The 122,015-nt window shown below is 38.3% G+C and overlaps 4 protein-coding genes across 4 annotated transcripts; 1 reads left to right on the top strand and 3 right to left on the bottom strand.

Annotated features, from left to right (window-relative positions):
* Positions 1-4,685: 4,685 nt before the first annotated feature.
* On the top strand, positions 4,686-84,680 carry fgfrl1a (fibroblast growth factor receptor like 1a). The gene is made up of 8 exons (XM_079250421.1): positions 4,686-5,176; positions 6,141-6,230; positions 40,006-40,278; positions 72,313-72,390; positions 77,439-77,732; positions 80,511-80,683; positions 80,797-80,977; positions 81,806-84,680. Exons 2-8 carry the CDS (start codon positions 6,170-6,172, stop codon positions 82,234-82,236), a joined length of 1,491 nt encoding a protein of 496 aa, XP_079106547.1. The 5' UTR covers positions 4,686-5,176; positions 6,141-6,169; the 3' UTR covers positions 82,237-84,680.
* An 8,375-nt stretch (positions 84,681-93,055) lies between these two features.
* Positions 93,056-101,044, bottom strand: rnf212 (ring finger protein 212; the record flags this gene model as incomplete). The annotated part of the gene is made up of 12 exons (XM_079250058.1): positions 93,056-93,194; positions 93,473-93,521; positions 95,692-95,746; positions 95,895-95,937; positions 96,873-96,933; positions 97,354-97,418; positions 99,039-99,098; positions 99,204-99,262; positions 99,459-99,515; positions 99,726-99,800; positions 99,920-99,981; positions 100,936-101,044. The coding sequence occupies 12 exons, from the start codon at positions 101,042-101,044 to the stop codon at positions 93,056-93,058; spliced, it is 834 nt and encodes a 277-aa protein (XP_079106184.1).
* Positions 101,045-102,664: 1,620 nt separating this feature from the next.
* On the bottom strand, positions 102,665-104,965 carry LOC306762950 (transmembrane emp24 domain-containing protein 11; the record flags this gene model as incomplete). Its single annotated transcript, XM_079249606.1, has 5 exons — positions 104,818-104,965; positions 103,792-103,883; positions 103,313-103,438; positions 103,078-103,224; positions 102,665-102,814 (listed from the first exon to the last, which is right to left on the bottom strand). Exons 1-5 carry the CDS (start codon positions 104,945-104,947, stop codon positions 102,665-102,667), a joined length of 645 nt encoding a protein of 214 aa, XP_079105732.1. The 5' UTR covers positions 104,948-104,965.
* Positions 104,966-108,119: 3,154 nt separating this feature from the next.
* Positions 108,120-115,395, bottom strand: spon2b (spondin 2b, extracellular matrix protein). Its single transcript, XM_079249865.1, has 6 exons — positions 115,261-115,395; positions 113,776-114,043; positions 113,171-113,394; positions 111,442-111,633; positions 110,881-111,067; positions 108,120-109,009 (listed from the first exon to the last, which is right to left on the bottom strand). The coding sequence occupies exons 2-6, from the start codon at positions 114,008-114,010 to the stop codon at positions 108,831-108,833; spliced, it is 1,017 nt and encodes a 338-aa protein (XP_079105991.1). The 5' UTR covers positions 114,011-114,043; positions 115,261-115,395; the 3' UTR covers positions 108,120-108,830.
* Positions 115,396-122,015: the final 6,620 nt, after the last annotated feature.

The following is a 122,015-nucleotide window of genomic DNA, read 5'->3' as shown; positions in this document are numbered from 1 at the left end:
GATTGAAGGTGGCATTTTGCTGGGCCTGCAGAATATAAACGCCCTCTTGCACTGGCTGAAGCTCAGTAAAACCTAATCATGAAAACAACCATTTGTTAATTGCTGCTTTAACTCAATTGAACGCTTGTATTTGCAGGTTACTTCCTGCTGAACTACAGAATAATAAAACATACTTACATACAGTTTGATAGAAAACTCTTAAACAATCTGTCTTCATATCTTCTTGCAGGGAATAACTTTTAAAGAGATAAAATGAAGTTTTTCTGCAACCAAAAGTGGATGCATAGTCATCATTAGCAATGTGCCACAACAATATAAGGATATTGTTTTGTCAGGTTTTTGATGTCAAGATTTGCTCCATAAAATCTGTCATTATACATTTTGTGAAACACAGCAGCCAAACAAGAACTAGAAATGCTTTATTCTATAAGCCCTTAATACTTCTACTTTGTCAAAAAACACAAAGTACATGACTGATTAAATCAACATCCTGTTTTTTTTTTTACATAAAAAAAACACCATCCAACAAAACATTTCATACCTGAACATGACTGATTGTCAGCTGATCTAACAGAGGTGTTTCACTGATAGCTGGTGCAAGCAGGAATATAATCTGTTGATGTTCTGCATGTGCTGCATGATGATTCTTTTCTGAAATGAACTTGCAACAACAACCAAGGTTGGCTTGGCCACATGTCTGCTGGAAGAAAGAGCTGGAAGCAACATGAAGTACAGCAGAGGTAGGCAATACAGGAAGTACTCTGTGTCAACAGGGAACTTTACGGCTAAGCAGAGCAGAATTAGATGTGGAGTTCTCCATGGTTCCATCCTGAGTCCTCCTCTGTTTCACATCTACATGCTTCCACTGTCAAAAAGAACAACAAAATGAGCCACCATAACTGTACAGACAACAGGCAAATTTATGTTGCAATGTCACCAGTAGGCTGAGGTACTGTACATGCTCTTGGTAAATGTATAGAGGAGATCACTGACCAGATGTGCCTAAATTTAAACAGTTACACAACAACAAATCTAAGATGATTGTCTTTGCAGCCAAAGAGAAACGATTACAGGTCACCACATGGATTTATTCTATACACCTGAAAATACCAACCAGGCCTGAAATCCAGGTATGGCCATACACTCAGACCTAAATTGTGAAAAACACATTAATTGAATTATGAACTCAGCTTATTATCACTCTGACAATATATCAAAGGTAAAAAAATCTGACATCACAGCAGGAGCAAGAAAAACTAGTCCACAGTTTAATCTTTAGTCAGCTTGATTATTGTAACAGTGTCTGTACAGGGCTACCTAAAATAATATCAATAAGCCAACGGCCTTGCTGAGGCCAAAGAAGTACGCCACATAAGTCCAGCTCTGAGGTCTTTACACCGGCTGCATGTTTATCTGAGTTCTGTTGCTGGAATTATAAAGCTCGGAATGGTTTAGGAGCAATGTACATGGTTAGGACATCTTGACCCAATATGAACTTACACCAGGCTCCTCAGGTCATTTACTCTGGTCTTTAATCAATTTCCAGGGTCACAGTCAGACATGGAGAAGCTGCATTCAGCTTCTATGAAGAAATGCAATATCTAAATGAATACATTAACTTGAATTGAAGCAAATTTACTACATATAATTGACTGAATATACTCTTTGCATTAAGTATGTCACATTTAAAATGTTCATTAAAATTCTATTTAATAATTTTAATTTACCTAGAAACTTTGCCCAATGATGTCCTGGTTTTTCCCAAATAATTAGTAGAAAAGAAAAATGACCAAAACACATAGATCATGCAAATTCATTCAATTTTAGCATCCCACTCTAGTTATCAGAAAGGATGAATATTGATAAATTGGATTGATACCAACCCGAACTCAACAACACTAGTTTCCATTGAATTCAAGATTAAGCGTCATGTATTTTGCGCCTGATTCTCAGAGTTAGAGACAAACATTGCTGTTAATGAATACTTGGGTATGCAGCAGTAAATAAATCGATGGGCATCTTGACATGAACACACACACACACATGCACACACACTTTGTGATACAAAAGTATTTCCAACTTATTCTTCACAGTACATGGATTTCAAAAGTAGGCTTTAGGAAGAAATACAGTTCATTTAACAAAAGCTGTATGACAAATAAAAAGAAGAGTGTAATTGTCTTTTCTGAAACATCAGATCAGAGAAGTAAGTGTGGGAACCAGAATTCTGGGGGCTCAAATGTTGACTTTACACTCAAAAATTTGGTTTTAAGGTTAGATGTTAAATTATGTCAGTGGAAGTTAACCATAAATTATACAACAGCTGTATAGAAAATGTGTGCTGCAGTGTCTCTTTGTATAATCCTCTGCTGCCATCTAGTGTTAAAAAATGTGAAAGTGTGGATTAAATTCAATCAACTCCACTGGTTGTCGTATTGTTCTTGTTTTTGTCATATAAACATGTACACATATGTATCCAGGATGCCCAGTGATGGACTGATGACCTGTCCAGGGTGTACCCTGCCTCTCGCCCGATGATTGCTAGGATGGGCTCTAGCTTCTCTATGACCCTGAATTGGACAAAACGGTTTAAAAAGTAAAAAAATGAATGAATGAATCCAGGACTGAGATTTAAATGCAAAAACAGCTTGGTGAGTAATCATATATGCTTTAAAAGAATATTTAAGAATGCATCATCAAGTCACATCTTTGAGCTGTTCAGCTGTTTCAGAGTGTATTTGTTTGGCCTACTCTCTCATGGCCAGCTCGCTTCTATGTGCTGATAAAAAAAAAAATCTTCACTGGTTTTCTGTAACATAAGTCGTTTACCAGACAGAGAGCTTAGAAATGAGCACTTTTTTTGTTGCTTCGGAGTCATTTGTTCTTAACCATTTTCTCTCTGTAAAGTGTTACCAGAAATGAAATGTGGGAAAGATACAATGCAATATTCACAAAAGAAGAAAAAATAAAGTCCAGAAAAGTTTTTAACCACAGAATGTTTCATGAAAGTATTTGGCATGAACCAGTTCACATACCAGTCCCCTCTAAGAAACTGCTTCAAGTTTATTAATTCCTTTTAAAACACTAGTTTCTGTATTTATTTTTCTTTAGTTTGCTTGTTTTTTTAACAATTGTTAAAAATGCAAAAGCATCTGGATTGATTTAAAGTGTTTTTTTAAATACTAGGAGGAAATGGTTTATTTATTTATTTTAATTGTATTCTGTACATTATATGTCATGTATGTTGCAGCAAGAGACTGTGGCTCTTGAGGACTGGAGTTGGCCACCCCACTGTGAGGCAAGGGAATTAACTCAAGTAATAAGTGATCAGTGTTCAGAGTAATCATATTGAAACTTACTCTAAAATTGTATACTATGTTAGTATGTTATGGTTCAGCAAAAACTTTAACATGGCTTTCATGTTTTAGGTAACTCTGTCCAATATGACAGAAATTTTCGACAGATTGCCTCATTGTTAAATGTGCTTCATGGTGGCGTAGTGGTTAGCACTGTGGCTTCACAGCAAAAAGGTTGTTGGTTTGATCCTCAAGACATTTCAATAGAGGCTTTCTGTGTGAAGGTGGCATGTTCTTCACATATGCATGGGTTCTCTCTGTCTCCCTCTCACCATCCAAAAACACATGTCTTTATGAGGTTAATTAATCACTTCTCAGATGCAAGTTGTTTTGGATAAAAGTGTGTGCCAAATGACAATAGAATAAAACTGTAGAACAGCTGTAACACAACAGATGTCTCATTCATGAAAAATAAAATTAGTCTAGTACAGGGGTGCCACACTCTTCTGCTTGACAGCCACGGCCCTGCAAGTGCTGGGAGGGTCCCTGCTGCGACACACCTGATACACATCAGGCTTAGATAGCAGACTTTTGCAGAGCTACTATTTATTTATTCATTAACTTTATTTTGTTATAGCATTGTGAAATTTGACTAATCATTTTAGTGTAAGAGTAAAAGGGATCAGCTGACATCAGTAAACATAATATTGACCTGATAATAAGGATAATATCAACTGTGAGGCAAAACTCTGCAGGGCTCACTCACTGTATGACGATCTTTGACAACACCTTGATACTGTAGATTTATTTGGTTATTATTTGTTAATAAATTATCAGGAAGGTTTATATTTATGATATTAAAAAACGTCTGCATTGGGCTTTTTTTCCCCCAAGAGAAGTCTGTGTAATGAATTACAACTGCCACAAGATGGCAGTAGAAGCCATATTAATTGATACGTGCTGTGGCGGAACCAACGGGTGCAGAATAGAATAGAATAGAATAGAATACTTGATTAATCCAAAAGGAACAGTGAAATTAAGAAAATAAAATGCAAAAGCTGCTTTCAAAAATACTAATTAAAATAGACAAATTCTTTATTCTTTACGAGAAGCTTACCTAAAGGCTTGTAGTGTCCAAAAGATCTCGAGGTGCACCTTAGCAGTATCTTGTAAATGATTAGAGACGATCAGCGGACTTCACCCTCCATCTCATCACCCAAACCTATGACCAAGACCGCTCCAAATTTGTCCTACACCTTCCACCCCTGTGATTGGTCCGAGCTCTGATTGGCTTGTGTTCTGATTGGCTGAAAGTTATAGGCTGGGATAGTCTATCGACGCAGTTTTGTTTTCTCGCCTGCGGCAGAAGTACAGACGGCGAACCGCTGCTGGAGGCAATTTTGGATGTATTATTCAGGTTATTAATACTTTAAGTACTTATGCATATTGTTAGATAAAGTAGTGAGCATGTAAATAAGGCTTCTTTATATTTTTATTTTTAGCGCTGTTCTGTTCCCGGTCCTCTTACTGCTCCCATTCGAGCGGTTTACATGCTGACTGTCATTCAGAAATACCACAGTTACACCGAGCTTTCACGTGTTTGACCGAGCTGGGTTATTTTTCTGCTTTCACATTGATACTTTTGCGCATAGCCTACTCCTAGTATTTTTTTTCTTCATACAGTTCATTCACTTGAAGTTGGCGTTGTTGTAAAAGACCTTGTTTTGTTTTTGTTTGTTTTTTTTGTAAATATCTCGGGTTAAACTGATCCTTAAATATCGACGAAAGGAGCGTCTTTTTCGGGAATAACGGCACGGTATACGTACCTCTTACCAGAGAATTAACAAACTGAGGATTTTCCACTTCAGCTGTCTAATAAAGTAAGTCCATATTTACTGTAATAGTCTCACAATGCTTATGTATGTATACTGATTTATATGGGGATTACTGTAAATGTGTCTTTATTTAATTTTCATTTATAGTTTATTTAAGTGTTATTAAGTTTGAAAGTGTTAGTGTATTTATTATTCAACATGCTGACATGCCGTAAAAAATCGTGTTGTGAATGTAGTTACAACCTTTCACAGCAGAATCCCTCTAAACAATCTTTATAATATTTGCACCACAAAAACAAGTTGCAAGCTTTTAACAACAAAGTTTTAATCTTTCATTTTAGTTTCAGACCCTCTTCAAGTGCTGTTTAGTGAACTAAATGTGTTCATTTTGAACTCAGTACTCAATATAATGTGCTATTTTGATTGTCACTCTCTGCCGCATCAGTTATTCTTAAAGCGTTGTTGAGACGCTGAGGATGACAGACACCGCACAAAGATACAGCATGTGAGGTACTGAAATAAGATCTCATAAGGTTTGGCGAAGAATTTATATGGCAGAAAGATTAAAACCACTGAAAGGAGAGACATATGGACAGGTGGATAAAATAAATCTACAGGGAAAAGTAGTTTGACTTCCATAAAATTTTTAGATAGATTTATATCTGTGTCTGGTCAGTGATGAAAGCCTCACTTTGTTCTGACTGCCACGGGCTGCATTTAGAAAACCATTTAGAATGCAATACCGCAAAAAGAAGAGATTAGGATCAAACTTTTGGAAGCGAGTGCTGCATCCTCTCACCACCTGTGTTCTACCTTTTGAAATGTGATGTTTTTATTCAAACATCTTGTACGTTTGCCCTGTTATGTTAAAAAAAAAAAAAAAAAAGCAAGACAGGTGCTGATCAGAGGTTCTTTCTTTTTTGTTGTTTTGTTTGGAAGAGAAATAAGAGATGTAATCCAAAAACAGTTACTTGCCATCACTTACCGCTTTATTTGATTTTTCTCTCAGGTTAAAGCAATCTTCCTTGTTCAAAGAAAATGGAGTTTCTCTGGATCTTCCTTCTGTTGGAGATGGGCCTGATGTCTACAGCTGCTAGGGGTGAGTAACAGAAGCAGTGATTTTGGCAGGCAAGTGGTGAAAAATATCAGCAGCAAGATAAACAACTTAAGTTGATGTCACAGCCCAACAGGGATATCTCATGAATTTGTACTGTAAAATTATTGATATTCTGTGCTATTTTATGGCTTTCCACTTCATGAATGATCTGGACATGGTCTGGTTTCCTAGATCCAGGCAGTCTTCCTGCTCACCTTGCTTATACTGCTCTGCTGGCAGTAGAGTAAAATTTCAACTCCAAAAATTGAACAGTACATTCCCGCAGGAAGGTCAACTTTGCACACCACTGTGTTTTTTTGTTTTGTTTTTTTTTTGCTTTTCACTAAACATAAACATAATAAAGAAACACAGCAGCCGCTACACAAACGTTAGATAGATGAGAACTGTCATCTGCCTGCAGGCAGTTGTAGAGTTGGTGCCTGTTCCTTAGATCGCACTGGTGATGTGTTTTCGGAGGGAACAAAGCTGCATTCAGCCGGGCAAGGCAGAGCCAGTGTGCAGACACGGGGCAGAAAGTAAACACAAGGCCATAGACCGCAAAGAGATGAGATTAGATTAGCCTATTAGGGATGTTTGCTGTACAATGCCACAGCATTTCCTCCCCCTCACAGCCTGCAGTGTGTCAATGAAACCAGGGCAGGCAGTGGGAACAGAAGGCAGGAGTTAGGGAAGAAGATGGAAATAAAGGAAAGAGAGAGTGAAAGAAAGAAAAAGGGAGGACTTTAGGAAACTGGTAAATGAAATGAAGAATGAATAATGAATAGACAGAAGGGAATTGGGAAAAAGAGGAAAAGAAACCATTGAGCAAGTTAGGGGGAAAAAATAGACACGAGAAGGAAACAAATTACAGAAGTTGGTTTCAGAAAAAGGGCAGGTGTGCATGAGGAGGACACATGAAATAAGAGGTTATTGTGTAGCCAGCAGGAACTCAAGCTCAGTCTTTCTTTAGACTGTATAAACTTAAGTTATCTGACATATAGAGCTGAAGCTCATATGAAATGCAGTTGCGCAAACTATATGCTTGTAACCCCCAGTTTAAAGAAGTGTTGTTTTGTTTATTTGGTTGTTAAATGCCTGTACATTACAGAGATGAAAATGAAGCTGGGATTTGTTCAACTTCTGTGCTGAGGTTCATAGTCTTGTAATTGTGAATTTGTTGTTTCAGACTTGCCCTTTTGTGTAAGCTTTCCAATCTGCTTTGCTTTCTATAGATTAAATCATTATTTCAGTAACGGTCATATGCGTTTGCAGGCAGGGTCAAGTAAAATTTCAACAGCCCAACTTTCTTTCACATGTCATTGTAGATATTAGCTGCATTCCCATTACCATAGAAATGAAGAACCCCCTAATTATTTCTAAAATGTTTTCACCTCAAATGAGGTGGATTTTCAGATGTTTTGATAAAGAAGTGTACCACAAAAGTGTAATTGAAACACTTTTATGCATCCCTGGATGTGATTATGGAGGTCATGTGACCTGTTACTTTTCAGTAAACATGGCGCGGTATGGAGCAAACGACAGTGAAATGCAGAGTTTTAAAATGAATTAAAAAGGGAAATGAGAGAGAAGAGCTTTGAAAAATCATGGCAAATTGCAATTGTCGTTTGTCAAAATTGTAGAAATATTGCTTTTATTTAACAACAAACACATGGAAAAAGAGCTAGCATCTTCCCCCGACTTCACCTATCCATGTAGGCTACCAGAGCATTGACCACAACAATCCAAACCAATTAAAGTGGTTTGACTCCAAAAATATAATTTTAAAAAGTCCCATTGAATTTACTCTAATTCTCTGGGAATAGTTTGTTTCTTGACTTTTCCACATTAACAAGAGCCTTGTTGGAATGGTGGGACATTTAGCTGTACTGGAGGCTGCAGAATGGCTCCAGTCAAGGTCTACTTTTACATCTGACCAGCTTTATGAATGAAAAAGTAACAACTGAAGAATATTTGTTGCAGAATAAAACATTTCATTTTCAGTACCCTTTTACAAGACATTCAGTCTTGCAAGCAGTAATTCTTGTATTTATTAACTGATTGCTTACAGCGTTGTTGAGTAAATAAAAATTGCATACTGCAATTGTTGAACCTTGAACACAGCTATATATTGTCAAAGAGGCTTTGTAAAGTTAGCTTCCTGACAGAGATGCATTTTATTAAACTCTGACATCTCAGACAGAAATCCTTAAATTGGCAACGGCAAGAACTTGCAAACAAAAAAAGACCAAACTGTTTGACGTTTTCAGTTAAGCAATAAGAACTAACCTCTGAGGGTTTTATCAGAAAAATAAACAACCTGGATGATCTCAGACTATTTCTCATCAGTTGCATTCTGCAGGATGTGGTGTTATTCCATATCTTTTTCTACTGTTGTAACTTTTTGGCTTATCCCCTGGTAGGTAGTAGTTGTTAACAAACCTACCTGCAGGTTAGTAAAGTCCCTAAAACTACATTGGCCTGACTCTCATCACTGAATAAAGAAAAAAAAGATAATAATATAAACATATCACTGTAATAACATAAGAGAAGGTCATGATTACAACTTCTTGTATGTAATCTGAGTGATGACTTGACAAAGTTAATCATAACGATAATAAAGCAACTTATTTTCACTGGCGGGTTTGTTGTATTTTCTAATACGCTCCAAAAATGACATAGAAATATATTTTTATTTGTGACTCCAGAGATAAGGTAGATTATATGCACACTAGAGCTATGTTACTCCAGGCAACTGTATGAACAAAGAGCAATTATAAGCCAAATATCACAGGGCACAAAGGCCCAGTTAAAACTGAAAACTTGGACTCCTTTGTTTGGGTAGTTTCCCGCAGGCAAGATACAGTTACAGTAAATGTAAGCAACTGTAAAAATCCTCAATGGTACCTTATATCTGCTCTTAAATGACCTCATGGCAAACAAATCGAAATGGTATAAATGTTTAAAAGCCAACAGAAAGTTTTAATAAGTATTACCCCAAATGACTTCTCACTGTACTTAGTCGTGGTTGATGGGAGGTCAGTTTCAGATGGCATAAAGCTGTTTTCTGCTGACCATCCATAGACGAATGAAAGCTGGTCCACTGAAATAGTTGAGGGCTTTGCAGAAGGAGGGAGATGAAGAAATAAATAAGGAAATCACAACAAGAGCTGACGAGTGGATGAGAGATACGGGGTTGAACAGATAAGTCTGTGGACAGATAGGAGTGAATGTTCCATCTTAATCGCTTTCTCACACCAGATGTATAGTAGACTAACAAAAACTGTGCTCCAGAGGCTTACACAACTGCACTGTGTGAACCAGTGTCTGAGCCTCTGTGTGCATGTGTGTGCGTACCTGAGCATGAGACTGAACAGCTGAGAGATTAGCAGTCTCCCCTGTTAGCTGAGCAGCACTGAGCTTGAATGCAGGGGTCAAAAGCAGTGCACTGACAACTACCTGGACACAGATTAAAAAAATGTATATTATACTAAAACAACTTTTATATCGCTAAAAGAAAAGCTTCGTTTTTAGACATGCTTATTTTGCTTTTGAGAAAGTTGACAGTCATGTTTTTCAAAATATGACTCACAAAGACAAGAAAGATAACCTGTTTATTGAAGACATTTATAGGCAAAATCAGTGAAATCCTGGAAACCTTGGATGCAGTAATCCTGTCAATCAGTACTTGCTGAGTTTCTTTAAATATAGTTAAATTAAGTGGAAAATATTAACTTTTATGTTAACCTGTAGTTAAATTTCCCTTACATGATGTTGTAAATTTACCAAGAATCATTCTGATATTAAAAAGTAAAAATGAGCACGGAACCTTGTTAAATTTCTCCCTCACTGAATGATTTTCTAGCGTCTCGTGAAGTCAGACTGAATCTTTCGGTAGGGCTACTACGGAGTAGCTAAAACGGTCATAAGAGCCTGAAGAAAAGCAACTTTTATTGTTTCTTGAAGACTTTTTAACTTTTGTCAAAAAGACTTGTTCAGTTCGAAACATTTGATCTGAGTCACAAGAAGACCAGTTGCCTTTTTTCAAGCTTTTAGAATTACCATGACCTGGATGAAGGAAAATCCACAATTGCAATAGCAGAAGTTACTTGACCGAGGCCATAAGTCATAATGGTCTCTGTGATAGATTTGTTTGGCGGTCACATCAAAAGTAGCAGAATTAGCATGTCCATCTATATATCAGGTTTCAAATCACTTTCAATCATAGCTGGACTTGATAAAAACGTGACTACTGCAAAGAGTTTGGCCCAAGGGAAACTTTTCACATCCATTCCCGCTGCAAACAAAAAGCAGATGTTAGTGGCCGTTGGTTGGCTTTTTGCGCAATATTAAGGGTGCTTCAGAGAACTTGAGTAGTGTTGGTAGTTGTATTGTACGGTCTTCGGACAGTTTAGTTGAACAAACTGTCTTCTGGCTGTTGCTTCATATTTATACTTTGCTGAGCTCAAAGTGGTTAGGATTTTTTCAATATCTTTTAACAAGAAGCTACGAAACCATCCTGTTAAACAAATCATTGCATGTATTTACGTAACTAATGTTACCGTTACACCAGGAGACTTTGAAAAGATTTGGAAAAGACACCTTGAAAACTATCAGCTCACACCTGCTCACATCTAAAGATGAATGTTTAGAGTTTTTAGTCACAGCCTGGTCTCAGATTTGAGATTTTCCAAAGACTGTGAGTTCTGCAAAGCCACTATTTACTAAACTTCAACTAGATTCTTTGAGCATTTTTTTTTTTCCACCATGCATTTTTTCCTCATCATACTCGCAGTAGAGCCATGGACTGGCAACCTGTCCAGGGTGTACCCTACCTCTCACCCAATGATTGCTGGGATAGGTTCCAGCCTAATGCGACCCTGAGTTGGATTAAACAGTTTAAAAAATGGATGGATGGATTCTCCGAGGAGAAACTTAACTTAAACCAGCTGCTCTAGTGTCTGCAGTGGTTTATGCTGAAAAAAAAACAAAAAAAAGAGGAGAAGATGCCACATGCCACATAATGTGGGCACTGCCCTAGTTATATGGACCAGGACAGCAAGGTCTGTCTGTCCTACAAAAGGAACTGGAGGTGAGTTCTGACAAAAATGTTGTGTAATCAGAGTTCGATCCTAGTTTTTACCTCAGCAACTAAAACATAAGTTGGATTGCATTATTTTTTTTCTAGTGCAAATTTAAGTTTGCACACTCCCTCATTCGCTGTCTTTAATCGTACTTTTAATCATGTAATGTCATTAACAAACACAAGCTAACTTGTGCCACTAATGTCATTCTGTACAGTGGTAATGTCATTAGCATCTTAGCATAACTAGCACACATTTGCAGGACTTCTGTTGTTTTCGTTCATTTATTTTCGTCTTCAGCTCTGTTGTGATATAAGAACAGATTATATCAAAACACAGAGCTGATCTGCCCACAGCTCCACCATCCATTCCTCTTTCTGGGTGGTCCACCTGTGACATTCAATCGCTGTTTCTTGTTCTCGTTCGGCCATATTCTCGGTCGGGTTCTCTGTTTCCGCTTTTGCCAGAGCTCATCTGTTGCATCCTGCAAACCCAAAACTAGGAAAAGGCTGATATGAAACAGCGCAGATTACCATCTTAGAATAACAATTGAGATGACAGTAACACAGTGTGACTCCTGTAAAAGGGGAGAAAAACAGACACCAAGTTGAAAGGGTTCATCTGTTGTTAGGCTAAGTGTAAAAAAAAACCACAAACTCATTAAAAAGGCATCTTCGTTCCATGAAAGCTGCCAGAAAAAGCAACTTTGCAAACACTTATGGAGAAAGAAAGACAGCATCTCATCATCACTGCAGACAATGACAGACAGAATGGGGTGAATGTAAACAGTCATGTACACGGATACTGGAAACATATACAAATAGAGGACACTATTCATAAATATAGCCATGTATGCATAATTGCACACACATACAGAGGCTCTCACACACTCAGACACACCCACACATATAGCAACCCTTTGTCCTGCACTCTCTTCACCGAGGAATATATTTGGCACCTTAACAATGACATGCAGAGGAGAATCATGGCAAGGTTTAGAGGAGTGCAAAAGCCACGAGAAACATAGGGGACGGTACAGGAAACAAAAGCATGACAAAAAGTGGAAGACATTAACATTGGCTGCCAGCCATTGCTGCAGCAGAGAGCCCCGTGCTGCTGCAGCTTTGGAGAATTTTGGCTCAACTTTCAGGACTGATATGGAGGGCCAAAATGGCCAGTTGCGTGCATCGAGGCGTCTTCAGGGGGCACATTTGAATGTATTCTCACCATGTTGGTGCGTGCTGAGTGCATGCTCAGAAAGTGTATTTTGGGGACAATTTGATGTGCGCATCTGGCCAAATCGCAAAAGATGTCTTTTGGCATCTTTGGTTATGAACATTCAGATTCAGAAAGACGTCAAAAGACGTCTTTGGCAGCCAGTGAGTTCAATCATATGGCTGCAACTAACAGTTACATCTTAGTCATTTATCAAATGATTTTCAGCTAAGTTGGTGTGAAAAGTTCAATTATTAAATCGTGTAGGTAAAGGCAACATGATTGCCTTGGGGAATATTTAGAAATGTGTTTGTAAGATGTTGGCTGGTATAGTACAAAATTATCACAAAGTGATGACCGTGTTCAGTAAGAAATTATCAATGATGTGCTTAAACATAACCCTGTTGTCTTGTTTTTGCCTTATGGCGGATTTAAAGGGAGAGCTAAACCCCAAGGTTTTTAAATAGAAGATGTTGGTAGTGTTCTTCATTTGCTTCTGTGAAAAATAGAAATAGATGGAGAGCAGTTGATTCTTCTTAAACTACTGCATACCAGCAGATGTTTTAACTTCATTGTAAATAAGCACATTAATAGGCACAAACTTCTCTTCTAATTTAAGAATGCATCATGTTCCCAGTCAGTCAACTAGCGTAAATACCTTTTGACATGCTGTTAACCATTAAATGGCCTGGTGGTGGCATTTATCTGCTGGTTTGAGTGTTTTTTTTCCCCCAGTTAATATCTTTCAGCCAAGTAAAGGCCTTTTTCTGGCCTGTGACCATGAGGTTATTACTGTCTGTCACATGGCAGATTATTGTAGTGGAAGGCTAAAAACAGATTTGGGTCTTGTGAAAACTAAAGAGGCTTTGCAGGTAGTTTTCAATTGTTTGGAACAGAATTTTCCAATTTTCTGTTGTTGGTTTTTTTTTTTTACTCTAATTAAGAGAGAAAAGAGACTGAGTGCTTCTTTGTTGATCATGTGGTGATAAATGGGAAGCTTTTAAAGCATCCAGCTGACTTTGTTAGCTCCTCTTCTGATGTCAGGGCCAAATGTTGGATGACTGGACAATAAGGCTGCAACGATTTGCCGACAAAGTCGACAACATCTTTGCGACATTTCGTTGTCAACGCGTCGTGTTATAAGCAGCTTGTTATTAAAATGCTGCACCAGGCAACTTAACGCCATTTACCAACCACAACTTTTCAGACAGTATAAGAACTCTAAACACCAAGCAAATGACGCCAAGCACCACAGGAAGTGTTGGGGGCAGTATTGTCATTTTGTGCAGCATCTTTGTTTAAACAACAAAGAACAAACTGATGGCGGCGCAACCTATTTCCAAAGTTTGGGTGCTGAAATGAAAGCACCCCGGAGTCATGGTTTCCAGCATTCCGGAGGGCAAAGTTAGCATTGGCGAGTAGTGATGTGCTGTTGTTACCTCTGCCAAAGAGGTTATGTTTTTACTGTTGTTTATCTGTGTTTGTGTTCAAGATAACTCAAAAACTTATGGATAGATTTTAATTAAATTTTCAGGAGTTTTTGGAAATGAAATGTGAAAAGGAAGAAGTTATATAATTTTGGTGGTGATCCGGATCACCGTTTGGATTCAAGAATTTTTTTTGAGGATTCTGGCACTTGTTTACCTTAAAAAACAGGCTTTTTCAAGATGTAAATAATAATTTAAATGCAATTCTACGAAAATTAAGATGTTATAATATTTTATTTATTTTGTTTTCCTTTTGAGGCTAATTGTGTATAGTTTGGATATGAAACTATAGCTAAGTTTGAATGTTTCAAAATAGATTAGTAGTAAACTGTTAAGCTTGAATTTAATATTCAGCTGTTTGAGGAGTCATTCTTTTAACTTACTAAAGGACATTATGTTGTGACTGACTGGGAATCAGGGTGACATTCATATAATGAAAATGAAGAGAGTGGGGTGAAACATACTGGAGCCTGTAAAAACTGGAAGCACAGATGGTGGGCATGACAGAAATAATTGTGACTAATCAACTAATCGAAAAAATTATTTGCAGATTTGTCGACTATTACAATAATCGTTAGTTGAAGCTATACTGGATAAGTAAAGCCAAAGAATTCCAGATGCCACGTAATGCAACTGTGGCTTGATGACACTTGAGTGAAATATCCAAAAGATTTCTGTTTTATCCTTAATGTATATTAAGGTACAATCAATAATGTATAGGTGTACAATCAACATGAATTACAAGTACTGATTTTACCTGTTCACAGAAAACACACTGGGAAAACTTGAGGTGCTGCCTCCTCCCACTTATATCCCCCCTGTTTGCGACCACTGTTCTGTAGCTCAGAGTTTTATGGGGCCTGTTAATGTTAAAGGCTATTAGCCACCATTTAGCTAAAGTCAATGTTTGCTTTGACTTAGCTAATGGTGGGGTATAAATGGAACTGTCTGGACGTTCTCTGCAGGGGTTGACGGCATGTCACAGTGATGTTAAGTTGTGATGTTTGTGGAGGGGGTGCAGCAGAAGGAAAAACAGGAGATAAGGTTATAAGAAAAAGCACTGTGAAAAGAAATCGAGACAAAGAAACAGTGATTTCAACTTCTTGAATATATAAATTAAATGAGGAATCACATGTTTTGATGGCGTTGCTTTTATCAAACATAATTGTATCTTCATTTCTTCTCAGTTTTTTTTTCTCCTACCCTTTTTTTTCCCCCTTCTGTGTTTCTCCAGAGCACTGCTGCATTATGTTGGTTGTGGCGCCACAGTGCTGTATTGTGGTCTCAGTGGGGTTGGGGTATGTTTGGTCAGTGCTACAGGACAGCAGGTCAAAGGGCAACCAGTAGATCAGGGAGGGGTCAGGGAGGATGTGTGTGTCAGTTTATGCACGCACACTGTGAGTGTGTGTGCAGCCGTTGTGTATGCGAAGTAAGGTCAGAGAAAGCACATGCCGGCACCAGAGGAGACTGTAATAACACACCGGGATCCCCACAAGACAAATTCGCTCTGCTTTCACTCCTTTTTACCTCTGTGTCTCTGTTGCCAGAATTACCATTAACAAACTTTAGTTAATACATCTGATTAAACTGATTAAAGGTAAGGTAAAGAAATTATTCTCTTTTCATGGCATTCCTCTTCATCCTTCTTCAGAAGATTGTGATTTGGTTCTCCTCACTTTTGATAGTCAAGATTTGGCCAACTTTCAAGCTCCTTTAGTTGCTGTTTTTGACAGATTGCCTAATGAGAATTATAGATACTTTTTGAGAGAAACATTAGGAGCAGAAGAGAATATATTAGAGTAATAATAATAAAGTAATTTCCTTTAATCCCCAAGGGCAAATTTGTATTTTTGCAGTCAGATGATTGAAGGATATAAAGAAGAGAGCACAGAATAACAATACAAGAAGATACTTAGCGGTTTTAATTATTTGAAGGTATCCCTGGACCTTTTGCATCAGTCTTTGTTGCAATGGAGCTGAAGAAGCCTCTGTCTGATGACATTATATGATTTCATTATAATTTTGTTTATGGGATGTGTAATGTTGCGATGAGGTCAACCTTCCTAACCCTGATCATTTAGAGGCAGAACGAAATGAGGACCAGAACTTTTTTTATAGTTTTAGGTGCAACATATCCATAATGTTGTGACAGTTGGTGATCCAGATTGCACCCAGGCACTGGGCTTTCATATGGAAAGAGATAAAGAGAAAAAGAAAGAAGCTCAGTATATCAGGAAATGTCCCTCAGCAGTCTAAACCTATAGCAGCATAACTAAGGGATGCTAACCATCCCTAGCTATAGGACTTATCAAAAAGATAAGTCTTCAGCCTAGTCTTAAAGGTGGGGAGGGTGTCTGCTTCCCTAACACTAACTGGGAGCTTATTCCATAAGAGAGGGGCCTGATAACCAAAGGCTCTGCCTCCTGCTCGTCTCTTTGAGACTCTAGGAACCACAAGTAAGCCTGCAGTCTGCGAACGAAGTACTCTACTTGGTATATAAGGAACAATGAGGTCTTTGATATATAGTGGTGCCTGGTTGTGGAGGGCTTTATATGTAAGGAGAAGGATTTTAAATTCTATTCTAGATTCAACAGGCAGCCAATGAAGAGAGGCTAAAACTGGAGAAATATGATCTCTCATGCTGGTTCTGGTCAGGACTCTGGCTGCAGAATTCTGGATCAGCTGAAGGCTTTTCAGGGCATATTTAGGACAGCCCAGTAATAGAGAGTTACAGTAATCTAGTCTCGAAGTAACAAAAGCGTGAACCAGTTTTTCTGCATCACTCCGAGACAGAATGTCCCTAATTTTGGCTATATTACGTAAATGAAAGAAGGCTGTTTTAGTAACCTGCTTAATATGTGGGCCAAAGGACAGGTCAGGGTCAAATATTACTACAAGGTTTCTCACTGTAGCACTGGAAGCTAAAGTAATGCCATCCAGGTTCATTACAAAACCGGAAAATTTAGCTCTGAGTTTTTCAGATCCAATGAGAATTACTTCAGTCTTATCTGAGTTTAAGAGGAGAAAATTTCTAGACATCCAAGTCTTTATGTCTATGAGACAATTTTGTAGCCTATTGGGCTGATTTGTTTCATCTGGTTTAAAGGATAAGTATAGTTGAGTATCATCTGCATAACAATGAAAGTTTATTCCATGCTGTCTAATAATTTTGCCTAAAGGGAGCATATATAGCGTGAAGAGTATTGGTCCAAGTACAGAACCTTGAGGAACTCCATGACTTACTGTAGTTTGGGAGGAGGACTTGTCATTTACATGAACAAACTGAAGTCTATCAGATAAATATGATTTAAACCAGCTTAACGCTGTACCTGTAATTCCAATCACCTGTTCTAGTCTTTGTAACAGAATGTTATGATCGACTGTATCAAATGCAGCACTGAGATCAAGCAGGATAAGTACGGACACAAGTCCTTTGTCTGAGGCCATAAGAAGGTCATTAGTAACTTTCACCAATGCTGTCTCAGTACTATGATGAGCTCTAAATCCTGACTGAAACTCCTCGCATAAATTATTTCTGCTCAGGTGGGCATGTAGCTGAGCTGAAACTATTTTCTCCAGAATTTTGGACATAAACGGGAGGTTAGATATAGGTCTATAATTTGCTATCACCTCTGGATCCAGAGATTTCTTTTTAAGTAAAGGCTTGATTACAGCAGTTTTAAATGATTGTGGTACATATCCTGTCACTAAAGACATATTGATAAGATTTAGTAGTGATGTATTAATTAAAGGGAAAATGTCCTTAAAGAGGCTCGTTGGGAGAGGGTCTAAGATACAGGTGGATGGTTTAGATGAAGCTATTATTTTAGTTAATTCAGAGGGTTGGACAGGACAGAAACTATTTAGACACAAGTCAGATCCTGGTTCTAAGGATGCTTCGGAGACCACAACAGGCTCAACATTATAGGTAGAAGGAAGAGTATTGTGAATTTGATCTCTAATAGTGTCAATTTTATTCCTGAAAAAATACATGAAATCATCACAGCTAAGTGAGAAAGGAATACATGGCTCCACAGCGCTCCGGCTCCTAGTAAGCCTAGCTACAGTGCTGAAAAGAAACCGAGGGTTGTTTTTGATTTCCTCTATCAATGATGAATAATAAGCTGTTCTTGCCGTACGTAAGGCTTTTTTGTATACGATTAAACTTTCTTTCCAGGTTAAGTGAGACTCCTCTAGTCCTGATGAACGCCATCTGTTTTCCAAACGCCTTGATGCCTGTTTTAGAGCTCGAAGCTGGGAATTAAACCAGGGAGCCTTCATAATCTTACCTAATTTCTTCTTCTTTAGGGGAGCAACATTATCCAAGGTTGTACGCATTGAAGCTGTTATAGTATCAGCATGTTGATCAATCTGAGCAGGAGTAAGGCTTAAAGGGGGACTCTCAGTCATGCTAACACATGGTAGATGTGAAAAAATTGATTCAATTGATTGTTTAAATTTTGTAATATTATTGTCTGATAAACATCTACTATAGTAGAATTTATTTTTGGTCAGTGAGTAATCAAATAAAGTGAATTCAAAGGTTAACAAGAAGTGATCGGACAAGACAGGGTTTTGAGGAAATACTTTGAGCTTATCAGTCTCAATACCATATGTTAGAACAAGATCAAGAGTGTGACCATGAGAGTGAGTGGCTCCATTGACATTTTGTGAAAACCCGATTGAGTTTAGAATAGAGCTAAAGGAAATGTTTAAACTATCATTTTCATCGTCAACATGAATATTAAAATCACCTAGTACAATGACCTTATCAGTAGTCAGCACTAACTCAGACAAGAGATCAGAGAATTCGGTCAGAAACTCGGAGTAAGGTCCAGGTGGGCGATACACTAATGCTAAAAGGAGCGGTTTCTCTGAATTCCATTTTGGATGAGATAAATTTAATGTCAGGAATTCAAAGGATTTATAGTTAATTTTGTGCTTAGGATTAATTAAAAATTCTGACTTAAAAATAGCTGCAACACCTCCTCCTCTGCCTGTAGTTCTAGGAATGTGAAAGTTTAAATAGTTAGCTGGCGTAGCTTTATTAATACTAACATAATCCTCTTGCTGTAGGTTTCCGTAAAACAGAATAAATCAATGTGGTGATCATCTATCAAGTCATTGACTAATAAAGACTTATTTGGGAGGGATCTAATATTCAGTAGGCCACACTTTATTGTCTTATTTTCAGATTTTATTAGATCCATTGTTTTTATTTTTATGAGGTTTTCACGATTAACCCCAGAAGTGTTTTTGTGTTGTTTAATTCTTACTGCTGGGAAGTTGTATAAGGTCGGAATGGGGTTTTGGGTGGGCGGCGGCAGGTGGGAAGCTGCAGAAAAGTGTGTAGGACTACAATTCTGCCTCCTGGTCCCAACCCTGAGTTGTCAATTTAGCTGACTAATAAAAGAGTCCATATTGCTAGATAAGAGAGCAGCTCCATCCAACGTGGGATGGATGCCATCTCTCCTAATAAGACCAGGCTTTCCCCAAAAAGCGCTCCAATTATCTATAAAACCCACATTGTTATCGGGACACCACCTAGACAACCAGCGGTTGAAGGATGACATGCGGCTAAACATGTCATCGCTGATTAAATTTGGCAAGGGACCAGAGAAAACTACGGAGTCCGACATGCTCTTGGCAAAGTTACACACCAAAGCAAATTTAATTTTAGTGACCTCCGATTGGCGTAACCGGGTGTCGTTACCGCCGACGTGAATTACAATCTTACGGTATTTACGTTTAGCCTTAGCCAGCAGTTTCAAATACGATTCGACGTCGCCCGCTCTGGCCCCAGGAATGCATTTGACTATGGTCCCCGGTGTCTCTAGAGCCACGTTTCTGACTATGGAACTACCTATAATCAGGGTTTCTGCCTCAGCGGGTGTGTCACCGAGCGGGGAAAATCTGTTAGAAACGTGAACAGGTCGGTGGTGGCCAGTGGGTTTTGGTTTGGGGCTACGCTTCCGCCTGACCGTCGTCCAGCCCGCCTCGGCTCCCGGTTGCGCGGGAACTGCTGAGGGACGGCTCGGGATGGCTGCCCTGGCTGGTAGCTCCGCACTGGCTAATGGGGGCTTGCTGACTAACTGCTTCCCTAACTGAGTGCGGAGCTGGGCTTCTAACTCACAGAGCCTCGCCTCCAAGGCTGCCAAGCTGCTACACTTAATACACCTACCGTTATCACTAAAGGAGGCGGAGGAGTAGCTAAACATCAGACACACCGAGCAAGAAAAGGCAGGGGACCGGGGTGTGGGAAGAGAGCTAGCAGCCATGCTAAAACCGAGTGCTTGAGCTGTTTAAGTCAGTAAACAGAAAGCCAAAGATCCCAAAAATAAATGCAATATATAGAACAATGGTTTGGGAAGATATTGTGCGCTAAAGTGAGTGGTTGGTTAACAATAGATAGAAGTTAGAAAGAAGTTAAAGGAGCCAACGGCTCGTAGCAATCCGCAGTGACACACACTAGGGAAACAGGAAATGACACAATACGTTACCGCAACGTCAGCGCGTCCGATGTCAGCGAACGCGCTGACATCGGACTGTGGAGGGTTACAAACCTCCTGTAACCCTCCACAGTCTCCAGCTGTCATCCTTAATGGCGTTTCAAACGAGACATTGAAAAGTGATCACTGGAAGGGGAGACAACAGACACTTGTCGTCTTTGGTTCTCAGTTTGTCAAATGCGGTTCAGTGGGTGGTAAAGCACTTAAATTAGGGGGGGCGTGTAAGAATTGACTGTGATAGACAGAACAACATGAAATGAAACTACCTTGAACAAAATTATAACCATTATGATCTTAGCATTGAAAGTGGCAAGTTCAGGGCTGTTGATTGTTTGTCAGACTTACAGACAACCTTTAACTCCAGGAAGTGGAGGTTGATCAGGAGCAGGATGTTGAGGCAGTCAGCTTTAGGAAAAAGCTGTTTTTATAGCTCTGAACCGTATGACATTATGATTATTTGCTGAGTTCATATTTGTGACAGTTTAAATAAGTAAGCCTTTACTCGGGAAAGTTAAAGCAAGACTGAGTTGTGGTGTCATTTTATATATACAGCACAAATATAAGAATTTTTTTATTTTTTAAATTGCATTAATGAAACAAAGATTGGAGATTTCTTGGGGATTTATGAAGCTAAAAGTTATACTTAAAAAGCAGAAAAAACTAAATTACTATAAAAAGTAACAACTGAATGTTGAAAACAAAATCATGGCAGAAAGTTGAGCACAAACACGAGAGAACACAAATGCAGTGGTCTTTTCTTTTTTTTCTTGAGTGCCAGCTGTCCATGTGGAATCCATACTGCAGCAGGAATGTGAGAGGAGTTTGGGAGATGTGGGGGTGGGTTCAGCAGGACTGGGCTCTGAGGCAGACATATGTTACAGTGATGGTGACCAAACAGATTTATTTCTGTCATCTCGTGTTAACTGAAACTCATTCCATGATAATTAGCATTAAAGTGATCATATAAAATTAAACCAAAAAGAATGGGGGGAAAAAAACTGGTTTAAGAGACACATATTTTGATCATATCTAGTCTTTATGGCTTCTTAAACAGCCCCACACAAAGGTTGAGTTAAAGAAAGCTGTGGTGCTAATGTCGGGCATATGGATGGTTTTCTGAAGTTTTATAAAACAGCTGAAAACAGCTCAGATGAAATATGTTGGCGCCTTTTGTTTGACTTTATAATTTTTGGGATTTAGCTTTGCTTATAGTGACGGACTCAAAGCGCTGTCGGCCTGGGTTGTTATCCACAGTTTGACCCTGAACTTGTTGAATCTGTCTGTAAAATCATTCATTTTTTTTTCATATAAACGTTGGCAATCAATCTTAGCTGTCATATCTGAGCTTTCACTTGGCATCAGGTTTGTGAAATAACAGACATGCCAAGTAGGGATTGGCAATCGTGATCGCCCTAGATCAGAGGTGTCCAGCTCCGGTCCTCGAGGGCCAGAATCCTGCAGGTTTTCTATGTATCCCTGCTCAGACACACCTGATTCAAATTAATTAGTAGTAGAGCTTAGTCAGTTGTGCACATCATTGGCTGTTTAGTGGAAGCTAGATGTGTTGGAACAGGAATACATGGGAAACCTGCAGGACAGCGGCCCTCGAGGACCGACTTTGGACACCCCTGCCCTAGATGATCACAATAAATGTCTGGTCAATCCTAGTGATCAGCTGTGAGCCTATTTATTCAATCAAACAGAGTGGAAACGTGTAGCCAATCAGTTGACATTTTCCTTCCACACTGCCTTGGAGAAGTTCGAGTTTGTCAAGACGAACAATTGAATGTAGACCTGAGGCCAACGGGATATCTCTGATTTCACTTGGAGCTACCCACTAAAGATGGCATCATTGTTGGGAAGAAAAACTTACTCAGCATCAGTTTCATCTCGATGGTTTGGTTGTCCCTAAATAGATGTGGAGCATATAAGCCAATGTGTAAGGTATGTCGGTGATTGGTGCCCTCAAAACCAAGCCGCAAGTCTGTTAATGGAGGAATATCACCCGAGTGATTTTATGGAAAGCATGAAAATGCACAACCTGTCAGTTTAGCACAAAGTAGCAGTTTAGCTGCTACTAGAGGTGTAGCCACACGACCAAAACAGCGTTCACTTGTGACATCTTTCCAGCTGTGTTGCAGAAGCAGCATTCAAAGAGGAGCAAAAGATTTGCTTGAGTTGGAATCACACAAGGGCTTTCAGGAGAACCTTTTGTTGTGCACGTAGCATCATAAAAAATATGGTTACTGACAAAAAATATTGTGCTACTACTACTGTAAGCTTGTACTGTATGCAGTATTCTACCTAAGTAGTGGGAATGTACGTGCCTTGTCACAGTAGTGAGCTGAATCTTTTTCCTTATTTATGAAGATTCTGATATTTTTCCGGTCTCACAAATTATGCTAATTATTTATTGAATAAACACAATTTAATGATTTTAATTTATTTATATTTATATTTGTTCAGAAAACAAAGTTACACACTGCTGGTGCTTTTGGTTTGAGGTGTTATCTGCAAGAAAACCTTCATGTTCCAGATGCTGCTGTTCCTCACAGCAGTGAACAGAAGCCAGCAAATAACTTTGTCCCTTTTGTTATTGAAGATTTTTATAGTGATGTCATTTCATTTATTTTGTTATTTACTCTGTGTGTTAGTAAAATGTTGAATTAATTTCCAATTTCTTTAGTTTTCAGTACAGATGTTTTAAAATTGGCAGTGTTGGAAAAAATTATAAGAATCTTGATCGGACAGTATGGAAAAATATATCACGATCATTTTTGTTGCCATATTGTCAATGTACAGAATCTGTTTATTAGTGTGATTTGTGTGATATGTGCTATTCACACATGGTAAAATCCTTGTTTGGCCTATTTATTAAGTTGCTTTTCTGAGACTTTTACACGTATTTAGTGCCAAGGAGATAAAAAAAAAAGAGTTCTTATCCCAGATGCTGACACAGCGTGGTACAACTATTTTAGGACTGCCCTTGCAGCCAAAGTAGACACTGAATCTTGAGCTGATTATTGTTAATAATTCAAAAGGCAACAGAGGATGGCATGGCTGACATTTCTTGCATTTTTCTTGAAGGAAGAAGGAAAACATTGACCAGCTCTGTAAAAGATTACAACAGCAGAGTACAAAAACATATATTGATTACAGCTACAGCGAAATATGCACAGACACTTATCCCCTGCTGATGTTGAGCTGAAACTCCTGCAGACCAGTTAACTGTGTTAATTATTTCCCACTTCATTGGCCTTCATCACACTGGCTGAGTCAGTGTAGTTATTATCCAAAGGTAATCCCTGTTTTGTTCTGGCACCATTACCACATCGGGACACAACAGGCCTATTCTTCCATATGTCATTAACGAAGGTACTTATGAGCTGCTTTCTGGGATTTAACTGTTGTCTGAGCTTTAGTAGAGGCAGAAGGATGTAGTAGAAAAGAGAGAAAGTGGGGGGAAGGAAAGCTCCCAGATCAGTGTGTCGTGAAGGTTTAAGAGTTAAGGTGTGTAACTTTAACCACATTGGATTACATTTGGCAAGAGGAAAGAAGAAAGGTTAGCTCACACCGTTGTACATAGCACTAAGTACAAGAAATTTACATTATTATGTCTGTTCCCTTGTTTCTCTTCCCAACTTATAATATCAGACACTGTGGAATAAATATAATAGGTCTATTTTCCTCGTCATTGTCAAGAAAGGATTCTCCTCCAAAATCTGTATAGCAGTCAAATAAGTTGTGTGAAATCATGCTTTGTTCCTGGACAGCAACAAACAGTCCATTGCATGAGAGGAACTTCATAGTGCAATAGTGACATTTTTTGTTCTGTCATAAAAAGGCAAAAAAAAAAAAATTCATTTAAAGTAACTAATTCTGAAAGTGCATTTTTAAAATAACATTTTTTAACCTGAATATTCAGTATGTCTTGCGTTGTCCCGCTTTCAGTTTTCACAGTTTAAACATTATGTTATTTAATCATTTCCCACATTTTTTTGTATGCATAACTTATTGTGAAAGTGATGTCAAATTATACTAAATATCACTTAGTAACTACGTTCTCATTAATTACTGTACATGTTTAATGAATGATCAGAGAAAATCTAGAAAAAATAAAGAAAACATGGGAGGGTCAAAGTGAGACAGAAAGATTAGTCCACTCTGACAGGCACAAGTGCGATGATGACTGATTAATTCCAGGCAGTAGTTTGAGCCTGCGTGTGTGAGTGTGTGAGTGTCCACGGTTAACATATATGTACACATAGACTTACACATTTTGTATATAAAAGTGCTGATTCAACCCGTGCATATGTTTAGGGTAACAGCAAAGCTTCTTAAAGGTAAGATAATCTCAGTGGAAGTGGATGCATTATGTCCCATCTCTTGCAGGTATTAAACATGTCCAACCAGTATCTTTTTTTAGAGTAGACGTAAACTGCCTGGATACTTTTTTGACATACAAATTTACTGAGACAATTTCAGGTTTTCTTGGAGTACTTGTTGATCCAGTCATTATTCAGAAGATGCTGTGATGTGTTATGTTGTGTTATGTTGTGTTGTGTTGTGTTGTGTTGTGTTGTGTTGTGTTAGATACTGGTTAAGCACATCATGCAGACTCTCTCTCTCTCTCTCTCTCTCTCTCTCTCTCTCTCTCTCTCTCTCACTCTCTCGCTGTCTCGCTCTCTTTCTCTCACACTCACACACACACACACACACACAAACTGACCCAAACACTCAGAAGGCTAAGACAGTGACCAGAGCTGAACAAATGGACTTAGTTATGGCTGAAGATTGGTGTGGAATGTGGGAAGGGGGCACGAGCGTGTGTGTGTGTGTGTGTGCATGCATGCAAGTGTGTGTTATGTGCATGCTTGGAATGTTTGACTCCCCACCCATTGAACCAGAAAACACAGGTGGAGGATGAGAAGAAGGAGAAAATGTGAAGAGGAGGTGGAAATATAGGAGGAAGGGTGACAGAGAGCAGAAATTATGGATTTGCAACATGATTGAAACTGGACCATGTTTTGGTTTCAATTACCGATAAGTTAATTTAGGAATTTAAGTTTATTTTCCAGCATATAAAGATGTAACTTTCTCACACCATCACTAAAAAATTAATTTAAAACAAAATTAATATTAGAAAAATTAAATTAGGAAAACTGAAAGTAACTCAGCTACCATGAATACATTAATTTGACGTTATGTATCATGCATCCTGGTCCCAGGACAGATTAACTGGCAGAGCCTTGGTTGCTGTGGGTGAGCCCAGTTTATAAAGTGAACTCTTAATACATAAGAGGAGAAAAAAATTTAGTTTAACAAAACTGAATGTCCATGTTTTACACAAAAAACTTTCTCCAGTCAAAAAGGAGCTATGATTAAATTTTGTAATATGGCGTACCAAAACCTGTTCTTCCTCATTTCTTTCCCTGACGTGGCTTCTTGACATCCAACCTTCCTTGATGAGCATTTCTTTTTTTTTTTTTTTTAACCTGTCCTGTCCAGCATCTCAGCATACAGAACAGCAATCTGCGTGCCATATTTTTGCCAGACAGATTTGCTTTGTCAAGGGAGACATCTCATGTAAATAGCTGCCCTTGATAATCTGAATATTTTTATTATTATGATAATTATTTTATTTTATTTATTTATTTTATTTTATTTTTCCTTTTATCATTTTGCAATCATCGTCAGTCTTGATATGGCCGAGCTGGAGCTGGCAGGGAGAGAGGAAAAAAAAAGAGGAAATGAAAGGAGGAAAAAGAGAGACAGAAAAGAAAGGCATGTCTAAGCTGCTAAAGTTACAGTATTTGCAAAACAATATAAAGTACTGAAAAAATACAACAAGACAAAAGTAGGATAGTGACAATATTCAAAAACAGACAAAAAAAGTGAAAAATAAAGGTAAAAAAAAAAGTAAATGAATTAATAAAATAACAATTACAATACCAACCATTATTAAACATACCTACAGAGAGTCATCAGCAACATTTAGTAGGAAGCAGATGGGAACATGAGCGCTTTGTGGGCGTGCACTTGTGAGTGTTCAACCTGTGATCATGCAATCAAAGATCAGCTGAGTGCTTGTAGGGGAGCACGACCACGACCCGAGGCTTAGGGGAGGAACCCAAGGCCCCCAGGGCCCGGCAAGCCCACTGCGCACAGAGCCCGGGCAGGCAAAGCAGAGAGAGCCGCCGTCCGCGGAGCCCAGAGCAGTGGAAGCCTCCAGGCAGGCGCCACCCGGCGCAACGAGGCAGGGGCACCGGGTAGCACAGGGTGACGGCACGCCGGCCCGATGAGCATTTCTGATGAGGTTTTAGTAAACAAAATGTCAGCTGATGAGTCAGTGCATCTTTAAGGTCATTTATTTATTCATGAAGACATTTCTTTCAGATAGACTGCACATCAAGCAGACATGTCTGCAATGAAAGAAATTGCAACACATTATGTGTCTTTCAAACATACAGCTAACATTATGCCTGAAAATAATATTTCTAAGAGGCAATTTGCTAAATCCTCTGTTATTTGTCGTGCCACCAATGGTCCGTATGTTGAGTTACGTCTCTTTTTACTTCCTAAATGATTCATAGATCTGTTGTAAGTGGCTTTACATTCAGTTGCTTAAACTAATAAATGTGAGATTGATCTGAATTTCACCAGTCTGTGGTAACTTTGGCTTTTCAGAATCATCTACACCACAAGCCTTTTAGAATCTTATCTGCAGTTGTTTAACAACTCTTTCTCTCTCCTGCCATCTTGTTCTTGTCTCCTTAATATGTTATGTCAATATAGCTGCTCTTTCATGGCAAATATTCACCTCTTTATCACTGCAATGGACCATAGCAGGTGGTGGTACTATGTGCGTGTGTGCTTGTGTGTCTTATCATTGTTAATGAGTAACAGCGTCTGCCTCCAGAATACTGATAAGCATGAGGTCGAGGATACTTCACATGCACGCGTGCACTCAACCCGGCATGCATTTAACGCTGTTAGCTATTCCTGATACAATTTCAGTTATGTTGTGTCTAATCTGGAAAAAACTTAGAGACACATGCATTTATGAAGGTGTTCTTTTTGAGTTATTGTTGCATAGTTTTTTAATGCAAAATGTATGTGTCTGAATAGGTTTTGCTCATTCTCTGGCTGGTTCAGTGGGTTCTTGCTAAGTTATGGCCACAGCTGGTGGCTGTAACCTGACAGTGACTGAGTAAGTAAATTGACCTCAGTCTCAGATTCCCCGCATACACCCTCAACACCTGCCACTGCAGCATTTTCTAAAAGATATTTTGTGGCCTCATGATTGTCTGTTGGAGTCGGCTAATGAGGGCTCAGATGAAATGATGCATTTTTTTTATATGCTTGCATTTATTTTGTGCATCTTTGTTGAATCTGCATTGTTTCTCTGAGTGACCAGATCTTTTTTTATATTTGTATTTAAATAATTTTGCATCTAGAAACAAGGCTGCTAAGGTTGTCCAGTATGCACCATTTACAATAAAGCTCAATACTACTGTGTAATTTTCTTCTTGGCTACGTTTTTGTTTCCATTTTGTTTTTATTCTATTGCTGTGTATTAGAGAGGCCACCAGGGATGCTGATGAAGGATTACTATTAAGAGATTTTTGTATATTATCACTAACTTTGGAATGTAGCTAAAGTTATAAAGATATACATTTGATATGTTTGTAGTTAGACAGTGAAACCCCACATGCTCAGGGAAGATGTGCATTAACCGTTCTCTGTATTCTTCAGCCAATGTCTTTCTTTACTTGAACTCCTGAATCCATGAATTTAGAGCTGCACAAATCATTTGAGCATTGTCATCGCAGTGTTTGTGTCTGCAGTAGTCACATCGTAGACCCTGCAAGAGGAGGCAAATTAACTCAACATGTTTATTTGTTCATCTGTAACCTGCAGACACAGATGGGGAACCCATGAAATTTGATTTAAATCTGCTCCAATATGAGCATTTGGCAAAAAGAGGTAAGATCAGGTTAATTGTCAACAAGATGGCAGAAGTGCAGCATAACTTAAAGTGTAATTGAAGTCATCCATCGAAATTTTCATATTGCAATAAATATAGCAGTGTAAAATAAAAATCGCAATGTAAGTTTTTTTCAATATCATGCAGCCCTACCTGAAGCTATTTTTGTATAATAAGACTACGGTATTGCTGTACCCACACAGAAACCCTGTTAATATACATTTGTGGTCATTTACCATTGACATAATGCATTCTACAGCTCCTCCCCCCCTAACCTTAATCATCTCAGTTAGATGCCTAAAGCTAACGATAACCTAATTCTAAGTTTTAACCTTCAAAACCCCATCGAAACCACTTGGGCCCCTTGAACCCTCAAGTTTAATGGGTTCCAAGTTTTTTGTCCCCACATGAACAAGAACACATGCCATAGATGTGGTTTTCAAAAGTACCTTTATAAACTAATAACAATGTTGTAGGTTTGAACAGGCCTCATGTTCTTGTTACATATTATTCCCCAAAAAGTCGTATTCTTCCTTTTTCTTATTTGCCCCACCATTCTTTAAATTTATGTAAACAATCCTTTTTTTGTCCCTATTTTACAGAAACAGACTCGGTAAAGATAGAGTGAATTGGTTTCTGATCTTGAAATTTATCCAAACAGCATTTATTAATTTTAATGCTGCATGATTTGAATTTTGAAATTACACAGTAAATACCATTACAGTTGTTGCTGTTAACCGTTTCCATGTATTTCAGTTAAGTGACCTAATTACTTTCATAAATCTCTCCTGTTTTCATTCGGGTAAAGCATGTCATTAAAAATGATTTATATCTTTTGCAGGCCAGCACTCTGACAAATTTATTGCTCTTTCCGAGTATAAACCCAAAAGGAAAAGATCTGCTGTAGATTTCACACTTCACCCCACTGGTTTTGGAACATTTGCACGACGTTTAAACATTGATTCTTGTGTGTGAAAGGAACATCATAGTTACGTTATAAATTTCTGTCTTTTTTTACTTAAATTTCACAGTGATGTGTGGGGCAGTATTTCTACAAGAGATTGAAAGGAAATAATGAAACTAAATCTTTCCCATGTTTTTTTGTAATGGACCAACGTGGTTGGTTAGTTTCCTCTAAAGGACAGCATTGCTCTTTCATTTTTTTGTGGAGGGTTTTCTTTGAGTGAAAAGCTGACAGGTGCAACAGATAGAACAGAAAACTGGAACAATATAACCAGTTATTAAAATCACATTAGTGAGAGGAATGTAAGGAGAAGGATGTGAAGATGAGGATGGAAAGCATGAAAGTAAAAAGATAACGAATCACATTGATCTTTATGGTCTGAAGTTATATTAGCACATGCAAAACGCGTCTCCTTTGTGTCAGATAACAAACAAAGCTTAAAATGGCTGACTCTGCACCTTTCAATGATGGCCTGAGCCTAAAAACACAAACAAGCAGTTCACTAACCTCAAAGACATCCGTAAACAATCTGGTGAACTCACGTTCATGAATGAAATGTTCAATCCTCTGCTGGACTTTGCCCACCAACTCTCAATGCACATTGATTTACTAAAGCAGCTTTTGAGGATGTGGTGCCTTTGGATGCCAACATCTTGCCCTGGCCCTCCTCAAACTCAACACCAAAATGCTCACTCTGGTTTGAAATATTTGTGGTACTGGAAGGGGGATTGGGACTGCACCGACCTTTTTCTCTCCAACAAGCACCCATGTCTGATGAAGGCCTGAGCACCCCACCATCCAGCTGTGTCCCAGTGGCTACCTGGAATAAAGGTTCAGCTTCAAACAACACTCGGCCAGCTACTGCTTCTGTCCATACTTGCTCCAAGAAAGACTTGTAATGCTCCTCCTGGAGGTCGAACCTTAACCTCATCATAGCATCAGCAGCTCCTGCGAGACACAGTGAGAGGAGACTATGGGACCCATTGGTGCCCTGGCACTCTATGCACTTGTTTGAGAGTGTGTGAAGGAGACTAATGAGATGTGTTTATTTTATACACTTTGGTATGTAGAGGCTTTCAAAGAAATTCAATCTGCATGAATTATTTTTATTATGTAAAGCACTTTGTGTTGTTTTATGCATTAAAAAAAGATGTATAAATGAAATTTATTTGATTTAAATTACACCACATATTTACACCTTTCTGTATATGCAAGTTCCTGTAACTGTGGCTGCGCTTAGAAAGTTGATGGTATAAGTTTCTGAGAGGATCAGATTGTCAAACCAGCCACTCAGCAGATTCCTCAAAGTTTTGCTTGCTGCTGTGTATTTTTCTTCATGTTTGAAAAAGAAAGAAACAAGTGTAGGCCTGAGGTTTTATGTGTTATACCAGCCTCAGGCCCAGCGTAACCTGTCAGGAAGGAGTAACAAGCAGCAGTTGACCTGTTGATGGGGTGGAAGTGATGGGTCAGAATGAGAAAGTGTGTGTGTGTGTGTGTGTGTGTGTGTGTGTGTGTGTGTGTGTGTGTGTGTGTGTGTGTGTGTGTGTGTGTGTGTGTGTGTGTGCATAGGTCTTTGTGTACGTGAGGAAGACAACTTAATGTGTGTATCGCTGTCTTTATTGCCTCAGGCAATAGAAAGGCAACTTTGTGTTTCAGTCTGTTTAGTCTGTGAAACAGAAACAAGAAGAGGTAAGAAAATACTGCAGTTTGGCTAAATAATCTGCTTCTGTTAATGCTGCATTGTGCAACTAGCATTACAACATTAGTATTATTAAATTCAGAGTGATTTATAACTTGATTGAGACTTAATGTAGTATTCAGTAAAGGCAATAATTGAATTTTTGCAGTTGGGACAAATACTTTGGTAATGTAACTTAAGCAGACCACACACTTTATCATGCTGCAGCAAAGCAAACTTTGTCTTTTTTCCAGACCCTGTGTTGTGCTAAAGGTAAGCGGTAGAAATGAACATGTATATATTAGTAGAACAGTTTGGTAATACCAATGACCTCTGCAGTGTTGATTTGTCCATTGGTGTTAGAGACTTCTGAAAAACACATACTTGTTTCATATCATACACACACTCACACACCTCCACCTTGCAGTACATCAATGCTATGTGCTGCTGTTAAGGCTTCTCCATCAAAAGCATTCCTTGGCCCTCCCCTTGCTCAAGTCTCACTCTCCTGCCAACAACAATGTTGAGCTGGACTCTGCAGACCCATCTGAGTCAAGTTGCAATTGGACATTAAAAGCATTAAAAGGCCAAACTCTTAGGGTGATATCACATCAGGATAGTCTGCTAGACTCGGTCCAATGGGGGACTTGGTTCAGTTGTAGTCCATGCTGACTAAGATCGCAGTCACATTGCACTTTGATGCAACCATTAGAATAATATATCCCCATTCTCGTCAAAGTTGGCACTACACTAGTATTTAGCAAAAACAAAAAAAAAAAGTAATGACCTACGTAAATAAGAAAAATCTGTTGCAGGTTAAACATTGAGCACAAAACTATCGCTATTTCAGGTTTTTATTTTGTCTTATGCAAGTATACTGCAGAAATACACTGAAACAATGGATGCAGTTGAACAACAGACAAGGCAGAGGACTCTTATAGTGGCTCTATTATGTACATTTCAGTCTAATTTATTTTAATATACAAGTCTGGAAGGGCAAGAAATAATCAAGCACAAACCCTTTCATTCATTTTGTATTGATCCTCTTAGATCAGCCTCTGCCAGAAACAAACAAACAGAGAAAGCTCTGCCCTGTGTCCTGCCTGCAGGCTGCATCTGATTGGTCAACGGCTGAGCAGTGCAGGTGGGTGTGGCTTTCTTCTCATGAATGTGCTCAACCTAGAGAGAATGACCAATCACTGAGTCCCTCCCCCGGGACGTCACTAATATTTAGAAGAAAAAAAAACTCTCTAAAACCAATTGTTTCTATCTCCATGAACATGTGTTTAGGTGATTAAAAAACGGCACTGCTCATATGTCTGAGTATTCAACACTATAACACTGTAGAAAGATCAGAAAAGTAGAAATAGCCTAATAGCATAATAGAGCCCCTTTAACAGGATCGCTATGTATGTACAATGCAATACTATGCCAAATGCAGGAAATTACTTTTTTTGTAGTCCGCTTCCTGTATTTGGTCTGCTTGAAATGGACCGAGACCAGACCGAGTCCTCTTTGATCTGAATCAGAATTTGTTTGGCACATTCATAGTTCCACAAACAAAGTGGACTTTCTGAGCAAACAGACTCGGATTCTAATAAGATAAGGCTGATGCGAATGTGTCTAAAATGAAAAAGGCAGCCTTGGATGTCACACCCTGTCGAAATGTAAAAGACAGAAGAATGACCTCTTTGTGGGGGCCTTTTAACATCTTCCAAGAAACCTTATTTGTGACCTCACCTTGTCACATAATTTTTGTTACTTATTTATTTCATTGGTCTGGGAAAGATATTATAAGTATGAGAACAAACATCACAGTAATAAGTGACACATCAGAAGACTAGTGAAATCAGAAATGTACTAGAAAAGCACTCAGAGCAAAGACCTCCGCAAAGCAGCACATTTCCACCTTATGCTAAAGTCCCGTATTTATCTTTTTACTCTATTAGATTTATTGATGATCAAAACATACCATTAGCATATTAGTTAAATATTCATTTAAAACATTGCAACCTTGTTATAGATCATTTTTCATTTTTATTTCAACAGAAAATCAAACAATATATTTATAAACTAGCAATATGCAATACACCTGATGCACATTAGACTTAATTAGCAGACTTGTGCAAAGCTTGACATTAAACTCTGAACAAGTCTGTTAATTACCCATGGATTTGAGTCAGGTGTGTTGCAGCAAGGAAACCAGAGCTACCTGCCTTGTACTGGGCCTAGATGTTCTTTCAACATGTGTAAAATAATGTTTATTTGATGAAGTTTTTTTATTTTACAAACCGACTCTATGCTGACACTTTTCTAGTTTTTTAAATACATTATAATTTAACCAGCAGTTCTGTCTATATTTGGATGTATGTAAAAAAACAATAGTCCTAACGTTCTTGTAATAACTGTTACTCAACATAAAACCGAATTTACCATAATATTGTTGTATTCTATAAGAGTGCTATAACCTACCTTTTATATATTTTCCATACCATGTGGATTTGCCTGTATAATTAAGTTGCATAGTGTGTAAAAAATAACAGTACACAGTTTCTCTATCTCACTAGGGTAAAGATTTTTATTTTTAAATTCCTGTGTACGCAATTTCTTCCAGATCATGCCTAAAATTTTGATGGAATATTAAAAAAAACTTCTAAAATTGCTACCAAACAGACAGACAAATAAACACAAGCAAAAACACAACTTCCTTCACAGAGGTAGAAATATAACTTACACTAAGATCCTTAGGTATACACAGGGAGTGTATCTGCAAACATATCAAATGTTAACATATTGAAGCTTTACTGGCACTACAGATGGATTTGTTTTCAAGATCATAGTGGTGCATGCGCAGCTAGGGGCCAGTAAGCAGTGCCAAACCCAGGTTTTATGACAAACAGAGGGCCCTTAACAAAAATTTTAGGAAATGCCGCCTAAAAATTAGATAACTGGTATCATTTATAAATCTGGTTGGTTGTATAGTATAACTAGTCAATGAACAATTTAACTTCCAAGAAACTAACATTATTACCATGTTACTGTTAATGTCAAAGAATAGACATGTTTGGTTTGAAGCAATGTAAAAAACGAACCCACATTTGAGGTCACATTCTGAACCTGGTTATTTCTAAAGGTGTGGATATTTCCACTGTTGCAGTCACCGCCTTGGCCTTGTCTGACCATTTTTGTAATTTGTTTGATTTACTGATACCAATATGGTCTCAAACCTAAAAAAGGGAATGCAGGAAAGGTGCATTGTGGAGAAAAACATAACTTCAAATTCATTATGAGCTGTACAAACACAGTACACTGGCAACAGCTTTTTTTCTCAAGTAACCAAAGATAGCTGCCATTAGGCCACTCCTAAAGAAAAGGAAACTAGATGTCCCTATAATGATCATCTGCAGACCTGTCTAACCTCTCTTTTATATCCAAGATTATTGATAAGTTGTATTTATTCAGCCTAATAGCTTTTTAAATTAAAGTAGAAATCTTGATAAAATTTAGTCAGGCTTTCGACTTCATCACAGCACTGAAACAGCTCTGGTCAAAGTCCTAAATGACATTGGGTTGAATTCTAGTCCTGGTTCTGCTGGATCTTTTTACTGATACCTTAGATCACAGAATCATTTTACACAGGCTGGAAAACTGGGGACTGGACGAGTGGTCTTTAACTGGTTCAGGTTCTATTTAGACAGTCAGAGTTATTTTGTTACAATCTGCAGCTATTAATCTCAGCCAGTGGCATGACTTGTGGAATACCACAGGGGTCAGTCCTTTGACCTCCTCTGTTCAACTATACATGCTCCCTTTGGTCTAATACTACAGAACTATAATATCATTTATCACGACTATGCAGCTAGAGCTTGAACAAAGATTAAAAGATGTGAACACATCACACCAGTTTTAAAATCTTTACACTGGTGTGATGTGTTCACATCACATTACATACTCAGTTAAGTATGTAGTTTGTGCTCATTAAAACTTGCCAAATCCTCAGTGCCAATGCCAGACAGCTATTGGTGCATGTTTAGGGCCAGTTTTAGGTTGGATGATTGAAGTCTGAAGAAACATGACATAATAGGGTTTTTAACAATTCTAACAATCATACACACTGGAATGGCGTCCATTCTACAACCCGCATTTATTTCAAGTCAGCCAGTGTGGTTGTCACTCAGCATGTTTAAACTGCTCCTGCAATTGCTCAGTAGGTTTGTGGTCAGGACTGCAGGACTGCAGGGCGGCCATTCCAGCCTCTCCTCTTCCAAATTCTAAAGGTTGCGTCTGAAATAACCCTTACTCTGGGGGCAAGCACCATCATCACTGAGAATACATTAAGGTCCCAGACTGCTGAGGTCTGGGATTACCACTGGTTGTAGAATCTCATTAAAATCTCTCTGATTATCTTCAAGGATGACAAGCTGGAAACTGCCACTCTTCTCCATCTCATTGCCTTTTCTGATTTGGCTTTTTCCAGTTCAGTTTTTATTCTATTGAACAGAGCTATAGAAGGTGCACTCGCATATCAAATGAATGAAGCTTAGACCCATTACTTATGCAGCTGTATTTATATATGATTCACAGAATACTGTAAAATTGAGTTGGTTTTCTATGTTTTGTTTTTCAGTGGTACTCAGTGGAAAAGTTTTAAAGTGTTTCATTCTGCAGTGGATAATTTTCCTGTCTGTTTTAGTAAATAAGGATGCCTTTTGATAAGGATAGGGATTTCCTAAAGAATGACCAAAATAATTTTAACATCCAGGAATTCTGTAACTACAGGACACTTTTGCACCACTCAGTAAGAAAAAAAAAGGCGAAGAAATACAGCAAAGATTAATTGATTTTATATGGAAAAGCTGACGTTTTGGCGTATTAAAGGAACCTCCAAATAAAACCTCATTCATCAGCGGGTCTTGGGCAGTGTATTTTCAGATGTTTTGGGAGTTACTGGTAAAAGAACAGAATGTTTGAACTGATTTCCTCTTTATTTGGCCTTCAGATTTCTCCCTCGCTCCAAGCAGAGGCTGGACAGCTCTGAGCAGAATTTTATGTCTGCAGGAGCTGTGTGTGTCATAAGGTTGGCTGCATTTTCCTGTCGTTAGTTTGCAGAATACCAGACATTCTCATTAAACCTATTTACACACTCTTAGCTGTATAACAGAGGGAGGGGGTGCAATGTTTTGGTGGGGTGTGAAAGACAGACAAAATCTCTTCAATGTGCTACAAATTGTTGTGGGAAGTCCGTTGTTGCAAATGCACAGCACAAGCTGAAATTGCTCGTGTACAAATGTTTACACAAACTAGCTTTACACCAGAAGATAAAAACAATGATAATAAAGCACACAAAACAATTTCATCATGACCGCTCTAGGTTCAACGCTGAGTTTGTCTTTGTTAATATTATTTATTTGAAATGTTTTTTCACTATATCATTGAAAAAAAGGAAAGGAAAAAAAGAAAATGTACTTTTACAGAATAAAGTTTCCCCTCAGTTTTCCAGGTGATAGAAAGTGTCACAGGACTCATGTGGTAGCGATCTTCCCCAATTAATGGAAAGTTGGCAGTTCAGACCTTGTTTAATCCTGGTCAATCTAGTGTTGTCTGTGGGCATGATTCTTCCCTTACTTTACCTACAGTGTCAGCATTGATGATGCATTGGTCTTTATGAATGTTCAGGTGGTCAGAGATGCTATAGGTGTGGATTGGTGTAGCCGTTGCTTCATATTATATGAAGAACAGATCTAATGTAAAATGCTTTGGATGCTTCAGAAGTTGCTATATAATTCTAATCCATAATTATTGCTGTCATTATTTAAGAAAAGTTTTATTGTGCATTCTGCGTGGTTTCTGTGGAGTCATCTGAGCTGAGTGTACACCTCCTCAGCAAGTGGCCATATTACTGAATTCTTTCAATGCATGAGTCTAACTCATGAGAATTACCTTGTGCTCATAGACAGATGTTGATGCATTTTTCCAGACTAAACTGTATATATTAATGCAGAATGCAAAAGAGTTACATAAGTCTTTCAGCTCCATATTCACCCGTAAATGTGCAGAAATGCAGGCGTACACACTCTGACCCTGTGTCTCGTGAAAGAGAAGAATCAATTTTTTTACTTGCTTCAGTTTCAACCCCCAGAGAGAGATTTTAAAACTTTACTTCAGTCATGGAACTAGGAGGAGGAGGGGGAGGAAGTGAAGGAAAGGAACGAGAGAGAGGAAGACGAGAAAAAGTGGCTGCTTGTGTTCCCTTCAGCGAGGAGAGAGATTTGGAAGGGAGAGATGGGGACGTAAAAGAGGAAGAAGTAGGAGAGGCTAATTGTCGAAAGTTGAGAGGTTCAGCTTGAGGTCCTGCTCCTGTGGTCCCCTGAGGAACATGTTGGGGAAGCTCTGTGTGGGTGTGTGTGTTTGCGTATTCGGATCTGAAATAGGCAAGAAGCCAAAATATCACTCTTGAGAGAAAGAAAAGATTCTGCTGTGGAAGAAGAGGATGGTGCGAATGATAGTGATGAAAGAGGACAAGCAAAAGCAAAATGGAGAGAGGGAGAAAGAAAGGAAAAGAGTGATGACAGGGAAAAAGAGAGGATGGGTGGTGGTGGTAAGAGGAAGAGAGAGGCCAAAGGCAGGAAAAAAAGAGGTAGCAGGGGAGTAGTAGGAGTTCAGCTGAATGTGATTTCAATCTGTTGGCGAAAGAAAAGAAGAAATGAATAGAAAGGGAAAAAAATAACCTTAAAGGAGTCTGTGGAAGTAAGAAATATGAGCAAAAGAGGTAAAAGTTTGCAAGTGAAAAAAAAAGGAATGCTATGTGGAGGGGTATAAAAAATAGGGAGTTGGTTTTCTGCTGTGTTAGACATATACTTTTTTACTGTGTTCTAGTAGAGCATAAATAAAAAATAAATAATCAAATGAATAAAAAAAACAACACAACCAAGGAATCTAGGTATAAATGGATAACCAGAAAACAAAAAGAAAGCATAGAAAATGAAGAAAATGTGAAGTAAGCCATTAAGCTGAATGAACACATTCCCCATGCAGGGAAGAGGAGGATAGGGTGAGCAGAGAAGAAGGGAGGAACTTCTGAATACCTTTGTGTGACTAATGTCTTTTTCACACATTTCACTTCCATCCATCCATCACTGCACCCACTCCCTTATTCCCTGCTTAAGAAAACTGCCTGTTACAACAGCACATAGAAACTCACATACCTGATCTCCTATTTGGATAAATTCTACTATTGTATTTTTTTTAGCCCTCCTACAACTACAGAGTGAGAAACAGATGAAAGCTGATTTTTTTGGCGACATTTCGCAGCTTGCTGGTGTGTGTCAGGTATTAATCTTTTTTGCATGAAGTCTCTAATTTAAATGTGCTCTCACACTTTTTTTTTTAATGCTGATGTTGCTTGTCCTAAATAAAACATAAAAGCATAGAAAAACATAGATATTTTCATCTGGTGAATGACAAATTAACATCAACAGTTCAAAGAATGACCATTAAAGGATTATTCCAGTCTTAATCTGACTTTACATGTCAACCTGAAAAATGAGGGATAAGTGTGTGCAGGGAAGGATTATCAGAAGAGAAAGGATTATTTTGTTTATTTTGCAGTGGTGGTCTCTAACTATGGACTGGATTTGAGTTAATATAAAAATAGCAAGCACTGGATAAATTCTGTAATAATTAATAAATCTTTTTTTAAGACAAATGTCTTCTAAGTGACAAATAAGTGTAATAAAAGTTAAACAAATCTGAAATGTGTGTTTTGTTTCTCCTATTTGTCATGTTTCTTAGATAAGCCTCTATCAGGCAAGATTAGCCACAGCTTTGTCTTTCCCTGAAATGTTTACCCTGCAGGACATGACCTGAAGCAAGTTGTCTCCCTACAACTGCCTTTTGTTTTCTGTCATTTTATTCTACATGGTGGCCTATTACTTTGTTTGTGAAGTATTGTTTTAACCTAAAAGGAGTAACGAAAGGTCAAATGGAGATAAAGAGCCAGCATTGAAACTCGTTAACTCCCACAGCTCTTCTGCTTCCATGTCACCAGCTTCCTGTTTGTCTTTGGTTTTATGCCTCTCCTCCACCGCATTTCATTCTTTCTCTTTTCAAATTTACTCCCTTGAATTCCATCCTCCGCAATTCTCTTAATTTCCTCTGTGCTAGTTCTTTTACCTCCTGTCCTTCTTCCTTTTTCCTCCCCTTGTTCCTATTTGTTCTCTCCATCATCTCCTCCCACCTTTCCAGTTCAATCAGGCTACTTTGACACCCCCTTTTGTTTTTTTAGTGTGCGGTTGCTCAGTAGACTGGCTACTGAGCAGTCAAGGTCACGCCTGATTCTCAATTTCGGCACAGTATCACTACTGATATTAAGTCTTCTACCCGAGGTGTAGTTAAGCCATCGAGGACTTCTATTACAGGAAAATTCTTGTGTATGTCAAGCAGAATTTTGAAACCACATATTTTTTGCTGTTTTTTTTTTTGTTTTTTTTTGTTTGACTTTAATTTTTAAAATTGATTTCACGGTACACTTATAAAATCCAACACTCCAGTCATTGTCAGGTTTAGAGCGATAAACAATAAAGTCTTCAACCCCTGTTCTACTTGGATCCAATACTTATAAGGAAAGACTTATGAGTCCTTCAGGCTTTCCCTTCATTACAAAGAAAGGTTGCACAATAACATGAAGTGAAATTGACCAGTAGAGAGAATGATCTGCTCATACTTTGCTGAAAATCAGTGGTCAGCAGCAAATCATGAAAACTGTGTTTTTTTCCCCCTGTTTTTTAAGTCAAAACAGCTGGATGTTGCTGGTATTGATGGTAAATTTTTTTTTTCTTCTCCTTCTTCTATTCTATAGGTCCTCCCAGAGTTTCAGAGAGGGTCACGCACCGTCAGAGCATCCGCCTGGGTCGCACCGTGAAGCTCCCCTGCCCTGTGGAAGGCGATCCCCCTCCCCTCAACATGTGGACAAAGGATGGCAGGAACATCCACAGCGGCTGGACGCGGTTCAAGATGTCGCAGCGCGGCCTGCGTATTAAAGAAGTGGAGATCGATGATGCAGGGACTTACATCTGTAAGGCTACCAATGGGTTTGGCAGTGTGAACATCAACTACACACTCATTGTCATAGGTAAGCATTTTGTTCTCATCCCCTAAAACACTTTAAAAATTTCCTCTCTGAACTATACTGAAGTGTCCTTTCTTCCCAAACATTCCTCAAACAAAATTGTTAAAAGATATTATAAGCACATGTTTTTTCACTTTAAATGAAGCCATTGTTCTTTTTCAGGCGGTAAAACACTGCTGTCTGATTTGATTTGAAAGTTTGTTTGCCTATAATACAAAAAAAAAGGAAATGACACCAAAAAAATACCCATATAATAAAAATCTCTTTGTTTGAAAGGAGTAGGATGAAACCTGCACTTATTTAATCCCACCCCTTCGCCATACACCCATTATTTATAAATACTATTATTTGTTGTCCGAGTCTTCCTGCTTGTGACTAGCATTGTGTGAATGAGACTTTTGTTTTTGCTGTGGCCATGTTTGCATGCGAGGCTCTGCATCAGCGTGGAATGTCATGTCTGCATGTGCATTCCTTAAACGTCGCTATAAAAAGAGACATTGTTGCGCCATGCTCCTTTTTTCCTGAACAACGGCTCTGTAACTTCTTTCCCAGCATGTCGGCATGTCTGGGTTGGTGCATTTTCACAGCTTTGTCTCAGCTTTTCAGATTGTTACTTTTCATGTGGTGAGGGTAGTTTGTGACCCTGACGACAACCTTGCAACTCAAACACAGGTGTGTGTTTTTTTCTGTCCTGATCTCAAATAGCCGCTTCCCTCAACTCCTATCCATGTAAACAAAATACCTGTAGGAAGGACATTGTGTCAGGGCACATTTACAAATACGAGCCTTGGCATTGGTCAACTTGTGTGTCTGGGTCGGTGTGTCAAGACTTACTCTACCGCCCTGGTGTGTGTGTATGTGTGTGTGTGAGTGTGCATCAATCGATGTGTTTGTGCACATGCCAGGCTGTGTGTGTATGTGTCAGGTTTCAGTCAGTAGAGTGGATGCCAGCAGGGAGATTAAGTCTGCACAACGTTCCAGAGAATCTGACTAAAGCATCTCCCTTTGCTCTGTGTCGGCACTTCAAAGACGGAGTTGAGTAAAATGCTCCGATACAGATATAACTTCACATTATTTCTGTGCTGAATGACTGAGGATGATACACATTCTCAGTGTCCCAGTAAATCTTTGTTTTTTGAGGAAATCCTTTTACTTAAACTCAGGCTAATTAGATTTTAACACCACCTATTTGAAAATGAGGTAGAAGAACTAATGACGTGATGTTTTAGGTGGATGTTTTTTGATAGTTAGTGACTCATAAGTAGAAGTGTTTAGGTTAATTTCCCTTCTAAAGATGGTTAGTTTTATATAAACAATAATAGATATAAACTATGTATTAATCTTTTTTTATGTTTAGTCGCTCACATAGATTCGTCATCTCTATTAATTAGCACTATAAATTGGCTTATTTCCAGAAAATAATATGCTTTTATGCTCTCCAGTAATCATAATCGGTATGCGATTCAAAGCTTCATCGGTCTTGACCTGAACTTCAAAGAAAAGCTGGCATATAGAGGACAGGAGGGTGCGGAGAGGTGGAGGGTGGCGAGGGGCAACAGCTGCCGCTGAGGTCATCCAGGCAAGCAGCTGCTGTCCCCCCAACCTCCTCCTCCCTACACCCTCATTCACTGTTCCTTTTCACAAACTTCACATGTGCACACACAGACATGAAACAGTAACAATGAACTCCATAAATCAACATGATCACATAAGTTGTTTATGAATGATAACTTAGTAACACAAAGCACTGAGGGATTTAAGTACACCCATTTATGGGGTAAAGATTTAGCACCTGAAAATAATGCTTGCAAATAATTTTAGTCTAAATTTGTAAACCAAGTTTTGTCACTTTGCACAACACTTTTTATTGTATAATGCACAACGTTTGTGCACAATTGTCTAGTACACCAAGTACGTTGTTGCACATGGTAGAGCGCTAAAAACTTAGCAAACTTAAACTATATTTACCAATTTTTTTAGATCCTCTTATGACTCTATTGAAAGAAGCGATTATCACCAATTCTTTCAACTTTTTCTTGTGATATTAAAGACTTTTGGTGTGTAATGTGAAAACACAGGTCGTTTACTCTCTTGAGCAGCTGCTGCTACGTAAGCCTTTCCTCTGCCCAGGAGAAAATACCAGAAACTTGGTCTTCATGCAGCATCCAGCTTCAGGCTGCAGTCAGAGCAGGAGGTGAACACCTCTGCTGCATGACCAGACTGAAGTTTCCACTGGTTTATATATATATATATATATATATATATATATATATATATATATATATATACATATACACACATTACCAGTCTAAAGTGTGTCCAGACTTTTGACTGGTTGTGTATATATCATTGTATTCATTCTTTCTTTGGGATTCAAGTACTGCCAGGTATGTGACAGTCGCAGATGTATGACTGACACTTGATTGGCACCTAAATGATAGATAGACATAAAGGAATGAGGTTCTGGAGCCAGAGGTGATCGCATATCACCAGAATCTTCCAAGATAACCACACTCACCCCAACAGAGCCAGGATCATTCCAGACTACCTCCAGAATTTGGGTGTGGAGAGGATGGACCTGAGCCCAATTAAACCCTTGTGTGATCAGCTTGGTTGTACTCTGTGTTAGAATGACCAACACAACCATAGTGGAGATCATTACTCCTGTAATGAACTTGTATATCAACCAACTATGAGTTATTACCACCATGTCAACATCTGGATCACATTTTTGTTTTGTTTTAGTTTTATTTAGTTTTTTTTTTTTTTCTTTATGACCCTGTCTTGTCCAGTATAAAAACAAACAGAATGGTGGTCTGTGTGGCAGATTGTGCCACACAGATTTGCTCAATGGAGGCATGTTGTATATATGGCTGCCCTTGAAACTTTAAATCTCTTTATTTTATTTGTATTCTTTTTTATAAGCTCTGATATATCAATGCCAAATCTGACAGGGGAGACAAAGGGGGAAAAAAAGTAAAGCTAAAATTTAAAAAGCAGAGAGGTAGGGAGACAAAAGGACAGAAATAAAACATGGAAGGGAAAGTTACCAACAGTACTTAAAAAAAAACAGAAATGATTTCAATATTATCCAAGGAAATACATTAAAGAAATAGAAGAGTGATATGAAAAAGCACAACGAACAACGAACAGAAGTACTCGCGGAGAAACATACAGATACACAAACATCAGCTGCAGCTAGCTGAATGCAGATGGAGACGGGAGCACCTCAGCATGCATGCACCTGTGAACATGCAAGTGTGATCATGCAATGAAACATGTGCCTATGAGGAGACTGCGACCATGCCCAACCCCAAAACATCAGGAGAAGGCACAGAGCCCAGGACAGCCAGAGCAGAGAGAGGGCTGCGCACCCACCCATCCCAGAACAAAGGAGGCCCCAGGCAGGACCCCCCGGTGCCATGGAGCAGGGGCATCAAGACTCAGGCCGCATGGAGAGCCAGCACCCCGCAATCCCAAGTACCACCCTTGTACCCCAGCAGAGCCCTCTCCGGGACCGTGACGAGACCAGACCACCCTGGGCGGAACCACCGCAGCCAACGCCATCCCAATATCATGACTCGGAGTCTACACTGGAACTGTCCCCACAGTAGAGGTCTCCCCTCTCGACATTGCAATATTTTGCAACTAATTCAGTTTTAAAATGGATGCATACAGTATCTATGCTATCATTTAGTTTAAATGATGCTAAACTTTAGTCTATTTCTCAGATTTTGCTCCTTGTTTTCTCCTATTTCCTCCATCACACCAACTACAAAAGTAATGCAGCATATAATCATGTCATGTGATGCAAGAATTGCATCACATGCATAAAAAAAAAAAAAAAGTAATTTTTCAAGAATATTTCGAAGAATAGTTTCAGCTTGAGTCATATGATATACAAACTGAAACTATGTTAATTGTCACCATTTGGTGATTACAAAAATGGCGCCCAGACACACTTTGTTGAAGGTTTACTTTTAGGGATGACCCCTTCCTGTAATTCAAGCCAGGAATCATGCCTCGGCATCTCCTCAGAGAGGTAGTCAGCATGAAAAGCAGTGTTTTCATAGCTGGAACATTCTGGATTGGCAGTGATGTTTAAAGCATGAGGGTTGGATGGGTGCAGTTGGTCCCAGTCGAAGAAGTGAAGGCATGTATGTCTACTTCTGGATTAAACTGGACCAAAACAAAGAGTGTTTTTATGCTGTTGTTTTATTTTCTGCTGCTCTGCTGAGATTTCTCGCGCTTGTTTTGCTTCGCTTCCTCTCTTCCCTGCCTCCTTTCATCTCCACCCCTCTCCTGTGTGGTCCCGCTGTAATTATTCTATGACCGCTCCGTTTCACAGTAATGAGCCCACACCTGCATCTTATAGCCTCTTCCTCTCAATTTCTAACCCAAAGTATCTTTAACACCTTTTTTCTATTAGCTCTCTCTTTTTGCGCCTTTTCTCCTCCTTCTTCAGTCAGCTGGCTTATTTTTCTCTGACTGCGTTTTAATTTGTATCAATATTTTCACAGTTTCCCATTTTTTCCTCACACATGACAGCATTTGGTTGCCATGAACCCATCCACTGTGCTCCTGCCGACTGGTTGTGGAAGGGATGTAGTGGCGTTTTTTTGTTTTTTTTTTTCAGTCAGGTTTTTGTTGGCGGGGCCAAATTAGAAGATTCCTTAAAGTGTTTGTTCTTTTATTGTGAGTCAGTTGGCAAATGTTTGTGTGAGTAAATAGTCTGTGTGTGTGTGTTTGTGCTTGTTTATCTGAAGGCTTGTGTATGTCTTGGTGCAAGAGGATTTATGGGACCACCAGTAAAGTGAAACTGAAAAAGATGTTACTTTTATTCTGCTCTGCAAACCTCAAAGTCTTCACAAACTGAAAATTTAACAACCCTCTCAGTTGTTCCTCCCACTGTCTTTCTTGATCTTTGTTTCTTCTCTACTGCTTTTCACTCAGTGTTTCCACATCATTTACATGAACTTCAGGTTTTTTTTTTCTCCCCCACATTAGAGAATGAAAGAAAATGTATAGTTTAAACCAGATGTGATGACAAGGAGAGCGTGTCAGGGAGCAGAGATGGGAAGCCGTGCGTAAGAAGGAAGGAAGGAAGCGAGTCAGAGTCATATAATTGCGCTCACGTAAAAAACGCAGCTGAGCGCGTTCATTGATACACTTTGACAGTGTGCATGCAGGTCCATTCATAAGAGACTGTTGTGGTGATTTGTGGTGATTCAAGAGCTCAGACACCACGGCTAACATCTGGTCATAATTGGATAACGGAGGACAGAAATGCAGAGAAAGATGTCAGCAGCGAATCTACAGTATATTTGAATCAAGCAATTGCAGAGAATTTATTTTTGATTAAACATTAAATATATTGTGAATTCATATGGGAAAAAAATGTAATGAGAGGACTGAACATTACAAACAAAAACAGGACTCTACTTCTTCACTTATGTGATGTGGTTTCAGACCACAGTTAGTCCACTAACTCTGCTGAATATATCTAAAACCCACTATCTTCCCATACACCTTGACATCATACAGGTTAGTTTACTGTGTCCTGACAATTAATTCTAATCATGCATGTTAACTAAATGATATCAGATTGTTTGTTCACACTAACTTTGTTTCCCAGCTCTTTTGAAGGCAAACCACACTCTTCCTTATCCCAGGTTCATTCTGCAGCTGTCTTCCTGCCAGAAGCTAACACATCAGATCAAGTTGCAGACCAACATCATCTCTCTGTCCATCAGTCCCTCCATCCTGATTCCTGCTCCATGTTTGCATTCTCAGATTTCTGAGGTTTTAATTGAGATATCTTGTGCCTCATCTAGAGAGGATGTGGAGGTGGCCAAAGTTTGCACCCTAATTCATAGGAGTCTCACATACACACACACTGAGAAATGTGCGAGCATGTGTGATTGCACAGAGCCCAAAATGAATCTCAAATAACCCAGTGTCAGTCACACAGCCTCACCCACCTACTTGCTAACATACCACATCTGCTCAGGTTACACTCAGCGGTGTCTCACTAATCGTAGAAAAATGCATGGAGTGAACCTGGCGCTGCAGCTCGCTCCAAAGAACGTGGTGTTCATTTGTCTGAGAGTTTAAATTCGCACAGGGGGATATATCAGGGAGGAGGTATCAGTCATGATTTAAAGTACATAAAAAAGATGTTTTAAGATGTCTTGTGCCTGTGAATTTAAAGAGCAGCGAACATCTGCTGAGTTCTGCAGCATAAAGATTTGGTTGGAGAAGATATGAAAGTTTAGATCGCAGCATGAACTTTAATTATCTCAAAGAAATGTGCAGCATTAGCGGTGATGAAACAAGCTGGAAATGTGTGAAATATGTGTTGAGTGAGAAGATTCAGGACGCACCAAGTCTCAAGTTCCAGTGTTACTGACTGAAAATCAAGACAAGAATTGCCTTGTTTTTTTCCTAAAATGACAGATAAATGAGAAAAATGAAAACAATGTATGACTTGTCAGAATTAGATTTGTTCATTTAGCACTTGCAGAATATGAAAAAAAAAAAAAAAAGCATTGTTGATAGTTCATTTATATGTGCCTGTTTTCACTGTGATGATTGTTTTTTGCTGTTGTGCATCAGGTTTCTTCCTTTCTCTTTGGTCCTGCATTTGTAACAATATGCCGCCCTTACAGTGAGGTAGACAAAGCTGTTTCTCCGGAAATCAGGGTGGCACTGTGGAGACATAAGATGTAAACATGCTGGTGTGTATGTGCATGTGTTCGTGCACATATAAAAGAGCACGGCGGGACTGTGGAGGTCCAGATGGGGGAGAAAGAACGGAGTCAAATTTCAAAAGCTGTTTTCCACCTTGTTTTTGTTGTACAGTTAAACAAGCAGATGCACAAAGATATATTTTCCATATCTTCTTGTATATACATATCAACAAAAGGGGACGGGTAAATATTAGTCCATTTGCTTGCATATTCACCAGATTACAAACACACACGTCCTCAGTTGCACACTCATCAGGGCCCCTGGCCTCCATTTCATGGCTGTCTGTCCCACATCCTCCTGTTCTGCCTCGTTTGATGTCTTGAGATGGAAAGAAGATGGACAGGATGGGGAGATGTCAAAAAAGAATAGAAGAAAGGTTTTATTTTCTTCCTTGTCTCCAGTCAACAGACACCAACAAGTCCCGAAAATTAAAGAAATCCATGTCTGGACAAGTTGAGATGCCACAGAGGGCTGTATCTTCTGTATCCAGTGACACTCAAACTACATCCACAGAACAAAAACACTTCCTCTTACCTGGCACTTGCTGTAGGTGGTATGTAGGAAACCAGTTGTAATAATATTACAAATAAGACATTTGGGGTTTCCTCATGGGAGGTATGTTTCTTTATACCTTTATTTCCTTTACATCCTCTCGCCTTCATTCAGCCCAGTTTCTTTGTCCCCTCTACAACTCCCATTTCTCTCTCTTTCACTCACAACCTTCCTGCAGTTGCATCTTTCTACATCATCAGTCAAGTGGGAATGTCTTTTCCCTAGAGCATCTTTTGCCTCCTCATTCTTTCCCCTCTTGTTTGCCTTCATGCTCCATTTGCAGTTGTGTATGCACATGTGTCTGCGTGGGGGTGAGCATGGCTTTCTTATACAGATTGTGTGCCAAGTCAAGCTCTCACAGACCCCTAATGGGTCTTAAATACCCTTTGCTAGCTTTGACATTTCAATTCTTTATTCTAGATGCCATCTGTCAGTCAACAAGCCGCTTTCTAGAGGCTTTCTAGAGGCCCAAGTAGTGACTCATTCTGAGGAGGAAATCCACCCTAAAACTGAAGTGGGAAACATTGTTTACGTTATGGAATTGAATTATTGCTCATTTCACTGAGAGGTTTTATGACATTACACAAAATTTAAAGTCTTCCAAGCGACATGTGTCAGTCATATTAAAAAAGGATGTCTTTCAAACACATGTTTTACATTATTTCTTTTCTTTATTTTCCATTAATGAGTCATTAAATTAAATACATAAGTGAAATTTAAATATGTCTTATTCTAAGTTTGCTTGATTGCACATTGGAGTGATATACATGTGTTATAAATTAGGGATGGGCATTTAAGTGATATTTGAAACACTAGTCAGGCATTTCAAAGCCAGTTAGTCATGATATAAAAAGTGATTAAATTAAAAAAAAAAAAAAAAAAGGTATTATTTCCAAAGGGAAACTGTAAAATATGTTTTTTTGTATAATGTGTGTATTTTGTGCATGAGTGTTTTTTACATAGTTATGTTTTTAACATTGTCTAGGCTCCAGTTTCCTTAATTCAGTGTTTCTCAATCCAGGTCCTCAGGACCCCAGCCCAGACCCCATCTTTTAGACATGTTCCTCCTCTAGTACACCCAAGTCAGATTATGTAACAACCTTGTGAAGTTCTTTGCAGCCTGTTAATGAACCCTTTATTTTATTCGGGTGAGTAAAAGTAGGGTTACCTGTAAAACTTTCAGGGCAGGGGGTCCTGTGGACCTGAAAGAGAAACATTCTCATTGTTTTTCAGCAGATGGGTCTGACAAAGTGGCTCAGAGAGATGCTGCTGTCGAACCTGGTCTGGCAAAATTTATGGCTATGCTATGCAATGTGAACTAAACACCCACAGTGCCCGAAAGAGGATTCAGCAACAACAAAACCTGTTATTGTCTTTCTCTCTGGTGTTTTTTATCCTGAAGCAAGATTTCTGTGGCAGTTTAGCAACCACACTGCTCTGGTCTGTTGCCTCCACTGTTGGTGAAGCTTTGATAGTAATAGCTATTCAGCTTTCCTGCTTCCTTCTCCAAACTGAGGTCAGGAAGCTATGACAAAGTAATTACTCCTTGGCTGAAGCTCCAGCTAACTTTAAGGTAAACTCCTTTCATTTTACCTCCAGCAGTAGCAAAGCAGACATGGAACTCTGCTGTAACTGAGCTTGCAGCAAAAACCTTTGCTGCTAATTACGCAGTTCCTCACAACTAACTTCTGTCTCTGCTTCGACGTCCCCCCACTCTGACTCAGTCTGTCCTCTAGGTCTAGCCAGCTGCCGTGCTGTCTCTTGCTCTCTGTAGCACAACTTTAGACAGGCTACGCTGTAAACAGGACTATGTCTCTGTGCATTGAGACATGCTAATTCTCGTCCAAACAAAAACTCGACTTAATGCGCCATTAGTTGTGCACATGCCTATTATATATGCTGTGCAGTAGTCTTTTATCAGGGTAAATGATCTCCCACCGTCATCCATTTACAATTGGAAAAAAAAATGTTTTAGCTAAATTGTGTTGTAATTCCCATAAATGTAAGAAGTTGTATAGCTTTTTTCTTCTCTTCCATCCTCTTTAAATTTTGTTTCAGGGTGGAATTTAGCTCTAACTTAATTTGCCAGCTGTTCACAAAATCCAAAGCAAGTGTGTTTCCAAAGCAACTCTCCCATAGCTAATATGAGGTGTAACTTTACTTCTCTGTGTGTTTTGGCACTACGGCTTCTATTGAATGAATAAGTCTAATGCAGGTAACAAATGCAGCAGAATTTTCAATCTATCAATCGGTTCCCTGTTACATAATGAAATACCTTCTGTCCCTAAGTGTGACTAAAATGATGAGATTGAAGTGATTATTTGAGAATGTTGGCTACTGCAAACTGTTATCAGTTAAACAGTTCCTTGTCATCAAGATCAACACTCTCAGTGTCAAGGTGACTTTAACAGCAACACAGGGCAAAGGAAGAGGCAGAGCAAGAAGAGGTTAGCAAAAAAAAAAAGGTAGAGAACTAATGGAGATAAATAAGAGAGTGCATGCAAGACCAAAGAGCATGAAGAAAGGCTAGAACTAACAAATCTGCTGATTATTAGATGTATAGATTTTATTTAATATGTTTTTGGATATAAAAGAGATAGACGATTATGATCTGACAAGTCATACTGTACATATGGTATGTTCAGAGGAGATTTTGACATTGTTCTATGCTCCAAGATGATCAGCTAAAGGGACACATCAAACAGCAAGTTTCTTCTAATAACATTTACAAATCAGTTACAGATGTGAGCTTAACTGTAACTGCATTAATTAAGAGTCATAAAAAGCTATTACTACTTTCAGCAGGGCTGAATAAGCCAGAAGCAGGTACGTTTTATTTTAAAATGTGTACCTAAGGTCTACCTGCTGTTAGATTGCAGATAAATTGTAGAAACATTTATAGAATTATGCAGAATCATTTTTTGACTCATTGGATTTTGATAATATAAATAAATGATTAATTCTGATTGTGTTAAACATGTTTTTAATTTCATATTGTTTGGTATGTGGTTTTCTATCAGCACCAATATAACAACAACCCTTTGTTTCTAATTTTTTAAGGACTTTTGGCCACTTGTGTTCCTTGTTTGAAAGTTGCTTTATCAGAAAGGGGGCAGATTGGAATGAGTGGCAGCAAAAGTGAACAGGTTTAGATCTCTGTGCATTGGGAGCCCATACAGCTGACCTTCCTGTTACCCTCCAACTTAACAGTCTGAACAAAAATAATAATATAATAATAATAATATAATAATAAAAATAATATCAGACTGTAGGAACTAGATAGTTGAAGACAAGCTTCCCTCCAACATTTAATTAATTTAATATTTCATTGGTTAGCACCATCATTCTCACTGCTACAGTTTAATGTTTCTCACCGTTCTTTCCACTGAAGACAAAGCAAAGCAATGGATAAACAAACAACATCACCATATTCATAACAAAGATCAACACTGTTGAGGTTGGAAATGTAAATGAATCCTGTCTGACTAAAGTTAGGAAATCAACAAGTTCAAATGTGAACTGGTTATGACATGGGAACATGTGAAAGCCACTGACAAATTCCCTCACACTGTTCCTGGAGAGGGGGCTTACGGAAGACGTCTCCTGCAAACCCTTTAGTGAACAACCCACTACTGTTCAAAAACCTCCCACTGAAAGAAAACAAGGTGCTTCTGCACTCTCTCTCTGGATAGTACCAGGTTCCCTATGAGCAGCAACAACAACTTCTCTAAATTCTCACAAACAGAAGATAATAACAAGGAGGATGAAGGTGGTGGGGGAGGAAACAGGAGATGGGGAAGAATAGGAGTAGAAAAAGGATAAAGAGAGCAAACAACAGACAAGGAACACAACAGATGGAGAAACAGATTACCCGCCATCAACAAAAATAATAATATTTTAAAAATACATTCATGAAGTTGTGTTTCAGCTTGGATTTTAAACAACCTAAATACACAACTCCAACACACATTTCAAGACATATGGTGGAAATGCTGCCGAGGCATTAGGATATTAACATTGGAAATTTTGATCATGCACATTACAATATGCCAGTTAATAGTTGTATCAATGAGGACATCAAAATGAAGAAATTGTTAAGAGCAAGGGAAGGATCGTGAGTGGGTGTTTGTGTCTGACCAGGGGGGTTAGCAGGGGAGCTATGTGCTTCTGAATAGACAGCTTAGTGGCCATTATTCGGTCTGGAGGATTAGTGCTGTTCACTATTGTTACCCTCAGGAGGTAGCAGCACACGCACGCATGTAGGCACACACACTCTGACCTTCTTTTTTTCTGTTTTACTTTCTCTTAGTTATCCTTGTTTTCATTGTTTTTTGTAGTTTAGTTTGCTATATATTTAAACGAACTAAAAAAATATACTTAAACATAACTAACAGTAAGAACACAACCAGTTTACTCACAACCCCTCCCACCACACACCACACACACACACACACACCTCCTCTCTGCAGTTTTTCCACAATAGGCCAGTCTATTGACAGACCTGCTTGTTCGCTGAAGGAGTCTTTTCTCATTAGGGCTTGGATTTTGTCACTGGCCCTGCAGTTTCCGTTGTTCCACTCCAAGGGAGTTATTAAGCTGCCCCTATGTAACAACCCTAACGCTGAATGGACCTGAGAGGAGTGGAGAGCCTACAGAGGGCAGAACAGGGTCTAGCAATTAGCAAAGACATGTTTGAAGAGAACAGGGAGGCGAAAGAGTGGAAGACTCACGGAGAAAGGGAGAGGAGACCTGCGCTACAAAAAGCTTCCTTTTGAAGTTTTGGAAACTTTTGTCTGCTTTTTGCTGCTTCGCTCTTGTACTATCATCAAAGCAAAAGACTGGTTCTTCAGCACACAACACCCTCCTCCTCTTCCTCCCACACCATCTTTTCTTTTCTGTACTGCTCCTCTTCTCCTCGAGAATGCATTTGTGTCAGTGCTGAAAAGCTCTGTATCTTCTGCAGTCGCTTTGATGTCTTAATGACAACGTGAGGAGCGAATTATTCTCAGAGATTCCCCCTTCATTCTCCTCGTGTTGCTCTCCAAATTCCAGCCGTTGCATCTGGCTTTTCTAATCTCACATTACTGACAACAAGCAGGCAGGGTGCATCTAAAGGAGGGACCATTAAAGCTGGAAAACACAACAAGTGTGGAAAAACTTGCTTCACTTATCAAGTGTTTATCACAGTATCGGCTATGTATCTCAAACCCAGGGTCTTACCTGGCTTTGATAAGTCTTTGTTGCCTTTTTAGTGTTTTCTTGTCTCATAGTTTTAAAAGGTAGACACAATTTTATGGTGCTAACATTCTGCCACATCTCAGCTCTAGGAAGTTGGAGGAAAATCGTTTTCATTCATATTCAGAGACTGAATAAGCTAAAAGCAGAATAATAAGAATTCTGATCAGAGAAAAATCAAGTTGACAGAAATGAATAACTGAGTATATTGTAAAAAAAAAAAAAAAAAAGCAAAAAAACAACATAATGTCACTGTTAAAATGAGCTTTGACAGACTGGTTTTGATGCGAGCCATCAGGTGTGCGTGTGTGCATGTACCTACTTGCACCAAGTTGCTGCATTCCACCGCATTATATTTCACATAAATGCATGCACAATATGTTTTTGCTGTGTTTTCTTTGATTTGTGTGTGTGTGTGTTTATGTGTAGTTTTTTTTCCTTTAGTTCTTTTGCAAACACAGCAGTGGTTCTGCGGCGCCTCTGCTATCAGGCTGAACTTTGATTAGCATGACAGAAGGGTGAAAACTGATAGTCACACAAAAACACAAGACAACTGCTGCAATGACCAGATTTTTCTCTTTTACAGTCCTCTACTCTGACACTATTTTCCATTTGTTTACAGTTTTAAGATCTTTTTTCATTCTTTTCTCAGTACTGTTTAGTTCTTTGTATATAAAGCAAACTTTATTCAATGACTCCTTAGTTCCTCTCAGCTCCAGAAAAGTTTACTGATTGCAAGATTACCCAGGCTTTCAGTCAAAACCAACATCTTTATATTACATACAATTTTTATGAAGCGTTTTATGCCAGTGTTTATTTTTTTTTAGCTTTTATTGGTTTTTTAGCTGCTGGTACTCTTCTTGGCAAAGGACCAGTGTTCTGACAACAAAGCAAAACAAAAGTAGAAAAGGACGGAAGAGAAGAGGATGTGCTGCTGTCAGACACATCGTTAAACAAAGAGAATAAGCCAAACTATTGAGCCCGTATCAACCCTTTTGTTAGGACTGGTGGTTTTGTGGCAGCTTTCCATGTGCTACATGCCAAAAAATTTAAAATGCCTAAAAAAAATAAAATAAAATAAAAAAAAAAAAGCAAGAAGAACTCACCTGAGAAAAACCCCAAAAGGGCCAACAGACCCCAGGTCCCATCCAGTATCCCCATATTTTAACCAGATCCAGAATATGAACTTGATCTAGAGCAAACAATATCAGAATATAACATCAACAATGATGTTAGAAGCTCTAAAGGCAAAATAATGTCTATTTCCCAACAGATATAAAGAATTCATTAAGAAATTCCTGGATCCAGACGGTAATTCGGATCGCCCCCGAAATCTAATCACTCGTTCCTTTTATTTCATTTGTAACATTTCCTGAAAATTTGAACAAAATCTGTCCATAACCTTTTAAGTTAAGTTGCTAGCATACAGACAGAAAGACAAATGAGCACCACCCAAAACATCATTTAAAAGAAAAAATGAACATGTATGCATGCGTTGTCTTTACCGAAGCTGCATCAATGCCAGAAGGACCCTGCCTGCGTTCATTATGGACTCTTGATGTGCAGTACAGTAAATCAATATCAGCTGACATCCAGCTGTTTTACGATGTTATCATTACATGATGATTTTTTTGTTTTTATTTGTCCCAAATAATTGATAAAAACTATAAATACATTTGAAAAATGATTTAATATTGTTATATGTAAGCAGATGAGTGAATGTTGAAAGCTAGTAAGTTTTTGGCATTTTGGATTTAAAATGCAAACCCAAAGTAATCTTGCATGCTAGGCAAATTAATGTTTACTTATTGAATCTTCCTGTTCTACCTCTGAGTGATAAAAAAAAAAAATCAAAAGGGGAAAAAGGAAATTATCCTGTGTAAATGCCAATTTATTTATTTATTTATTTTATTTATTTATTTATTTTTTTTAATGCTGCCTCAGTAGGGCCCCGTCTAGTGGTCCTAGCAGGGTTTTGGAATGATGGCAATTCTAGTATGATCCTGGAACCAGACAGACATCTGGATCGCCCCTCCAATCACTTACTTCTTTTTCTATTTTAGATATTTTCTGAAAATTTAATCAAAGTCCATCCATTACTTTTTGAGTTATGTTGCTAACAGAAAGACAAACATTGGCCACCGAAAACATAACCCATGCACTGGCAGAAATTGTCTTGCAAACAGGGACTGAGTTACCTTCAGTTTTTGGAACAGACATGTGTGAACATATATAATTCTCTGCTCTGCTTTCTGACCTGACTATCAGAGGCAAGCAAGTAGAAAAGAGGTTATAAAATGCTGCATATTATTAATGAACAAGCAGCTCCAGATGATGTGAATAAGTGATAAACTAAACAGGCATTAACGTGTTTCATGTTGAAATGTGGCCCGGCGGCACATCATGATGAGTGGGTTAGTTTTACATTGTTGTAAATTGTTTTTCATCAAAGAGAACCTGTCAGCGTGAAGCCTCACACAGCAGAGTATGCCAGCATCTTTCAACAAGACAGCCGCTCATTCCCAACGCGCACAGTTAAACACTTGCACACAATGGCACACTCAATGCACCCACATACAGACCTACACAGAAACAGTCATCCATACAAGTATGTGCAAAACAAACAAATTCATTACATATTCACATTTAACAGGTTCAGTTTAGTCTTTGAAGTTGCTGGTTTTGAGGCCTCTTTGACATTCCAGCGAGGATCTTAGTGCAGCTCATGGTTCAGCTGAGCAGTAGAGTAGAAATCAACAAAAGTTTTTTACAAACCAAAGTGCAAAATCTGCATAAAAGGAAGTAAAACCATTCATTCAAAAGCATGTGGTGCCAACTTTAACCTTAGAACGTGAAGCAGGGTTTTTCTGTTTGAAGGCATCTCCTCATGCTTTGTGGATGAATTTCAGCTTGCTCTTTTTTTTTGCAGTGTTGCTTCATTTGATTGAGGTATCTGAGTATTTGTTTTTGCAAAGCACTTGCAGGATCCCACCAGAGCTTTTCAATCACATTAATGTGTGCACTTTGGTTCATTGCAACACTGATAACTTTTTCTGTTTTTATTCATAATGTTGTAGACTTCCAGATGTGCTTGGTATCACAGACATATTAGACAACTTTATTTCATTCCAGCTTTAGCTGTTGACTCCTCACATGTCACTCTTAAATACACAGGTACCCAGGTGAGTTTGTAGTAGTCACAGTTGCCGCAACATGGCCAAAACTCCCAAATCTTACAGTGTTTGAATGATTTCAGATTGTTTGAAAATTGTCGAACAACTCTTGCCAAATGGAGGGAGAGAATCAATTTTATTTCTATGGTTGTTGCTTTTATTTCTTCCTTGGCTTTTTCCAGCAGAAAGCTGCAACCTCCATGTCATTTTCGAAATCCCTCTCCCTCATGAATTGTCTCCATCTTGTAAAAGCTACACAAATACAGACTCTTGTTTTCTCCCAGTTGATATTTCTTTTTCTTTTCCTGGCTACTCTTGGCTACTCGCCCTCCACCAACCCCGACATCTAAAACTCATAAGGCTAACAGTTTGTCCCCTTTCTGCCTCGTGTTGGGTGCACCACCACCTATGTATTAAGCTCTGAGAAAGCTATTATATGGATGCGATTGTGATTTGACTTCATTCATGAAAGCAATATGATATTTTTGCTAGTAAAAAGCCAACTTAGTTACACATTGTATGTTTAAGCATATTCATGCAATAAGGGGGCATTTACTATTCTAGATGTAGTCAGGAATGTATGTAAAGGAGTGTCCTTAGAGGCTGAAATTATTGAGGAAACCAAAGTAGAGCTGATGTTTCTCTGATGTATTGCACTTGTGGTCTGCTCCAAAAATGAATTAAGCAATGTAAGATGAGAAAGAGGTTAAAGAGGGACGAAACTAGTACTAATGAGCAGGTATTTAATTGGTGGACAATTTGATATGGGGAGGAGGAGGGTGGACGTGCACGAAAATGATTGAGAGTTCAAAGTGCTGAGCTGAGGCCGGTGGTGTGTGTTTCAAAGGCAGCGCGTGGCGATGGATGTGAGAGATTTGTTAATTCAGCAAAGCAGGGCACTGCCTTGATGTTTACTAGAGTTACACAGGCAGCAGCTGGATGGACACGCGCACACACAAACTATCTGACATACACAGGTACAAATGCTGTTCGACTCAAACAATATCCTGTATATATCCTACACAGATGTAATAATACACAGATTCAAGTACAAATGTAACATATTTGTAGATGTATGTCTCTTTTACAGCCTGTAAAAAGTTTTTCTTATCTTGATTTGTGATCAAACGTACTCGCTCTTTGAGATAACAGGATCATTTAATGTTGCATGGGAATAACAAGCATAAACAAAGTGGTTTTAGCTTATGCCACCAGCATCAGACTGTAATGCTTGAATCAGTTCTTTACTGATGGAGCATAGTCTATTTTTGGGAGATGACATTAGTTTTTCTAAGCCCGGATAATTTAGGACTGGGAGACCTTGCTAAATATACCCAACCCAGTATAATCTTATGAAGTAATTTATCCTCTGCTTCCTGTCAAATCTTATTTCTCACTATCTAATCAATCTGCTGACTTCCAATAGACTCCATAGCATCCACATCTTCAAAATGTGTCAATAAAAGTAACAACTATATGTAGCCCTTTGGATCTGGTGACACATGTCTGTAGCTTGCAAGATCGGTTATAGAGTATAAGTGCTACAAATTTCATGGGAATCTTAATGGTAACACTTTGCATGTTTATGCATGTGCACTGATACCACAGAGTAGAGAGGTTTGGCTATTTGATCAGTGTCGATGGACATGCATGCAGTCTTAAATCTAGCTAATAATGTGTGGCCCACAGAGGTGCCACACTTGGTTAAAAGTAAGCTCAAGCCAGGTGGGGCCAACAACAACAGATCTCACTACACATCTAAAAAAAAGGATAAAGAACAGTGATGAATGAATAAAAAGTACAGAAACGCTACAAATGCAGTCCTCAGCACATTTCTATAGACTCCCTCAAGCTGCAACAAAATACTGTGACATGTAGACATGCTTTTGCAAAGCACAACAGAGAGAAGTTATAGAAACAATTTCAGGACTCAAACTAAAATATTCTTGAGCTGTGTCAAAATCAAACAAATGTATTTATCAGACAAGAAAGCTTTAAAGCAAAACTACATCTGTTTCTGACCTTGATACTATTGTTTATTGACAGCGTCTTGAGGCAGAAAAGCCACATCTTACACTTTTTTCATTTTGTTTTTCCACCACCAGGGCATCATTTGACAGCTACGTTTTGTTTTATGGCACGTGTACTTGCCAGCAACTGTTAACCTAAACTTGACCACAAGGCGTAAATTGCCCGTGCCTGGCCCCAGTGACTGAAAATATACTGGAGCTGAATCTACAATAATTCTGCTTGAAAATGGATCTGGGTTTCTTTACACTCTATAAAAATGTGGCATGTTAATCACACATTGTGTATTTGGATAATATCAGATGGAGATTGAATGAAGCAGGATTTTTGCTTCATCAGCTGCAAGCAGAAACTCTCGTCCTTCTCATCACTGCTGCAGAGAGGCAGGCGGCTGTTCCAGAAAAGATTCATAGAATAATGGATTGCTTTATTCATCCATGGTGGGCGGAAAACTTAATTTCTTTTCCTTCCTTCAACAAACTCAAGGGAAGTGGTCAGCGCTTTGAGATTTAGTTTCTCACCAATTAGTCATCTCACGTATAAATCTGTGATATGTTACTGATTATTAATGATGGAATTTACTCGGTTGTGTGTTGGAGACACACATGAAGATGACAGCATCCCAATATCGGTGTGATGTCAAATGAATAATTGAATCAGATTATTTCAACATGACTTTATTTTTCATTTTGGCTGTAAAATGCTGATTATGCCTTCAGGCTATCCATGTCATTAATACATTTGCAGAAAACTGACTGTCATTCATTATGACGGCATTGCAGACATTTTGCCTCAGACCTCACAGCTTGTATTATTTCCTGTTGTATTCAATAGATCTGTTGTTAAATCATTTTCTAGTATTAACAGTTTTAATTTTACCTAATATTAATCTTCAAAACACATTTACCTTTAATGTCTTTGTTGACAAGTTCTGATATCCCATTGGCTGCTCAGTGTGTGTGAATATCTTATGAACTGTAGATACTTAATCTTGTTTTACTTATTTTGGCTGGTTGCTGATTACTTCGCACAAGTCACAGCACAGATTCAGTTTGCCTCATTTACTCATTTGTATATTTATTTTGTTCCACAGCCTAGACCTTTTCACATAGAATAGTTTAGCTTTAAATGTGATTTTTCTGGCACTTTACAAAAGGAAAATTTCATAAATTGTGTCCTTGCAACTGACAGTTGTGTGTCCATTGATCAAATAATGACCTCAAAGCATTTTCAGCTTTTTGTACAAAAAAACAGCTTGATGGAAACGTGAAACTAAATCTTTCCATGCGTCTTCTTTAGCCAACACTGAAGAAAAAGAAAAAGGAGGTTTACCTTTAGTTTTATTTAGGGGAAAAAACTGGCAACATATGCTGTATATGGTTGGACATTTAGTTTATGGTCAGATTATCAGTGAGCATCCAAAATCCCACTGATAAATGCTGATTTAAGTACCGACTGTCCTTACTGTGCAGTCTCGTGCTTTAAATGGAGTAAATAATTGTCTCCTTGCAAACTGTTGCAGACACACACATGGACATTTGCAGGTAATACTGGTTTTCATCATGGAAAACTGCTTTCCTGTAGATTTACAGGAAGAAGAATAGCACGAGTGTGTCCAGTGTCAGGAGTCAAGAAATAAATCCACGTGTTCCACTGTGCACTTGTCCCAGTGGCGTAGAGGTGTGGCCCCAAATGCAGGACACTGAGTCAGACTACTGAGAAGGTTCCGGGAATCAGGTTTATTTAGTTAAACCCAGGCAGAGGACTGAGGCACGACCTAACACTTAAACTAACACAAGACTAAACACAATGGACCAGCAACTGAGAACACAAACCAAGGGGTATAAATACACAGAGGAAGTAACTAGACACAGGTGAAATTAAAGAAAATCAAACCAGGTGAACTAATAAACAGAAAATGCATAACAGGAACCTAGACTTGAGAGAACTAAATGAGGTAAACTACTAACTAAAACAAGAAAACGGAACTAAGATACAAAACAAGAGACCAAAACTAAGATTATAAAACACACATCATGACAGAGCTTTGCACGCACTCTGACAGGACTGTGTTGACACTTAAATTTTCAAGAAAGTGTCATATTGCAATGAAATTGTAGGTGGCAAAACTGCAATTTAATTCCCAGTTAGCAGACAAATGTATTATTTACTTTTCAGTATTGTTTGTTTTGTTGAAAGAGGCATGAATTTATTTCACTGTTTTGTTCTTCTGACACTGTAAATGGCACTAATAACGAGACATTTAAAACTTTGAATGAATTGAGAAGACAAGGTGAACATTGAGAACAGAAAAATCTGTACTTTATAATACAGCTGTGTAGTGGATCAATAAAAGTTTCAGCCTGGAGGGTGATCGGTTTTATTTCTTGGAACAAAATGTTATTGCTGGAAAGCAGAATCAAAAACACTGTTTTTTGTTAGTTACTGGCTTATCGAAGATATTGTCAAGAGGAAATAGAAATACTGACAGACTTTCCTTCTTAGTGGTATTTTTTAAAAGGTCAGGCAGTAGCACACAGCCTACTGCCTGACCTTCATACCTAGACAGACATGCTCTCAAGAAAGTAGTCAACAGTTATGATGTCAAAAGACATGGAGTCTACAATGCATATTTCAGACACATTTGCTTTGAACAAGAAAAATTGAATGTTATCATATTGTTTGCACACATATTAAACAACAGCTTCAAAAGAAGGTGCTGTGGAGTCGGTTAGAGATTCTGTGTGTGCCTTACTGTGTCCTTTCCAGTATTACTTTTTTTTTTCTTTCTTTCTTTTTGCACATTTGGACTTAAAATATCATCTGGTGTGTTCTTGGCTGTAGTGACTGACAGCTGCACATACTGATTCGGACAAGTTGCTTCTTGGTTTTTGGCTGTGAGATGCAACCAAATGAAAATAACAGACCTGATAAAGAGCAGACATGCACATTCATACATATCCAGAGAAGAATGGAACACTATTTCTTTCCTTAAAAGTGTGTGCATAAGTGCATGTGCACAGAGTGGAAACAGCATGTTGCTTTTATTCATGGCTATACAGTCACCTTCCTCCCTCATGCCTCATACACACAGACACACACACACAAACACACACACACACACACACACATATATATATATATATATATACACATGCACACAGGTGGCTGTAATTAGTGTGTGGAGCCCATTCATGGCATGAGATCAAACCACGGTGCCGCTCAGTTTCAGGAAATACAGAGCTCTGCTGGGAGTTTGACACACACACACACACACACACACACACTTGCACACATTTGTAGTTGTGTGTTTCTTTACTCTTTATTTCTCTTGCTCCATTTCTATCATGATGCTTGCTTTAATAAAAGGCTTTCCCTCTAAACAGTTTTTGTTTAGTCTGCAAGTGAAACAAACGTCTGTTTGACTCCACTGCAGAAACTAACACACTTCTGCGCAGTCAGTGTTTGCTTCTGCTTGGGGGAGAAAACAGAGACAGAGAAGGTGGAGAGCGTAGGATTATGGGGTAGATACACCTAATATGTTCAATATCTCCAATCAAGCTTAAGAATATACACAACTGGTTTCTCTGCAGCAGTATGCAAAGTCAGAGCAGCTGGGCACGAGGTTATAAAAGCAGGAATAATGCTGCTGTAGTAAGAACTTTAAGCTGTCAGCAGTCAGCAGGTTTCTCACTGTGTTCCTCCTGATCTTTTATTAATATTATTAATATTTGTACCATATATTAATCTGAATGAAACTGCTGACTAACAAAACAAAAGACAACAAACAAAAAAGGCATTGTAATAATGACTTGATGCAACTACTTACTGTTTATTTAATCAACAGTTAATGTCTTATCAAGCAATAGAAATTGTGTTATTTCTCTAAACATTATGCAGTCTGACCTTGCTTGAACATCCATTTCTGAACAGATCAGCATCTGTTTTCAATGTATTCCAGGAATAAGTTTTCTCACTGTAGAATGACAAACTCCAATTTTTTTTGGAAATGGCCATTTAGGTGTTCTTCACATTGAGTAAATATATGGGATATATCTTCACCTGTTGGTTATTTAAAGTTATATTTAGCAACTTTTAAGATTATAAAACTTTAAAGTAATTTCTTCTGATGTCCTTATACTCAGAACCTGATAGGGTTTATGTGTTTTTCACATGGTTATATATCACTTACTCTGTATCTTTTACCTCCATGCACCCTTTCAACTGCTTCTTATAATTAACTACATTGCTTAAAGTTGTTTATAAACACATTAAATATCAGAAAAATTTAAACTTTTCTTTACACATACATTTTTTTTTTAACTAAAACAAATTCGGTATTGTTTGTATGTCATCAGTAATAAAATGAATCTAAAAAAAAAATCTGGAAATTTAATTCCACGAATTCCATCACTAAGTAAACCTTCAGATTGTATTAAATCTTTTCTTCAATTCAGCGCCTTCATCTTGGCCAGGTTCAGGCCACTGGCCAACATTCAGTCATGGTGTTTTATACCACTTAATCCAGTTCAGGGTAGTGGTGAAGCTAAAGTCTGTCCCAGTAATTACCAGGCGAGATGCAGGATACATCCTTGACAGGTTGCCAGGTTGCCCACAGTAGAGAAGAAAAAACTCAGGAAAACAAGTCAGATTAGATTTGTAGCAAGTTGTGTTAAAAAATAAAAATAAAAAATACCAGCTTTATAAAGTCGGTGAGAAGCAGTGCTTTATTTGATGTTATGACTTTTAAGTTGTCCATTTTCTGCGATGGACTGGCGAGCTGTCCAGGGTGTACCCTGCCTGTCGCCCAAAGCCGGCTGGGATAGGCTCCAGCTTCCCCGCGACCCTGAATTGGAATAAGCGGTTCGGAAAATGAATGAATGAATGAATGAAGTTGTCCATTTTCCCTTGGCGGTATCACCAGTTTAATAATGGCGCTGATCATGGAGCCCTGTACTTGGCATAGGTACTAAGTTGGATATACTAGTAGTGTGACAACACTATTGCTATTTTTTTTAAAAAGGCTTCCTGTTCTTAATTTCAGCAGATTCTTTGCAATTAAGTTTCAGGAAACTACATGATTTAAAACTGCAATGCAATAAAACTGCCATATGTTGCAAATTTTGTACCACATACAAGTGGTAACCTTTGAGCCATGCAACTTTAAATTGTTAGTTAAGTTTTTCCTAAAATGTTTCAGAAGTTTTCAGTGAAACATAGTTCCAGTTAAACTCCGGTGAAACCTGGTGAAGAATCTTTTTTCACACTGTTAACTTTGGAAAAGTGATTAAGAAGTTGCCGTCAACAGCTTTTCTTATCACCTCCATCAGTCACTTTTCCAGATGAATCTTTTAAAACATAGTCTGGATTTTAATGATTAAGAATCGTGTGTTATCTAGTCATAACAGTTGCTGTTTGGATAACACACACATACGCACACAGAAATGTGCAATAATCAATCACGTGCCCAGATCTCTGCATGAAATCATTGTGTACGTAAGCGTGTGTGTGTGATTTACTCCAAAATCGATGTTTGTACCAAATAAGTCAGGAAGCTGGAAGCGATTCCCTGTGGAACGTTTAACGTGTGTTCATCATATTTCAGTGGGTCTGAGCCCAGAACGGCACATCGTGCAATTGCATTTGCAAATAGCATCGTAAAGTTGTGCTTGTAAAAACTTGTGTTCTTGGCATGCTTTAAGGAGGCCAGCGGGTGGTTGTAGCTGGAACTGACGACATTGTCAGGTGTTTGTGTTTGTGATGACGAATGGTAATGCTCTCTGATATCCCGCCAAGCAGAGGTGAAGGTTTCTAATGCAGAAATTGTGTGTGTTTTGTGTCTGAATGTGATGAAGTTATTGCATTCGTTTTAGAAAATGTCATCATCTCCGACTCACTGCTAAATACTTTGGCCTTGCAGACGTATAAGCAGTTAATCCGTTGTGTGACACATGCAGTCACTCACAGAGAGCAGCAGCTAACTTTATTGTGTGAGTGTCTGCTCTGTGGTTCCAGTTAATAAATCTCTCTCCTTGTACTGTCACTTTTTTCAAGCAAACTATGTCTTTTTTCCACCCTCCTGCTGCCTCTTGACCTCTTCACAAAGTCAGTCAGATCCCCTCTTGTTCACTCTTTTTCTCTGTCGCTGCCCCTTTCAGCATCTCTCGCTCATGCTGTTAATGGAGGTCTATGTTGCACCGCAACTTATAATGATTTCCATAAGGCTACACAGCCTCTCTACAAGTATAAGGGTAAATCAGAGTGACGTGTTAAGTGTGTGCATGGACAGTAACTCTGTAGAGTAGGTACGTGTGTGCAGACACTGTGCAATAGCACGTTTTATTGTTTTTACAGGGGAATATGACAAGTTTAAGGACAGAGAACATGAATTTCCCCTGTGGACTGTGTGTCAGAACAGCTGCAGGGTATATTTTTAGTGTAATTGTTTACACAAAAATCTAAGGTTGATGGGATGATAAAGGTCACAGTAAAGGAAATGTCTTTAAAATCAATCATTTCAAAGCTGAAATGAAGTAAAATGGTTTCTCTACATCCTGTACTATTGGTATCAGAGCATGCGGGTTAGATGGGGAAGTGCAGTCTCTGCACCATTTGGATTAATTAATGGCGTTCATGGGGGGGAGGGGGGGAGGGGGGGCTCTTATCACCATGTCTCTTTAATGTTTATATGGATGATCTCTCAGACCAGTTAAGAAACTGCAAAACAGGCTGTATGGTTGCCAGTGCACTCATTAACTGTCCCATGTATGCCGATGATTTGGCCATTGTTTCACCCAGCAGTGCTGGGTTTCAAGAGCTGCTCAACACATGTTCCAATCATGGTTTAATCTTTGATGGAAATTGTAATGCTAAAAAGAGTTCTTTTATGATCTGTAGAGTAAAAGGGGATAGAGACCTGACCTTTCCATCCTTTTATTTATCAGGACAAGTACTTCCTGTCTGTTCTAAAAGCAAAGATGTGGGGCACAAAATCACAGATGATATGACAGATGACGTTGATATGAATAGACAGCGTAGTATTTTATATATGCAGGCCTATTTGCTGACCAGAAAATTTACCTGGTGTTCAGACAAGGTAAAAGTGGGTCTTTTTAGGGCCTTTTTGTGCTCCTTTTTATACTGCACCTTTATGAAGTAATTTTTAAAAAAGGCGACCATCCATAAACTTCAGGTTGCATATAATGATTGTCTACGTATTCTTCTGGGGAAACAAAGATGGCATAGCGCTCGTGAACTTGTCTATAATGCACAGCTTATCAGATTTCATGCTCTTTTGAGATGATTTATGATTAGATTTATACGATATGATAAAAAATCCCTGTGGCATTAATAAAGTTTTTTTTTCTTTCTTTTTTTTAACACAACATCATCTAACATGCAAGGAAAGTTTCAAAGGAGGAGGAGAGAATTTCTCTCTGAAATTTTCCTGTTTATTGTTTCCATCAATAATGAAATGGGCTTTTTCCACTCCTACATTCAAGTAACTTGAAGACAACATCTGTGCCGGGAATTTAGCTGTTCTTATGTGAGCTCCTACAGGGAAAGTTAGAAACAGCCGACTGACTTGAACGTTTTCTCACGCAGCCTCACAGTGCTGGATTCACTTCTGTTGCTTGTATACTGGTGGTCCAATTAAATGCAAGTTGAACTTCAACCGTACCTCAACTCGACTGTGTTGTAACTGTAGTCATGGCTTAATCATTTCAAGAGAGCCGACACAAAATTCCCAAAGTTGTTTAGATTCATGTATATTATATGTATTCGAATTCACCCTCTTGTCAAGGTAACACACTTCAACTTTAAGCACATTTCTTTTTATGGAAACAATACTTAAAACAGTATGACTGGTAAAAAACAAAGTGACAGCTGAATGTTAAATTGAATCCATGTCTGTGATCAGTAATTTGGCAGCGGTGTGTGTTGTTGATTGCACTTTAAGTCTGTAAAAGACAAAATGAGCTGCTAATTACAGAAACAAAACTGCAGACAGAAAGTTTCCACAGACAGTCAGCATAACACTTGGATTATCTAGAGCTACACCAAATAAATCTGACCACTTACTACTGTGACACTGTTTGTATAGTTGCAACACGCCCCAATGAAATCCTGTAAAAATATTCCAAAAATGGCCTTTACTGGAGAGAAAAGTTAGTTCGAAACAGGGTCACAGTGCAGGACTACTGTGGTGTAATACTTTGTGTAAGAAAAACACAAGGAGGGAGGGAACATCTCTCTTTGTCCATCCAGTTTCCAAACCTTCTAATATCTAATTTTAATTACATCGCCCACAATAAAAGACTTGGAACACAAGACCAAACCACATGAATTTTTTTGCCAGAGTATTGTTGAACCGATGGAGGGATAATGGCTGTGTGTTTTGGTAGGGGGTCGGTGTACTGACAGGCCAAACAGCTGCTGAAGGACAAATGGTGTTTATTCTGCTGGTTGCAACAGTGGATTCCTTTGGACGAGAACTGGTCCAGCCGAACTGTGCTGCAAAATAAGGGTTTTCAAGTTACTCTGTTGGGCAACTCACTGTATAAATTAGTAATTTCCCTTTTTCATCCAAGTTTTGTCCAAAAGTCAACTCTTCAAACATTCAGAGCTTTACAGACTTTTTTTATGCTGGAATTCCATGGCGCTATTCATCTTGTGTTCTTGGTCTGAAGGTTCTTTTTGGTTTGTTTTTTTGTTTTTTTTTTGTTGGGTTTTTTTTTTGGAAAGAAAATTTGGCAATTCATCACAAAACACCAGAGACACTCATTATAATTTTGTATATTTGTAGATTTTGTTGCATAGATGTGCTCTTTAGCACCTGAGAAGAAACTCCAAAAGGAGATAATGCATGCTGCGTATATTTGGGTGAAATAAAATAAGCCTTTTTTTCAGAAGAGTAATACACAAACTAATATTTCATATTTAAAAAGGAACATCTTTCATTTCTATGTTCTGCGCATATAAATGTGTGGGTACCTATTTTATTTTCTTTATAAAGCTAACCCCATGCTATGGAGAAAACCCTATTTATGTCCTTATAATATATTCACAACATATTTGCAGAATTCATTAAATGCAAGAACCTTTAGGATTAATATAATGCCCGAATAATCTGGTTGGATTTCATTTATACCATTTTTAAAATCAAATAAGGCAAATCTTTACAATATTGAAAGATTATGTTCCTGTGTCTCATCACTTATACAACATCCAGTGTGGTTTAATCACAGCTGAAATGATAGTAAAATCATCTAAGCATAAAGATTATATAAAACAATGCCTGTTCATTGATTGTTATGTAAAAATGGGCTATGTCTGAATTTTCAAATGAAAAATATGATGTGTGAGGTAAGCCATGCCTGTGCAAAGCCTGAGTCTGTGACCATAGCCAATTTAAGGGGACTAACAGTGGTTTACAAGGTTTGTCAGATACACAAACTCCCATCAGGACTGCTGGTTTTGGCTCTGATGCTGCAACAACTGGCGGTCGGCAGAAGCTGACAGAAACTTCATGTACACCCACATCGGCTTTAAAGCATGCAAACCCTAAGGTTCTGTCTACATATCCAATGTCTCTATATTAAAACCTGGGAGGACATGACCCTTTAGGAAAACACTGGCCCCCGGATACACTCTTAGATACAAACGCACACAGACACACACTCTCTAGACTGTTGGGACTCATATTTCTGAATGTGCTCATATGCAATGGCTGCCTTTTCTCTGCAGACCTGAAAGCAAATACAAGAAGAGGTTACACAAACACAGTCACTCACACGGGGGTACCCAGGTAGTAAATGTGTGAAATGTAGCACACTGTAAAGCCATTTCCCTCTCATGAATATTAAGACGGAGACAAATGGGGACAGAAGAGAAAAAGAAGCAGAGCTTTGAAAGAAGAAAGATGGAAAGCGTAAAACTGAGGAGAGACTGAATGCAGATCTCAAGGTGTTTTGAGTTGCACACAGTAAAACTGAGCTGGATTCAAATGCTCAGGAGCCACAGGTTTATCACATACAATCCTCAATGCATTAATGGCTTCCAGGTTTAGTGTTGGTTTTTGCTGTAATGAGCTGACATGACATCCATAGACTGTTAGAAAGTGGCATATAGGCTGCAGCGTGCATGTATGACAGTGTGTAACTATCTTTTTTTTCAGGTGCTGTGTGCGTGTTTGTATGTGTGTGATCATGTGAGTTTGCAGAGCATTTGGCTGAACATTAGCAGGTGGAACAAGATCAGAAGAAAACATTTTGTTTAACAAAAACAGCTGAAAGGAGGGATTATGTTTGCTCCAGCGTGTGTGTTCTCTTGGAACAAAATGCATAATGTTAACTTTAACCCCGAGCTGAAGAGAAGTTCAGTACTGGCGCTGCTGGCAATGTTTTCTGAAGACTGTATCTCGGTTGTAGGCACTGAAAAATACATTGACCATTTGACACAAAATTATAAATGTTAGAGATTTGTCACTTTTGAAACTTGTATATACAGTATGTAAGAAAGTCATCTCTATAGCCAAGGTCTTGGTTGTACAAAAAGTGGTAGGTTCTCTGTAATGATTACCAACTACATTGATGATCTCTGAACCCTTCTTAGACAAAAGTTTCCTCCTTTAGTCACTAGGTGATAATGAAGGAGTCAGGTGGTCCTTTGAACAGCGTTGTTTGTTTATATTCAGAGATTAACCCATGATCTCCAGAGCTAGGCTAATTCCAGAAATAATGCACTTATTCTCAGATCAAAGAGGCCTTCTTTAGTTTAAACATTTCAAAAGGATGCCACACTTTTCCACATTTACACTTCTACTGCAGTGCAGTTATTAGACATTTGCAAATGCAGAAATTTAGTTCCTTTTTTGTGGATAAAAAAGTTAATATTTAGAGATTTTTCCTGAAATTGCTAACAGCTGGTGATGATTTGTGGATTTCTAGCTTTGAGGACATGGCATACATCATCTTTTAGCAAGCTTACTGTATTGCCCATACATTGCTGAGAATTCTGAATATTGTTTCTGTATATACAACAGCTGCAAGCAAACAGTGTTGTTTGAGTGTCTTGATGACAGGAGAAGGTCACAGTCTATGTGTAGGGAGTTTTATTCACAAGAGAGAAGCAGAAATTTAACAGGAACCCACCTGTCCATTTAACATGTCATGAAGGGAGTAGGAAAGCAAGTAAGTGCAATTAAACCGACTGGTGTTGCAGCCGTCAAGGCAGTCAAATATTTCCACAATTACTAAACAACATGCAGATTTAAACCTGGTCAAAAGAACATACCAAGGCAAGAACCATATGTAAAGAAACGCACAACAAACCCAGTGTGTCACTCGTGTATCTTATGTTGACAATCCAAAGGCATTTGCATGCATGACCAAAAGGTTGCCTGTATATTTGCTTACCTTCTTCTTCATGCATGCCAAGGCATATTCTATTCTATTCTGTTCTATTCTATTCTATTTCCAAACCGCTTATTCCAATTCAGGGTTGCAGGGAAGCTGGAGCCTATCCCAGCTGGCTTTGGGCGACAGGCAGGGTACACCCTGGACAGCTTGCCAGTCCATCGCAGGACCACACAGAGAGACAACCACACATGCTCACACTCATTCCTAGGGGCAATTTAGAGTGACCAATTAACCTATCATGCATGTGTTTTGGATGGTGGGAGAAAGCCAGAGTACCCGGAGAGAACCCACGCATACATGGGGAGAACATGCAAACTCCACACAGAAAGGTCACTGACCAAACCAGCCAAGGATCAAACCAGTGACCTTCTTGCTGTGAGGCCACAGTGCTAACCACTGCGCCACCGTGCAGCCCTCTCCCACTTCATCCCCATCCTAAAGAAGTTTTCTGATTAAAACCCTGTTCTCACTCGAACTTTCCTCAGCTTAAGTCCTTCTCTCTGAAGCATACCAAAAGTCTATATCCATCTCTTTAGGTTTCACATGTGGAACCTTTAGGATTTGTTTTAACTTCACTCAAAGTATTTTTCTTCCTATAAATGGTTTCAGGAGAACAACACACATTGTTCCCCTTTTGGTTCCCCCTGAACCACTTGGCAGTAACTTTGCAGTCTGACAGTATCAGCTCATTCCAACTTTTCACTCAGCCTGTTTAGTATTTACACAGCCTTTATTCACGTTGCCTTTTCTCTTTTGATAACTGATTTGTACAGCGTACTTTCTTTTGAATGATTTTTTTAACTTTTGATGTGCACAAAGAGTCATTTTTACCATACAGGTTCATTCCGTAATCAATTTCCGTTCTACTACACTTACATCAACATATTCAGTCACAACCAGCTCTAGAAGTAGGAGGTCTTCTCCAGCATATTTCAGGAAATAAAAGTCAATCTGCAACACATAATCATAGTACTCCAAAACTTCAGTTGTGGATGTAAACTTGCAGATTATTGAGAAGAACTGTTTTTGTTTTTTTTCATGTGTTCTTATCTGTTATTCATATCCAAAAATGCTATATATTATGGTAGTAGATCTTCTGAATTTATTTTAATTTATGACAACACCTAAATATTTTGGATGTACTGTATGGTTGCAGTTCATGGTGATCAGTCCTCCGGTGAGTTCATCTGCAGGGAGTTCGCCAAGATTACAGCCTCACACGAGGCAGGGAAAGGGTCTGCTTTCTGCCAAGAGTGCTAAACCATGTTCCACCTTCAGATTAGACCCCCATGCCACCGGGCTTCAAAAGCACTACGCTTTCTCAGAACTCGCCATGCATGTGGCAAGAGGGAGACATGAAGGGGGAGTCTGACAGAGGGAATGAGGAGTGCGGTTTGACTGGAATACTGGCACCTCAAGTTACCATTTAGTTGAATAATGCCAAGACACATGCAGCAACACACCCATGCAGGAATCCATATCACACTTAGACAGGGCCTGCACCACGTGGCCCTCCAGGATGCTATTAATACCGCTCCTTAGGATGCAGGCCATGCTGCGTATTTGCATTTCAGGTGTGCCTTTTATTCCATCATCCCAATAGTGATACTTTGAAGACATCTGGTGCTGCATTAAACACTGTGACCTCACAGGCGGTCTTCTAAAATTCCACAAAGATTATTTTTTATGTACCTGCCTGCGATCCATGTACAACAACACGTACGCATCTTCCTGCTTCATACAGGTGGGCCAAGGGTTTTTCATTCCTTTTTCTTTCCTTCCATAACTACCATCAGGTTTTGCTTGAAGTTTAGGTTCAAGCTAAGTTAACCGCATACCTCCACCCCTCCCCCCCCCCCCCCCCCCCTCCCTACATTTATTATGACAGACCTGATATTAGGCTGGATCAGTACTCCCTACTCCCCACTATTCCTTATAAAGGGGCCCCTTGGATACATTGGTTCCATCTTGAAGTGTTTCTTGACATGCAGGTCCACACAGATGTTCGTATTTTTATTTTATTTTTTTTATCACAAAAGTGGTAGAACATGCCGAGAGAGGGAATCTGATATATATCAGATTCCCTAATTCTCAAATATATATATGAAAAAAAAATTATAATATAATATAATATAATATAATATAATATAATATAATATAATATAATATAATATAATATAATATAATATAATATAATATAATATAATATGGAGGAGAAGATGTCTAAGGGCCAAACTTGGGATGGTAACTTTTCAGAAGCTTCAATTGGGAATTTATTTATGGGTTAAAATCGGAGGACTAGAAGCAGGAGTAATTTGTTCAATATATGTTTTTCATCATCAGAAAATTTGCAGCAATGGTCAGTTTCTTACACAATTACCCTAACAGACAAACTGACTTTTATCATCTTCTTTTGTGGATTTAACCAGGAATGAACGAATATATACTTTGTGCTGCTTGGTTTCCCCCTCAGCCTGCTTTCCTAACTACCGGTTTACCCACATGTATAGCAGCTGAGATTTGGCAATATATAAGATTTCTTGATTTAATATTAAGCTAATTATTTATTATATGATAATATTATAATTATAATTATTATAATTATTTTAAGATTTTATGTTAAGCAATAATCAATCAGATGTTTGACATTAGATTAACAGCATTATGTAAAATTACTATGAAATGTTGATAAAGAACAGAAACACCTTCCTATTTAAGAAACTTTTCTGTCATTTTCAGGTAATATTTAATGTAATCAGGCTGTAACATCTGGATGTAAAAATAAATTACCACTTTCAGTGTGGTCTAACTAAATATTTAACTTTGTTTTGTCTCACTTATCAGTTCACTAATGACTCTTCTTGTTTTTCTCTGATCAGATGACTCTAGTTCAAGAGGTGGGACAGGAGCAGTCACAGGTGACTCTGAGCACTCCCTGGAGCTGGCTGGAAAACTGGGTAACTACTAGCTTCTTTTTCTTGTTGTCATAATCCCATTACTGCCTGAGAATAAGTATAAATGTGATAACCGAGTAGTGATCAGTAAAATAGTTGATATAGTACTTTAAACTGTACAGTTAAAGACTGGAAAAGTAGTAAACACTAAGCAAGTAGTCAGACAGAAGATGAGGGGATATGATCACACAGACACAAATATGCACAAACACACCATCAGGGTGGCTGTTTGTGTTAGTAATTGGGTCTGACAGAGTGGAGAGCAGTCTATTTGTGTGAGGTGTGATTTGAGGGGGACACATTCCTTCCTTTCCCTCCCTCCCAAGTCTCCCTGGACCACACTGTCACATTACTTACCCTCTCTGTCTTTGCTTGTTGTTTAGCCTTGTATCCTTTTGTTCTCTATAACTGTCTAAAAGCATTTTTGTCTTTTATTTATGCACCTTTATTTATTACCTCTAATCTTGAATTGATGCTTCTCCTTACAAGGACCTTCCTTTGCATGATTATGGATAGCAAAGTAATGGATACGTAATATTTATTTTTCATTCGCCTTGACTAGTTTTCATATAAATGCAAATCATTTATACGTTCAAATTTAAAACATCTTTGTTCTGTCAGTAAATTTGGTATGGGGAAACAGGCTGTGCTTTTTCTTATGTTTAACTCATCAGTAACTTGAAAGTTTACTCAACAACTTGTGCTTATTTATTTTGTACATTTTTTCACATGCAGCATCTACAGCTTGTATGTAATGTTTGAGCAAAATGTCCCTTAACAAACTCATGTCCACTAGAGTAGGTTTGTAGTTCATAGTCTGTTAGAACATAAAAAAAAAGAGCTTTTAGTGTCCAGTTTGGCAGCATCCAACTTTCTTTTACTAACTTGTCCATTGTGAGTTCTGCCATCTTCTCCTACACTTATGCATGAGATGATTCATGGCCTTTTACTACCCAAACTAGCTCTTCCATTGTCTGTAAAAAAAAAAAAAATACAGAAATATTTCCCTTTAGACTTTTTTTTAGTGCAAGATAAAGTTGTATAGAATTATATGTTTTTAATTTAAATATTGACACCTTTACTAGATTTATTTAAATGAGCAAAGTCAGAGTTTGCTGTTTGTTTGGAAAAAAAAAAGATGGTGATGACGGTCACTAGCATCATGCTGCCAGAGGGTTCTGTACAATGAAAGCATTCAAGTCATCTGAATGCAGTATCCAGGCTTCACATGAACCAACTATCTCAGTTATTTTTTCTCATAATTGGATCTAAAATCATCAGTTATAGACAGGTATTGTAGGGCATGCATGCAGCGTCAGACAAAATTTCCAATTTTATTGTAAATGAAAATGACTAAACAACATTGATCACATCACATATAAGAATGCATACAGAGAAGAAATGTAATGAAGAAGTTAACATGCAGGTTGGTTCCAGATTATAGTAGGAGATATCAAATGGTCAGGTTTGGCCATCGTAATGCATTTTGGTGGGTTTGGGTTAGTAAAATTGGATCCGTGCAGGACTCCTAATTTTACTGTGGTGTGCAAAGCATACATTTTCTAAATAAATGCTGATGGTTTTGCTTTTCCTCCTACCTAAATAATAATCTGCTTCACTTCCCCCTTTTTGTTAATATTTTATTGCAGTAGGCAGACATCACTTTGTATTTGGTCGCTGGATAGTCTGCAAGCGAACTGAGACCCTTTGCTTTCAAGCAGACCAGAGTCTGTTTCTTTGGTCCACTTCAGAGATCAGTTGGTGTTCATACTGTACCAAAAAAAGCCTACTATCCTTAGAAGCAGACCATGGGCCGTTTTTAAAGCGGTGTAAATGGCCACAGCGTGCCCTTAGATGCGTCTGCTTTGTTACTACTCTGGTTTTCAGTGGTAATATTTCTAAAATGAACAAATTATTCAGATATAGCAAACTTTAAAAAAAAAAAAAAAAGTAGCCAGTATTGTATTTCTAGCTTCTGTTTTGTAAAATTTACAGTTTAGAAAACAAATTGGAAACACTGAAAACATCAAACAGATAATTAAACTTACAAAAGTTGTGTCACAGCATCTTGTTGGTGTCATATAGCTTTAAATAAATAACGTAGAAAGTACAAACCAGAGTGAGTTCATGGAAATGAGATCAAGATGAGAGCTAACTATTACTGAGCAGCAACATGGATCAACAAAGCAAGACTGAATGGGACCTTTGTGATTTTCTTTCTTTCTTTATTTTTTTACATGTTTGAGCCTTTATTTTTGTTAGGAATACTTTGAGAAAGTGTTTACAATATTTTAAGTGACCATCTTGGCTGTTACATGACAACATCTCACACCTCCTAAACTTTTTGGCCTCGTACTTATTCCACACACATGGAACTAGTATCAAATGTTTCAATCTCAGCATGAAACCAAGCTAAATTAAACTTCAACCAGTGTCTAAATCCTGACTGAATTCTTTAATGTAACATTAACAGTTATCACCAAAGCTACTCATGTTAAAGATGAACTAGAATGAGCTAAATAGTAAAAATCTCTGCTGTCTTCGTGTGTAAAATCCGTGCTGTATTAGACAAGGTTCTTTCTATCAGACATAGTCTCCCCTTCACACTCCCTCTCTGGCACGCTGCCTGATCAAAGGCGTCAGTCAGAGGGTCAGCAGTATTTTTACACTGTGAAGTGTGGCGTTGAAGTGGCCCCTGAGACCCAGAACAAGCCTGCCCTTTCGCTCGCTCTGGCTCTCACCTTCTCCCCTCTTCTCTCTCTCTCTCTCTCTCTCTCTATCACCACACTCTTAGCTCCACCTTTTCCTCTGAGTGTGTTTTTCTTTCTTTCTGCTTTTGTGCCCTCTCTTTTACCTTTACTTTTTATTGTTTTACCTCAGTCTATTTCTCTCTTTGTTCTCAATATTTCTGCCATCACTTCAAGTTTTTACTCGCATGTTTTTAAGCCATCTGTCAGGCTTGTGCTAACCCCGACATGAACTGCACTCGCTCTTTCTCCATGTTTTCATATTTGAATTTGATTCAGTTTTCACCATATGAATCGGATAAAATTACACTTTTTTTTTTCATTTGGTTCGTTTCTATTTTCCTGCTTTGCCTCATCTTTTTCCTTGTCTTCACAATTAATTTGAGCTTAAGCCACTTCATCACATCAACGCATGCGATCATCAAGAGTCCAACATTAAACTATGGCTCTGCTTCTTCGCTCTCTGTTAGATATGTTGAGCTTGTCTGGTCACAGTTCAGCTGTAGTCCAGTAGCTTTTCTCAGACACAGAGGGCACAAAAGCCAGACTTTAAAAGTCTTTCCGGTGTGTTTGTTTTGTCATCCTGCCCAGCTCCAGGCCTGTCGACAGAGAGCTATATTCCGCTGAGTAACGCAGCTGTACTGAAATCTCCCACTTTAAGCAGCACAAAGCCGTCACATAACTCTTCTCCCTATTTGTTTACCCAGAGCTGGAATAATAACTGTGTCTAAAGAGAGAGATGCAACTGCAGTAGTTTCATGCTGATTTATCGCCTCGGCTGATGGCTATCTGCTGTGGTTGGAACATGGGGGCTATAAAATCAAGCGCTCTCGTGAATGATTTCCTCCACTCCGTCCCTACTGGATATTTTGTTCCACTTTGATCTGCTTTCACTGATTGTTGTGTGTTTTTTTCTTTTGTTTTGTCATTTTTTTCTCAAACTGGGTATCTTTGTTTCAACGTGCACCTGGGTTTGTGTAGTTTATTGTCCAACAATGTTATTTATGACAAAAGGAGGAGTGTTTTAATCCAAAGCGTAAGATTAAGGTTATATAACACAAGCACTGGATGTATGGCAATAACAGGCCATTGTATGCTTTAAAAGAAAGTGTTAGCATAGATGGGTGTCGTATGAGGCTGAGAAACAAGCTGGCAACCCTAGTTTTTTCAACAACCAGCTCCCATGGATGCCTGATTTAGTGTCTAGCACAGGACTTTTGTTTCAGAGCAGAAAGAGTAAAAACTAGGAGCAATAGATGCTTGATCAGTGGAAAATACGGAATCTGGTGCGTGGTCTTGTGCGTGTGTTTGTGAGTAAGTCTTTTGTGTCATGGAGAACAGGAAGTGATTCAGGATTTTTTCTCAAACAAAACAATTAGGGTTTATTACGGCAAATTAGATTGTATATAGCAAGAGGCACGCTGCCATATGTTGCTACAGCACAACAGTGAGTACTTGGCACTGCTTTCAGCGATGACTTCAGCCTTCTTGACGCTCCTAGCCCTGAAAAAAATGTTTGACTTTGGTCTCATGCCTTTAGATTATTCAACAGATTTCTTATTCCATTATCCTTGTTTGTATATTTTGTGGAGATGTGTTAGTATATCATGACACTGAAAAACAAAAGCCTTTTCACACAGAACTGAGCATGCTTGTGTGTTGATGCAGATTATATTAAACTACAAAGAAACTGATTTCACGTTGTATATTGAAAGGTTACACACCAGTGATGACTGTTTCTGGGGCAGAAAATCAGTTTACAATCACAACAGTTGCTGCAGATGTCGGCGCACATGAACCGAGTTTCCAACGCAAAACGTTAGATTTAGATATGAATGAACATGATGGCTCTGTTTGTAAATGATGCGTGTGACGAGAAGGAGTTTGTAAAAGCACAGATTTAAACTGCAACTCGAGAGGGCCTTAACATTTCTGAAACGTCCATGTCACAGTCTTGTCAGACTGCATGATTCCTCTTTCTGTCTAATAAAACTGTCACGTAGGAATTTTCTGGGAATTTTGGTAGTTTTTTTCCCGATCTGTTCGTCTTCTGTTGCTCTGAGGAACAAAAGACTGCTTGTAAATATAAAGCTGCTCCATAAACCATTTACTTCTACTAATAACTCTGCTTCCTTCTCCACCTGTTTTTGTCCAACCTGCTACAGACTGAGACAGGACGAGGGTATCTAAATCTTTTCACTTGTTATTTTGAGAGATTTTTATCTGCTGTGACTTCAGTTAGATAGATCTCTCTTTCACTGTTATTTTTTTATTTTTATTTTTTTACCTTCCTTACAACTACAGTTCGTCCCCGCTTCACCCAGCCAGCTAAGATGCGGAAACGCATCATTGCACGTCCAATGGGCAGCTCTGTACGCCTGAAGTGCATGGCCAGCGGTAACCCTCGCCCCGACATCGTCTGGATGAAGGACAGCAGGCTGCTGGTCGATGAGGATGGCGGACCAGGAGGGGACAACAAAAAGAAAAAGTGGACTCTGAGTCTGAAGAACTTAACACCTGAGCACAGTGGGAGGTACACCTGCCACGTGTCCAACAGAGCAGGAGAGATCAATGCCACCTACAAAGTGGAAGTCATACGTGAGTTGCCTGTTCTCTGTGTGGGAGGAAATAAAAATGGATTTTTAACTGAAAGAATAGATGAGAAGGAAGTAATATATAGTGGAAATAAATGTGATAGTTTTTAGGTTGAAAAAAATCAAAGAAATTGTCTAAAAAAGTGTCTGCCAGTCCCAAAATTTTAACTCTTTGACAACTGTCACTACACATTTTCTTTTCATCAAATTATTTTTGTTAATTTGCTTTTATTCACTTTCATGTATGTATTTATCTTGATATTATTTATTATTCATCTTCCTTAATTACTATTGATTCATTTAATATTTAATTGTACTTCATATTTTGTTCTTTTTAGTTTTTTCCAGTTTATTTTTGTGTGCATATAATTGTAAATAATATTAAATTTTAAGGGCTTAAAATGTTCTGCATTTCTCCAGTGGATAAAGCAGAAATTCTGCACCAAGTAAAAATGAAAAACAGATGAACTCCTGTAGTTATCTGTGTGCTTTGTAGATTTAATTCTAAAATATGCTGATCTTTGTTGCGCAAGGAAATGTATGATACCACAATTATGTTGACATATTTGTGTGAAGTCGGGGACTTTCACATCAGTCAGATTAAATATCTTAGGAAAATATTGGCTTAAGAAGAGGCTATGTGAAAAAGAAAAAGTAGAGATGTCTTCATCATATCATCTAACACTCATTTTCTCCAGACATGATGAAATTGCCACCTAGCTCTTTGTTGTTTTTTTTTACCTGGAAACTCCTAATGTATAAGGCCCATCAAACTTCATTATGTTTCATTTGCAATCCTTACAATGCTGTTTGCTTCAAGTTACCAAATCTGACTTTTTAATCTATGATGCCGTGTCTACACACAAAATCCACAAGCTATATACTCACATGACGGCAGCGGTACAGTTGTAGAAGTTTCTTTAACATCTAGCTGCAAATGATGTTTACTAGGTTTCCATGACACATTGTTATGTAAATTATTTTTAACAGTTACTTGATTTATTGTTTAGTTATTTTTATCTTGAGCAACCAAAACCTACATTTATTCTAAGTGTCTTAATTCATCTACATTTATTTTCATGCATTATTTGTTTATTCATCTGGTATCCAGTCAGGTCACTGTTAATGTGTAGTTCATTTATTCTGTGATGAAACATCATAACATTCTTATCAAATCTTTCTCATATGTTAAATAAAAAATAGACAAGGCTATATGTGGTTATGTAGCTTTCCAGCTGATATGTTACAAAAAGAATTCCTTTCACCTAACTATAATATATATTACACGCTATGTGTTCTACTGTTTCACTGAAAGGACTTTGTGACTGAATAGCAGAGTTAGTTTCCAGTTTGGTTTACAATGCAGGGATTGTGTAAGACAGTTCAGATCATACAGTTAAAAAACATACCTTAGGTTTTGAATTTGAATCATTTGTTGGGAGAAAAAAAAAACTGAAATCAAGGAGGAGTAGAAAGAAAATGAAAGCAAAGGAAACACCAGATTTACAGCGGTTGTCTGTACTGTGTGATGGATCGGCTCGGTCTGTAGTAATAAAGCAAATCTTATGTCACGTTGATGTCTTTTAGTTATCATAGTTTTTAGCCAAGTTAACTTCAAGTCCTCACATTCTGCAGCTTCCTGGCTTATAAGCTGTACCAAGAATAGAAGTTTAAAATAGTTTTAAAAGCTTTCGCCCGGTGGTATTTATTGATCACCTCCAGTGTTGTCAGTAAACATCATTCAAGCAGGCAGGAATGTTTTGCAGGGTTTTTGGTTCAGAAGGTGAGCCAGCTGCAGTGCAGTTTTTGTCTAAAAAAGGTGCCGTTTTAATGTTAAGAGCAGAATGTGTGTTGTGAAGAGATGCGGACAAGTGTTGATGCGTTAGCTTTTGAGTGCAGGCTGCATGAGCCGTTGCGAGGCTAGATGATTTAATGTTGAAGAGTTGGACGAGAGTTGTGCTTAAATTTGGGTGTGTGAATGTGTGTGTGTGTGTGTGTGTGTGTGCACCCTGAACTGCGTGTTACTGACAGTTACTGCTCTGTTGAGAGGCTCAAACTTGCTCTCCTGATGCTCACTTCACCGGCCACATCTGCTTTACATTAAACTACAGCTGTACTCTATACCTAAAGGACAATTACACACTCACACTTTTCCACTCACACAAATAAAAAGGAAGTAAATCAAACTGCCGGTTGCTCGTGTCAAATGTGACATTTTCTCTATCAGTGGAGATTCAATCAGCTGTCAGTCAAGCGCAGCTGTGAAAAGGAAGTCCTGGTCAGAATGAAGACTTTAAGAAATGAACAGAAACTAAAAGTGGACATGTTTCAATACAGTTCAAATGAAAGCTTGGACTAAGAGAAGTTTGAGATTTGTCATTTGAAATGTTGATTTTAGTTTATTCCATTTTTGTTTTAGCATGCTCACTGAGTTAGCTTTGACTTTCTCTCTTTTGCATGTGATCATAGGTAGCAACACTTTACAGATGCATTCAGAATGTACTCTGCAAGCATCACAACTTCTGAAAGTTATCTTTAAAAAGAGTCTAATAGCACACTATTGCTTCTGTGAAGAGGGGTGAGGCGTTCATAACTACACCAAGTAGTTTCTAAATGGAATTCAGTTCTTCCTTTGTATATTTTCCTCTTTTCCACCAAATTTCATGCGATTTAGTTTGATAGTTTATGAGTCTTCATGCTAATGGACTTAGAGATAGCAATAAAGACATAACATTTAACAGAAATGTCTGCATGTTTGTCTGTTTTGTGTATCTTGCCTCAGAGCGTACAAACTCTAAGCCCATCCTAACTGGTACTCACCCAGTCAACACCACTGTGGACTATGGAGGAACAACATCTTTCCAGTGTAAAGTCCGCAGTGATGTCAAGCCAGTCATCCAGTGGCTCAAAAGAGTTGAGCCTGGTGATGAGAACAAATTCAACTCTACCATAGAGGTAAAGAGACCATCTACCAAACTCTTTTGAGATTGTTTCCTTTTACATCATTTTGCATTTTTAAAATTTTGGAGCAAGTGATTTATTTCATAACTTTCTATGGGTTCGTTAAGGTTGGAGACCATCGCTTTGTGGTGCTGCCTACAGGAGAGGTTTGGTCACGACCAGACGGTTCCTACCTCAACAAGCTGCTAATAGCCAGAGCCAAGGAGGAAGATGCTGGCATGTATATCTGCCTGGGAGCCAATACTATGGGCTACAGCTTCAGGAGTGCTTACCTCACTGTGTTGCCAGGTCAGTAAGTCCAAAAGAGTAAAACAGATAAAGATCATCAGTTACCGGCTTGAAGAAGATTATACATAACATTCAAGGCTACAGTATTTAAACTTCTTAAAAGCCTTCAATTTTTGCATTAAACCGTTTTTTTCTGAGTAAGAGACTTACTGCGGACCAATTATGTTACTGACCTACTTTTACTGGACACTTCCTGATTTAACAGGACCATTTTTTCATACAGTATCATTTGCTGCTGGAGTACAGTATATCTTTAAAAATAATATGCATTTCCAATCTAGACCTATTACTGTAGTTTGGTTTACATCAGTGTTGCCTAAGTCCAGTCCTCGAGATCTACCATCCTACAACTATTAGATGAAGCCCTTCTCCAACAAACCTGAATCAAAGGAATATCTCGTTACCAGGCTGCTGAAGAGCTGAATGACATGCGGATGATGAAATTCAGTCATTTGATTCAACTTCAATGGAGAAGAGTTGCATCTAACAGTTGCAGTATAGTGAATATTGAGGACATAGGTACCGATGGTATACGGTCAATAATTATTAGACCACCTTTGATTTCAAAACATATGTAACATTAGTTGTACCAGGGTTTAAAATTAACATGAAATTTTGGAAAACAAAGGTGGTCTAATATTTTCTTCTAAGACTGTTAAACATTCAAATCTCAAAAATCTTGGCTTTCCAATTGTACTTAGAAGTGAGACTGAGTGAAATGTTTTTGGGTTTTTTTCATGTCCTGCAAATGGGCCCTCTAGTACCAATTGGGTTCATTTTCAACATTTTAAACTGTGGTTAATTTCTTGGTTTCTCGATTCTTTGCAGATCGGAAGCATCAGCCTAGCTCTGTCCCCACAGCAACATCCCCAACACTCCCCTGGCCTGTCATCATCGGGATACCAGCAGGTGTTGCCTTCATCCTAGGCACTGCTCTCCTCTGGTTCTGTCAATCAAAGCGTACCTGCTCCACCTCTTCGTCTCCTTCGTCCTCCTCTGCTCTCCCTGCCGCTCAGCGTCTGCCTGTGGCCAACCGTGACCGAGCTGGCCCAACGCTCCCTCCTCAAACAGCCAATGGGGACAAAGATTGCCTTTCCTATGAGGACTACATTGCCCATCAGCAGCTCCTTCTGGCTCAGGGAGGAGCAGGATTGGCTCCTAAGGTCTACCCCAAGATCTACACTGACATTCACACCCACACACATTCACACGTGGACGGGAAAGTGCACCAGCATCAGCACATTCACTACCAGTGTTAGCAGCGAGGCGAGCAAGCTGTAGCGTGTCACATGCGTCTTTCTCTCTCTCTCTCTCTCTCTCTCTCTCTCTCTTTCTCTTTCTCTCTCTCTCTCTCACAGACATGCTCCTGTGCACACAGACTCATTTGTGACAGGTAAAAACTGATAAACCGAGCAACCAACATGCAAGAGACCACGCGGATTCATAAACAAACTTGGGATCACGCAACTCGACTGCAGCCACATGCTGTTGGCAGATGGACTTATACAAGGCATGAGCAATGAAGAATGTAAAGAAAGAAGCTTTTTATTTAATCCACTGAGAGCTATGTGAGAAAAAATCCCCAAATATTTTTCAGACAGGGGTCTATTATATATTATAAGACAAAAACAAACAAAAAAACATTTGTCTCTGTGCTCTACTCCACAGTAGCCATTAATAGTACACCGTGCCCACACTAAATGCTTTAGTTAGTACAACTTATTTTTATATACAAATAATAATACAGCATTTAGCATGCTTTTTCATGTAGAATAATCTATAAAACACTGTATATTGTCTGTAATCCAAAAGTTTAATTTCAACCTAAATCTCAGGCATCAGCCTAACTGACCCACAAAAACCCCTAAGACAAAGTGCTGCATGCTCAATAATAAAGAATGCTGGTGTTTTTACACAAACAGGGCTAAAAGCTGCTCTTATCTAGATCCAGCTGCTATATGGATGCTGTGTGGAAAAATAGCAATGTGAGTAACAGGCTGCATCTCCTTCTGTAGATTGATTTTAATCAGAGTAATGCTGTGAGGTTTAAGAGAACTGATTACGATGGTACGAGTTGGATCTTTTCTGTTATAGACTGACAGATCCTGTCATGGACAGCACCTTTATTTCCCAGAGAATGTTGGCATTTTCTGTTTTGCAGCATCAATTTTCTGTTTTTCTGCAACACTCGCTGAATGTGAAAGTGGTCAACACGATGGATAATGTGGTGCTTTCTAGCATTATTTAGAATTTTGTTCATCTGTGATTTATCATATGCAACATATGTTACATGTTATTCCATCTCATCTGTGGAACTTAAATCAACCAGATTCATGTATAATGTTAAGATATGACTGCTTTTCATAAACACCTCATATTATGATAAGATGGAAGAAGCTTTGCATATTCTGTCTCCATTTATAGTTTGTTTAAAGCAGAGACTCGTGGCGTGTCTTGTTTTATTGAAGAAGCAGCTTTGTCCCGCTCAGTCAACCTGATCAAACAAGGTTTCACTATTTTCATTTTCTGCACTCATTGAAAGGCATAATTGGCCAGCCATGGTTGAAACAGTGAGGTGACTCAGTCCAGACTAGTTTACATCTAAAGGAATTAAAAAGAAAACTGAGGAAATCTGTTGATTTTAAATAAAAATGAGATTGCAGATGATCAACTAAGTGTATTTATCGAGCTGTGTGACAAAAATTATAAAGCCATTTGGCAAGTTTATCCTCCGCCCCCTCGCAATTTATTTTTGCACAACTTTTAAAGATGGAAAATGTACCAATATTTTTGCATGAAAAATCCCTTTACTAATTGTTATCATTTACCTGTTACTACATCGTATGTTATCTGGAGAAACAGAGGACAGCTTCAAGCCTCCATTTGCTTTCCATGTTTTCTCAAAAACAATAAGTTAGATTCCTTAAAAGTTCCTTCTTTTATTTTACTCAAGTTAAGCAAAATGTTAAATCAATGATTCACATTGCATATGTTTAAAACCCTGCCTGTTTCTCGCAGTCTCTTTCTGTTTCTGTATGGAATTAATTGAAATAACAGACTCCTTACAGTGCATCTCCAAAGGGATTTCTTGTAAACACTTATGCTAACAGCTTTAACTGGAACTAGCTAATCTTTACCGCTTGCTCATTTAATCTATAAAATCTCCTTGCGCTGTAAAATAACTAAACTTCGAATGTGGAATAATTGTCAAAAATGACTCATTTACTCATAGTTCCTTTCATTTAGTGAATAAGCCCTGTAATAATGCATTAAAGCTAATGGACTGCTACTAAACGAACTGTGTATATGTGCACTTACCACTAGTTTGTACAAAGAATGACATTAGTGTGATGTTATTTAGTCTTTTAGAATATTTAGTAGGAGTGCCTTTATCCATACAGAAGCTTTAGCAACACATTGGCCCACAAAACATTGTGAATGCTAAATTCCAGATTGGAAAAGAAGGTGTGTTTCTAATTTATATTTTTGACATGTTTATTTTTCCATATAATCGGGCATTATATTGCATGAATGGAATTTGTGTTCAGAGTCATAATGTAAGCTATGTAGCAAATACCTTGTAAGATACTGTATATGTTCTGAAAATTATACAAATTGTATTGAATATATTCGTCCAACAATCTTGTACAGTGTATCGTCATTTAGATTAAAAATTGTTTCCCTTCCATTTTTAGCATGTCATCGGTGCCATTAAAAAAAAGTCTCATAGTGGGTTTTTTTTTCCTGCTTTGCAAATAATTTTCTTTTTGGTTTTCAATTGTTCCAAATCACAGATCTGATTGTGTGGCTGTTTATGTTTAGCTAGAAAGCAAAAAAAAAAAAAACATCTTGTTCATTCAGGTTTGTGACCATGTTTACTTGAAATTCTGCTTAAGAACTATTTACCTTTGATTTATTGGCTCATCAAAACTTTAACAACAAGCACCTATAGTCTGTCAACTTAAGGCCAGAGCAAGTATTTTACATGGCTGACAGAAGCGTGTGGAAACAATTTGTCTTTTTTTCTAACCCATTTCCATATTTCATGTTTCAAACTCATCCTGAAGTTTATTCAGTTCTTTTTCCCTTCCATCATCACAAACTGCTCCACATCGCCAAAGCTGAAGCAATTGTGAGAAAGTTTTCTCATTTTAATAGAAGGCTGATATGTCTTAAAAACTGATTCAGATCATGCATGTAGTACTTGATGAAAGCACCTTCTGCAGTTATCAGGATTACATGGGAATGAACTTATAAACGTGACACCTTTGCATTGGAAGTGTCTTTGCCAAATTAATCAGGCTCAGACAGGTTACATTCGGAGCCCTGGTGAACACCTACAGTTACAGTGCACTGTTTTGTTAACGATGCCTAAACCAGGGTTTCAGATTCCTGCTCCAGCTGGGTGATTTACAAAACATTTGACAAACTTTCAGAGCTTTCCTGTGTTCACTTGGCAATATGAAAAGTGAAACTCCAGCCCAACAGGACCTGGGAGAGATTTTCACCCAGTAGAGTTTTGTAGAGTTTTATGTGTCTCTCTTTCCTCATGTCTTTACCAGCCCAGGAGCGTTGGCAAACTCTCAGTGGGCTAAAACATGCCGTTTTGTGAAGAACAGCTTCTGTCAAACCTCTGTACATGAAAGGTTAGAAATCTTTCATATATTCCCATTACATCAAATTAACTCTGTTGGCAGAGACTTTTACTAAATACAGTAAGCAAGGAAAGACATTTGCTGACAATTATTGAAGGAAAACATGACCACAGACAATTATCTTGGGTTTATTACCTCCATTTCAATTCTGACATACAGATTTAATCACGAGTACTTATATTTGTTCCTGGTTTAATTTAGATATTATTAAACTTCACAAAGACATAATCATATAGGCTTCTGTCAAACTATAGGTGTTAGAACAGAACAGAAACAATAATATATGCTGTTATCTCTCAGTCGGTTCTTATCTAGGGAAAAGAATAGAAGAATGAAACCACACTTTGTTGTACAAGTGAAAATACTTCACTCTTGTCTGACCTTATACAGAATTTCAGTGACCCTAGATTAGTTATGAATACAAATCTTATAAATACAGCTGTGAAAGATGTATTACAAGTGTATCAGAACTAAAAGAAATGTAACATGAGACTGCTTTTGGCTGTTGTCATCCTTTATTTTAATCTTATTTCTGTCTTATCTGGTAAGTTTTTCTTGTTTCGTTTGTTCCTGATCATCTTTTGGAAATTTGATTGACTTAGAGCGTTGGAAAGAAGATGGGGAGGACAGGCAGAGGAGGACAGATAAAGAGAAACTGGGAGGAGTATGATGACACAGACTTAGGCTGCTGACAGATGTGCTGAGCTCACTGTAGCTCAGGCCTGGAGATGGGAAAATAAAAGAAGAGTGTGAAAATGTCAAATGAAACAGAGAAGAATCCTGCACGATGGGATAGAAACAACTATCAACTATCTTTACCACAGTTTTGTCCCTGAAGTCACTAAAAATTTAGTTTATTGTTTGTTAAAATTAAATTAGGTTTGCTAAGAGTGTATTTTCAGAGAACTACAGGATTCAGCACAGTGAATTATGTTCTGTATATTTGTATACATCCTTTTAAAAACCATTCAGACATCACAAAGGGATTTAGTTTTTCTGAAGTCAATAGACAGGAGAAGTGATAATGACATAAATCAAGCAGAGAATTTAGTTACAAAACAGAGGAGAGATGATTTTCTTCAAATATACATTCAACTATTAAATAAATTAGAAACAGAAGAACCCAAGATCTGTATTATGCATTTTAAGCAGCCACCATGAAGACTGGGAGCTATCTCTGGTTCGAATTTATACAAGACATGTTTTTGGAAGGAAGATAAAATAACAGCTTTAGATCATTGTCACAAGTATTTTCTACATGAGAAGAGAGATGTTTCATTTGCTTCAGTAAATTTGTCTGGTGAAGATTTCCAGTTGAAAATAGCTTCTATTTGGAAGTAATCTCAGTTGCATGTTTTTACCCAAGAAGGTTGGTTGTTTGGATGGTAATGAAATAAAACATAAAAAAGAACGTATAAAGATATGCAAATGATGGATTCTTATAATACATCATGGTATTGGAGGATTGATTAATTGTGACAGAGAGACTGTAGACAATTCAACAAGAGATCTATCTATCTATCTAGTTGAATTCAGTTATGTTTGTTTCCATAGCAACAGTAACTAAAAGGCCCTTCAAGCCCTTTACATCCATGACTCACATGTTGTAAACCTGCTGAAGAATTCAGATGTTCAGCATGTGTTGTTTAACAGAGAGCAGAGAAAAACATTAGTTTGTTCCTTTGGTTTTCTGTCTGTTACTCTAAAAATTATTTGTATATATTTCTGATGATATGCATCTTTTTCTCTATTTGTGGCACAGGCAGGGGGGGGACGGTAGAGGATTATTTCAAGAAATTCTTTGGCCCAGTGATAACATTTGTTGACACAATGACTTTAGACAAGAACCGAAACTTACTAAAGACTTGTGAGAGGTTAAGATGTTGGATGAACGTTTGTTCCGTTGAGGTAGATATATTCTAAAAGTAGATCAATTTTTCAATCAATCATCATCAGTAGATCAGGTTTTTGCCAGTTTAGTCATATCAAGGTTGCTTTTTGTTCTGTTTTGTTTTGCTTTTTTTAGTTATAGTGCTTCCTGCTTTAACTAGTGGGCACACTTCTACCTAGATTAACCTGTAAGAAGCAAGTCTTTACAATTATGAGTGAATGCTTTTCATTGATCTTTTGTATCCTCACTTCCTCTGGCCAATACAATGGCTGTGTTTTGATATTACCTTCTCCATAGCCAAGGTACATATTTTGAACTTTGGTTTTATTCTTTCTGGTGGAGGGTTCTACTCTGTAGTTGGCTGGTTAAATGGGTGTGAACCCGTGGAAGAGATTCCTAGGCACTTGAGTCAACAGCAGCTGTGGTTGGTGACGAAGAAAAGCTGTCCAAAGAGCCGTTTGCCATCAACTGCTTTTTCAATGTGAAAGGATCACTCAGGTGAAAGGAGTCAGTGACCATGAAGGACTCACACACACATACACAGACACACACACACCTGGGAAAAACATGCACACATCTGCTCACAGAAACTTCAGAGATACCTTTACATACACACAGTCACCTGGACGAGTAATGAAGTGCATATGCAACATGTGCACACAGTTATAAACACAAAAGCCCAAATGCATCCATTACACACACACACACACACACACACACACACACACACACACACACACACACAAGATGGAAACAACACAGACACCTGGCTGGCATTGAAGTACTGTTCTGTTTGCATGCCACTCCCTCTCTAATCATACTCCACACCACCACAAAGCCACCATTAAAACTAGGAAAACAAAAACACAAAAAAGGGCAACAGGCGGCTTCCATCCTTCTTCTATCCATCCCTCCCTTCCACCTTTCCTCCCTTTCTGCACAGCTATGTGCCAAATGTTTACCTTCCCCCCGTGAAAAGAGAGAGATGTGGACAGACAGGGTGAGAAAAGAAAGAAATCTGGCTGAGGGGAAGGAAGCCAAGGCCTTTTAAGTCTGCAACAGAGCCGTGACAAAAGCCTCCTAATCTCGGTGTTGTCTTTCGGCCCCTTTTTTTGCCTCCACATCCTGCCAAGTTTGTGTCTGTGTGAGTGTAAGGGAGTAAAAATGGGGGATAAACTAACATTCACTGTGTGAGAGTGTGTCATATGAGCAAACGTGCGTGCATTTGTTTTTGTGAATAGTAAAATAAGAAAGCTGGATGGAGCGTTTCTGTATGAGAAGAGATTGTGGACGATAAGGAAGTGCACATGTGCATGTATATGACAGGAAAGGAATCTTTCCACAGTTGTGCTGACATCACTCAAGCATACATGGGGTATTTGGATGAGGCCCCTTTTCAAAGGCAACGGCCTGCCTGCCTTCACATGTGGGATGCCTCTCTGTTTGTGTGTGCACTGGAGAATATCCAGGTCACCAACCCTCACCTGCTCCTCTCTGATTCACAAACCAACTCCCATATTCAGCTCTCTTCCGCTAAAATGATAAGAAACTGCCTTTGTAGGGCTGTGTTTGTATGTGTAAATGCAGCAGCTCTGCTTTCTAATTGTTTTCACCATTAACAAAAGCAGTGGATTTGAACAGGTGTGTGAAACTGAATTATGGGCACTTACATTGGTCTATACAGTCAGCTTATGAAGATATGAACCTCCTGAGTGTAAAAACAAATCAAGCAGTGGTCACATTTAGTCCTCAAGATGTCAGTGTAAGTCAATGCAATGGTCTCAGAATTGATGGAGAAATTGTTTTACATTGGTTTTTGAGTGAACGTGTGTGCATGTGTGAGACCTTCTGTGAGTCCCCTCCACATCCTGTAGATCCCTATCAGTGGCAGCTGTGGTCCGCAGACCTTCACACTCACCAGAGGAATGCATAGCTGCAGCGGACAGAATGAATGCAACCCACAAATGGACTATAGTGCCATCTAGAGTCTAATCAGCATAATGTCAACCCTGATTTCTAGTAAATGATGCGACAGACATCTCGTTCCCTTTGGCTGGAACTTGAATTTTAATATCTTGCTGAAGATAACCTGAATGTGTGCCAATGCGGATCCTTAAGATTGGTTCGATGAGAGTGTTTTATCTATGTGAGTGTGTGTGAAAAGTGAGTATATGTGTAAGACTTTGGGTAAATTCTATATTTTTGTATGTGAAGGCAGGTTTTTAACCTTGTTTTATTCATGCTTTTTATTTTGTAAAGCACTTAGTTCTACTTTTGTATTAAAAGTGCTATATAAATAAACTCTGATTGATTGATTGATTGATTGATTGATTGATTGATTGATTGATTGATTGATTGAAGAGGAGAGAGGATCTGAACAGCTAGTGGATTGTGGACTTCCTGTACTGCTTCCTGATCTAGAGTCACCAATAAAAAGATAATTATTTCAAACCTTTTGGACGAGAATTTGTCTGCCTTCACAAAAGTAGCTCACCATGCATCAACACGCTTTGTCATCCTTTGAGTCTCTAGTTTTCTATTTTGCATCAAACTGGTGAAATACCAGAAAAACTTAGAGGTAAAAGAAAATTATTAGAAATGCTACCAGTGTGGATTCTGTTCATAATGTAAGGTTTTATGCATCAGGGCATAATAAATAACATCATGTTCTCAGCAGGTCCTAAAACAAGGTAGCACATGGCGGAGAACACCATTACATTATTAACCTACACTAAGCCAATATTCATTGTGTAAACGTGTGGACTGTTCCTGTCATTGGAATAAAGAAGGTAATTAGCAGCCGGGTGATGTTGACCAAATACACTTAATTTATTGACTGCCAGCAGGTGTGAACATTTCAGTAACACCAGAGGTTTTGGCATTCGTTTGTGTTAAAGGGAGTTAATGCCATTCCTGACTATTTGGAGTCCATCGTTCTAAAGTGAGGAAAAAACTATTTGCAAATGGAAAACATTAAAGATGGCCGCCAATCTTCCTGTAAGTTCACCCCAAGGTCAGATCATGCATTTCATTTAAGAAACTGCAAAATTTCAAAAAGTTTCATATCAATCTCCTCCACAGAGAGAGATGAGTCAGTTAAGGTGGTTCAGGCATCTTAAGCATGTCTCCAGGGGGTCCTTTCAGTTGACTTATTTCAGGTGTGTCTCACTGGGGGTGAGGCTGACAGCAGACCTTGACATGCTGGATGGAGAATATGTCTCTCAGTTGGCTTGGTTTCCTCCCATGAGAGAGATGAGACTGAGGTCCGGGTAGCAATCTAAAGTTTGTGCCCCTGCACACCATAGCTTGATGAATGGATGGATACTTAAAAAGATGCCTTGTTTTGCTTGAGAAAAATGCTCATTTGAAAGATCTGAACCTCTTTTGATATTCCCATTATCATCGGTTTCCCACCATTTAAGTATTCTGAGACGTTAAAAATCAGGAAAAGCATATTTGCATGTAAATCATTACAAGCAGCACACTTGTTTGAATAAAGGCCTGGAAAGGTAAAACGTGATTGATGGAACATAATAACGACAAATGACAAATGTCGTTTGCTGCTGTAGGTGGGAGGGGGATGGGGGGTTCAAAGTGAAGCTGAACGCATGATGTGAAGAAATTGTTCAAAAGCTGCATTATTACAATGGCTTGGCAGAAGGGAAAAGACACATTTTGATGCAAATCTTCCTCCCTGGCCTCTGTTGGGATGCAATTTTAAACAATATTCTCTTCATCAGTATTTTATGTTCTTTTCCAAAGTAAATATTAAATGGTGAAAGTGATTCAGATTACAGATTTTGCCATGTAAGCTTAAGCAGGAGCATTATCTACACACCTTAGAAAGACAAATAGCTCCAGTGTGAAATCATTGGGTTCATGTCATGTCTTGCCTAGAGGGGATTACACTTACTGCACTAAAGGTACAAGACTGCAATACTGAGTGACAAAGTGTGAAGTCTGGATCAGATCAAGAGAGAAGCTTCTCTCTCTCGTACAACAAGTAAGATGTAGATGGAGAGGCTGAGACAGGGAGGGAGGGTGGATGGTCTGTGGCAACATGCTGCTGAATAATTACCGCTGACATCAGAATAGTTTTCTTTAGTTCTCTGAAGTGGCAGAGCTCATTTGTACAGCCTGAAGCCATGCAAAGGTTTGTGTGAAGGCGTATGAGTGGAAAAGAGGGAGCACGATTTAAAGAGGAATAAAAATGCATTTCTTTGTGTCTAGAATTCCTTTATATGTTGAAAATGACACACAATCCAACCTGTATTACTGATGTGAGAGAAAAAGATCATATGTGTGTGTGTGTGTGTGAGTGGTATAAGGTATATTCTGATTTAGCCATCTCCCTGTCAGTTTGTGATGCCATGACAGCTTAGGTTGCCCCAGGGAGTTATTTCTAAGTGGACCTTGAAAACAACAGGAAACGACTCAAAATCCCACTGGAGCAAAGACAATGATCTGGCCTACTGGCCTTGTAAAAACTTCACACGCACACAAACATTCACTCATATAAGTGCCTGAGTGTTGCGTGTGCAAGCCCAGAACACACACACAGTCACACCTGAGTCCTCTTCAACAGACATTATTCACCACTCTGACAACCAGTGACAATAGAGGCAAAAACGCGCGTCTACAAAGAAAGACTCTGCCTGCCCGAACACATCAGGCATCCTCACCGCCCGCTTCATCGCATGAGCTTTTCCTTGTTATGATGACTTCAGGTGATATCATGTTTCTATATGGATACACGTCTCTTTGTCTTCCTTTACAGGCTGTTTTGTAACAGATTTGAGGGTGAAATGACAAGTCACGTTACTGAAGTTACATCTGACAGGCCAGTGCTGTGGAAACCGCGGCTAAGTGCAGTGAAATGTGTTGCTTCAAACAGGATTTGCTAATGTTATTGCAGCATTTGTCTGTCATCTGTTAAACCCAGTCTTGTACAAACCAGCAGAATGGGGTAGTCTTTTGTGCATGACATAATCCCAGTTTATCTTTGTAAATTGAACAGGTGCTGGTGCAGCACAGTTAGCACCGCGTCAGATTGAGCCTTCGGCTAAAAGCTTGTAAGGCTTTGTGGTTTCAGGGCCTTACAAGGTTTCCCCGATGGATTACTTGACCTTTCACTTCATGGTACTGGTTACCGGCACAGAAATCAGTGTAGCAGAATTTCATTAGGGCATCTGCAGAAGGTGAAGCTGAGTCAGAAATAGTAATATTCATGAATGTTAAACTTCTTAGATCAACAGAAAGTCAAATCCTATTTATTTACTTTCAATTTATTTTGTTTGTTCATCCTGAGAATTGTAATTTAACAAATAAGTTTTCAATATAGAATTCATAACAGTGCTGTTGGAGTCAAGTTGAATGTATGTAATTATACATGTACATAAAGAATGGCTAGAATCAACACACAAACTGACTTGTTTTAGTTTGCAAAAATCATAAACACATCTACAGAGATGTTAAGTGGCCAGATGCACTCCATCTCGTGGCTTCCTAACAGACAATGAATGAGTGTCTGCGTTACGGAGGAGGGCAGGCCAGAGAAGACATTGATTGTCTGAAGGAGGCTGGAGGTTTGAAGATGGGAGACTTCCATCCAGAGCTCTGGTTGGATTGAAGTCTTGGTATTTCTGGGATCATAGGTGTCCCCTGAAAACGCCTAAAAAGACCAAAGAAAAACCTTTCCTCAGTATTTATAGCAACCTCTTCAGAAATACTGCTGCATTATTATCGGTATACAGACCCTTTCTTTGAAAGCAATCATGTTTTGGAACAAGTACATGATGCAAAATTGTCTTAGAAACTATTAACTTTACATAAAACAAGTCAGGCTCGCGAAGCAAAAGTACAAGTCTGGTTGTAACGAGTGTGGTTAGCTTAACATAGGCATGTATATAAATGGTTGGTATGTATTAAAGGATCCATCTGATTTGTTACCTGACTTTGGCTGGTATGTTCTGGCTGGAGGACATGCTAGACATACCACCTAAAAAAAAAAAAGAAAAAAACACATTCAACACAAATATAATACTTTACAATGATTTAGAAAAAATACATGACGGACATTTTTATCATTACAGGCATATATGGTTTTTGTTTTTTCTCTCACCCAAGAGCTTTCTGAATGTGGCATTTGAAAATCTTCCAAGACAAGATGAATGGGTGAGTCATCTTTGCTTCAAACATTCACCGGGGTTGCTACCAAACACAGCTAAACACCTCCAGCATGTAAGTACAGCTCTACTGCTGTTGGCTCAGTAATGAATGACACAAGTTGTCATTATCATGAAATAACTATCAGTCAGATGGTAAGTATTTTAAAAGGCAGAGTAAATCCAGTTAAATATTTTTATTTCTAATGAGGAAATGCGTACTAAATATATACACTAACCAAACACACAGTAAATGCCAACACTACCGTACAAGAAGAGCAATAACAACATCTCATTTGATTTATTTATATAATTTATACAAACGTTTAACTCTTTTATGTCCTTTTATGTCCTAGTTTGACAAAAACAAAGCTTTTACTGATTTTTCTTTTTATCTCCTTGGCAGCAATTATGATTAGAATCTGTTATTGTTTTTCTGTTGTTTTTTTATAAATATATTACATACCTAAACCAAGTCGTAAGGATACCACTGGCAAGTTTACAACCACAAATTAGAAAAAAAAATCGTCACTAAAAAATAGCAGAGTAGGATATTAAGAAATTAAAAGTTTGACAAGCTTAACCTAAAGTTAAAAACCTGTACTTTTAGAATAACTCAGTGTTTATCATTCCAGGTCCTCAAGACCCCCTGCCTGCATCTTTTGGACACGTTCATCCTCCAAATCACCTGAGTCAGATTGTTGAACTTCATTATCAAGTTCTTTGCAGCCTGTTAACAAGCCCTTTATTTCATTCAGGTGTGTTACAGTAGTGTTGCCAATAAAACATGCAAGGCAGGGGGTCCTAAGGACAGGATTTGAGAAACACTGGAATAACTGTACATTTTCTGCTTTAAATGCCCCAAGCTGCGGACAAAGAGCTCCACATGTGTATATTCTTATCAGTGATTAATGTATAAATTATTAGTGCAGTCCCACAGAGAAAAGAACAGATGCAGACAGGTGACTTGTCTGGTGTTTAATACAGCCAGTGTAATGCATGTACACTGATGTACGTGCATACATGTACATCGGTGTTTCTCAATCCTGGTCTTTAGTTCCCCTGCACAGCATGCTTTTGATCGTGGTAGGGGACCCTGTTCCTCCAGGGCCACCGTCCTGCAAGTTTTTGATGTCTCTCTGCTCCAACACACCATATTCAAATTATTAATGATTCACTCCGCAGAACTTGAGAAGCTGCTGGAATTATTTGATGTGTTGTGTTAGAGCAGGAAAACATATAAAACCTGCAGGACTACAACCCTCCAGGACCAGGATTTCCTGTCCTTGATTTATATTTTTCCATATTTTAACACACCTGGCTGAAATAAATAGCTCATTAAAAGGCTTCCAAAGAGCTTGACATGGAGTTGGATAATCTGAATCAGGTGTGCCCGAGTTGGGAAACATTTAAAACATGCAGGGAGGAGCAGCATTGAGAAACACTGATTCACATTAAAGTGCACTTCATGGCACTGTATGCCAGCTCTTACTGAAAGAAGCTGATGGTGAAATGCAAAGGGAAGTGTCTTTGGATAAAACTGAACCATACAGAGCCTGAAACTCATTTTTTGGCATGAGAGTTTGTAGCGTAACGCTATCACGGACCCCCTCCTGCTCCTTATGGCTGTTTGTAAAGATGTTAGACTTGTGCAATAACATGTTTCTGAAAGTTCTACATAATGCAAACATGCTGCTTATGAACTGCAAAGATAAACAGAAATATACAACTATTTCAAAGCTAAAAATTTTAGCAATTTTACCATGTTTCTTTTACTGTTAAACATGCTGTGTTTGCATTGTGGACTAATATTTATTACAGATACTGGAGTGAGAGTTCCTTTGGAATTTCCTGGAACACTATACTGATCTCCCGACATTAATATAAAAGCAAATTCACATATGTCCAATCACGTGCAAACACGGTTACTGAAGCAGACAGCATTATTCTCTTTAAATAAACCCAAAAACAACAGTTTGATGGCACACAGGGCAGAACACATACCTATTTGTCCATCTTGTAAAGGTCTGCTTATCGACAGTCTGGGTACAGAGTTATGCTGAAACAAAACAAAGTGCAGAAAAAGAGAAGTTCCACCTCAATACTTTTATTCTTGTCATGACATCTCGCTGTAAATGTCAGGATGCTTCAGGATACAGTTCAATTAGAACACAAAGAAAGAGAGTGGATTAAATAATGGCACTTACTTTCCTGAGCAGATTCCTCTCATCTACCTCCATGTTTTCAGTGCTGCCACACAGGAAGGAACACTTCATTAGTTCTGTTGGATTCAGCTGGTTGAACACTGCAGTGGGGCCTGAATGTTTTTTCTTTTGGTCTTTTTTTCTTTTTTTGTTTTAACTAAACCAAAAGAGTATTAAACATCTACAATTTTCTTTTTCAAGCAAAAGCCTGAAAGTGGAAGTTGGATGACGAACGCACTGCAAATAAAGTCAAATTGGGCGCTACTAGATAAGTGAAAAGTATCTGTAGTGTACTTTTCATTACAGAAATACAAAAATCAGGATAATATGCTCAGAAATATGTGAAACAGTTTAATACATTCTGTTTTTTTATTTATATTATGACATATCCCAAGACATGGCAGACCTTACCATACAAATTATAATAGCTGGAATCAGTAATATTTTGAGAGGGAGCAAATTTCTGAGACAGTAAAAAGAAATACAATGAAGTTCCACAACTGTTCTCAGTAGAGGTAATCATTTATCGGTGTAGTGACAGGTCAAAGCCCACTCTTGAATAAAAACTACATTGACCCTGCAGGAAATTGACTTTGCATCTGATATCCATCATCTTTGTTGCTTTTGCTTAGAGTATGCAAAGCGTCTTAAATAAAACAACATTAAGACTATTAAATTCAGACACCCAATTAATCCTCTGTAACTGGATAGGAGACACAGCAGGAAATCATAACAAAACCCAAGCGAAGTTCAGCTAATTCAGGCGTGCATTGGTAGGCGTGTGTGGACAGCCACAAGCTGGAGCAAAACTAAACAAAAACTAACTGCTAACATAAGACATCAAGGTTGAGAACATATAGATTCTGTGATACACGATGACAAACAAGACTCACTGCCAAAAATGAGCAAAACAGAATACAAAGAATGTACTGAGAAAGCATATGGGTTAACGACATGAAGAACAAGAGGATCTATACTTACATATTGGTGACCGGTGAGTGGCGTGAGAGGGAAACAGGGGAGTTGTATGGAATCTGTAGGACTGGAGAGCCATAATACACTGTAAATCATATTGTATAGCATTACTGACTGGAGCAAATGAGGTCATGCAGACGATGTATGAAAATGTTTCTGAAGGCGGATGCAAGGTTTTGCTTCTTCTTTGAAATCCAAGTTTGCTTTCATCAGTTTGGGGGAACAAGTACAACATTTTAAATCATACTCTCACTGTGAACATCAGCAAGAAAAGCGCTCTGTTTTGCAAGGTTTTCTCATTTTCCTTGAAGTAGAAATTATGTTTAAAAATCATCCTAATTTCATCCTACACAACAAGCCACAAAAGCTTCATATCTGGATGCTGCTTGTGAATGGAATTTCTGACCATGTGAATGTGACATTGCTCAGTTGTGTCATACAGATGAATAGATACAAAACAGTGCTACAACAGCATGAGTTTGTTTACCTGGTTTATGCCCATGTGGAGTATGGGAACTGCGGCTGATCTGAGGCACAGCTGACAGCTTGGCACTGTATGAGAGTCATAAATAAGGTTAAACAAAACAATGTTCATGACAACATAATTGTTGTTTTGCTTCCAACTATGATAGACTGTTTGAGGTGTACAGGTAAAGTCAATAAAATGGCATGCAGAAATATTGTAGCGTTTTCTGTAACTGTAATCAGGGTGATCAAAAAGTATACCAACTCTATCAGTCTCAGGAAGACATTAATGTGGAAGATTAACCTTCACTTTTGTAATGTGGTAGCTTTTCCTACTATTTCAATAGCAAAACAAAAAGACATGGGAGCAATGAAAAAATGTTAATATCTTACAACTTGATAAAAGTAGCAGAAGGGATAAAGTCCAAATATGTAATTGTGCTTCTTTCCTATTCAGCTGTTCCTTTGCACCACAGCAACTCATTTGACTCCATCTGACTCTGTCTGCTGCATCCTCTTTTCCTATACACACTCACTTCATATGCTCTGTCATAACATCCCTAATCCCCTAAACTAATCCTTGGTTCTATCCATCCCTGCCACATCCAAAGGAAAGACTAATTTATTTGTATTCAAAGTGCTTTACATAAATCATTAAAAGCATTGCAGAGAATTTTACTCCAGTTCTGCCTCCTGTGTTTTCCTCAGGGCCACTGTCTGTAAACATATATAAAGGTCCCCCTCGCATTGAAATATGTAATGCTTTTGAACAAAGATTAGTTTTAAATTCAGGAATTAGCACTCAGAGAATGACTTTTTCTTTGGTTTAAATTGGAAAACTGTTCACATTTACAGGAATTCGGATCTAGGTTGTTCAAAGTTTTACTTTTCTAAGTTTTTATTTTATATGACATTTAAAATATCTCTATATGTATTTCTTTTTTGTAATATTTGTAGGAAAATTATGGGTTATCTGTTTAACATCAGAACTTTCTGCAAAATCATGAAAAGCCTAGCTGCTCTTGCTCTTAAAGGAAAAATAAACCCTCTTCTTTCATTCAGTCCTGCAGAAGCGAGCACAGCATTTATGACTCAAGAGTGACACCTAGTGATGAGAGAAGACAAAAACAGGCAGCTGCCTTAACCTTTAAACTTTCACACTAACAAAAAGGTCAGAGAAAAGGTCTCTGTGTTTTTTCAGTTTGTTTTGGACAAGAAAAAAATAAACAAAGTTTTCTTTTGTTTTTGTTTGTTCTTTTAGCAAATGGTGTAGATGTTAAAAAAATAAGTTAATAATAATGTAACCACAGTAAAATGGTTGAATTTGAAACAGCAGTGTTATAACACTTGGTTTGGGGTTTACATATGCAAACTAATTGGTAGAGATGGCTCAAGCAAGTTTTATTTTCTACAATTTCTTTACAAATTAAGAACATTATCAAAATCACTGAAAATTTACCTCTACCAAATGATAAACCAGAGGGTTAAAGGGTGCCTTTATATTTAAACAAAACAAACACAAAAACATTTCATTTTCAAATCGAACATTTGAACTTTTCCAGATCTTTATTTTTTTGTTTAAATTTTCATTCATTAGAAGTTATGATCGCTGCTTTACAAGTATGCACTAACAGCTGATATTAAGATAGGCAAGCTTGTCAACAACATACCCAGTTTGTTGTCATAAACATTTAGTCAGTACTTTACCTTTGATGTTGAAGTGACTTTTCCAGCTGAGTAATGTAGGCACTCTGTTCATTCAGCTTCCTTTTGAAAAGGGAAAAATCAGTAACAAAGTATCCCAACTTTTCATGAGCTCTAGTTAAAAAAAGAGCTGTGTTAATGAATTGTAAACATACAGATTCCACTTACCGCTTCATCTGTTGCATTTCTTGTTTCATCTTGACTAATAACTCTTCTAGTTTCTCATTCTGCATTAAACAAAAGGCTTAGTAATGCCCTAGTACAGCAAGTGTGACTATGCTGCATTACCAGTCTCACTTATATCTATTGTTGTAGGCAAGCGAGTAGAGAGAGAAAATACTTCAAACATACTTTCGGTATGCTTATTTGGTTTAAATGGATAGTCAGGTTTTTTTTTTTTTAAAAAACAAAAATTCATCTTACCCTTTCCTGACAGTGAGTCAACAGCCTCTTCTGATGTCTTGACTGAAACATTAAAACCTGAAGAAAAAGGAAGAAACAGTTCTCAAGGTAGATTTTGTAGTACAAAACACACTGTGTAGTTCATATTTACACATTTTCAGCCTGATTTTTAAGCTTTTGTGCATGGACTGAATACAACACACGCTACTACTTCATACAGTGACGATGCAATACTTGCTTAAAGAACAAGTCTGTTTTTAATTCTTGACATGAAAAAAGTGGACAAACTTTGTCTATCTCTGCGATGTGTTTGGGTGCCACTGTTTTGATGTCTGAGAACAAGGCCTTCACAGTAGAGCTGCTCTGAAATAAAGACAATGTAACTATGATGACAGCAATATTTTGGAGACATTTTATTGTGTCCAGGTTTAAGTCTGACATAGCCTCTGATGATGGTGCTAAAAGAAAATAGAGCTGCTTACTTTGTCAGAGAGAGGTGATACTTGGCATTGGGTGCTGCAAATTAAGCAAATTCCCGGGTTGCCTGAAAGACAGATAGCAAGTTCTGCATTTGCTCACTGAAATTATGGTCTGACTGGACAATCTAAAACAGAAGACATGTTGAAGTGACTCCAAAACGTTACTTGGAAGAAAAGGACTTAAATAATTAATATCTCTTGACAGCAGAAATCTTTTATTAACTTGTTTGGAATCAAGAGCAAATGGACTTTCAATGGGAGGATACCCATCGGGAGCAGAGCTGAAGATTATGGTGTGATTTCATTTTTCCTAAAGGTGGAGTATGTAAGATTTTCACGATTTTATAAATAAATAAATTAATAAAATAAATACAATCATAATTAGATCGTTTTTTGAACATGTAGGTTCCAGTCTGTCCATATTTGATGCCTTATTAAATTACAAGTTTAATTAATGACAAATGACAAAAAGCACTTTTTTTTTTTTACTGGTAGGCAAACATTTAAGAAGGGTCTTCGTCATTATTTAAACTTGTAATTTAATAACACATCAAATATGGACAGACTGTAACCTGCATGTTTAAAAAAAAAACTATCCAATTATGATTGTAGTTTTTTTTTTTTTAGTTAATTTATTTTGAAAATATTGAAAATCTTACATACTCTACCTTTAAGTGTTAGGACATAAAATAAAGTACACAGTGACAGAAGATGACTGTATTTCAAGTCTTTCGTCTTATGCATAAAGCTAGACCCTGTGTGACAGCAGCAGTGTTTAATTTGATTCCAAAGGTTGACTTTTTTAAGGTTCTTAGCCATCTAAATATGAATAAAGAGTAATAGGATGTAGACTGAAACATCGTTTCTGCAATTTCTCTTTGTGTCCAACAGATGTCCCTGTCTGATAACGCTGCCTGAGCAGCTTGGCTCAGCTACAGTATAAATGCATCTCCTGAATATGAAGTGAATGGCATGTGTAACTGTGTGGATTATGTTGTTAGAAAAACATATTCTTCTACCTTTCTGATAACAGACGCTACATATGACATGGCCACAGGTGGTGACAGCCAGTTTGCGTTCAGCGCTGGGAGAAACAAAGCAGGAATTGCAGCAGACCCAGCAAGACATCTGAAGATCTGCAAGTACATAAGATTAGCTTGAAGTTTACTTGCTAATTAATTACTTAGCTTGGTACGTTTCTTGTACAAACAAATGTAGAAAATTTGTGTTTCAGCTAGCCCCTACATTTGTTTTGCTGTTTATAAACATTTGTTATGTTTATAAAAGGAGAAACTTTGCTTATTTTAAAGGAAACCATGACCAGATTACCTGTGTTATGCCGTTGGTGTTCAAGCTAAATGCTAATTTAGCACTCAGCAACCAATATATCTACTGCGAATGAGTGTATATTTATCTATGTAATTAACTATATATCTTATAATTAACTTACTTATTTAGCTTAATATTACTTAGTCATTAGACGCACTACTAAAACGGTCAAAACCACCGATTACATACTTTCAGTTACAAAATCATTTTATTATCAGTACGTAACAAGACTGTATATAATTATGAGGTACGTAACTACGTCAGAATTACTCGTAATGGGAAAGAATAACTTTGTTCTTTTTGTCGTTTTTATTTCTTATCAAAGGAATTAAAAGCCAAGTATGGGATTAGAAAAAGATAATTAGTAAAAAAAAAATAATAATAATAAAAAAAAAATATATATATATATATAAAGAAAAAAAAGACACACAATAAAAAATTGCACCTTAAGCTCAACTTTTATTGTTCATGACCTTAATCGTTGTTTTGTTAAATAGAAGTTTTGCAGTGTGTCAAAATAATAATCCAGAATTAAGATAATAAGTCACATGAGTCTGTTTCAAAACAAATGCAGTCTGGTGGTGTTGGGGGAAGTGTGTACACCTTTTGTTTTAATTTCATTATTTAATTCTAGTTCGAGGTTATTGTCTTTTGTTGTTGTTGTTGGTTGTTTGTTGCTTGTTTGCTTGTTTGTTTTTTTGTAGAGGTGTCAGACCATAACAGCATTGGATATATTACTCCACATCATTATTTATTCGTCAAAACCTATACCAAATAGCAGAAACCATATGTATACAAGAAACAGAAAAGAAAGAATAATTTGCCATGGCTCAGTATTAAACACAAATGAGGTTGGATAATAACTGTATAAACAAAGCCCCCAAAAGCCTCAATGAACAGAAGCAACAACAGTATCATAATTTCTCAGTTATTCCTCAGGTGCTAAATATTAAAATACTGTCTGGCCTTTTGCTGAATTAATAACAGCATTCTAATATGTTATCTAACCTTTTAAACCTGCCAAAGACCAGATGATGTTATCTTGTCTTGATATCTACAATTTTACTCTTCTTTATGTGAATATCTAAAACTTGGATATTTCATATTGCAACAAAGAAAGACAAATAATTTTCCAAATAGCAGTTTTGGCAACCCAGTCAACATGATTTACAGACAACTTTTAGTTTGTCAAAAGTTTTTTCCAAAGTTTAAGTTTTTTCATTATTCCGCCATATCCCCTTAACAGTACCATCTAATTTGTTATTGGACAAAAAATGTATTTCAATACATATTTATAGGTCTGAAACCATTTTTCTTATACTACTACATACAAAAAAATAATTCTGGCAGTGGCAACGGTGTAGTCAGAAAAGGGTAAGATTGAACTATGTGGCGCATTCTTAACAGATTAGAGCTCTATTACACCAGTTTTTTGGCAATGAAGAAATCTTTGAGGCGTTTCATCTGCCAGAAACCCACAGACAGTAGTATGAACGTCTGTGTTACAGCCCACCAAAGCACCTTGGTGTTGGTCTCCTCGCTGATCTGACGAAACACCTCCTCCTTCTCCTGAGTGATGGCACATGTGATTAAAAAAATTCAAGAAAGAAACATTATTTTTCCCAGTTAAGACACATTTGAAGAGAGAGCTCATGTTGTCAGGTTGAATTTTCATTGTTCTGAATAATGTGAAGTATTAGCCCTTCCTGGGGTTAAAAACTAATGGTAGAAGCGGCTTTCTCACTATCAGTAAAGTCCTCTTTCTGTTGTGTGGTGGGTACACGGAGGTCTGTCAGGTGGTTGTTAGGTTAATACAGTGCAGTAAAATTTACCCTCTGGTACTCCTGTTGCCTCGTGATGTACATCATTTGATCTATAAGGTGACTGAGGCTGTTCTCGAGAGTCTGCAGATTGTCTTTGGCCTTGACAGCATTAGGGTCAGTCGGGTGCTCTCCCATCTGAATATCCAAATGCAGCTTCTGTGAAATGTATTGGAGGCAATATGATGAATGTAGTCACTTGTCATTAGCAGTCTAGAAAAATGTTAGCAGTGTCCCGAGGTCTTACTGCCTTATCTTGAGCAAAGACGGAAAATCTTGTGGTGTTTGTTTGGAAACAAAAGTAGTGCTGACCAGAGGCATGAGCTGTGAAGGTGAATTTACCAAATTTTCCAAAGCGTTTGGACATCTGCACCTAAAGAGGATGAAAGACATTTTTGCCACCACTGGTCAAATGAGCAAGGCCAAGTATATTTTCCCTAATGCCATTTGATTTGAAGCTTTTCCTGAAGTTGAAAATGACAACATGACAATGTGAAAAAAGTGCAACAGCTTGTGTGACAGAATAAGGAAAATATATTCTGTATGTTGAGGCTGTAGTACTAAACACATCATGTCAGTTGAAGCAGATATAGCAATGCTGTGCTGAGTGTAAGATATCACTTTATGGTTTGTGGATCCTTTAATAACGCATATGTTCAAATTTAGCTTTAAACCCTCATTGTGTGACCCTGTGTGGGGAGTAAGCCTCTCCTATGAGTCCAGTACCTCCTGGTTTGGGTCTCTCACCCTCACAGTGACACCAAAGTGAGGAGAGTGGCTGAATGTCTTCAAGTCCCAAGGCTCCAACAAGAAGTGCCCTAATGGTAGGAGACATGCTTATAGACAAAGGCTGGTTTCACATTGTTGTTTTTGTGTAGCATTCAGAAAATATGAATAAAAAAGACCAAAGGAGACTGAATATTTAAGATAAAGTTCATAAAACCGAAGTGGTATGTGCCTGTTATGAAGAAGACACAAAACAATTGAGGATGACAATAACTTTGCAACATTTTTAACCTGGAAAATATTAAAATGATGTCAATTATCAGCTATTCTGGTCTGAACCAGCAAACCATAAACTTACAGAATTGATTGGTCACTTTTAAGATGCAAGACTGATAGAATGGCAAAATACTAAATGTGCTACAACGAAGAAGAACTCTTATGTTACTTCTTACAGAAGCACTGCAGAGGTTGTATTTTTTTTATTCCTCAGCCTTATTTGCAGTGTGGAAGACAACTGCCTCTACTGATGTGCTGTAAAATCCATTTATTTTGACTCGTGTGTTGAAACAGGAATACTTGGAAAACCTGCTGTTTTTCAGTCCTTGTAGGAACGAGGAATTGAATCCCCCTTGAATATATTTAAAAATACTCATTTATTTACTGATTGTACTTTTGGATATAGCTTTATGAATGTAAAGCACACACTATAGGAAAAGTTGTTTGTATCTGATTGGAACCTGATTGGTGTTGTAACACAATACAAATATTTATTTTAGAAGGACAGGATGTAAGAATGGTCACTGAAGTAAGTTCTGTATAAACAAAGTTGTTTTTCTTTTTCTTTGCACTTCATAAAACTATCTAAGAAATGACTGTACCATTACAGAATAATACAACAATTAAGTGGTGAGTCAGTAAGACTGGCAGTCCATTACAGACTTGGAATCTAATTTCACATTTATTGCTAAAGTTGAAAACATAAACATAAACGGCCCTCTGGAGGTCTATTCCTTGTCAACAACTCACCTGTCACGAGTGTGCTTTCAGGAATCTCCTCGATGATGCATTTTTCCTCCTGCTCCCCAAGATCAAAATACATGGCCCCTGCCAGCATGAGGTAACACTGGAGAAGAAATCCAGTACCTTGCAAACCCATTTTGAGTTAACTATGTGCGATTAACTTGCAATGCTCTTGACGGTGAAGAAATGTTTAGCCTTTAGCTTTAGTGGACTTCTTAAACTTGAGACGATCAGGAAACAACCAGACCTTTTCGTATGCATGTATGTAGGCTGTGAAGGGGACGCTTGAGGGTGAGAAACTAACAGGTGCTTCTTTATGTGACGAGGCATTCTGGTTGTTTTGTAACTGGTTGATTTGGGAGCCAATGGCAAAGCTGGAAAGCTACTGTGTGTCAGGTGGAGTGAGTCCATTCCAAAATTTATATTGAGTATGAGGCTAATGAGGTTGGAATAAAAATCAAAACTGTGTTGTTTACCAGTAAAGCAAAATTCATTATCTGTGGGGTTGTGGTCATTTATATTCCTCTGGAGTCGCGTTAATCCATCAAACTACTAAGCTGAGCTATGAGTTAGGCAGCAAACCAACAAAAAGATATTTATATACTGTTATTAATGAAGGCTGTAGGATGTAACGCTTGATGTTGACAGCATCTGTGTTTGTTAGTACGATATGTAAGAACGTGTTTTAGTGTTTGTGTGGGAAATGTGACTCAAAGCATCACATTGATAGTTGCCATATGCTTACTTAAGTGAATTCAAATGTTAACTCCTACACAAAATAATCTCTTCTCATTTTCAGCATCTGCAAAAGTCTGAAGTACAGAGCTGGATTTTTGTCCCCACCCACACTTCAGTTTTGTAATAGAAAGTGTCAACAGTAGTAAAATTTATACATAAATTGTTAAAATAATAGAAAAAAGTTTTAAATTCCCATGAATTAGTGTAAAAAATACATGTTTATTCATAAATAGATTTATCATTTAAAGGCATTTCCCTGTGATCTACAGACAGCTAAAGTACCTCTCAGGTTCTCAATATATTCTCTTAATAAAAAAACCTTTTTCCCTCTGATGTATTATTTATACCAACATATAAAGGATGTCCATCAGGTAGAGGATCTTAAAATTGCAAAGCTTTTTAGTCCATCGTATGTAGTATTAGTAGTTTCAGTCTTTTTTAGTTTTTCTGGAAAAGATAGTCATACTGTATGTGATGCTTTGTTTTGAAAAATTAACATTTCATAAATTCAGCCTAGTCCTTTTTACTAACTTTTGATTTGTACGTCAGATTTATGTTTCACAGGCTGCATGTTCTGCAATGAAAGTCAGACTGATATTTCAGCACTTTTTAAAGCCACGCTATAAAGATGATGTGAACAGTGTTTGTTTTTTTTAATGTAGCACTTTTCATAAAAAAAATATTTTAATTTAATTGACTGCAGTTTAACAGGGTGGATCCTGTCCAAAACTGGGACTTGAATCCTGGTCAGTGCTGGGTTTAGTTTTTCCTCTACATTGTTAAATCCTGCAGCTCCAGCATTTGTAATAATATCTTACCAAGTACGTAAGCCCAAATGTGTGTTTCAAATCTAAATGTGACAGATGACATTTAGCAGAAGCACTAAAGAAGAAAATGTATCATGATTACATAAGAAAGACTTATTGTGACTTTTTTGTTGACAAGTTGATCTTAATGAAATATCTGATAAATTTTTGTCTGTTTTCACTTTGGTTAAAGATCATTTTGGGGGTGTAAAGTTATAGATTACTGCCTTCCACCCTTATGTAGGGCTGCTGGGCAGTATAACCTCCAAAAAAGCCAAACCAGCCTGTCCATTCAGTTCTCTGGGATTTGTTCAATTTCAGGAGCTAAAGCTTACTGTAGCTTATATGGCCAGCTTTTCTCCATTTATTTTGTTTTTGTAACAACTGCTACTGGTTATTGGCACTGTCTGAATGCTGCATTTAGTAACACATTAGAAATCAAGATTTCCAACTTTTAACCAGTTTAGGAAAATACATTTTTAAAAAAGTGAAATATCTTGTTGGAACATACAAAAAAAAGGAGTACTGGTAAAGCAATATTAGGTCATTTATATCTTAAAGTGGAACTATTATGTGCATTTCAGGGTAATTTGTTTTTATTTCTGAGACCAGAAGGGCTGGGATTGATCGAGTTATTGCCACAAATTGCTTTATTTACTTCAGTCCAACCCTCTCTGTAGGCTGTCAGATCAGCCTGTGGGCAAAACGAGTGGATTGAGACTCTTCCGCATTAAGCCCCACCTCCCGCCAGGTATAAATTGCCACTGATTGGTCAGCTACCACTGCACTACATCGGGAGCACGCACCGCAACTGCTTTCGCCGTCATTGTAACATCTCATAAACAGAAGGATTAGGCCAATATGAACTCAATAAAAAAAAATACAATGTCAACACACAGCATACAGCCCTACATGTTGGAACCTGAATCAGACCCTGAAAACGAAGTGGAAAACAGCAACCCACAGCAACGAATGCAGCAGGATGTCTCTCTTTGGTAAACTCACCAGCCATCGTTGGAAATAACTTTATCCCACGTTTTCCACCCTCCTGATGTATTTGTACATGCCCTTGTTAACCAGTAGAAGGTAACCAATCACCGAACCTTATCCCCCGGGACGTCACAAGGATTTCCAAGTAGAAAACACTCTCTAAAACGACGCGTTTTTCGTCGCCATGGAAACCGAACGGAGAGCGTGCTGGAACTCAAACTCAAACTCAAACATGCGTTTAGGTGATAAAACACAATGCCGTTCACATGTCTGATGAGGATTCAACACTGTAGAAAGCTCAGAAAACTCAAAATACCATAATAGCACCCCTTTAATAATGATGAGATTAAGGTTAAAAGCAAAGCTGAGAGCAAAAGCGTTTAATTTTCTCTCTTCCGAGGTACAGCAAATCTGTCATCATCTGAAGGTGATAATAGGCGGGCATAATGAAAATGCAGACTGGATAACTTTGTAGAATAATATAATTTTATCAAATTTAAACCGCATACCACATTTTCATAATGGGCCTAAGTTGTAAGTATCAGGGCTGTACTTACTATGAGCTGTTGAGTTGTTGTTTCAGGCACACACACACACAAGATAAAAAAAAAGAAAAAAACAAAAGAATAAAAACCATCAATAAAGTCACAGTTTCATATGGCATATTTACACTTTATTGATCTGTACAGACAACATACATAGATTTTTTTTTTTTCACATTTCCTGATTTTTTTTTTTCTTTATTTTACAAAAATGGTACTTTCCATATTCGACTTATATCTCAGTAACATATTAGGAATACCAGTAATTACTTTCAGATTTCATAGGCTGTACACAACAGGTTAAAATCCTGTCAATAAATATATTTTTTCTCTTAAGGAAAACAACTGTATTATATCTTTAAACATGTTTTAAATCCAACATTGTTTAGGAGATGTATCAGTTTTCTGTTGGTGGTTTATTACTGCTTATCAAACTGTAGAGGTGTGGCGTTGTCATCTTTCTGCAGTTTGATATGAAATGTGTTTTTTATGTGATTTCCAATTAAATCAGTGATTTTTAGAAATGTAAAGCCAAGCCTAATAACGGTGTAGCCACGTGTTTTTAGTTAATGATTATGATCGAAACCCCATCCTGTTTGATAATCTGCCAAAGCTAAAGCGGTGTCTACTAGCTATTTTGCCAAACTACACCTGTTTAGCACTGTCAAATCTTACCAAACTGAGGATGAAAATAATTTTCTGCAGTCACTCTCTCCCAGTTTTAGAGACATGTTTAAATCTCCTTTTTTCCACAGAAAGAAGGAAGGATTGTCAGGGAATAGAGATGAAATCTCATTCATCATAGCTATCACTCGTGCATATATGTTGCAGATCTTTTATTGTTTTTTACACGTCTCCGCCCCTTCCTTCCTTTCCTGGATTTCCTCTCCTTCTTCTTTCTCCTTTCCTTCCTCTCTTTCTTCTCTCTCCTGTCCTGGCCTAGTCATAAGCAGTTGTCTGGGAAGCACTTCCTCTCTTCCTCCAGCAGGGGGCAGGCTGCTCCATTGTTCGCTGGGTGCATTATGACGTAGCGAGTTCGGTACTGCACACCTGAGTCTCCACACTTGCCTTTGCACAATCCCCACGGAGACCATGCTGACACCTCGCAGTCCAGAGGGGTATCTACACACAGAGGAGTCAGATAATCATTATAATAGCAAAATATTTAAGTTTGGTTTCTGACAATTTATTGGTTTCTGCTCTCTCTCTCTCTCTCTCTCTCTCTCTCTCTCTCTCTCTCTCTCTCTGTGTATCTCTCTTTTCTTAAGAATGCTCTTTGTTGAGAAATGGGGGCTTTTATAAGTGGATGTTTGACTTTATTAATAGTAACTATAAAGAAGAGGGGATGTCATCATTCATAAAATGTCTCTTCTCATAACAGTTGTCTATAGAATGGCAAATTAAATAATTAAATGGGCTAACAGAAAACATTGGCACATACAGCTCCTTGTAAAATAACCCTTAGCTTTTCATAATAAATCTTTGGCAGTGGCTGTGGAACAGGAGTTGCTTTTAATTTTTTTCATCTTCCTTTATTGAGTGAGTTTCTGCTGAGTCTGCAAGCTCCTCCTTAGTATAATCCTGCCTTACAGTACAAAAGAGGGATTTTGCACCTTGTGAAAGGATACTTTCACTGAAATGGGTGGAAAAAAGGTTGGCTCTGTTGTTTATTTACTCAGTTAACTTATTAAATGGTGTAATCATGGAAATGTGAGGATCTGTCTTGCTTTTACTGTCTTCCTTCAGCATAATGGACTTGCCCAGCTGCATGAGCTTACTGAGTTGTGATCTTAAGTACAGTTGATGTGAATCACAGTTGTGGATTAGAAAGTGGAAAAGCAGACTGATTGGAGGTGGTACGGAAACTGCATGGTCGGATGAAGGGCTTGAACACGAATGTCAAGTCAAGGCTGATTTTGATGTATCCCTTCATGCTGTCTGTCCATTAATGACAAAGAAACAGAGCTGCTTGGCTCTGACCGTACACCAGTACAATGTTTTACAGATAAATCAGCAGCAGGCTATTCTGAATCATTGAGGAAAGCTTTTGCAAACTCTCCAGGGAGTGAGGAGAAGTAGGGGAGAGGGGTTGCATAAACAGATGGAACGCCAGGATGGAGCATTGGGCGCAGGGCAGGAAACCCCAACAGATCGTTGGCCATGCTCTGTTGTTTGTTGATGGGTTGTCAAGGGAACTGGCGTGTATTTCGTGACGCTGACTCAAACCTGAATAGTCACACTCAACAGTGAATTTGATTACCGCACTGTTAACTCCTTTGCCAGACTGACATGCTGTCTGCTCATTTTTCATAAAACACAATTGTGGGCAAGTCATCTGTTTGGACTTTTGTGGTGAGTTTTAAGTTTTTGTAGTTTGAGGTTTGAGGTTTTAGAAAAGATTTTGTCTTTTTTTTTTTCCCTCATTTGGTCAACATCACTCATACAATAAAGCTTTCTGATGGTAAAGGCCATTGTTGGCTTTTGTTGTACTATGAGACATTCTCATTCTGCTCACTGTGGGGCCGTTCATCACGACCACAAATTTGCTTAATTAGGTCTTAAATAATTGAAAACAAGTCATAACAACTTAACCTTAAAGCTTTAAATATCAGCATCACATTTGATGTCGGGATCTGCATGTTTCTGGATTTAAATACAACATAGTTTTATGACACAGTCTTACACATATGACATCTTTCATAATTAGCTGTTTTATACTGAATGCCAGATGTGCCCATGGGACGTTCTGATACCACGCATTCACTTGGCCTCTCTAGTGTCTACCGTACTTGGAGGTAACTGAGTATGTGTGCGGTGTTTAATGTTTCCCAAATGCTTAAGTTTGTATCACAGACAGAATCCTGGTCTTTTGTTTAGCCCATCTGTTTAACAAAGCGTGGAGCATGCTATGCTTTCTTTCATTGTGTTTAATTTGTTCCACTTGATATGAGATCACATGAACAGAATCATTCTGAAATTTTGGTCAAACTTACTTATGAGCTTCTCTTCAATCTCATTTCCAGTCGGCAGAAGGTTGGACTGGGTTGGCTCCACTGGCAGACTGATGATCTGATTAGTTTTTTTTATTTTTGTCAGGGTGACCTTGGCAATGGGTGGTAGGTGCTTCAGGCGGGGGTAAAAGAAGGAATTGGCCGGGTGGCTAGGAAAAGAGGAGGTGATCTATTGATGGGGAAAAAATGACAAGAAATAACGTTTAATAAATGGAAATGTGCCGATACAGTGCTGACATGAACACAATTTGTTAGTTATTGCTTGTTAATCCCAGTAGATATTTACACTTGTTTCATATATAATCTCATCTAAGTTCATCTCAGAGTTCATTTCTCATTTTATCAAAAGCAGCAAAGAATATTATCCATCCATCCATTTTTGATTAAGTGCCTAGTTCAATTAAGGGCTGTGGGAAAGTCAGAACCTGCAAAGCGAGTACTGTTTGGTGGAATGTACTCTTTTTCTGACTGCACCATCGACTTTAAAGTCACAAAAGTCGCGATTTTTTCATTTGGAGGACAGCTGTTTTGCTCTTGGCTCACCTGGCTAATTTTGTCCTGCGGGATGGTTTCAAAGTTGGGAGATGAGAATGTGAACCCGCTGTCAGTTCCTGCATCATATGGGAAAAGCTCCAACATCACACTCTCCTTCCAGTGGTCTCCATCACACAAGTCAACACTGTCCGCACCCACAAACCAGTCTGGGCTGGGAACAATGCGCACAATAAATGATAGCTGCAAATAGAGGGAGTGGAACAAAGGGGAAAGAGAACAGAATATAAAGTTCAGATGGTCATGGTTAAACAAATAAATAAATCACTGTTATTGTGGTTCAGAGTGTATGATTTAATCATGACTGTCTTAAAGTAGCCATGTATTGTTCCAGTAGGGATTTTTGTAGAAGGTACATTACAATGTTCAGAAATTATGTCAACATTGTGCACCTTATACCCTTCTAAGTTCAGCTATGTGCAACTTTATCTCAGCTTATGAAAAACAGTAGAAAGATGAATGATCTTTGCAGTCTACAGGTGGACTCTTATCTTCAATAATAGCTCAACATGCAATTCTCATCTCATCATGCAAGTCTTCAGGTTGTAAATAATCTGTATTAGCGACAATGTCTTATTTCATTGTGACTTTTTTCTTGTTCTCAACAAGAAGAAAAAACTTGTGTGTGAACCTGTTTTGTTGGATCAGGTCTTTGTGTGTTTTGGGCAGCGTTTAGGAGTTTAGCTTCCATGCATGTATATCAGGTAACAGGTGATTATAAATTGACAGACAATGTCAGTGTCGGCTTTATTTACAAAGCACGTTTACCACGTTACAGTAAAATAATCATCGACAATAAGAGAGATTAAAAGCAAAAACAATTTTTTAAAAAAAGGGAGAAGATGTGAGTGTACTGTCTTAGTTATCACTCAAGACATGTGGACTTGTGATGCATTCATGGTGTGCCTCCACCCATATCCTTGTATCACTTGGATTTTGTATGACTGCAGAATTTGAGAGCTTGATGGCTTATTTCTACACAAACATTACACGTTTCTAATTTCATGTCTGTGCCAGAGACTTACCAGTCAAAAGTTTAATAGTAAAGGGCTGACGTACACTTGGTTTGCCACATGTAGGTGTATCTCTTTAGGGTTTAACACATGTAAAAATAAAAACAGTCTGGAATTGGCTTTCTTGGAACATTAACTTTTTCACTCCATCAACATAATCTGCTTTGCTTTTTCCATATACTGTGGTTCTTCTTTTATATTGTCTACAGTCAGTGACATGCTTTTCTATATTTAAAAAAAGGCCCTTGTTAGTTTAATTAAAAAATGGTTTTCATTTTATTGGTTTTAAAATCCTGCTTTTATTTCTGTAGCTTTGGTTGGCATTTTAGCAGTAATACTTTTACAGTTGAATTGCTGGGCCGTTGCCACAAAACATCCTCTTTAAAGAATATAACCTTAAAATGAACTTTAAATAGCTCAGTTCACCTCAGTCTAGTTCAAAATGTGTCTGATTGTAACCCCATCTGTGCTGTAGTGAAACATTTCTTTGGAAAGCATCCTGAAGATCTGAAGGAAAAAAGTTAAACTTGGACTGAGCAAGTGCTGTAGTTTTCAAGATTTCTTGAGAAATTCTTCAGGTCTTTGATGCAGACCAGAAAAAAGGCATCACACGATTATGTTATGTATACGGACCGGTCGGTGAAAAGCTTTTCGTGTACTCAATGCCCTGACTCAGACTGATGGAAGCCAGCAGCTGAGACACTTACATATGAGTGCCTGGCGAAGACCTCAAACTCTGTGTTCATCTGGCCAGTTCCTCCCACAACAGCAGGAGCAGAGAGGATCCCATAAACGCTCTGGATGCGTTCGCCGGCCATCTCGACTTCCTTCATGATTGTCCAGGCCTCGCCTTTTTCTGCAAACTCCCTCACTCCGTTGCTGGCAAACTCATTACGTTGCCACATGTGGTAGTCAGAGCTGTGGGTCACTCCTAGAGTAGAGAGGGGAGGGAAAGGGAGGGCTAAAATAACGGCTCCAGCAGAAATTGGTCTGTAATATTGAGTTTACACGGATGTTAAATGACTTGCCTAACTACAGATTTTGTAATAATCCTCAAAACAACAACACAGACTTTGTATTTTGACTAAAAGATAGAAATTGACTGAATTCTCTCTGCTTTTAAAAAGGTCATTTTTGTATATTTTAACTGATAAATTGGACGATTACAGCATTATTTATCTTTTAACTTTGTATTTTATCATCATATTCAAGGATTTAGCAATTTTACTGAATCTCTAGTGTACTACAGAGTACTGTTCCACATCTAAAGAAATGGGAACTGTAAGAAAGCCTTTAGCATTTTTGCTCTTACCAATAAGGTTTGACCACTGTGCAGGGGGACGATAGACAGGGTATTGCTTAGGGAAAGCCGCCTGTGTCCATTTTCCAGTAAATGTGAGGCTGTACTGAGCTGTTTCTGAGGCAGTGCAAATGGGGACATCAGTGGGAACAGGCATTGAACGAATGCCCCGGCCCAGCGTCAGCATCATGACAAGCAGGTGATATAGGGCCTCGGATAAGCAGAGAGCTTTCTTTGTGATGTCCATGATGGGGGCAGAGTGGGGGAAAGGTTCAGGTATCTGAAGGAGATACGTAAATTGCAACATTAAGAAAGAAAAAGTCATAAATAACATTTCTATCATGCAAATGTAGATGTGGTATATAACCACACCATGCATTTTTCTGTTCCCTTTAATCTTCAAGTCATGCCACAGAGCTCTTGCCATGTTTTTTTTTGTTTTGTTTTGTTTTTTTAATACATTATTTTCCCTATGTATGTTGGGTGTTTTGGCCTCTAAAACTTTCAACAGTCCAATAGTTGCTCAAAGGAAAGAAAACTCTGTTATGCAGTAGTAAAGTATTGCTTTGTATGTGTCCTGCTTCTCACATTAAAGGCTATATTCCAATAATGAAATGCAAATCATAAATATCCACCTGCTGACAGCACTTTGCGCCTAGTTAATTACCTCCAGACCGCTTGGTCTGGAGCCTGGAAATGACTCTGATACATATTTCCTGTGAAGCAGCATTTCAAAAGTTTACTGCAAAAGTTGCTACTGAGTCAAATTTTACTCAGTTTTTTTTTTTGTTGTTGTTGTTTGTTTTAGAGTATGTTTAGAGGGTGAATTGTCTTTTTTGTTTGTTTGTTTAAGATGTTGGACTTGACAAAAGTCATCTAAATAAATGAGAAATGAGCTAATGTTACTGCCTAAACAGTTAGTGTTGGTGTTTCTTAGTGTTTAAGAAGTATCAAAGATAATTTTTTTACATAAACTTTTACATAGTTTTACCAATGCAATGGAATTAACACAAAACCTTGTATTTATTAAGATGCATGTACTACCTTAAGGGGCGTAGCTCTTGCAGCTTGGTGACTTTCCTTGCATGATTTCTTATGCTGTCAGTGATGGAATATCAGCTTTACTTTCATACTACAGCTAGTCTGTCCTCAATAAATCTCTTTTATGGATTGCCTAAATCAGTGGCTAGTTTAATAGTATGATTCTAATGTTTATTTCTGTTCTGAACAGTATGCACATGTCATATTAATTCCTGTTCTATGTAATGTTAAAAACTGTGCAAGCTCTTTTGACCTGCAGTAACTGTGAGTGTTAGTCCAGTGCTAAATATATTGTTGCTCTGAATATCTTCTTGCCAAATGATGGTAATTTTACAACCATGTTTCAATGGTCCCATCTGTTATTTTGTATTCTTTAAGACATGAATCTTTCCATCTCAAGGAACCAAGTAGAGTCGTGCAGAAACATGGCAACAGTGTTGTGTGGAAATTACTCACTGGTTTTGCTCAGGGTTCCAGCAGAATGAAGGTTTGCAGCAGATGAATGGAGAGGAGGGCTGGAGATGAAGAGAGGGGGAGAGGAGAGCTGTGGATGTGGCTGTCGGGATGAGTGACTGCAAGGCTCCAAGACCTCTTTCGCCCATTTATGTCTTTAAGGAGGTGCCCCCCCCCCCCCTTCTTTCCCTCCTTTCCCACTTTCACCCCCCTCCTTCCACCTCATAATCCACTCCCCTCTTCTTCTTACTCTATTCTTCTTGTCAGCCTCTATCTGCACAGCAGTGACTTCCCTGCCCCCTTTGTGCCCTCCAACTTTGACTCTCCCTCCTTCACTCTCCTCCTCTTACTCTTTAAGTGGGCCTTTAATGTGTTCAGCAGCTCTGGTGCACAGCCAGGGGTGCTTTCCAGCTCTGTGGGTAGACTGTCATTTCACAGTGTGATACTGTAATTTTCTATACCAACAGATGTGACTAATGAGGCAAATATTTTATTTCCAGAATTCTCAACATGCCTCGTGCTCAGATTTTATTTTTTTTATTTAAGGTGAGTTACAACAGTAGATCCTGTCTCATTGCTGCTTTTTAACTGATGTAGGAAGTTATATTACAGTTGCAGAGAGTATGGATAACAGCCTTATGTTTCAGTTGCTGCTGATGGAGTGGTCCTTTTCTGCTAATACAATACCAGTCAGAAGTTTGGACCCAATCTCCCATTGGATTTAATGGGAAAGTGTGTCCAAACTTTTGATTGGCCGTGTATATTAACACTTATTTCTCATTATTACTTCAGTTGTAAACTTTAACTTTTAACCTCTGTGCACAAATATTTCCTGCCATTTAAAACACTAGAACTAACTTAAAGAAAATAGAAAATTTCTCTTAGTTTTGCTGCAAACATTTCTTTTCTATGTCTCACTGATCAGTCATACCGAAATGAATACTTTTTGCCATCATGTCATCATGATACTTTATGTTGCTTTCAGCTGTGAAAGCCATAGATGTTGGGGCATTTGTTCATTGATGGAACATTATGGTATGACTATATGCAGGTGCAGGCCAGAGATGTTGTGCTCCGCTTACAGAGGAGGTGACCGACCCACACACTCACGTGTAAACACACGAATATGGCAGCATGCTGAATCAGCCCACAGGTAATGATTTCCATATGGTCACGTTTCCCACAAAAACAAACTTAAACACCTACACACAGACCACTTGCCCTGACTCACCCTCCCTTAATTTCCAGTATTAATGGTTTGGGCTTGTCTGCTTTGACTCTGATGTTTGAAAAGGGAGAGTAAACTCATCACCACGCTCATAACTCAGAGACACTGCATTGTATCTGTGTTTAGTTTTAATAGGGGCAATAAATCAGTGTGGCTGCCATCATGGTTTTTGAGACACACACCAGTAGTGACTTCATCCCTCCCAGATACAGTTTTGTGAAATAAAAGGGCATTCTTTTTGAATGCGTTGAACAGGCTTTAATTAAAAGTTGAACCAAAATGTGGAAACGATCGCAGACATTTGTTGTTAGGTTGAGAACTGCATATGAATGAGGCATTGTAACACCTTGATTCTATATAATTCAGCCATTTTGTTGTAGATTTGTTTGTGTGCTTGAGGATCACGTATCCTGGTCGGTGATCTGAGCTTGGCCAAGCTTTAGCTGTTGGACAAACAGTCTCGTATTTACCTCGGGAGTGGAGCTGGTCAGAGAGGTTAAAGGGTGATTCATTGAATCCACATGCTGCAAAGTCTGACATGTAGCTCTTGGACTTTTTGCAGTTTCTCTGGACATTGCATGATTTGACCGTGGAACATTTATTGGATGTCCAATCTGTGGATGAAAAGCAGATGTCTTCTGTTTTACATCTTTCTCTCTGTAGAATGATTGACTCTGATTGTTTTGAAATAACCTCAAATATGCTTTTATAGTTGTTCAAATCTGCTAAGAATAAATTAATCAAGTGGATTTGATTAGCAGCGCTTAGCTGCTGCTTAACCCGCCTTATTCCACTGACAACCGTGAGGGGTTTGCTTAGGTTTTCATACACTTGTTTTTGTTCAGTATGTCATGACAGGATTAAAAATGTCTTGTGTATTTGTTCCTCTCAGGTCCACATGCCAATATTATTTGCTCATATTTATTCACCACATTGGTGATTTTCGCACAACTTTTCAACTCCATTTCATATGAATAGTTTACCTGTTGCTACATACCTGTGTTGTGATGACTTACATTTCCATTGATATTGCTTTGTGGCATTAGGTTGGAGAAGTAAATGCAACTCTAATGGGATCCACCAAAAACATGATTACTGCATTATTCAAAGTAAAGCTTTTAATTAATTCATTGTCATCTCGTTGTTGGAGAACATCTCTTCTGCCTCATCTGTCTTCCATTTTTGTCCTCGGCTCCTCCCAAACCTCTTAAAAGTCCTCTTACCTGATCTTAAAAGAGCACACTTTAGGGCACTCTTAAAAGTTAAGATTCTTAAGGGATACCTTTTTATCTTTGCTTGGATCCACTCCTCACTTTTAAGGGAAATTCTGAGAAAATGTTGTCATTCTAAGTATTTTCTTAAAATTTTGCCACTTCAACCGCAGCCACTGGTCTGTTTCTCTGCTGAAAATCTGTCATCTTTCACTTGAAAAACACATTTATTCTATTGGGGATTTATAGATAATTAAATATTTGTAGGTCTGGCACCAGTAGCCATTTCCAGTAGCTTCCCTTCAAAAGCCTTCTTTTGAGAAAACCAGTATCAACAGCCTTATCCTACGAAGTCTAGATTTCTGTTTGTTATTCTTGGAGAGTTTATCTTTTTGATTGAGAGACTTATGTAAAGGCTTTGATTTCTGTTGTGCTTTTGCTTCTTATACTGCCTGTCTGTCCTTTATTCAGCATGGTGGTTAAAAAACTACCTGACGGCCCTTGATTTGGAAACGTATTTGCTTTAGTGAACGGTGTGTTTGTGCAGGGAAATGAGCAGCCTTTTGGTATTTGAAAGGGAGCTTTGAATCTCTAGAGAGAGGAACGTCAAAGAGAAAATAGGTCAGAAAACACCATAAAGATCTTCAGCCAAAGAGGCGAGTCTGTCCCATGTCTGCCGGATGGGATGTCTGCTAGGAGTGGAGGATGTGGGTGCGCACACTGTGGAGGGGAGGTGGGGAATCTTATTACCATTGTAATATTCTTCCCTCATCTGGTATTTTCTGTTTAAATCATAATTGCTTTGATTTAAATTTATTGACCTTTTTTTTGTTTTCTTCATAAGCTTGAAATGATACTTGCCATAGTATTAGTATTTAGTCAAACAATGAACTTTTTCCACTGCAGGCTGTTACTGCAGTTTGTGCCATATCTGATGTTCGTCATCAATGTAAACAACTCCCTTCGCTTTTCCGTGGAAACTTTTCATTTAACCAGCATGAGATCAGGTTCCTGTTCTTTCTTTAATAAACAAAGTGATTGATTCCCACCTCCCACCTTCATCAGCTTCCACTGCTTTACACTCAACGCCACAGAGAACCAACTCACCAGGTGCTGACTGCTCCTGCTTGTTTATGTTGAGAAAAATAATTTGTTATAAAGAAATATAAGGTTGACCTTTCTCTTGAATCCTGTGTTTTCAGTTAAGATGAATGGCTTGAATCATAAACAGTTAGGTCATAGTTTGAGCTTTGCAGTTGCCATTTTCTAAATGGAAATAAAAAACCGTACAACCATGAAGTTGTGAGTAATTCCTGTTGTTGATTCTGCCTCTGTCAGACGGTGGAAAGACTGGGGATACTTTGAACCAATCCAACTGTCCAAATTGATCTTGGAAGGATCAAATCACATACTGGTTGCACTAGAATGTCGAGTGTAGACCATAGATAAATTGAATATGATTTGGGTCTGGTGAGCTTCCAACAAACACAGTTAAAATGGAGTGTCTTACATTCTCAAAGTCACATTGGCAGGTGTAGTACTTACTCCTTGCTGCACTCAATAGCCTTTCCAATGCCTCATATCAGTGAAAGGTCTGAAACTAGTTTGATCTTTTAATCAGAAAACAACTTTTATTGCTGAGAAATATTATCCAAAACGGGTTTACTACCTGGAATTGGCTTTTCTGCCGAGTACCATCATTAAACTTTCCAGCAGAAAATATGAAATGGGGCCAAACACGTTGAGTTACTGGATGAATGTCAAGATGCTGAAGACTACTTAGGGGCCACCATATGTCACCCCAATGGACTGGACAGCCTGTAAACAAAATGCCGGTACCACAGGATGCTAATACATAAATAGCCAATGTTGCTATGGTGACAGCATGTGAGGTCGCTGTTTTGACTCTGGCTTCCTTTAAGACAATTTCATGGTTGATCATAAATTTGGAAATACTGACAAACAGAAATGCTCACATGGACACAAACACATGAAGATGCATAAACAAATGCATGCAGCTCTTCATGCAAACAAAACTCTACAGTCATAGAAGTAATGTTTTCAGAATCAGTCTAATTTCCTGTTTCTTTCTTTCAAATACAAAAACACAGAAATGATCTTGCTTTTTGTGCATACCTGAATGCACATTCCACCCTTTTTACACTGTTCCTGCTACTAACCGCTTAGAGAATCCCCCAGGGCCTTGTTTCAGCAATAATCACTCCTGATTTCCAAGAGTAATTTCCTTCACTGTGGAAAGCAGTGTGGGAGCAGTATGTGTGCATGTGCTTTCTTTTGCACGTTTCTGGATAAACTGTGAATTGATTCAAACAGCTGCTGCATGCCATGGAAAAACTAGACATGGATGGTCAATGGTGTGACCAGAGATCAGCCTTGTTTGGCTTGAGCTTAAATTGTGTTGAAGTTGATGTGGAGTTTCTTTGGTTAGTTTTAACTTTAGTGAGCTATTTTTTCAGTCCTTTACATGAGCACAGAAAAGTGAGGGTTTTTTTTTCCATGAAACGTGGCAGGATGTGTTCAGCGACTTGTTCAACAACATGACAATAACCTTTAACAAATAATCAGAAAGCCAAATTCCTATTTCTGTATATGTATCAATTCAGTTTGAATCTGTTTTGAATCATGTTATAAAGATCTTAATATTGGCCTCTTAGTGCCGTGGTGGACTGTCGACTTGTCCAGGGTCTCTTGCCCAATGATTCTGAGATAGGCTCCAGCTTCCTGTTACCCTTAACTGGACTAATCGGTGTAGAAAATGAATGAATGAATGAATGAATAGTACAGTGTGTAACTATAAGTGGATCACTGTTCGACCTGTATGAACTCTGTGAGGAATTATTAGTGAGAGGCTTACTGCTGGCTGACCTTAGAGAAACAGACTGCTGGTATTCCAGCTGACCATGCTGACTATTTGTCTCATCAATCATCAAAACCCACAACAGACATGCAGCTGTTAGATGTCATTGCCAGAGCCATTTATATTCCAGAATCACGGATCAGCTCTTTTCCATGGTATAAAGTGAAATCCGAGTATTAAAACACAACACGTATTAATTCACTGTTAGGAATTCAAAGCTGCTGAGTCTGCTGTTATTTCTGTCTCATACTGTAGAGGTGTAACCGTTCACTAAATCACTTTTCTTCAGACCTCAGCTTTGAAACATTTTAAGCATCTCTTGTTTTTGTTGGTTTGTCGTGGGTTTTTTTTTTGTTTGTTTTTTTTTGGACGGGTGGGGCAATCAGTGGACTTGCATATGTGTGTGTATATATATATATATATATATATATATATATATATATATATATATATATATATACATTGTAGATCTGAATGAATGAAATATTTTTATTAAATACTTTGTTCTCTCCATAGTTGAATGTGCTGACAACAAAATCACACAAAATGTATCAATGAAAATCAAATGTATCAACCCATGGAGGACTGGATTTGGAGTTATGCTCAAAATGAAAGTGGAAAAACACACTACAGGCTGATCCAACTTTGATGTAATGTCCTTTAAACACGTCAAAATGAGGCTCAGTAGTGTGTGTGGCCTCTACGTGCCTGTATGACCTCCCTACAACCCCTGGGCATGCTCCTGATGAGGCGGCGGATGTTCTCCTGAGGGATCTCCTCCCAGACCTGGACTAAAGCATCCGCCAACTCCTGGACAGTGTGTGGTGCAACTTGGCGTTGGTGAATGGAGCGAGACATGATGTCCCAGATGTGCTCAGTTGGATTCAGGTCTGGGGAACGGGCGGGCCAGTCCAACATCAATGCCTTCGTGTTGCAGGAACTGCTAACACACTCCAGCCACATGAGGTCTAGCATTGTCTTGCATTAGGAGGAACCCAGGGCCAACCGCACCAGTATATGGTCTCACAAGGGGTCTGAGGATCTCCTCTCGGTACCTAATGGCAGTCAGGGTACCTCTGGCGAGCACATGGAGGGCTGTGCAGTCCTCCAAAGAAATGCCACCTGTGTTCACCGGTGTGAACCTGCTTTCATTTGTGAAGAGCACAGGGCGCCAGTGGAGAATTTGCCAATCTTGGTGTTCTCTGGCAAATGCCAAACGTCCTGCACGGTGTTGGGCTGTAAGCACAACCCTGACCTGTGGACGTCGGGCCCTCATACCACCCTCATGGAGTCTGTTTCTGACTCTTTGAGCAGACACATGCACATTTGTGGCCGCTGCACACTCCCACAGATTGGAAGCTGGCGGGGAAAATGAAGGAGTCCAGAGATATGCTGGAACAAAATGCTCCAGATGATGCTGAAAGTGGTTCATTCCTTTGTT

Source organism: Telmatherina bonti (assembly GCF_933228915.1).
Source record: "Telmatherina bonti genome assembly, chromosome: 12".
Classification (NCBI taxonomy): Eukaryota; Metazoa; Chordata; class Actinopteri; order Atheriniformes; family Telmatherinidae; genus Telmatherina; species Telmatherina bonti.
Note: the sequence above shows the minus strand (reverse complement) of the source record. Positions and strands in the feature narration are given on the sequence as shown.

Excerpts from the sequence above, each read along its gene's own strand:
- fgfrl1a (XM_079250421.1), top strand. The coding sequence starts at position 6,170 with ATGGAGTTTCTCTGGATCTTCCTTCTGTTGGAGATGGGCCTGATGTCT. Across the intron at positions 6,231-40,005 it reads GATGTCTACAGCTGCTAGGG|GTCCTCCCAGAGTTTCAGAG; the intron begins GTGAGTAACAGA and ends TCTATTCTATAG. Across the intron at positions 72,391-77,438 it reads GGAGCTGGCTGGAAAACTGG|TTCGTCCCCGCTTCACCCAG; the intron begins GTAACTACTAGC and ends TTACAACTACAG.
- spon2b (XM_079249865.1), bottom strand. The coding sequence starts at position 114,010 with ATGGACATCACAAAGAAAGCTCTCTGCTTATCCGAGGCCCTATATCAC. Across the intron at positions 111,068-111,441 it reads CGCAGGACAAAATTAGCCAG|ATCACCTCCTCTTTTCCTAG; the intron begins GTGAGCCAAGAG and ends CCCCATCAATAG. Across the intron at positions 109,010-110,880 it reads GATTGAAGAGAAGCTCATAA|ATACCCCTCTGGACTGCGAG; the intron begins GTAAGTTTGACC and ends CTCTGTGTGTAG.